The sequence below is a fragment of the Arvicola amphibius genome, chromosome 14, assembly GCF_903992535.2.
Source record: "Arvicola amphibius chromosome 14, mArvAmp1.2, whole genome shotgun sequence".
NCBI classification, from domain to species: domain Eukaryota; kingdom Metazoa; phylum Chordata; class Mammalia; order Rodentia; family Cricetidae; genus Arvicola; species Arvicola amphibius.
In genome coordinates, this window is record NC_052060.1 from 35,705,187 (window position 1) to 35,839,413 (window position 134,227).

At 43.7% G+C, this 134,227-nt stretch overlaps 2 protein-coding genes and 1 pseudogene across 12 annotated transcripts; 2 read left to right on the forward strand and 1 right to left on the reverse strand.

The window, feature by feature from the left end:
- Positions 1 to 10,445: 10,445 nt before the first annotated feature.
- On the reverse strand, positions 10,446 to 101,782 carry Alpk1 (alpha kinase 1). Of its 9 annotated transcripts, XM_038311030.2 has the most exons (17): positions 101,472 to 101,782; positions 73,935 to 73,978; positions 69,806 to 69,967; positions 69,337 to 69,440; positions 65,024 to 65,254; positions 60,989 to 61,143; positions 32,216 to 32,414; positions 26,593 to 26,652; positions 24,562 to 24,648; positions 22,629 to 22,705; positions 21,753 to 21,848; positions 20,296 to 20,400; positions 16,232 to 18,347; positions 15,830 to 15,983; positions 14,228 to 14,390; positions 12,651 to 12,837; positions 10,446 to 11,002 (listed from the first exon to the last, which is right to left on the reverse strand). In XM_038311030.2, exons 5-17 carry the CDS (start codon positions 65,142 to 65,144, stop codon positions 10,803 to 10,805), a joined length of 3,720 nt encoding a protein of 1,239 aa, XP_038166958.1. In that variant the 5' UTR covers positions 65,145 to 65,254; positions 69,337 to 69,440; positions 69,806 to 69,967; positions 73,935 to 73,978; positions 101,472 to 101,782; the 3' UTR covers positions 10,446 to 10,802. The 9 variants fall into 9 exon arrangements, with proteins under 9 accessions (XP_038166958.1, XP_038166957.1, XP_038166959.1 ...); XM_038311029.2 differs by lacking the exon at positions 69,806 to 69,967; XM_038311031.2 differs by lacking the exon at positions 69,337 to 69,440.
- Positions 101,783 to 108,549: 6,767 nt separating this feature from the next.
- Positions 108,550 to 117,789, forward strand: Tifa (TRAF interacting protein with forkhead associated domain). 3 transcript variants are annotated; one of them, XM_038311361.1, is made up of 3 exons: positions 108,550 to 108,606; positions 110,682 to 110,741; positions 116,397 to 117,789. In XM_038311361.1, the coding sequence occupies exon 3, from the start codon at positions 116,410 to 116,412 to the stop codon at positions 116,965 to 116,967; it is 558 nt and encodes a 185-aa protein (XP_038167289.1). In that variant the 5' UTR covers positions 108,550 to 108,606; positions 110,682 to 110,741; positions 116,397 to 116,409; the 3' UTR covers positions 116,968 to 117,789. The 3 variants fall into 3 exon arrangements, with proteins under 3 accessions (XP_038167289.1, XP_038167290.1, XP_038167288.1); XM_038311362.1 differs by lacking the exon at positions 108,550 to 108,606 and adding an exon at positions 108,711 to 108,765; XM_038311360.1 differs by lacking the exon at positions 108,550 to 108,606 and adding an exon at positions 108,996 to 109,239.
- Positions 117,074 to 118,012, forward strand: LOC119800681 (annotated as a pseudogene).
- Positions 118,013 to 134,227: the final 16,215 nt, after the last annotated feature.

Sequence of the window (134,227 nt, forward strand, 5' to 3'; positions counted from 1 at the left end):
CAAACAACGGCATAAACCCACAGCGGCGCAACACCAGTCTCATTACCTTGCCCAGTTTTGATCCATGTGCCACAGATGACTTAATTTTAGTGAAATGCGTGCTAGAAACTCCCACAGACCGGAAGAAGGACAGATCTCTGTAGGTGATGGAGCGTGGGTTCCAGCATTTTGGCTTTGTTAGAAGCCCAGACAAAACTCAACAAACAAATAAACAAAAAGAGCGCCCCTCCCCACCCGTCTACACAGGAGCCAATCCCTTTTCCACAGTCATTATCATTCAGATGAGTCTTTTCTGAAACAAAGCTGTGGGCTTGGACACAGCTTTTCCAGGCTTCAAGAATGCCTTTCTTATTTGGATTTACAAATAAAGAGGGCCCTCTGGATCTAATTAAGAGATTTTTCACCTGCCATCATTTATTCACGCATCTCACAAACATTCGTGAAGCACGTGCGCTCAAGGCACGGTGCTAAACACTGGTTACACTGAGAGTTGGCCCACAATGGACCAATCATAAACTCATACTCTTAATTAATCTTGTGATTTTTAATGATTTAATTCTTTCATTCACCGAGGCAAGGCCTTTTTAACAAAGAAGTGCCAGGCTAGGCACAGGGGTTGCCAAAATGAACTCCCAGCCTCTGGTTTTACGTGCTCATAATCTAATGGGGGGAGGGTGTGTGTGCAGAAACAAATAACTAATTATTGTGCAATTTAAGTCCCATCAGAAAGGTCTGCAGTAGCTTTAAAGGAGGGAGGAAAGGAGAGAGGAAAGATAGATAGATAGATAGATAGATGATAAATAGAGACAAGCCGGGCGGTGGTGGCGCACGCCTTTAATCCCAGCACTCGGGAGGCAGAGGCAGGCGGATCTCTGTGAGTTCGAGACCAGCCTGGTCTACAAGAGCTAGTTCCAGGACAGGCTCCAAAGCCGCAGAGAAACCCTGTCTCGAAAAACCAAAAAAAAAAAATAAAAATAAAAAAAATAAATAAATAAATAGAGACAGACAGACAGAGAGAAAGAGAGAGAGAGAGAGAGAGAGAGAGAGAGAGAGAGAGAGAGAGAGAGAGAGAGAGAGAGAGAGAGAGAGAAATCACAGAAGGTCTCCTTGAAGACAGTTTTGCAGGCTGATGCAAGCACAGGGAGCAGGGAGACAGTTAGGAGGGAGCTGCTCCACTTCCCTGAGGGGTGGGATTCAACCTGGAGACAAAGCTGGAAAGTTACAGAGGAAGGAGAGAATCATGCTTGAGAACATTTAGGGAGATCCAGGTGCCCTTGCTGATATTAGACTAGCTTTTAAAACAATACTTCTGTGAAAATTCCATACAGTATATTTCGATTGTATTAACGTCCTTTCCCCAATTCTTCCCAGATCCTCCCCGGTGTCAGTACTCACCCAGCTTCATGTTCTATCCTCTTCTCTGTCACTTAAGAGAAACAAAAACAGGGGGCTGGAGAGCATTGCCTGTTCTTCCAAAGGTCCCGAGTTCAATTCCCAGCAACCACATGTTGGCTCACAACCATCTGTAATGGGGTCTGGTGCCCTCTTCTGGCCTGCAGGCATACACACAGACAGAATGTTGTATACATAATAAATAAATAAATATTTTAAAAAAGAGAGAGAAACAAAAACAAAACAAAACCAACAACAAACCCCATCCAGTCCAACTTGTGCTGTCTGATTACTCTGGGACCTGTGACCTGATTTGGAGTGTAATAGTCTACTAGGTGTTGGATCATTAAAGAAAAATGACTTCTTTTCTAAGCAGCTACAAAATGCCAACAGCTCTGCAGTAGAGTTGGAACTTCCTCCCGACTTCTCCCTTCTATGCTGGGATTCTGCCTTGAATTTGTACAAGGCTTGTGCATGCTGTCACAATCACTGTGAGTTCATATTAGCATCTTCCCTGTTGTGTTTGGAAAATACTGCTACCTTGGAGTCATCTGCCACCTTACACCTAAGGTGACTCTTACAATTCTTCTTCTCATAGACCCCTGGGCCATGAGGAAAGGGATGTGATGTCAACACACCATTTAGAGCTGAGAATGTCTCTGACTCTTATTCTTTGCATGTTGTCCAGCTGTGGGCCTCTGTGTTAATTACCATCTACTGCAGGAAGAAGCTTCTCTGAGGAGGGTTTGGAAATGCACTGTTCTATGGGAATAGCAGTTAGTCACTAGGAATCATCAGGAGAGTAATCTTAGTAGGCTTTCCCATAGGGCCCATGGCCTCTCTAGCCTCAGGTTCTTGGTCTAATTGACAGTGTCAAGTTCCATCTTGTGGATGAGCCTTAAATTCAAATTTTTTTTTTAAAAAAAAAGTGATTGGTTACTCCCATAACATTTGTGCCATTATTGCACAAGTGGGCATATTTTTTGCCAGAGAGGTTGTTATTGTAATTCTCAGGATTCATAACTGGGTATTATTAATGATTTTCCCTCTGGCAGCATGCATTGCACCTTCTAGCACTGCGAACATTAGCTAGTGGGGTGAATCTCCCAGGTAAAGTCCAGCTTGATTTCTCCATGTTCTATGACTCAAACATGTGATTTATTCAGCAGTAAGGTCTTACTGTCAGCTTCTGAAGGGTAATCAAGAGCACTGATAATGGGCTGCAATGTTTGTGGGTCTACAGGACCCTACTCACAAACAACTGGAAAGAAAGTAACCCATTCTTGGTACTGGAATATTTATTTAGTAGTGAGTATGTGATGTCTAGTTGGGGTATTATCCCCCATTATAGGATAACTCCACTTAATTTTTTTTTATATATCTTCAACAGTAGTAGATTTATATGTGGTTTTCGCAAAGGCCTTTAGTATTTGTTAATTCCTCCCCATATTTCCTTCTCTACCCTTTGCTCCCCCCCAGAATCTAATCCTTTCCCTCTATTTTTAATACTTCACTATATTTCTCCCTTCTTTGAAAGATCCCCCATTTCTGATCCCTTACTAGCTACCTAACTTCTGTGGACATTTCAAAAGAAACATTCATATCTAAAGTTAAAAAGCTAGCATCCACATATGAGAGAAAACATTGTCATTTTTTTTTTAAATTGAGTAAGGGTTACCTTACTCAGAATGATTGTTTCTGGTTCCATAAATTAACCCAGAAATTTCATTTTTTCTTAACAGTTGAATAGTATCCCATTCTTCAAATGTGTCATTTTTTTCATTATCCATTCATTAGTTGATAGACTTCTAGGCTGTTTCCATTTTCTAGCTATTATGAATGGAATACCAATGAATATGAATGAGCCGGTATCTCTGTAATAAGATATAGAAGCCTTTGGGCATATGCCCCAGAGTGGTATAGCTGGATCTTGTGGGTCTATTTGCATCTTTTGGAGGAACTTCCACATTGATTTCTACAGGGGCTGTACCAGTTTGCACTCCCACCAGCAGGGGATGAGTGTCCCCTCACCCAATTGCTAACAGCCTTGGCTCTCTTCTTGTTTGGTTTTATTTTGTTTTAATCTTGGCCCTTCTGACTGAGCTAAGAAACCTCAAAGTATGACCGGTGGTGTGGTGGAGCACACACCTTTAATCCCAGCACTCAGGAGGCAGAGTTCAAAGCCAGCTGGTCTACAAACTGGGTTCCTGGACAGGCAAGGCCACACAGAGAAACTCTATCTTAAAAAACAAAAAACCAAAACAAGCAAACAAAAAAGAGACAAATCTCAAAGCAGTTTTAATTTGCATTTCTCTGATGAGTAAGGATGTTCAAAATTCTGTTTAACTCCATGCCCTGTTTCTCAGTGGGTCATTTGGGCTTTATTATTGTTGTTTTGATCTTTAGGTTTTTGAATTTTTTTTCTGGTCAAGCTTTTTCCTCATTCCATAGGCTGCTTCTACACCTGACTTATGGTGTTCTTTGTGGGACCACAGTGAAACTAAAAATTTTTATTACCACAAAGAACACCATAAGTCAGGTGTTCCACAGTCCTGCCATCCCATGCAGGGAACCAGATGGCTCTCTAGTTTAACCCTTTGTTTATGGAGGCGAGAAGAAGACACTGTGCTTAGCGATGTCTGCACCAACTGGACTCACATCAAGAGGGAAAGTTATATCATCAGATCTTCACCAATTTATTCCCTTAGGAAACTTGCACAGCAAGGAAGATGCAGTCAAGAGAATATTGCATGAAAATTCCAAACAAGTCAGTGGCGGAATGTTCCTAAGTGGTTGACGTGAGGCAGTGCCGGCACCACTCCGCAGCGGTGGTGCCGTTGAGAGCCTAGGATTTCCCATGGTTCCACCTCTAAGCCTGTGGAGCTTTCTAGCACCCAGGGAGGCCAGTGCATCAGAAGCTCATCTATTGTCCTGGAGGTCTGTTCTAGAAACCACCTTTTGGGCATGTCTTTTCATGTGCTTCTGAAGTCCCACCTGCTAGGAGTGAAGACAAGGGTCACTCCTCAATACTGAGGACCACGCACTCAGAGAAATAGTGACAACTGAGAAACAGTCATTCACAGGCAGTGTTTTAAAATAGTTTGAAAACCAATCTTAGGCTCAGCAGTTGAAAATACATACTCAGAATTAAAAATAAAACAATAGCCGGGCGGCGGTGGCGCACGCCTTTAATCCCAGCACTCGGGAGGCAGAGGCAGGCGGATCTCTGTGAGTTCGAGACCAGCCTGGTCTACAAGAGCTAGTTCCAGGACAGGCTCCAAAACTACAGAGAAACCCTGTCTCGAAAAAAAAAAAAAAAAAGAAAAAAAAAAAAAAAATTCAAAAAAAAAATATTCAAAAAAAAATCTTACCAGTTTAAATCTAGACTTGGGTTCCTCTGGCATTCTTAGTCTTAGTATTTCTGATAAGATTTTGATTTACCTGTGACTAAGAAAATTACTCGAATTATTTTGCACGGTCAAAAGGGAAATGGAAAAAAAATCATCGTTCCAATAGAAGACACTGCGATAAATAAGCAACCAGCTCTCCTTTAGCAATTGCATGAGATTGGCACGACCAAGCCAGAATAATATTCACTGAAAATATCATTTTCTTGATTACTGAAATGACTGTTAAATGAGTGGCTATAAAGGCATTGCCTTTCCTTTGACATCTTTCAAGTTTGTCTTTTAAGCATTTGAGATGCATACTAGTTGAAAAATGTTTGTAATTGGACCCTTGTGGGCAAATCTTCAAATATGATTAAAGGGGTGAAGGCCAATACATACCAAAGGGCCAATGTGCTCAGTTCCCACCAAAGGACCTCTCCGTCCTGAATTATATTTTAATCAAACGTTTAAGAACATGAAGACAGGTTTTTGACATCTTGGACAATTTCAAACAGTCTGTCCTCTGGTCATTCACTGTGATTTAACCCACTGCACATAAAAAAGTTGTTGACCCACATCGTTGAATCTTAACAGTTTTTCTGATCACATGCCTTATCCCTTCTCAACAACTGGGAGCTGAGTGTAATTCCCCCTTGTACATAGTGACGTCTGAAGATGCTTAGGAAAGCCTTTTTGGTGATTGACAGAATCCCAGCTTAACTCAGACAGGAAAGCAAGCACTGTGGAGTAGAGAGAAGACAGAAAGCAGGGGACGGGCTCAGGTCTCTCAGGTCTCACTCACAGCTGATGTCGCCCGTCAGCAGAGCTGTGGAGCTCTGACTAGACGGCCCGATTTCAGACTGTTCTCACTGGTGCTTGTCTGTATGCCCTAAGCATTTGCAACAGCTTTTGTCAGGACAATGTGCAGTTCTGAGTCGTTGCATATGCTACACTTTCAAAGCTTCCGGGCTTTCGTGCTCTGAGCCTGTATGCATCCCCATTGACAGATCTTGTTAACTTGTCTAGGATGAGACCAAGGCTGGCACACAGATGCTTGTGTGTGGGCCCAGCCAGGCTCTCTGCATGAACTCGCCCTGGAGGCTGGGGAAGGATACAGCTGGCCAGAGGCTCCTGGCTCCCATCTTCCATCCTCTCTGCTGCAGGTGGCTCCATGATTGCTGCCCAGCCCAAGGGAACATAGCCCACGATCCAGGTGCTGAGTCCAGAGAGAATGTTCCCTATTGAAATCTTGTTGGGAACATGGCCCCTCAAAGCCAGTCGCTGTGTGTTCTTCTGTTTTGTGGAAAGACCATGGCAAATGTCTAACAAAAGTGTTTAAACAGCCCCTTTCATTTTTGGTGATTTGTGTAGGGAAAAGAGTTTCAATCTCATGACTGTCTTTAACAGAGAAAATACATGAAGTCCAAGGCTGATTCTTGATCATCCGATATATTTAAACATACACACACTCATAGAGAGTATGTTGTATGTGTGTATACACTGTATATATTTCACAGAAAAGAGGTGAAAACAGGTGAAAAATCACAAATTAGCATATTCTTTGACTTGAAATCTCTATTAAGAGAAAACTATACTTGAAAAATATAATAATAGAGAAACATTTTAAAATGGTGTTGCCTGAAATGATGAAATCCAGAAGAAAACCCAGAATTCCTTTTAATCAGTGCTATTTATGGTAAGATTTAAAGGTAGGATACAAACTAAACTTGAGAAATCTTTTTAGTGAAACGTATTTCATTGGAAAGAAATGGCCTTTGCATTGTTTGGCGTGACGCGAAACCCTTTGATCAGTAATTTGTCTTCTTGCTTTTGAAAATGTTTCCTAAGAGCAAGAGTAACAGCTACGTGTTTGATTACGTAAAAGTAATACTTTGTGTACCACACTTATTTGCCTCTGCCTTGTGAGATGAGGGTTATAAGCCTCGCCTCTCACTATGAGCGTGCAGCTATAAGAGATTTATTGAAAATTTGATTAGTGTGTGGCTGGGACAATAGAACAGCAGCCTTGATAACTGGACAGTGCAGATGACAGATCTGTAACTTCCTCTGATGAAGTCCACTGCCTGGGGGCCAACGGCTGCTCATTTATTTCGCCAAATTTAAATCAATCGCGGTGGCAATCAGACAATAAATTGTGTGTCCATCTCCGGTAATCAAGTTGGCATCTTCAGCAGCGAAGACTTGTACAAAGATTTCACAGCTCCTCTTTCAAACTGGATTTCTCTTTGTGCTAGCGCACGCAGGGAACAGAGACGGCGCTTAGCCGTAGAATAACACTCTTTTTCTCTTCTCTTCGCACATTCTCTGCCTTACCACCTAGTAGTCGGGACGAGGGTTTTCAGCTCCCGTGAAACTGCCACTTAACTGCTGGAGGGGGATTCTTTTGTCTGGGCTTTGGAACAAGATAACCGACTTAATCTTCCTAGGAACACGTGAGTCGCCATGTATCATTTTAATCTGTGAAACACTCGGGCTGAGTACTGTCACATGCCGATTTTGCTTTTCTATGAGAAAGTGACTCCCTGGCTCAATGATGGATTGCTTGTTCCCTTTAAACAACAGTCAAGATGGTGAATGCCCTGGGGTGATAGACAAGAGTGTGCAGTGGGAACCGGGGCAAAGCTGACGGCCCGGTTCAAGTTCACCTGACAAAGCCGGTGCAGTTTGCAAGCAGCATTCGGGAGAGGATTATTCACACTTGCATTATATTTCTGAATGCATTTTCTCTCCCGTGCAGCTGCAGAGCTCCGGCGCACTGGAGGCTTATGCACCATAATAAAGAGATTTCTCTTCTCTTTCATTCTCTCGGGTTTGTTTTTTTTTTTTTTTTTTTCATGTTACACCTAGTTTCTACAGAACTGTTCAGGCTGAGGATGTCGTCTGTATATCCAAATAGTACAGAACAAACACTTTCTTCAGAACAATGGCCCCATTAAAGTCAGGAACGCTAAAGTCAGTACTGCCAGGCTGATAGTTCTCATCTCTGAAGGGGCAGAGACTAAATATTCTTAAGTTGAACTTAACTCCTGAAACTCAAGTTTTAAGACAAAATTCTGCACACTCAATAAGTGAGAGAATAAAATCAAAGTTGGTTCAAATTCGAAAAATGATAATGGAGCTTTCCAAAGACTTCCTTGAATTCTTAGTGTTCATCTGACGAACAGTGGGATATGCTAAAAGATGGAGAAGGAAACTGGACAGTTTTAAAGACTAACAAACTAGGTTTCTGTATAAAATAAGGGTCGGATTGAGAAAATTCTGAATTTTAATTTCGTTCTAGCTGCAGAGTCATTTTTTTTTTAAGTCCAGTGGCCCAGATATTGCCTATTGCTTCTTATCTTTGCGGCAAGAAGAAGGGAGCCATAGCCATCACTGAACAAGAGACACACACACACACACACACACACACACACACACACGTCTCTGGCAGCTCCCTCCTTTCCTTAGTCTCCATCCCCTTACTTAAGCAAAAGTGAGCCAAGCATTGGTTGTTTAAGAAGACGCTCTAATAAAAATGCAATAAAAACGTGCTAGGAAATGAAGACGCTGCAGGCCCAGTGTAGCCTGGCTAGGCATTTAGCCATGTCCTTAAGGCCCCCGGTGATTCCCATCCTGCCTTTTCACCCTCCCCACACTGTCCCAGGACAGCACACAGCGAGTGATGATGTCACTTCCCCGGTGAGGTGTTACAGGCATTGTGGTTGCTGTCTGACTGGCTGCTGGATTTCTCACCCAGCCTAAAGCAAACTGTCAGGTCCTATGGAAGAGGAGGAGGAACCAAGGCCACTGACCCTCTGCCCAGAAGGGAGAAGCCTCTAGTAATGACGGTGTGAGAGACAGTGGATACAAATTCCAGGTCCTGCTGACTACAGCCCTCACTGACTCCCCATAGCCACCTAACAGACTCCTAGCTAAACCAACCCCGATTTCCGACCTACAGAAACTGCAAGGTAGTTAATGAATGCAGTTTTTAAGCCCTTATGATTAGGAAATACTTGTGCTAGTGACAGTATTAGGTAAATAATAGAAAGACATTTAGCATTCAGCTCCAGTATGGATAATATGTTCCAATCTTAGATTAGCATTGGTGTAGGCTGAACAACAACAGCTATCCAGTTATGCCATGGCTTGCAATGGGGCCTGGGAGAATAACGGCTCTTGGGTAAGATGTTTTTCACAAGAAAGTTGAAGTGTTAATTTCCAGCTAGCATACAAAACAATGGACTTTATTATGACATTTTCTTTAGCATTTTAAAAGTGTTTTTGTGACTGTTGTGTGTATGTGTGTGTGTGTGTGAGGGAGGGAGGGAAGGAGAGAAGGAGGGAGGGAGGGAGGGAGGGAGGGAGGGAGGGAGGGAGCGGGTGTGGGAATGCTGCAGGGTGTGTGGAGGCCAGTGGACATCTTTCAGGAGTTGGCTCTTTCCTTCCACCCTTTTGTATGCTCCAGAGTGTGAACTCAGGCCACCGGCTTGCACAGCGTTTTTATCTGCTGAGCCACATCGCTGACCCTATTGTGACATCTTCATACACTCATATCCCCTCCCCCCACACTGTCCTTTCTCATCACTTCTCTCCCCAAGTGTCTCTTCTGCCTTCACGTCACACATGTGTTTAAATTTAGATTGCACATATGACCAAATATGCAGGGTTTTGTCCTTTCCCCCTCGATGATTCTCGTGTGGTCAGAATCCACACAAGAAAGACACAGGCAACCATGATGATTAAGCCAATTAAAAGTATGTGCGTCCTTTTATTAGCTGGCGACCAAGAACCGTGATACTCCTCGATGAGCCCTCAACCCGGACACCCAGAACGCCACATGCGATGGTTAATATTGATGGTCAGTTTGACATGATGCAGGCTCACCTAGGAGACAAACCTCTGAGCATGTCCAGGAGGGAGTTTCTAGATTACGTTAACCCAGTTGAGAAGACACACCCCAAATGTGGGTGGTAGCCCTGAGGCATTTTCAGCCCTCCCTTTGTACAGTTCTTCCAGCAGGAACTAAAACAACTGATCTCGTGTGCAGAAAAGCTATGGAGAAAGAATGGGCTGTGGTGACCATGGGGTACGTGATCATTCTTCCGTCATCGCTCATCGACAGAAATGCACTAGATAGAAACATGGAAAAATTGGAAAGGAAGCCAGAACACAAAGTTATCTGGTATCACACACAAACATGAAATAAAGATTGGTGAATTCATCTCAATAAAAAAAAAATTCTTTGTGGAAAACAGTTTGATAAAAAGTAAAATGTCAAAAGAAAAACAAAAATTGGTGTCTTATCCGAAGAGCCTGAGCTTTTTATTTTATTTGTTTTTAGAGACAGGGTTTTTCTGTGTAACATTCCTGGCTGTCTTGGAACTTGATTTTTTTAGACCAGGCTCGTCTCGAACTCACTGAGATCTGCCTGACTCTGCCTCCCGAGTGCTGTAATTAAAGGCATGTGCCACCACTGCCCAGCTGAGTCTGAGCTTTTTAAATGTACACAGAACTCTCAGGTTAGTAGGAAAACAGCAATACTGTCAATCATAACAGATAATAACCCAAATCCTCCAAAGAGACAAAACACACACACACACACACACACACACACACACACACACACACAAACAACTCCCTCCAAACCCAAATCACAATGACTTAAATGACAGAAGTTTATTTTCAGCAGAGTTTTCTATCCTATATGTTGTCTTTACCATACAACTCCGGACCTCCAACATCATATACAACTATACATCATATACAACCCAGTACAGCCCCTGACATGTTCCCGTGTCAGAGGGAGCAAGGTCTGCAGAATCTCGTCCTGGCAAGCAAGTGTGGGCCTGGAACTGACGTTTTCCAATTCCTCTTGTAAGTCAATGGCTGGAATCATCCATTTCCAAATCCTCTTGTAAGTCAAAGGCTGAAAGGATCAATCACGCCATGCTGTGCGCCCTGGGGGAGGCAGATTTGATGCTAGGCTTCTGAAGGACTGTCAAGCTGCCAACCTACAGCCTACATGTTACTTGGTTTCTCTAGGGAAGGTCTAGTCAGAGAAAGACGGTGACATATTTCATTACAGCTTGCGTGCTGGTTATTAAAGAAGTAAAATATCCCCCGCTTCCCAAAATTTGTAGTGACGTCTTTCTGATCGACAGAGTGAATCTGAGGGTCGGTAAGATAGATGAGTCCTTTTCCATTGCCAGTCACCCAACCTAAAAGAGAATGGATACGTCTGAACACCACCTGCGCTAGAAATGTCAGCACATAAACACATGCACACCCGTGCAGGCTTACACACAGGTGCACACACACATGCGCACTTAAAGAGATACATTAAAAACTTGATCATCCTGGGGTTTATATTTAGTAAGTTTCTGCCAAGGAATATGACGTGTATGTCCTAATTATTAATTTAAGGAAGAAGGCTGAATACTACATTGTTACGCGTGTCATGCATGACATACTGCAATCGTGAATATTCACAGACTTGTAGAGCATAAAGTTCACTTAGAATAATTATTAAAATATCAATGCTGAGCATTTATCTCTGGATTTAGAAACTTCTTTAGGCCTTATTCACTAAGTCCTATATTACCCTGCTTACCCCACACTTGTGTATCAAGCACGGACATTGAACAAAAAAGTTTTAGATACATAGTACATAGTAGTAAACAAGATAAGCAAAAATGTTTGTACCTACTGAGCAAACATTCTCACGAAGGCAGACATATCAGTAAACTGTGAATATGTAACACATATGAGGTGACAGCTATACATGCTATGAAGGAAGAGAGCAGTGGGTTGAAGGGCTCTTCCTAGAATATTCACTAGTGTGAATTACAGTGAATACAGCAACCAACAAACTGAAACATCATTAACATTAATGCAGATTTAAAGAAAAGTCAATTTTAAGTACACACAGCTTTCTGTTTCATAACAATTCCAACTATGAAACTCAGTTATCAGATTTCACTATGGAGAAAGGGCTAGAGAAAAGAAAAAGTAGACATGATTTTAAATTCAATTAATTGATTACTGATTATTAATTTGCTTGTGGAGGCATGGTAGTTTAAGTGAAAATGGCCCCTATATACTCATAGGGAGTGGCACTATTAGGAAGTGTTGCCTTGTTGGGGTAGGTGTGACTTTGTTGGAGGAAGTGTGTCACTGTGGAGGCGAGATTTGAGGTCTCTTATGCTCAAGCCATGCCCAGTGTGACAGTTCATTTCCTGTTACCTGTAGATAAAGATGTAGGATTCTCGGCTTCCTCTCCTGCACCATGTCTGCCCTAAAACCACCATGAAGATAATAAACCAGACCTCTGAAACTCTAAGCCACCACAATTAAATTAAAAAAATTAAATGTTTACCTTTATACGATTTACCATGGTCATGGTGTCTCTTCACAGTAATAGAAACCATAACTAAGACAGGAGCAGAAGATGCCAGATAACCAGGAACTTGAATTACAGATACTTGTGAGCAGCCATCCTTGTGGGTACTGGGATTGAGTCTAGACCCTTTATAAGAACAGCAAGGGTTCTAAACCACAAAGCCATCCTCCAGTCCCATGAAAAAAGTTGAGAGGATTTGAAGTGAAATGTGGTAACAAAAAACTGATTTGATTTGTATCCACTCAAGTGAGTAGAAGCTTCTAGGGACCACTCTGCAACTGAGCCCAAGAGACCACAGCATGGATAACAAGGTGCTTAAGTCAGGAATCATTTGCTACATGCAGTAAAATCAATGAACTTAGCTCCAAATAGTACCTTGCACACAGAATGGTCTATGAAATATGATTAATGATTAGTGAAATCAGTTGCAATATTCAGAATAAAAAGTAACTCCCGGCTTTACATACCTTGCAAATCAACCACAACGTCTCTGTGCTTAGAAAACTCATAAGAAAAATGGCCGTAAGCCAAGCCATATTCTGTAGCTTTGTACTCAGTTTTGACCACTTTTGTGTTATTTGATAACTTCACGAATTCTCCCAGTATGTAAGGTTCCACACTGATGCATCCCTTTATAGTCTTGTCTTCCAAAATCTGAAACATAAAGATGGGAGGCAGTATGAACAGTGGTGAAGGCAACAGTCTCTGTAATGGGCTGGATCTCAGTTTGGGCTGAGGTTTTGCCTCGTAGATTTATTAGTCTACACTTCACTTTCCTCAGAGATAGGTCTAGGAGTCATAATAATAACTCTTTAGTTTTCTCAAAAACAAATGATGAAACAAATACAAAGTACCTAGCATTACCTGTAGTGTAAACATAAAATAAACATAAAGTGATTATTATTCATAGATTAAATTTCTCACTTAAGAAATTTGATCACAAGGGTTGGACAGATGGCTCAATGGTTGAGAGCGCTGGCTACTCTTCCAGAGGACCTGAGCTCAGTTTCCAGCATCCATACGTTGGTTCACATCTATAAACCCAGTCCTGGAGATCCAATGCCCTCTTCTGGCCTCCAGAGGCACAAAGCACACAGTGATGCACAAACAGTGCAGACAAAATATTCATACATGTGAAACAAATTAGGGCACAGGGACCTCACCCCAGGCTGGCTTTCCAAAGCACGTGAGTGGACCATGCCATGGGACTAGAGGCTAAAGCTCATGCATTTCCGTGTGATGAGCTTAGCTTACAGGTGAGTGTCAATGCCTGTAAGACTCTTGAACACTTTCTGATGTGAAGGTACAGATCAGATGATATCTATATTATAAACCCTAAAAAATGAGTTGAAGTCTTTCTGGGCAATGAAAAAAATCATTACAAATATGAATACAGGAAGGAGCCAGTCTTCTATATGGATCAGGGTATTCTTGATCCAAAAAGGAGAAAATAGGAGATTTGCCTTCATCTCTTTCAAGTGAAGACAGAATGGTTTCAATGTCCCTGTATCCAGGATGGAGGAAGACAGGTTGGGTCAAATTTAAGAATTTCCTGAATTTGAAATTTGAAATGGAAGTACTTATGTTTTTTTTTTCTTGCTAAGTGTGTTTAAGATACAGCTTAGTATCACTTAATTGCAAAGACTTGGAGAAAGAAATACAACACAAGGGGTTTATGTATCTTGCTGAAGGACTATTTTGTACAAAACACAGCCTGGAGAGTCCCTTTGCAGAGACAACACAAAAAGAAAAGTCTAGTGAGAGTGCTAACGTAACCAGATCTTAGGTTGCCTGTCACTCTGACGTCACCCCTTGGACTGTCTAGTTCAAATGAATGTGTTGGAGGAGGGCAGAAGTCACTTTCCTCACGGATCTTTTTTAACAGGAAGAAGCTGATGAAGCAGATGAAGAAGTCCATTAACTGGATGTGTTAAGATCTTGCCAGGACCATGTTAGAAGCCGACTTGGGATAGAAATAAAACCTAATATTTTTTTTTTTGTAGGTTTGTTTAATTAACCAAACTCATGCTTTCGAAGTCCTCACCAGCAATACTGTGGACGGGATGTAGAATATCTGCGTTGGGATCTTTTGTTCGTAGAGTCTTTTGTTAAATTCTGTCACATAGTGCTGCGCCGTCATCTGCCGCTCCACATCGGTGAAGTGGTGCCGCAGCCCCTTCCACTCTTTGTATTCCTTCCCAACGTATCTGTGGACAGAACACGGTTGGTGATGTGTGAAGTGATCATTACTCCAGAGCAAGTGAGAGGGGGTAAGAGACACACGGTTTAAAAGGTATTTTCTATTCCTTATCAAATCAATAGCATCGTCTTAACTTCAGATTTAAATAATTTTGTAAAAGCCACTTCTGTAAGAGAGCAGAGCTCATGCTAGCTGGCCTGAAATGGTATGGAATATGAAGGGACACTGTCTACTCAAGGGAGCATAGCCGTTCTTCACACCTCTGTGGAAACCATAGGTCAACGTGGTGGAGTCTGGAGCCTGAGGCTCTGTCGTCCGCAGTGTGGTCTTAAAGATGTCAATTAGTTGGCATGAAGCCCTCCTCCATCCCTTCCTTGAGTGATTTCATTCTCGTGGGCACTAACTTTGCCAACACCTATTATGGGCACACCAGTGTGTTAGTTCTGAGGGTTCTGAGAAAAGTACGAGATAGGAGACATAAAACTTTCAAGGGCTCAGAGTATAATCGGACAAAGACTATACATGGTAATAAGTAATTAAATAAGGCAATAGTGGCAGTACTATATGTCACTGTAATGCTTTGTATTTGCTATAAATTAGTATGAATTTATTAGTAATGTCCCATGTGCTTGGAGTGACCTACAGAAACCAGTGGAAGTTGTCAGCATTGTAGACCACAATGAGAGCAACTCCCCCCTTTAGAAATCTCTGACTCTAATATGTCTGAACATGCAGACTCCTGAGTGTGAGAAGGGATCTGACAGCGAAAAGTGCACACACAGGTGGAGCCTCTGCAGCATCAGAGAGCATCCCAATGATGCCCTGTTGGGATGTTCTGAGAGGGACACCCCAGCACTGAATGCAGGTATGCAGAGCTTTGAACCAATCCAGAGTGTTTCCTTTATTGACTGAGGCCAGAAATATGTACAAAAGGGCTACCCCCTGTGGGGTGCCAGTACTGAAGCATTTCTGGAACATTCTTTCGGAAGTGTGGCTCATCACTCTGTGACAAGGGAGGCATCTTTCTTTTCATTGTACACTATTTTTCCTCAGCATGGAAAATTCCTGTTGCTGCTTTTATTTTAATATGAAAATGTCCTTATAGTTCTCTGCATTAGATATTTTCAAGTATGTGACTTCCATTGTTTGCGGTTTCTACTGTTGCTACCGGGAAGTCAGCTGTCTATCTAACTGATGTTTCTTTGTATGTAAATAGCCTTGCCTTGCTTTTTGGATTGACTGTAAGAGTTAAGATTGGTTTCTTTGTTTTGGGAACTCTGAAGCATCCAAACACTCATAGGGCATAGCTCTATGATATATGGAAACTGTTATTCATTGACTAATGATGAAGAAGGAAGACAATATCTGAAAGCAAAGACAAATGACTACTCAAGCAAAAGGAAATTAGCCCAATAATGCTGAGGACACACGTTTTCCAGTAAATACCTCCCCAGAGTTTCCTCTTGATGAAGATAGTGGACCCAAAATGCATTTCTCTGCTTGCCTTTCTTCTTCACTTTCAGGTAGTCTCCTAAATATACCACAGTTTCCTGGGCTGTCCACAATTCAGACTTTTTGGAATATTTTAGCAGAAGAGCATCTGGAAAAAAAATAAGGTTAGACTTCTTTAAGGCATTTTGAACAGGTCTTGGCACCCAGTGAGTACACTTTGCGTGCTCACTGTAGGTTCCTGGCAGGAAATTCCACAGCTAGAAAAGCAATTTTCCTGGTGAATCACATGAAGCGTCTTTCATAATAAGTGAGTGGTATACCCAGCAAGCTCTTCCAAGGGCTCCCAGCAGAAACCTTCTGAAGCCCGAAGCTATAGACTAAAAAGGTTGTACTTACTGTGTGCACGTTGGAGTTGACTGGGCTTTAAAACTCCTGTATTCTCCAGTCTCTGAAGCAGCCAGTCATTTTTCACACCCGCCAGAAGTTTTTCAAGGTCATCGGGCTGCAGGGTGCGAGCTTCAAGGATCTCTTGCCTGGTCTGTCCTGGCAATGAGGCGAATGAACTTCTGCTGGAGTTCAGAAGAGACCATGAACTTTCCCCCTCCAAAGAACTGCTGGAAAAGGCAGGAGATTTCTGCCGCCACTGTAAGGATGAGCTGGAGTTCTGGCTGCTCTTTAGCAGGCTCCCAACGTCCTCCTCTGTGGTGCTGAAGTCCTCGCTGAGGACAGGGAAGGGACTGTAGCCACTGACAGAGGAATTGGGCCTCTCGTCTCTCTGACCTGGCCTCAAAGCACTGGGTCTGTGAGCACCATCTTGGCCAGTGGGGTAGACCTCTGTGCTGTCGAGTAGTTGGCCTTCCTCATTCTCTGTGGGGGCATCAGGGTCCACGCCCTGGTCTTTAATTGAGCTGCCTGTCTTTGCTGAGCCACCACTCTGAACAGACAGATGAGAGGAAGTGCTACACGCCAGCCTTGAATGACTGCCTTTCAAACATTCCAGTACTACCTGAGGGTGTGGCAGCTCATCCTCTTTGCTTTCTTCTGTTTCTCCTTCTGGGTCAACTGAGGAGCGGCCATCTGTACATGCAGGCCCTGTGAATCTTTCAGTGAGCTTTCCCCCATTATTTCCTCCACACTCGTCTTCGATGTCAAGCTTGCCTTCTGGAAAGGGACCAACTATTTCGCAGGTTTCTTCTTCTTGAACTGAAGGATATGTGGCCATGTCTGTGAACTTGTCAGAACTAGACAAGGGCCAGGACACAGAGCCACATGAAGGACTGGACTGAAGAGAAGCATTCCTAGGTCCTCCATTTCTGGCATCCTGGTTTCCTTCAGGGCCTTCTAATAACTCCGTACCCGAGGTCAAGCAAGCATCTGTTGTGTTGAGAGGAAGGATGGGTGTTAAGGACGTGTGTTTGCGCAACTGGCTTTGTGTAGACTGCAGACCATGGTCTTCAGTTTCCTGAAGAGAGACGCCATACAGCTTTGAAAACAAGTCTGTAGCTCTGCCCCTTTTGTCGGTCTTGGGCTCCTCAGACACGGCTGTGGAGCACTGAGTGTCCACAAGATGTTCTGCTTTGCTAGAGTCTCTCCCTGCCATATCCTCAACACCACAGTTCACCTCCTCCCAGCTTGCAGAAGAGCTGAGCCCTGACAGTTTGCTCCAAGAACTGGAGCTATGGCTGTCACTTAGAGACGGGTGGGGAACATTTGCCCTGCTATTGCTCTGGCTTGGTGGCTCAGTCTCAGTCCCCATATCTTGATCCAGCGAGACTCGAAATGCCTCAGAATGGGTCCAACTTTTTCTCCTTACCCTTCTGAGCTTCTCCTGGTCTTTCTCAGCCATCTGGGAGGAAACTATACTCCTGCTCCCTTGAGAACACAGTTTCTCTAGAGTAGCACCCATAGTATCCATGGTATTTGTTTCTGTTTTCAGGGCAGTGATACAGACCTCTGGTTTTGTGTCTCTCTGGTTGCCTTTGCTGTTCCCGCAAGTGCTTTCAAATACCTCACAGATGGAAGTATGGTGTTGGGAATAGGTTTCAAGAATTTGTTGGAAATCCGTGTGCCCGAGCAAGATAGGCTTATCCAAGCCACATTTGAAACTCTCTGGGACGTAAGATCTCTCATCTAAATTTGGGAAGCTTTGAACTTGTAGATGTCTCTTCACCTGGCTGACAAGAGACATGATTTCCCGAGACAGGGCTTCTCGGTCCTGGCTGGTGGAGGAAGTGCTATAGGTGTACAGCTTCCCCACAGCTTCACTGCACAGCTGCCTTGCAGCGCGGACCACACCTGTCTCCCCATGCAGCCTGCCGTGCACCGTGGCGAGGCCGAAAGCGGCTTTGATGAAGCTGTGCAGCTCCTGCTTCCCACTAACCAGCTCTCCATCTTTCTTGGTCAGGAGGCCAATCTCAAAAGCCTCTTTGGCATCACACAGATACCCACTTTTCAATCCTGGAGGACAGTCAGAAGAGCTACTATATGACAATAAGCACGTGCCACGGATATTCTGTGGAAAAGAGCAGATGCAGATCAGATAGTGCACCGAGTACTAGATACATTTCTTCTTTTCTTTTTTCTTTCTCTTCACTTTTGTTTTTGAGACAGGGTCTCTCTTTGTAGCTCTGGCTCTTCTGGGGCTCACTATGTAGACCAGGCTGGTCTCAAACTCACAGAAATTCACACTAGCCTCTACCTCCCAAGTGCTTGGATTAAAGGTGTGCACCACCACCAACCCATCAACCTTTTTAATTCCTGGAGGGTAACCACTTAAAATATTACAGAAAGAGAAATACACACCACAGACATTCTAAAGAAGGTTCCCAATGTTTAATGGTGGGTGTGAGTTTTGTTTTGGTAAGTAAGAAAAGATGGCAACAAGAGCCATTGACTGGTGTGGAGGATAAGACATTATCTTTACCTTCCATCCTGCCTCAGTCCTGATGCTTGTACACTGAACATGGCAGACTTATGACCTTTGCTGCTATTCATTTTCGCAAATGGTACATGACAGTTGGGTTGTCTGTCTGATTGGTTTGATAAGTCTGTGAAAAGACTTACCAGAGACAACATAAGGGATGCAAGACCCACCGTGAGTGTGGCTTGTACCATCCAATAAGCAGGAGTGAATTTGGGATAAGAGGGGAAGAAGGAGGATGGATGCCTGCTAGCACTAGCAGCTGTGAGGCTGAACCTTTTGTTCTTGATAGCTCCTGTTACCATGGCATTTTATCTAATCTCTGGACCAAAGTAATAGAGCCAGCGAGCCACAGATGGAAACCTCCAAAACTGCTAGCAAAAAGGCAAACAACACCACCAAATTTAAAGCAGGACAAAAATCAAAGAAGAGCCCTTTCCTTCCCTTTGATTACTTCCCACAGGATTTGTATTGGTCCCAGTGACAAGTCTCACTGACACAGTCCACACCCAGGATATAAACATAACTCATTTCTTTTTTTAAAAAATATTTATTTATTTATTATGTATACAATATTCTGTCTGTGTGTATGCCTGCACGCCAGAAGAGGGCACCAGACCCCATTAGAGATGGTTGTGAGCCACCATGTAGTTGCTGGGAATTGAATCAGGATCTTTGGAAGAGCAGGCAATGCTCTTAACCTCTGAGCCATCTCTCCAGCCCCATAACTCATTTCTCTATGCAGTAAGGGCATTGATTTAATTATAACCCAAACAACAGAGCAGCAGGCTTTACATCTATCTGTGTATTGAATCCGTGTACTGGTTTCCCATGTGGATACCAAAATCTGTGGATGCTGATGTCCCTTGCACAAAATGGTATACATATAAAACGTGTACATACATCCTCTCGAGATCACTCCTAATGTGTAACACAGTGTCAACACTGCATTGTCTGGGAAAGACAAGAACAAAAGACCTGTCTGTACGTGTTTTCAACAGATGCAAAAATTTTGATCCAAAGTTGTTGAAATAAATGTAAGGGTGCGGAACTTACAGATAGGGAGTTGAATATGGAGTTAACAATGAATAAGTTCATTGTTAAAAGTTATGTGTATGTGTGTGTGTTTACGTGTTCATGCACATGCCCATGGAATCCAGAGAGGGTGCTGGATTGCTTGGAGCTGGAGTTACAGGTTGCTGCAAGCCACCAGATGTAGGTGGTAGGAACCTATGCAGGAGCAGTTGCTCTTAACCGCTGATGAAAGTTTTTGGAATGTTAGTCCAAGAGGTTTTGACATTTAACAGGCACAGAGCAGACCCCGGGAACACATGTTTTGAAAAGGCTCCTAGGGTGGCAGTCTGGAACAAACAGCCTTATATGCTTGGACTTAAGTAACCTGGCTGTCATCATGATCTGGTCCTTCTGACCAATAACACTTTCCTCTTGTGGAGTCTTAGCATAATTGCCAGCGAGGAGCCAGCATCTACTTCAAGCTTAGACTTTCCCCTCCCTGCTGCATGGGAAACCCCATATTTACCACAGCTGTGAGCACAAAGAGGGGCGTGTAGGCACTGAAGGCAGCCGCCAGTTTGCAGGCTTCGGCCGCTGACAGCAAATGGTGGTCAAACTCCTTGAGCAAGGCCTGTGGGGAAAGGGGATAGACAGTGAAGCAGCAGGTGCTGTTTCTCCATCGGGAGGACAAAGCCCTTGACATTGCAATGCGTTTCTTTCAAGATGCCCAGGGATCCCTTCTTTTCGCCTTGAGTCGGTCAGAACAGTGCTAAGAAACTCTAAGTGGGTCCAGAGCGCCAGGTGTCCTTTCCTCTAGCTACCCCCATCCTGCGTTCAGAACGCACAGGCTCTGCCATGTACATTAGACAAAGTAAATCAGATGAGCCTCTCTGGGAACTGGGGCAAAGTTCCCTGTTCATGGAAACCACACATTTTGTATCCAGACTGATGGATGATCTCTGTGCTGTTCTTAGCAAAGTTTTTTTTATGGCTTCACACCAACAAGGATTCATCTATTCATTCTGGAAACACAGACTGGGCCCCTCCATGGAGCCAGACACTGCTCTAGACTTGAGGGGACAGTGGCCTGTAGGAGCTCATTTTGTATTGATCAGCATACAACGTTATGAAAAAGAATGGTAATATTAGATTAAGAATATGGAGCAAATCCTCAATGCTCTGCTTTGAACAATGAAAATAATTGCTTGTGGATGTCTTTCTCGGGGTCTGTCCACCTTTTTTTTTTTTTTTTTTTGGTTTTTCGAGACAGGGTTTCCCTGTAGTTTCTAGAGCCTGTCCTGGAACTAGCTCTTGTAGACCAGGCTGGCCTCAAACTCAGAGATCCGCCTGCCTCTGCCTCCCAAGTGCTGGGATTAAAGGCGTGCGCCACCACCACCTGGCCTGTCCACCCTTTCTTGTTTTGCTTTGAAACAGGTCTCTCACCAGGAGCTCACAGATTCAGCTACAATGGCTGACTAGAAAGCACCAAGGTTCTTCCTGCATCTCCAGCACTGGAATTATAAGCACGTGTTACCATGCCTGGCTTTTATGTGGGTGCTGGGGACCAAACCAACTCAGGTCCTCATACTTATATGGAAAATGCTCTGCCAACTGAATTCTCTCCCTCTGTCGCCCCCACTGTGATTTTATTTTGTTTTAAAATTATTATCCTTTTATCGCCGAATTTGCATAGTAAATTTTGTAAAACATAGAAAGGAAACGTATAGTAACTAAAAGCCGCTCTGAGGATATCCTCTCATTCATTCACTCGAACATTTCCACGCCCTTTGTATATTTGATTCAGTGCTAGAGGCTGGGAAGACCAAGACAAATAGGACCCATTAGAGCTGTTCCCATTAACACAGTAGGGACTGTGCACTCAGCCCCTACTCTCCTGGGAAAGAAGTGGGGTAACCAGAAGCAGCATTGACAGCTGTCCAGGGGATGCCACTCTGAACCATGCTTTTGACCAATGACAATTACCAAGTTAACCTGTGGGTTGTTCTTAAACTTTTCATAATCTGCTTTGCTCATGGAAACAAAGATGTCCGCCAGTATACCCAGTGATGTGGAAATGCCCTGTAAGGAAAACAAACAAGTCAGACTGGCGTTCTCTCATCTTATGGCCTGCAGTCCAGGGCTCCATCCTAGGTGAACTATCTGCTGGTTTTTATTCTATGACTATGACGGAGATACTTTTGAATTAAACGTCACCGGGCTTGAGAGACCATCACATCCCAAGGCATGACGGTGAAATGTGGCTACTCTGAAGTTGGGCTTTCCTGGGTTATCAGCATTAATTTACCTAATTAGTAGGCCTCGATAATTGGTATGGGAAGAGATCTTATACTACTCTCTGTCTGTGTTGCAGAAGCGGATAGGCCTCACTCGCTGACACAGCTCTGGGAAATGGAGGCGCAGGTAACATGGGGACAGTGCCACAGAGAGAATGAGGCGACTAACAGCAAGGCAAGGGTTGGCCCTTAGTTTCTTAACGATGTTATTGCACGCACAATTAAAGGGAGCTTTGCTCACTGGACGCTTGGAGAATGACTTCATACATGGCCATCTCAGTTTTGTCAGAGAACCAAGTGAAGGTTGATGTGTGGCAGGATAGACACAGTGGAGCAGAGAGCTCAGTTTAGAGCTGGATGGCTGGGCATTATTATAGAAACCCGCCATAGGCCAAGACTAACTATGACACACAAGAAAGTTCCCAAATGTTCCTGGTCCCGTGCTTGTGTAGGATAAAGAAGATGGTGCTAAGAGACTCGATAAGTCGTGAGATTAATTGTGTTGTAAAGAGACAACTCTCCGAAGATGAGCAGCGAGAGGAGGCGCTGCATGTAGGCACACAACCTTTTTATCTGGCTGAGGGAGCGTCAGATAGCCTACGACCGAGGCCCATATCAACTCTGCTGCTTCGTACCACATGCCTGAAAAACAAGGGAAGAATAGGGCTGGACTGCCAGCATCTGTGTCTTAGCGAACAGATAAATAATGAACAAGCAATCATTTATAGCTATAAATAATAAATAAATATAAATAAAGTAAATAGTTAGGAAGAACTTAGAAAGCAAGTGCACTAGGAACAGCCATTGACTTCTGTTAGGAGAACTTGGCGTAGAGAGGACTGGCACGGCAATTTGTTTCTTCCCTTTAGCCGTACATTGATAACTTCCCCACATCGCCACGGAACTGTGAGAGTCATCATGCATTTGGAATCTGTCTTCATCAGGGCTACCACTGCTCTGATGAAACACCATGAACAAAGCAACATAGGAGGGGAGGGTTTCTTTCGCTCACACTTCCACAGCGCTGTTCATGTTGAAGGGAGTCAGGACAGGAACTCAAACTGGGCAGGCACGAGGATGCAGGAGCCGACACAGAGGCCGTGGAAGGGTACTGCTTACTGGCTTGTTCCTCATGGCTTGCTCAGCCTGCTTTCTTACGGCACCACTGGCTCAGCGATGGCATCACCCACAAAGGGCTGGGCCTTTTTACAAAAATCACTAATTAAGAAAAAGCTTGCCTACAGCGTGATCTTATGGGGACATTTTCTTAATGGAGGCTCCCTCCTCTCTGATGACTCTAGCTTGGGTCAAGTTGATGGAAAACTAGCCAGCACAGTCTGTAACACACACATACATAAATATATAATCTATGGTCGTTTCCATTATTTATAAGAATGATAGTTACCATCTTCTATTATAATTTCAAAACCTTTAGTTTGCTGTTTAGTCTAATTAGGGTTTGAAAACTTTGCTCAAAACATTTGTGAGCACTCCAAGGACTGTAAGTAACCACAGTTGGTGAGTAGCCACAAATCACAACGGCAAAGATTGCTAACAAAACAGGAAAAAAGTAATTTTCTCTTATTAATATTCATTTTTTGTTTGTTTGTTTTTTTTTTTTTTTTTTTTTTTTTTTTTTTTTTGAGACAAGGTTTCTTTATGTAGCTCCATCTGTCCCGGAACTTGCTCTGTAGAGCAGGCTGACCTCAAATTCAGAGATCTGCCTGCCTCTGCCTTTCAAGTGCTGGGATTAAAGGCATGTGTCCACTACTGCCTGGCTCTTATTAATATTCTTTTTTAAAAAAGATTTATTTATTTATTATGTATACAACATTCTGCCTTGATGTATGCCCGCACGCCAGAAGAAGGTGCCAGATCTCAGTACAGATGGTTGTGAGCCACCATATAGTTGCTGGGAATTGAACTCCGGACCTCTGGAAGAGCAGCCAGTGCTCTTAACCTCTGAGCCATCTCTCCAGCCCCTCTTATTAACATTCTTAAGCTATGGGCCTTTTTTTGTTTTTGTTTTTCTTTCTTTCTTTCTTTCTTTCTTTTTTTTTTTTTTTGGTTTTTTGAGACAGGGTTTCTCCATGTAATAGTCCTGGTTGTCCTGGAACTCACTTTTGTAGACCAGGCTGGCCTTTCAGAGATTCATCTGCCTGTTTCTGACTCCTGAGAGCTGGGATTAAAGTTGTGCACCACCACCACCTAGCCATTTTAAAACATGGAGTCTCACTATGTTGCCCAAGCTGGCCTCAGTCTCCTGGCTTAAGCTATCCTCCTGCCTCAGTCTACAGAGTTGACTACACAGGTGTACACAATCATCTTCAGCTCAGCTCTTAATATCTTAAACATTATTTTCTTCTCAACAGGACAACTCAGGGAAGTGGGATGTGATGGTCTTGACCAGATATAATAAGGAAATGCCACAGTAACCTCTTTTAGCCAGCCTCTGTACATGAGCCCTGAGAGGAATGATGATTGGCATCAGACAGTACCTAGCTTCTGCAGAATTTGTCCTCTGATCTGTATACAGACCGACTGCACCAGGATTTGGTCACTTTCATTTCTATACAGCCAGGTACCTGAAATAAAAACAAAGACATTGCCTGGAGTCAATAAGGAAAGGACAGGGTAAAATAAACCTATTTTTAGAGATGTCTTTCTTCATGAGCATACATGATTTAGATCTGAGAGACAGCTCCAGTCCCTGTGCCTCCACAGGGGCCAGCTTCTATACAGTCTGTGGCTGTTTGATCAATGGGCCCTGCTCCCTGGGACCTTCATCTGGTCTCTTGTTTCATGCACCGACCTGTACTCACGTCATCCCAACCTGGGATGCTCTTCTCTGGCCTCTTAACAGTTCATCTTCTTTCTCAGATCCCAGATTCAGTGCTATTGCCTTGAATGCTCCCCAGGTTCCTGACCCCAGGTTATTTTACCCAAGGGGAGACCCCACTGTCTGTGGCAGCATCCCAGACTGCATGGTCAGTTCCAACCACACAAGATTCGTTTGGATGCCAAAGGTGATGACTCCACAAAGACCAAAACTTAGGAGAGAATTCATTGCCCATGTAATAACGCTTGCTTGTAGAGACCTGGGCTGGCACTCAGGCTGGTCATTTGACTAAATGAAGGGAGTGGTGAGTATCTTTTTTTTATGGGCATTTGCATGAGGCAGGTAAAATTCTAAGACATTGGTCTGGAGTTTGCGGGTAAGTAGGCTGGGGTTTATTTATTTATTTATTTATTGCAGAGGTTTTTGTTGTTTTTTTTTTATTTATTTATTATGTATACAATATTCTGTCTGCGTGTATGCCTACAGGCCAGAAGAGGGCACCAGACCTCATTACAGATGGTTGTGAGCCACCATGTGGTTGCTGGGAATTGAACTCAGGACCTTTGGAAGACGAGGCAATGCTCTTAACCACTGAGCCATCTCTCCAGCCCCCAGTAGGCTGGGTTTTCAGTTTCGTATTAGCATATATCAATTCTTCCATATAGGGAGTTTGTTATGAATTTCCCCACATGTATACATTGTACTGTGTACTCTATTATTCTTCTTGTTTTGTCAAGTAGCCCAATGGGTGGCAAAAGGAAAAAGGGAGAATGGTAAATGTCAGTGGGAAAAAATGGACTTAAGCTCTTCAAGAAACTGTACTGCTTTCTTCCTAGTTCCTGTGCATGCATATATAGCTTGTGTGTGTGTGTGTGTGTGTGTGTGTGTGTGTGTGTGTGTGCGTGCGTGTATGTGTATGTGTGCATGTTTTGTAGGGTATGTGCTTGTGTGTGTATATGGTGGGCAAGTATAGTGTAGAAAACAGAAAATATGAGCACTGTGGTTTTGTGCTGGTGACCACAAAGGAAAGGCATGCAGTGAACATTTGCACCCCAACATGTCTTCCACACACATGTGCACCCTACAAGCTTCAAGAACCAAGAGCCAGTGGATCTCAGCCCATTGAATTCCAAAGTTGACTGAAAAAACTGTGCTCAACTTTTGGGGAAACTTGCTCACTGATATGCTCAGGACTCCCAACAAAACCTCCGAAGGTTTAACGCTTCTTTTCATATGTTAACTGGATATCAACAAGAACATAACTTCAAAAATAACTTTTTATGGAAGTTGTTATACAGCAAAATGAATTTCCAAAACGTTGAAACGCATGAGGCCATAGGAGCATTCTTCTGAACCAGAACCCTCATCCCCAACCCCACCCCATGATTCTGGCCGGGGCTTCCGCTGAGCCCTTGCTGGGACTCACAGACTGTCCGCATTAGCAGTTACTGTGCACTAGCTGAGGTGCTCTATAATGAAGCAATGAGGCACCAAGCATCTTCTGCTTCACGTTTGAATTTAGAGAAAACAGAAACAGAGAGCAGTAAGAAGCTCGACAGAAGCCGCTTCATTCCTCACTATAGATTCAGTCCCAGGTAGTCCCCTGTAGCCAACACGGACTAAGCAGCTATAGATGAGGACCATGGCAGGGCCTGAGGGACACATTGCTCTAGACATGTGAGATACTCACCGGTTGCTCCGTTGTTGCTTATGAGGCTGCTCAGGATGTACTCTGCCTTCAGCAGTTTCCCTGAGAAGAAGCAAGCAGACACCAAAGAATGGGTTCCAGAGATCGCATATTTAATGATGGTTTCTGCTCTAGGATTGATGTGTTGTAACAGGGACCATGTCCCCTCTGGAAATACCTGGATCTAACATTTAAATCAACAACTACATCAAATATAAAACTGAAAAGAATGATATATTTCCAGAACTGGTAAACTGGAAAGTTATATAGTATCTGAAGGGGCAATTAAATTCACACCTTACACACACACACACACACACACACACACAGAGAGAGAGAGAGAGAGAGAGAGAGAGAGAGAGAGAGAGAGAGAGAGAGAGAGAGACAGACACACACACACACAGAGAGAGAGAGAGAGAGAGAGAGAGAGAGAGAGAGAGAGAGAGAGAGAGAGAGAGAGTTTATGGATACAGAGAAAGAAGGATAGCAGAGGAAAACCCCAGCAAAAAGTGCTTGTCCTCTTTGTGAAAGCTGTACCACAACAGATTATAGTTGCCCAAGAACAGGGACAATTTACACAACAGTTTCTCACCTATGCCTAGGGATTTGCAGCTATCTTTTTTTCCAAACGTTTTGTTTATTTTGCTTGCTACCACATGAGAGGGACATTATGCTGTGGGATAATATTCTTGTACACTGTAAAGATTTGTCACTCATTGGTTTACTGAAAACATGATTGGTCAGTAGCCAGGCAGGAAGTAGAGGTGAGGCAACTAGGCTAGGAGAATTCTGAAAGACGAAAGGCAAACAGTGAGTCAGTCACAAGCCAGATGCAGAGGAAGCAAGATGAGAATGCCTCACTGAGAAAAGTGGCAAGCCGTGTGGCTAACCATAGACAAGAATTATGGGTTAATTTAAGCTGTAAGAACTAGTTAATAACAAGCCTGAGCTGATAGGCCAAACAGTTTATAACTGATATAAGCCTCTGTGTGTTTCTCTGGGACTGAATGGTTGCAGAACTGGGTGAGACAGAAACTTAAGTCTACAACCTTATCTATGGGTTGTTGTTTTTCCTAAACAGGGAACTCAGCCACTTGCCTTTGAATTGCCTCTTCTTCCAATTGACTTGAAGCCCTGCATAATTGGGACTCTTCTACCTCTTTGTGCCCATGTCTGAGTTCTCTCTTCTCCCTCTCATCCTACTCTGTCACGGTTGCTTCCTGTTTTCCTGTGATTCCTTGGCCTAGCTTTTACATCACCATTACCACATTTCATAATTATTTTGGCCTGGAATTCCATTATTCCAAATGTTTCCGAGACTTGCTCCCCCTCCTTCTCCTTCTTTTACTCTTCACTAAATTGTTATTGTCATGGGGCTGGGGATGACTTGGTGGTTGAAAGCAGTTGCTGCTCTTGTAGATTTCAGGTCCCAGCACCTATGCTGGGTAGCTTACAGTCTCTTGTAATTCCAGCTTTAGGGAGTTCTGATATCCAATTCTGGGCCCATGGGCATCTGTACTCGTACACATACACATAAGTATAGGAAATAAAACAAAAACAAAAACCTCTAAATGTAGTTGTCTCCTATGGCTTTCCCCAATGACACAGATCAGTTGTGTCAGATTTCATTTCCAAATGACCTGTTTCAGCAATGACACATGGTCTAATAGACACTGCACACCTCTTCTAGTTTGTGTACCAAGAGGCTCATCTTTCTATGTTTAATTTTGCGTTAGGGAAATAATCTTCCAAAATGTCTGTTTTGCCTACACTTTTAAATGATAGTTTTGCTGGTTATAAAATTCTAGGTAGGTTCAAGTTATTTTGTCTCAGATTAGTTTTTATTCCACTGCTTTCTGGGATATTTCTTCTTTTTATCTAGACTCTTGTTTATATTTTTATTTGTTTGTTTGTTTTGATATTTTTTTTGAGGCCAGATTTCACTATGTAGCCCTGGATGGCCTGGTTCTCTGCATATACCTCAGGCTGGCTGCAAACTCAGAGATTTGTTCACTTCTGCCTCCTGAGAGTTGGGATTAAAGTTGTATGTCACCATGCTTGCCAAAGATTTATTTTATTTCTCATTATGTTGAATTTGTGTTTAGGGGTCTGGGATAGGTGTGGGCAGGGTATATACAGGTAAGTACAGGTGCCCACATAGGCCAGAAGAGGGCACCAGATCCCCTGGAACTGGAGTTATAGGCAGTTGTGAGCCACCTAACATGGGTGTGGGAACATAACCCAAGTCCTCTGCAAGAGCACTATGTAGTTTTAACAACTGAATCATCCCTCCTTATCTAGTGATTTTAGTCAGGTCTAATTATATTTCCTATGTTAATGACTTGTCTTTTCTTCTTCTTTCCTTTAAGACTTTTTTGTTATTTATTTTTAGTAGTTTCGCCACACTGGGTCCAGGAAGGGCATAGGATTGGTTTACTCTTTCACTATAAAGATGTGTTTTGTCTCACTTCTGGATCTCCATGGTCCTGGAACTTCTGCTATGCTTGTGTGTGTGTGTGTGTGTGTGTGTGTGTGTGTGTGTGTGTGTACGTGCACAATTTTTTCTCTTTTAGCTTTCAGAGTTCTTCACATTTCCATTCCTCTTGTTTATTTTCAGTATGTTCTTTAAATTCAATGGTCAGTTCTTTGTCTTTCCCTCCTGCCGTTAGTGCTGTGCAGGAATATAGGTGAGGAGGTCAGGGCTGGAACACCTAGGGAGCCTGCCTAGGAAATGCACCTTGGTTTCCAGGCTGTTACCAGTTACGTAGTGAGGGGCACAGGGGGCACATGGTGTTAGCTGGTCCCTGGCTCCCCCAGTGTGCTGCATTGGCTCAGGATCTTCAGAAGCAGAACTCACGCTTCCTCACATTCCCAGGGTACGGCGGACACATGGGAGGCAGACAGCACTGCCCAGGGGACACCATTCACTCTGTCTTTTTATCACATGCTTGGGACTTTTTATGAATGGATTGAAGGGGGACTGAATGAGAAACAGAGTGAGCACTTAGAAACCACGGCTGTTGCTTGCCCAGTAATTTCATAAAATTTGAAACTTGTTTATTTTTCTTAAATACTTTCCCCTTTCCTTCATTTTTCCTAGCCAGCTACTTTCTTGCCATGCCCTCAATGATAGTTTTTGGCAGTTGGGCATCCTTCTCAGCCATGACATGCCAGAAGCTCAGTGTACCCACGGGGAGAGTTCTGGGTATACTCGCTGTCTCTCCATCAGTGATCCTCAACCTTCCTGATGCTGTGAACCTTTAATACAGTTTCTCATGGTGATCCCAGCCACTAAATTATTTTTGTTGCTACTTCATAGCTGTAATTTTGCTACTGTAGTGAATCGTAATGTAAATATCTGATACGTAGGATATCTGTGGTTGAATAAGCTTCCTTGAAACTTCTTCACAGTGGCTGGGGGGGAGTCACTGTGTCTCCTTTCACAACCTGTGCAAAGCCTTAAGAATTCTGTCTTCGAATCTACATGGGGAGTAGAAAAAGACAAGGTCTCCTGAGTAAATTGGGAGCATGGGGACCTTGGGAGAGCGTTGAAGGGGAGGGAAGCAGATAAAAATGTAGAGCTCAATAAAAATAAATAAATAAATAAATATTAAAAAGACAATTCTATCTTTCTGCATCCATTTTTAATCATGTGACTCAGAGTCCTGTGTTTGGTCTCTGCACAGAGATTCAAACCCCTGTCCCTTCCCTTAGGACTATATTCAATACGAACACCCCTGGATATGTGTTGTGAGCAGGAGTTCAATGCTCTGGCTCTAAGCAGCCGCGGTGTCAGTCACAGGCTCTTGCAAGCCTTCACTTCACCGTATCTACGTGTTCCTAATGAGGGAAGGTTCTGTATCGGCTCAGTCCTCCATCTGTACGGAACGGGAAGGCTGTGCCTTTCTCTGCCACTGTGGCTTGGAGTGTTTGCCTCTGGATTCAGAGTGAGCTGAGCAGCAGATCCAAGGGGTCTTCTCTTGTCTCCCTGACACCTGCTATTTTGATATCTGTGACACATTTTGGGTGGAAGCTAGCAAGGACTTGACTGAGGGGGATTTCAGTCACACTACTGTCTTCTCGCCTTTTTATTGTCTTCCCTGGCCCTGTTTGATGAGTACACAGTCCCCCATTCTCTATCCAGTGCTTCCTTCACATGGCCAGCACTAAATACTCTGCACCCACATACATACCCATTGTATTTGAATGCTATGTAGGTGTACAGATGTTTTAGGGTAGTTTACAAGAGCCAGTCCTGAGGCTGTATGTTTTAGTAGCACCTGTAGAAATGCCTTTGAGCAAAAGACGAGCTCACTGTTGAGAAATAAGACCCAGGCCCTTTATTTTAAACCCAGGTGAGTCAAGGAATAGACTTTCCATGATGACATTAAGGTTTCGAAAGGAGAAAAACTTTCTACCACCTATGTTATAGGTACAAGGGCAATAATGAAAAAGCAAGGCAAAGAAACCGCTGGGGGAATGTAGCTCAGTGGGTAGAGCACTTAACTAGCAAAGATGAGGCCATGGGTTCTATCCCCCTACGAGGCAAAATGTTCAGCTTTCTCTAGAGTTACTCAGGAAAAGTCAAGAGTAAGTCACAGGCACCATTTACAGTCAGAAGAATTTGCCAGAGTGAACTTGGGCTTTTGTGGTGCTTGGGCTGGATCTAGGCCTTCCCATATGCCAAGCAAGCCGCTCGACATGCAGTTGTATTCCAGCCCTGACTGGGTTTTTGAAAAGGCAATCTCTATAAGCCCTTTTTCTCCCGAGCTATTTTATCTGTCCCTTCTGCGTTAAACAATCGTCCCATTTAGTATAGCTTCTGCAGTTCCCTTTCAAAAGAAATGAAGTAAAGAGACTTCCACCTTATACAGACCAGAGTTACCCAAATAACAGAAATAGCTGAAATCAAGCAAAAAAAAGGGTGTGTGGGGGTGGGCTGGTTGTCTCCAGAGGGGAGATTTGATTTCTGTTCCCATACTTTCGCTCCACGTTTCTAAATTTACAGATTATGAGTAATTTAAATAACTCTAGACCTGTGTGGGAGCGGGCTGCGCTCTCTCCCACCCACCCAGCCCCCACCTCAGCCCCGCTCCCCTGCTCCATAAGTTGGCCTGTCAGCCTCAGTTTTCATTTCATTCAAAGTGACAGGGAGAAAAAAAGATACTTTCAGCCCTAATCAGGTACTGTACCGGTGTTCTCAATGATGAAAACCCTCAAATTGCTTCAGTGGGCTGTCAGCTCCATTGTCGGCTTAGTCAAGTGGCCCTACAGAAAGGAGACAGGAGAGCTAGGAGAAAAGAGTCGATTTCTAATCAGCTTTTTAAAGGCCCTTGGTCAGAAGTACAGCAATTCAGATGCCCCTGTTTGAAAGCAGCGGGACAGATTTGTTAGCAGACAAAGGCTCCAATTAGTATTTTCCACACCCTTTCACAATTTTCTCTACTGCTTTTGGCTCCGAAACCCTTTACGCCAGGCCTTTGTGCCTGCCGAGAGGCGGGTGCAGGGGCAGCGCGGGCTGGGGCAGCCGAGGTGGCACCCGCCGGTGCCCGCCAGCGCCCGTAGAGGTCAAGTAGCTGGGAGCAAGCGGGCTGGGGACCAGCCGGCGCCAAGGGATGGAGCCCACCTGAGTTGACGGAGACCCGGGCTTGGCGGATGACCACCTGCGGGGCGATGGGCGTCGCGGGCTGCAACTTGTGCAGGCCTTTGGCGACCTGCAGGAGTTTTCCTGAGACGTCGAGTCCGTACAGAAACCGGTCCATCAAGAAGACAATAGCCGCGGCGACAGCGCAGTCCCGGACAAGGATGGAGGCTCGCAAGGCCGCCTGCAGAAGCAGCCACAGGACACAATGAACCACACAACACCGCAGGCACCCAAGGAAAGCCGCCCTGAACCGAGCCTAGTCATCTAGGTACTTTTCATTAAAACAACAGCCAAGCTTGTAGCTAGTGGGAGAAGTATACTTTAGTAAGCGATAAAATCATAAGAAGGAAAGAGTAATTAAGGAAAAGTTCACTTCTGTTGATAAAATAGTATTGTCTTCGTTGCATTTCCCCTCCAAAGTCTAAAACCATGCCGGTGGGAAGTGCATATTTCTTGTTAAATTAAAACAACACAAACGAGGGCACAGACTAGTATGCCATTTCCCCACTCCTTCCTTACTAGTTTTCTTTCCACTTTCCCTCCCTCTGTCTCCTCTGGTGCCTATCCTCCCTGATAATGATTTAGGTAAACTCTGTCTGAACAGGTGCGTCCCCTTCTATGTGTACATAGACATTGATTCTTGGTCTTGCGTGGCATCTTTCCTTCTCTTTCTGTCTGTCATTAATGAGATCACACTAGACACACGGCTCTTGGCCTTCTTAGTTTAGGCATCATCCTATCCAGAAGAGCTTTTCGCATCAGTTTCTCTCCCCTCCCTCCCTCCCTCCCTTCCTCCCTCCCTCCCTCCCTCCCTCTCTCCCTCCCTTCTAGTCTCTCTGTCTCTCTCTGTCTCTCTATCTCTGTCTCTCTCTCTCACACACACATACACACACACACACACACACACACACACACAGAGAGAGAGAGAGAGAGAGAGAGAGAGAGAGAGAAGATTGAGAATTTCATATACGCATACAATGTGGCTTGATCAAATCCACTCCCCTTCACCTCCTCAGTTTCTCCTGTACCCAACTCTTCATTCATGTGTTCTTTCTTTTAAGCCACTGAGTCCACTTAATGCATATGGGTGCATGACAATTCAATGGACTGCATCCCTAAATAAAACTTAATCTCAAACTGTTCAGTGGTGGCACACGCCTATAATCCCAGAACTTGGGAGGCAGAGGCAGGTGGATCTCAGTGAGTTCGAGGCCAGCCTGGGCTACAAAGCAAGTTCTAGGACAGCCAAGACTGTTACACAGAGAAACCCTGTCTCAGGGGGAAGAAAAGTAAAGGAAAGAAAGCAAGCTTTATCTCTCCACCCCACTGCTATCCGTCATCAATAAACAGCTCCTCAGCTAGGGCTATAACTTCATGATTCAGTTCCTCAGCCATGCTGGGGTTATACATATACAAGACGTGCAGGTCTTGATATGTAGCTAGAGCTGCCCGGAGCTCATATATGCAGCAGCATTGCCATGGCCAGAAAATACTGCATCACTGCAGATGTCCCCTGCCTCTGGCTCTTAACAGCCTTTCTTCCTCCTCCTGAAATGATCCCTGAGCCTTAGTGGCAGCTGTCCCATTTCGGGCTGAGCACATTGGCCTGGCATTCATTTCAACTGCCCTTCACAGCAGAAAAAAGCCCTCCTAATGGAGACAGAATGATCTTACACTGGCTGGTCTGTGTGGCAGGAGCTGGATCAACAGGAAGAGTGTTGGGGCAGACTATGCACGTATGTTTAACATCAGCTGGCTTCAATTCCTGATCTTCCCTCTTGCTTCAGCTTCCTAAGTGTTTTGATTACTGACACGTACCACCACATCCACCCCTATTACATATGTATAATTAGGAAACAGTATATTAGATTAAAATTTAAATTTGATTTTATTATCCTGTTAATATAATTACATATATATATATATATTTACAAACAAAGGGGAAAAAAGTAATGTGAGTGAGAAGTGAAAATAGGATCTCGGGCTCAGCTGGTAGAATGGTTGCTTCGCATAACTTGAAGCCCTGGGTTTGATCCCCAGCAATGCGTAAAACAGATGTGGTAGCCAGTGTTCAATGTCATCCTGGCCTATGTGGTGAACTAGAGGCCAACCTGGGCTAGGGACTCCTTCTTAAACAAAAGAAACAAGGAAGAAAAGAGGAGTAAAAATAAACAGTAAATTTCTATTTACACAGTCATCTTTGTTGTTAGGGAGTTAAATATAGGGAAGCCAGTGAGTGATCTCATGGCCGCACGACTCAGTGTAAGTGAACATAGCACCTAATACTTGTTCATATTCTGAACTGAACCCGCCTGAGTCTTCTCTAGGACCCTTTGCTCCCAGATGAAGCCGGGGAGGCACTGTAAGGGATCTCTACCCTCCATGGGCTTCACACTCAGCACTTGGCCCTGCTTTCTTCACAACACCATCCTAAGTCTTAACCCTTGACATATCAAGCTAAACCTCTGCCACAGTGGCACTCCAAGTATTCTGTGACTGATTCACCCAGTGGCCACAGCCACGCACCCCCACCCCTCCTCCCCAAGGCCGATTCTGTTATTAGCCCCATTTACAGGAGGGAAACCTGGAGGCCCAAAGAGGTTAAATTTACACCACCTGGGCCTAGGAGCTGAGTAGGCGTGTGTGCGGGAGAGCCAGGTGCAGATGGACCAAGCTCCTGCCGCTTAGGCTCACTCTACCTTAAGAAAGCTAGAGGAGCCCGGTGTGTCAATTGTAGCAATGTTTCATTTGTATTTTAATAAATAAAACTTGCCTGAAGATCAGAGAGTAAAACAGCTGCCCTGGTCAGTTTTACAGAACAGGCAGTGGTGACACACACCTTTAATCCCAGTAGGCCACATTAGTTTGTCATAGAAACCAGGTGGTAGTGGTGTACGCCTTTAATCCCAGCCCTAGAGAGGAATGTTAATCGGGATGAGACAGCTCTCAAAGATGGTCTCATTCTGAGGATTCCTGGAGGCAGGATCGCCATTTCAGACATTTCAGGCAGGCTGTTTTGCTTTTCTGACCTTCCGGTTGAACCCCAATATCTGTCTCTGAGTTTTTATTAATTGTGCTCCAGCCAATTACGTGGTAATTATGCTCACCAGCACCATAGATGTAGTCAGTATTGCTGTAGTGGCTGATCTAAGTAGGGCGTAACAGCACACTGAAAGAGTTCAACCCGAATTTAAAGAGTGGCGCATCCCTGAAGGATCTTGGTGGCAGTTACAGATGTTAGCAAGAAAAAAGAACCAGCTCTGGCTGGGCGGTGGTGCTGCACGCCTTTAATCCCAGCACTCGGAGGCAGAGGTAGGTGGGTCTCTGTAAGTTTGAGGCCCGCCTGGTCTACAGAGTGGGTTCTAGGGCAGCCTAGAACTGTTTCACAAAACAAAAGCAAACAGACAAACAATAAGGACCAGCTCTTTTGGCCAAGGAAGTCTAAATCATGTAGTCAGTGAACATGAGCTAAGACAGTTTTCTATAATGAAAACTCGGGGAAGCAAGGCACGTGGAGCCTGTGCGCTGGCTGTAAAGAGCAAGGGCGTGAAAGTACAAGCTGGGGGAGCACGCTATATCTGGGAGCAGTACCCCGTGTTTCCCGGTTAGTTGGGCCATGGGTAAAGTATAGCATCACCTAGCAGTGGTGACGTGGTTTGAATTAGGTTTTAAAGGACATCAAAAAAGCAAAACAACAACAACAAAAACCCCCAAAATACAGAATGGCTTTTTGCTCCTTCCTCCTCTGCTCTTCTTTCTGTCTATCCTCTTCCAGTCCTTTGTTCCTTAATTTTTATTTTATTTTATTTTTTTTACATCCTCCAGTCCTTTTCTTTAGATTGAGGACATACCAGGCTGCAGAGATGATTCAGCAGTCCAGAACATGCGTTGCTCTTGCAGAGGACTCAAGTTGGATTCCCAGGACCCATATTAGCAGGTCACAATTGCCCTTAGCTCCAGTTCCAGGAGAGATCCAGTGTCCCCCCCCCCCCCGCCACCCCCACTAAAGCAAATAATAAAAATAAATCTTTACATTTAGAACATCTCAGAATTTCTCTCTTGTCAAAACTAAGATGCAGTCTTGCTGAGAGAAATGCTCTCTGCTTTGGACCCCTTCACAGCAAAGGCTCTGCAGGGTTTCAGCACCGCTGTAGTCGGCACCCTGGACCCACTGACCCCCATCCCTACCCGAAGCTTACGTGGCAAAGGTTTGGCTTTTAGGTGAGATACTGGAAAGTGCTAAAACAGTTTTTGGTGGTAGGGTGCGGTGGGAGGTCCTCGAGACAGTGACATCGGAGGTGTGCCCTTGAGGAAGACGACGGGACCCACTCTCCTTCCTTTCTCTTCTGGCCATGATGGAGCAGTTGTCCACAGCCATTGCTACTGAGCATGCCCACCAGAAAGCCCCCTAAGCAATAGATCTGACGGACTGTGGAACAGAACTTTCAAAGCTGTGAAACAAAACAACTCTCCTATTTGTGAGTTAAGTTTTCTGTTACTTCCTTAGCGTGATGGAAAGCTGACTAAACAATTTGCATATTTCTAAGTAAACTAGGCTAAACGTTTACTTCTCATCCACGCTGAGCTTCAGCTATGGTATTTATTTACATGGCTTGATTTCTGGTTTATAGTTTGCTTTTCATCTAAAGATCTATACAGCATTGCACAGAAAATAACATTTATCCATAGAACATGTCATTCATATATATACATATATGTAATATATATACATATTACATATATGTACATAGGCATTCATGGATCGTGCAGTGCCTTCCAACGACAGCACAACTACTCTATTCTTTCAAAGTGATGGTTTCTTGTCTCATTAACCATCAGCTCATTTATTGATATGGAAATGATAATCTCTAGTTATATTATCTTGCTATCCTGAGTCTTCATTGTTCTTACTGTGATGGAGATGTCAGTCCATAGTAGAGAAAATCGCTACCTCTATCTCTCCTCCTCTTCTTTTTTATCAGCTAACAAACATCTCGCCTTGTCTTACTGTTTCCTTCCCTGTTACAGAAGGTCAACGATTACAGCATTTCTGGCTTCTATTTCTTTATTTTGCTATGTGGGAGACAGAATGACTCTGACCAGATTATTTAGTTAAGAGTAACTCGGGTTCAATCATTTTCCTTTTCTCTCTGGAACAAGCTGTCCAAAGGAAACATTCTTTTCTGCACTTCTATACCCCAAGTGTCACCTACCAAGCCTATATAGGGGATGTTCTATACCCCAAGTCCCACCTAGCAAGCCTATAGAGCAAGCCCCTATAGGAGATGTTCTGCTTGGTCAGGTAATTTCTGTGACTATGGAAGTCTGTGTAATTGTGCAGGCCATATGGCAGATCTCCTGTGCTCTAATATGAAGTTTTATCATCCAACCTGGTCTTTGTCAGGGTTAAAGATAATATTTCATTTCTTGACAGGGAGAGATGGCTCAGCTACTAAGAGCACTTGCTGCACAAGCTTGAGGATCTGAGTTTGGATCCACAGTGCCCCAGCCTGTCCCATAAAAGCCAGATGTGGCTGTGTTCACTTGTAACCCCAGCACAGAGGGTGACAAGGGTAGGGGGGCTCAGAGAGAGACAGGTAGATTCTGGGAGCTCATTGGTTAACCAGTCTGACTAAATGGCTAGTTCTAGGCTTAATAAGAGATGTTTTCTCAGCCGAGTAAGGTGGAGAGAACACACAAGCTACACACACATAAATGACAAACAGACGCACATACAATATTTAATATCTTATTGGCCAAGCATTTATATTATTTCCTAATTTTCTCAGAATCCAGGAAAGGAAGAGAGATTATTTATTGGATATCCTTAAAGATCATAAGATTAATACCACTTTTCTTTTAAAAGTCGCCATAGTCCATTTTTGAAGCGACCATGTATTTTGCTAGTTGACATCCTTCTCCAGTTCCAGCCCCCACCGCACTGGGACAAACCTAAGAGGAGCCATGTGACACCCAGCCTTGAACCACCAGAAAATGAACCTCTCTATCTGAACTGAGACATGAAGAGAGAAGCTGCCTGTTGCTGCAGATGGAAAGAAGTATTTATTTTATCATTCATATGTACATGTGCACATGAGTATGCATGTGAGTGTTTGCACCACGTGCATGCAGGTGCCACAGAAGCTAGAGGTAACCAAATCCCTTAAGGCTGGAGCTACAGGCAGCAGTTGTGAACCAACTGATGTGGGTGCTGGGAACCAAACCCAGGTTCTCTGCAGGACCAATATTCTGTTGTTATTCTTGTTTGTTTGCTTTCACAGGGTTTCTCTGTGTTGTAGCCCTGGCTATCCTAGAATTCACTTGGTAGACCAGGCTGGCCTCGAACTCACAGAGATCTGCCTACCTCTGCCTCCTGAGTGCTGGGATTTAAAGGCGTGCGCCACCGCCACCACCCGGCAACGCTCATTCTTAATGGATGACCCATCTCTCCAGCTCCTCACCTCCCTGCGTGCCGTCTTGAAACTGCGTCTCTCCTTTATTATCCCACGGTCATCTTCAGGATTATGTAAACTTTTTTTGTGAGCTTACTTGATTGAGCCTCTCTTCCTTCCCACCCAAAATGGCAAGCTACAACCGAAATACTATTGAGCTTTTTCTTTTCCGGGTAAACAATCACTCTCTCAAATTTCTTTCCTGTGGGCACCGTGTAAACACTGCTCTCCAGCTGGTAACTTCAGCTGCTATCTACATGTCATAGGGTTATAAGATAGTCCTTCTGCCGGCCCCTCATAGTTTGCTCAGCACTATTCTCCTTCGGCTTGCTCATTTCCCTGAGTCTTGGAGGGTGCTGGGTGACATACTTTGATGTAGCACTTGAGTGCAGGCTGCACCGCTACACCTGTAACTCTGCTCCCTTCTCCTCGGGTCCATGTCTGCTTCAGGCAGTTGTGGTAATACCTGGGCACCCAGGTTCAGGGGTAAAGCCACTTTCCAGATGTGGCTTCACATCTCTTCCTCATCAATAATAGTGAACTTCATCTTTGCGGCAACATCTGCATTTCTGAAAAAATCCTCCTGTACTATCTCATTTGAATTCTGTAGGAGCCTTAAGATTTAAATCAAGAAAGGAGATGAGAGGCTAAGTGGTTTTTCAGGTTACAAATCAATTGTACCAGCAGCAAATAGGAGTTGGTTTCCATTTCGATCTCTCTCAACATTTACGATCAAAATTTTAAAGTGTAAAATTCGGTTATGCTAAAGACACTTTTTTTTTTTAAATCTCGAGAATTTGAAAGAACAAATTTAACAACTCTCCCATTGCTGTAAAGCACCATCCTGTTTTTTGTTTCTAAGAAATGGACTGGTTTAGACAGCTATTGATTTATTTATGACATTATAGTTAGTGTTTTCTTTAAATTTTGTCTTTGCAGGATATGACAGAATTCCCTCCCTTGTTACGGTGAGTAATATGCCTCTCTACGCACACACCACTTATTGCTGCGTATCAATCTGTACATCAACACATATCTAGAGCAATTCCTTCTCTGCTCTTGGGAGTGATGCTGCCCTCAACACAGACGGGCAGTATCTCCTTGTGTGCACATGTATGTGTCTGTAAACATTTGCACTGTGTTTTAGCAGGTGTATGTGCACGTGTGTATAGGTGTGTACGCATTCATGTGCCTGTGTGTGGAGACCAGGGGCCTACATTTCTAGACCAGTTATCTCCCTCCTTCTTCTCAACCTTATTTTTGAGGCAGGATCTCTTTCTGAATCTGGAGCTCAGTGACTTAGATGCATTGGCCAGAAAATGCCAGGGATCCTGCACCTTCCTGCTTCTTCCCTCCCTCTGCTGAGATTATAGGCACTCCCATACCTGGCTTTTTATATGGGTGCTGGGAATCCAAACTCAAGTCCTCTTTACGTCTCAAATGGCTTGTCATTTTGTAAGTCTTGTCCTTCTCAGAGCATAGGACAGCATGTTCCAGAAAATCTGGCTTTAAAAATGAGACAAAGTTCGCCTCAGAAGAAGGGATCTTTCGTCAGAGTCTGGAATTTTATAAACTAGCTTCAAGAAAGTTGAACTGCTTCACAGAGCAAAGCTTAAGAAATCCACAAAACATCTCCCATCCAATAAGATAAAGTTTGCATGGGTTGGAGAGATGACTCCGTGGTTAAGAGCAATTGCTGCTCTCTCAGAGAACCTGGGTTCAATTCCCAGCACCCACATGACAGCTCATAACTGTCTGTAACTCCAGCTCCAGTGTATCAGACACCCTCACACGGCAATATATATATACAGGCAAAACACCAATGCACAAGAAACAAAAATTTTAAAAATATTTACAATACTAGCGGAAGTGACATTACCAGTTGCAAAAGAAACCCTTTTCTTTCTTTTTTTTTTTTTGGTTTTTTTTTTGTGTTTGTTGTTTTTTGTTTTTTTGTTTGTTTGTTTTTCGAGGCAGCATTTCTCTGTAGTTTTGGAGCTTGTCCTGAAACTAGCTCTTGTAGAACAGGCGCTGGGCCAGCAAAGAAACCCTTACTACACTGGCAATCTATTGTCCCAAAGGTCAGACACCTACCACAACTTTATTAGATAATGTTCCAGGAAGTGGAGTAAAAATTAAATACACAAATGCATGATGCAAAGTCATTTAAGTCAAAGTTTAAGAAATATAATTTCTGAGATGAAGCCACAACTATCTGGACCTCTTTCATTTGCTGTGGTGTTGGGGATGGACCATAGGGCCTCATGCACACAAGGTGAGCCCTGCACCTTCTGAGATGGATCTCTGCTTGCATTTGCTTCCAAAATCCTGATGGATTGCCCTGGCAAATGATTTAACCGTTCCAATCTGATGTCGTCTTGGAAATGAGGATAGTCGCTCTTTGCAGTGCTGTTTCAGAACCAACAGAAGCTCTTCAAGTTGTTCGGCAGAGTGTGGCTGCTTAATAGAATGATGGGGAACACCATGAAGAAAACAAAACAAGTCTGTCACTCAGTCGCACTTCCTTGTGTGACGAAATATGAAAAAGGAAGCGTCCCCCCCCGCCCCGGAGTAAAGTGCAGTGGAATTTCCAATACTCAAAAGAAAAGAAGGTCGAATTTGTTTTCTCTAAGAAAATGGGGGGGGGGGGAAATCTCATGTCTTTTCATCTTTTTCGTCCTTTCACCAGCCATGAGGACTGACTCCCCCTCCTCCCCCAGAGAAAAGGAAGCCTCACAGTCTCGGTGTTCATAGAGAAAGTGGGGAGCTAGTTCTTCAAAGGGATATTCCCAGCACTCGCGTGCGCATGCGCGTTGCTTTTGACTGTGGCCCTGGGGGAACCCCTCCCCCAGCACCTGTAGGCGCATTCTGCATCCCGCACGAACATGCCATATATTTGAGCAGGGAACATTGCCTCATCTATTTTCTCCCCTTATACTCTTAATAGATTGGAGCACAAAAGCCCGGGAGAGGGTGACCTGCCAGACAAAAGGGCCTTTGAGTTCCTTAGAGAAGGAGACTTGGAGGAGGATGGAAGGAATCCAAGTGGCCCTATTCTTTCCACTTGCACTAATTAGACATTTTTCTGTCAGCCATTGAGCACTGCTGAGAGGCCAAACTCACTGAATTCATTTCTAAAGTGTTTACAGAAGTTTGCATCTGTTTGTGTCTCTTCAGGAGGAAAATAAGCACTTCAATAGCATTGTGCAAAATCTAAACGAAGCATCCTATTCTGGAGGCCCTGGCGGCCCCGCAGCTGCATAATTTAGCTCCATTCGGGGCCCCGAACCTCTCGCATCTCCATCCAAAGCCTATGATGCAAAGAACAGGGAAGTCAAGTCAGGGGACTCCTCTCCGCTTTCATTTTCTCTGCCTCCGTCCTTTGAAGCGGCAGCGTGCTGCGTTCTACGTGCAGATTTGGGTGGTGTGGTTCTCGAAGCCCCGCTTTCTGTTTCTACCCGCTCTTGGAGAAATTAATACCCACTTCATTTGCTGCCAAGTGAGGGGACAGGGCATTCCTCAGCAGCGAGGCGGAATACATCACCCTTCTGGGAATCTCCCCATCGCGCAGGGCAGGCGGGGGGAGGGGGACACTCTGACATGAGAAGGGGAGAATGAAAGAGGACAGAGTGTGTGGTAGGGAAGGGACACTAAGGAATCTCCCTGCGTGGCAAAAATGTGCCTGGGCTGTGCACAATTAGATTAACATGAAAGGGAGCCCCTTACCCTCCCCACCCCCCAAAAAGGAAAGAAAACGAGAACAACACACTCACACACACAAACCCCAACCCACAGCCTACAATAGGAGAGTGCTTTTGAAATGCATATGGGTTCACAAAAATATGGAATTTTGTTGTTGTTGCTGTGGTTTGGATTTTTAGACCCATGACTGACCTGCCATCTCTGGGGACTCGACAATATGATCATATGCCATAGCAACAGGATTTCCGTGTTGTTGAGAACCCAACAATGTTGTGCTCAGAGACGAATGAGAATTCCACTCACAGGCTGAGACAGAACAGACAGCAACCGTATTCTTCTTGCTGAGTGACCATGTTTAAATAAAGTACTTGGAGACCGCGAAGAGAATTTACTAGATTCCTAATAGGACAGGCTCACACTTGCACACACAAAGATACACGTGCCGACAGCCCACAAACATAGAGTTGTGTGGGCTGTTGACGGGATGGGGAATACGGGGTGGGAAATAAAGGATTATAATTGAGTTTAAGACACAAAGGGAACTTCGTGGCTAGGAAGTTGAGTCGGGTGGAGAAGAAATGAGATTTCTCCACAATGAGATTTCGATAGATAGAAGATTTTTTTAAAAAAATGCTAACAAGCCCTGTCTTTTTAAGGTCTGAGGCTGCATGACAGCAAGCCCCTCCCAGTGCTGAGCCTCAAGATTGGGTCTCAGCTAGGAGTTCAAAGCCAGGATGTGTGCACAGCAATGACAATGGCAGCTGTTGTCAAGGGGGCTGGGCGAGGAGCCTCTGTGCCATCTGGTACCTCAATTGGAAAATTATTGTGGAAGAAGGAGAAAAAAAGAGGGAAGATGTAAGAGGGGGAGGGGCATGTTCTGAGGTGAGAAATTAGCAAAACAAACACATGAGGAGCGATGGATGAGGGCATGGTTGTGTATCTATAAAGGCAGCAGTAAGAGTAGAACCCACCAAAATGGACTACCTTAGGTCAAGTGAAGACCAAGCATGACGTGCCCCACATTGGTCCACCTACTACACTGGGGAGCAAAGAAAAAGAGACACATATCTTAAGTTTTATGCCCAGGTTCTGTCAACATTCACAGACTGTCGGTTTTACCAACGGAAGATACAGATTGACATGAGAAACAGCTGTGAGGTTTGCTGCACGCCTGTGCCTGGATAGAGAATACGTTGGTTTGCTCCCCTCCCCTGCTTAGACCTACAGTAGATGGAGTTGGTTGTTCAGGACAGGGAAAAACAAAGTGTCAAAACAGGGAGCCCTGGTGCCACCTGCGGCTTCTGGCAACTGTAGAGTGGTTTGCTTGTCTCTGGACTCTGGGCATCTTGATTCCAGGTACAAATCTTGGTTATTTCAATAACCACATGGAGAATTCATTTGGCACACTAGTCCCACTTGCCCCAAACCTCTTTGTCTTTGATGATCTTGTTTTATGTCAACTCTACACCAAGTCTCCACTCTCAAAAAGGCTCTTGCCGTGCAATGCGTTGATTTTGGATCTCTAGAACCTTTATTCTTGATGTTGTTTTTAGTTATAGTAACAGGAAATGGACTAAAACAAGCTTGCATTTTTTGGCAGGGTGGTGCTTTATATCTATGGAGAGGGTGCCCTCTGGCCTGTTTTTCATGTTCTTTCCATGGTGCCTAATTCAAGAGTCACTTAATCTCCTCTTTCCGTCCTCACTTGTAAACTTTCTTAATTCCATAACTCTCATCTTCAACACTACTGAACTCACCCTCTTAAGGCTGCCAATAAACTCCGAGTCTAGTGGGTAAAAAATACTGGTGGATCAAAAATTGGGGGACAAAATTGAAAAATTATTGAAGATCAAAGCAATAAGGAAGACAGAAAGAATTTGTTATTTTCAAGGTAGACACCTCTAAAAACAGGCTTTTAAGGACTGGGGATGTAGTTCCATGTGAGAGAGCTTGTCTAGCATGTGTGAGACCTGGTGCAATCCCCAGAACACAAATAAAGAGGGAAATAAAGAAGTAAGAAACACTGGGGTCACAGCTATCACCCAGCAAGTGTGGGGCCCTGGCCTGGTGTCCATCACAGTTTCTGTCTGAAAAGAGAAAGATTGACCTGAAAGTACTGGTTTTTCTCATTGCTTAGGGAGTCCGAAAATATTTATTATGTTAATGTGGATCTTAGATGCACTTCATGCCGAACCCTTAAGAAGGCTGAGAAATTAGGATTTCTAACCGAAAATTCCTCCAGGTCCTCAGGGAAAATGTGCTTAGATCCTCTGCAGTGGAAATAACCACATAGAAGGTAACATCCAAGGTCCATTTCAGCCGACCAACATGCCGAGAACAGAGCTAACTTAGGTGGGACCATGAGCTTCTACAACCGACTCGACATGCCAGGGAAGAGTTAACCCTGTTATGGGTCTGCCTCCCTCAGATGGGCCATGGGCTTGTCTGTGGGTCATTTCTTGATCACTGTTTAATATGGGAGGGTCCAGCCCACTGCGGGTGGCACCGTCTCTAGGCAAGCCACCAGGAATGAGCTACCAGTCATCTGTCCTCCAGGGTCTGGGCTTCAGTGCCTGCCTTGAGCTTCTGCCCTGGCTTCACTCCATAATGCACTCTCAGCTGTAAGGCAAATAAATACTTTTCTCTCCAAGTTGTTTTTATTTAGAGCGGGTTTTTTTTTTTTTTTTTTTTTTTTTTTTTTTTTTTTTTGTAGCAAGCTTTATTACTGGTATTACTGGTCACCAGCTCACAAATAACGACAGGGAAACATTATTGATTATGAAAACCTTGCCTTTAGCTTAGACTTGTCTCAACTAGCTCTTATAAGTTAAATGAACCCCTCTATATTAATCTATGTCCTGCCTCTTGGCATTACCTCTCTTTCATCTTGTGTCTGGCTGGCAACTCCACCTTTCTTCTTCCCAGAGCTCTCTGCGCCAGGAAATTCCAGCTATACCTCCTGTCTAGCTATTGGCTGTCCAGTTTTTTATTGCATCAATTTCAGCAATAAATGTTCAGACAAATACCTCACAACAGTTTTTACCACAGCAGCAGAAAGCAAACGGGAGCAGACGATGAGCTGAAATATCAGCCACAAGAAAGAATTACTTGCTACAGTGTATTCCATTACAACAGACAAGCAGCACTGGAGCCCAAAGATCTACCTAGGGATGCCTGGCGGAAGACACTGGTACTCCATTTACTTCTTTTCGCCAAAATATGTGGTAAGCATCTCCCATAGGCATGTGATTGACCCTGGAGATGTATTGATAGCTAGTGTTACCTTATTTATGAGCATTTGAAAATGAAAATTCTTGCCCGTTGACCAATATGCAGAAAACATAAAATGGACTAATGCCATAGTTTCAAACAATAATCTAATATTTTGACTTCGAGTTTAGGATTCTGACCTGACAATGGCTATGAGCCAATAGGAAGATGTCCAAGAGGAAGCTTCCTAATGAAGACAGTGTCTTTCTCTCCCGGAGCCCAACCTCCCTGCCCAGCTCCAGGAAGATGCTATTTTTCCTGAAGGGTGCTGAGACAGATCCAAAGGAAAGAAGCCTCCTACGTACTATGGGATCCAATGTGACTGATGAAGAGATGGTGGCTTTTTTTTTTTTTTGTCTCTTGGAAATTAAGATCAACCCATATAAATAGTAAGTATCTTTATCAGGGTCAAGACAAGGAAATGTCAGACTTCCCCTACAGGCAGTTCAGTTCAGCAGATAATCCAGGGCACTAGATTAAACAGACTCAGCTCTTGGCTGTCAATGCACTGTTGCCAAAGGGACTCTCTGGCAAGGAGAATCTTGCCGCCTGAGGTTCTCCCACAGATAGATTAGTGCATTAGTGATAAGTGCTCCCACCCCCCCCCCCAAAAAAAAGAATGGTATTGTAAGAACCATGACCTCACACCACTGGGTTCCCAGACACCATCCTGATGTTCAGCTGCTGGTAGTCTTTAGAAGACAGCTTACACATGCTAACCTATAATTTTGAGAATACCATCACATTTTCAGTCCTTACAACATGATTCCATTAGACGATTGATTACTCTGGTCCTAGCTTGTGTATGCCTTGCCTCTTGACTATATCTAGGGGGCTGGAGCGATGACTCAGCAGTTTGGAGCACTGGCTGCTCTTCTAGAGGACCCTGATTTGATTCTCAGCTCCTATATTGTGGCTAAAAACCGTACGTAACTCTGGTTCCAGGGAATCTGACACCACCTTCTGTCCCCTGCAGGCATTGCATGCACGTAGTAGCCAGTTACGCATGCTGGCAAAACACCCATACTCTGAAAAATGAATAAATTCTATTTGACTCCAAGCCATGTCCTCTTGTCAATCAGCCAGTGCTGAATCCATCCCTTGAGTACAGGCTGTGGGTTTAAGCATTCCTTGTTATCCACTCTTTTAATCTTTTAAGTAATCTGCAGAGTGATTCTGTTGCTGCTGCTCTTACAGATATAGGGACATGGAAGCCACAGTGTCCTCCATGCTAACAACAGGCAGCGCTGGGCTCAAGCTTTAGTAGTCAAGGTCTCAAGTCAACTCTACTGTCATAAATTATCCAGACTGGCTTAGCCATTGTCACCCCAAACATGTACAAACACAGCCGCTGATAAATAGCACAACAGAATTGCTTGAGCCTTGAGCCTTCCCCTTAGAACTCTTCATTTGTAGTTGTTTTTCCAATTTCTATGGTGCTGGAGATTGGTTTCTCATAGCTATGGCATGGGTTAGGCTGACCATTCCTAATTGGCCCTACCTGTCTTTGAATATAATTTTTATGATGACAGCAATTAAAATCAAATACACACAAAAACCAAATTATATTAGCTGCCCTTTTCCAAGCAGAATACTAATCAAGATTTTTGTAACTAAACATATCCAATCACAGTGTTGACAGTTCCTCATGCCAGTAATGCAACCATAAAAATTGTCTTTAAATCAGCTTAATTCTTGTCTCAGCTTTATCTTTCTTGTTTGCCAGAATGTGTACGACAAAATGAACAAGGCATGCATGCAATTAAACAAGTAAACCAATCACTCAGTTTAAGGCCACCGTATGTGACATAGGGCAATTTTCTCTCAAAATGTGTACATTATAAATATATATTTGTCCTAGTGAGTGTTCAAAATTTCTACTGATGGAAGCCAGACACAGCAGTGCAATCCTAGAATTTCATTGTTTGTAGGCAATAAAGTGAGATTTCAGTTTAAAAAGGCCAAACCTAAACACACACACGGGGTAGGGGATGGTAGGGAGAGAGAAATAAAATTTTACTGATAGGATGAGAAATAAATAAGAACAGATTCTTATAAGAATTGATTCATCATGAACCCTCCAACGAGAAAATAAAAATCTCTGTTGTGCTGTATAAAGTTCCTTTAAAAAAAACAGTTATGCAAGTTTTTATGAACTCATTAACTTAAAGGGCACCTGCTGTTCTCTCTCTGTGTGAGGCAAGCTCACTTTGTGAGTAGGCAGGTAAGAGGACATGATGACTGGGGACACCGGACAGGGCACAGGGGACAGACAGGGTGGGCTTCCATCCTAATTGCGTTCGACATTTTGCTTGGCGCATCTCTAACTTGTGAAGCCAATTGCCTCACCTCATCTGCAAAGTGGGCCTAAAGTTCCACTCTGCAGGGCTGCCAGCAGGAAGATAGGTTGTAAAGAATCTGTCAGCTTGAGCATATGAAATCTAGTGTTTGATATCTGTTGATAAGCAAGGGTGGTAACTTCATTTGCGTCGACCTAACATAAATCTGCCAATTATACGGAGACGATATTATTGCTTAAGTTCCCCATTTAGTCGCCATATTAACTTGGAGAGGTGTCATGGCTTGGCTTGTCTACAAGGGTGGATGAATGCACCCCTAGGATGATGTATTTGTGAAGGTCAACTCTTTGTCCGACATTGGACCTTGCTCATTTTCTGCTAACACTTCAGCTGTGTTGTTCTGCCCACATGTCTGAGCTGCCTCAATCCCTCCAGGACTTGGCTCAGTTTCTGCCCTCATTATGAGGACATGAAACTCACACTGTAGGGTTAGCCCTCATCAAAGGGATAACTTGCATGCCTGATTCTGTGGCAACCAGAGTTTCACTGGTAGAATACTAAGGACAAGCCACACCGTTTTAATTTACCTTCCATTGAAACTTAAGAGTACTTTATGAAAAGCTCCCTGCTTTTGGCAGTTTTTGAGCAGGGTTTAAATCCTTAGTGGATTTCATCATACTCTTTCCCTGAGTTCTGAAAATGCACAGGCTTTCAGTTTGTTACTTCTCTTTCTCAGCCTAATTCCCTTGGTAGCTAATTTTCACTTATTAAATAACATTTGGTTCTTCTCTGACTTTTTTTCAAAGTAAGAACAAGAATATTTAGCAGATGAAATTAAAGCTTAAAAATTTTTAAGTTTAATTTGTTCTTCTCAGTGTGTATGTATGTGTAGGGTCTTGGTAAGCACACGCCCCTGGCATATGTGTAGAAAGAGAACACCTTGGCAAGCACATACTACTGTACATATGTGGAGGCCAGGGGGTAACTTGTGAGAGCATGGGACAGAAAACTCGGGTCATCAGGCTTGGATGCAAGAGTCTTTCTTTATAGGCTGAACAACCTCACTGGGCCAGAAATTATAGTTTGAAATGCTGTTGGTTAACTTTTCTACATTTCCTTTAAAATGAAGTCTGTTTGAATAAGAGAAGGACAGAAGACCCTGTCACTGGCAGTAGAGAGAGCTGGAGTACATCTAAAAAACACAACAGTGGTGGTGGCACAGGCCTTTAGTCCCAGCACTTAGGAGGCAGAGACATGCAGATCTCTGTGAGTTCAAGGCCAGCCTGGTCTACAGAGCTAGATCCAGGACAGCCAGGGCTGCTACATAAGAAAACCCTGTTTCAAAAAAACAAAAAAAAAAAGATAGAGAGAGGGAGAGAGAGAGACACATAGACAGAGGCAGAGACAGAGAGACAGAGACTCGGGTAGGAAATCTGTGGCTGCTGTCCTGTCTTTTTAGCTTTGTGACAATGAGCACTTATCTTCCCAGGTTTCACCTTCCTTAGCTATCCAACAATGGATATGAAATAGAGAGCTGCCGGCTCCCTTCCTGAAGGAAATGATGGATAAAGTCCTCAGCTCCTACTGAAGACTTTACTCCTATCATACACACAGGAATACGTGTGAGTACATGTGGACGTGCAAATGATCTCTGAAGGTACACATGCAAAGAATGATACTTAATCTGTAGCAAGCCACCTACTATGAAGAGAAAAGAAAGTGCGGCATTAAAATGCTGTACTAGGAATTCCCAGTTTTTTGGTGAAAGATGAATTGCCTGAGTCATTTAGGAGCTTGGTGTGTTCATTGCTAGGACAATTCACAGCTCAGTGTTTCATTTAACTGGTAATTAAGTGGGGAGTGTGTGTTTGTGTACATTTGAGCCTATCCAGCTTTAAAGATACCTGGTTAAAGGGAACACTCCCCCATTGTTGCTGGTGGGAGTGCAAACATGTACAGTCAAACTTGGAAATCACTATGGCGGTTTCTCAGGAAATTGGGAATCGATCTACCTCAAGACCCAGCAATACCACTCTTGGGCATATACCCAAAGGATGCACAATCATACCACAAGGACATTTGCTCAGTTATGTGCATGGCAGCATTATTCATAATAGCCAGAACATGGAGACAACCTAGATGCCCCTCAATCGAAGAATAGGTAAAAAAAAATGTGGTACATTTATACAATGGAGTACTACTCAGTGGTAAAAAAACAACAACGACATCTTGAAATTTGCAGGTAAATGGATGAAACTAGAAAAAAAAATATCCTGCGTGAGTTAACACAGACCCAGAAAGACAAACACAGTATGTACTACTAAGTGGATATTAGACATAAAGCAAAGGATAGCCAGCCTCTATTCCATGACCCCAGAGAAGAAGGGGTAACAAGGAGAATCCTAAGAGAGACATGTATAGATCCCCCTGGGAAGAGGAAATAGACAAGATCTCCTGGGAAAATTGGGAGTGTAGGGGGAGTATAGGGGGAGGGGAGGGGGAAGGAAGGGGGAGGAGAACAAGAGGAAACAGGATGGTTGAGATGGGGGAAGGACAGAGAGGGAGAGCAAGGAAAGGGGCAATTCTGAGGTTAGTGCGAAACGTGGCACTAGGGAAATTCACAGGAATCCACAAGGATGACCCCAGCTAAGACCCTAAGCAATAATGGAGAGGGTGCCTTAACTGCCCTTCCCCTGTAATCAGACTGATGACTGCCTAATTATCATCATAGAACCTTCATCCAGCAACTGATGGAAGCAGATGCAGAGATCCACAGGTAAGCACTGGGCCAAGCATTCAGAGTCCAGTTGAAGAGAGGGAGGAGTGATAATATGAGCAAAGGAGACAAGACCATGATGGGGAAACCCACAGGAACAGCTGACCTGAGCTAATGGAAGCTCCCTGACTCCAGCCTGACAGTGTGGGAACCTGAATAGGACCAAACTAGGTTCCCTGAATGTGGGTGACAGTTGTATGGCTTGGGCAGTCTATAGGGCCACTGACAGTGGGACCAGGATTTACTCCTAGTGCATGTTTAGATCCCATTCTCTATGAAGGGATACCTTTCTCAGCCTAGATATAGTGGCGGGGAGGGGGGGGCTTGGTCCTGACTCAAAGTGATGTGCCAGCCTGTGTTGACTCCCCAGAGGAAGCCTTACCCTCTCTGAGGAGTGGATGGGAGGTGGGGTAGGGGGAAGGTGGGGGGAGAGCAGGAGGAGGGGAGGGAGTGGGAACAGCGATTGTCACATAAAATGAGAAAAGATTGTTTTAAAAAAATAAATAAATATGTAAATTTTCTAAAACAAGCAAAAAAGACACCTAATTAATAAGCCCCCATTCCCTTTCTTCTTTCTTCTCTTTCCATCTTTTGCGACAGTAAGAGATGCCTGCTGGGGGCGAGCAAAGAAATATAAGTAACCAATAGCTCTACCATGCAAATGAAATGTCCGTTCACATGTCTTTAGAAGATCGTCCTCATTCAGGATTAGTATTAGATACTGTTGTGAGATCTGCATTGTGGGGAGGGGGATGCCTTAAAAAGATTAGCAAGATTTCTGCTCACTTTCCAAATTCGTGTTGAAAATTATGAGCAAGATGCTGCGGCTGGAAGGAAAGCTGGCAGACCCAGATGTTCTGTCTGCCATCCCATCTTCAGATCTGGCTTTTTTTTTTTTTTTAAAAAAATTCCTATCCTTTATTGCTTGTTATGAGTATGTGCACACACACACATGTACACACATGCATGTGTGCACACACAGTGTATGTGTAGAAGTCAGAGGACAACTTTTGGGAATATGTTCTCTTTCCTCCCACCACCATGTCCGTCCCAGAAACAGAACGCAGATCCTTGGACTCAGCAGAAATTGGCTTTACTCTCTGGGCCAGCAGGCGAGCCCTACAAGAGTTCCTTCTACACACACAGTAGGATTATGCTTCTTTCGAAGAAATAGACATTCATGCACTACCTCTTGGCTAATGATCAGATCAGTATAGGCATATATAAGATGCAGCGTGGGATTCCTCATTTCTGCCTCCCCTTCAGTGGCAGCCAGTGATATTCTAGGATGATGGAGATATGGGGACAGATCCCTAGGGAGAGAAGCATAAGGCATGGCCTCTACTGATCCCGGATAGGCATGGAGTAAGAAGAAGGGGCATGTTTTTAGTGTAGTGAGCCCTAAGCTTCGAAAGCTTTTGTTTCTTCTCTGGCATAACCTTTCTGTTTACACTGATCCAGGAAATGTGGGCAGAAGTTGTAAGAAATGCTGAATGTAACCTAGGAAAGAGATGATGTAGCCTAGGCCATTGTAGTATCAGTGGGACGGGAGGAGAGAAAACCCAAACAAGAGACAGTGTGGGGGAAATTAGCAGGGTATGGTAGCTGAGGGGTGAAAGGGTGTGAAAATCCTCAAAGCAAACCTCTAGGTCTTTATTTGGGTCTTCATTTGACTTGTGATCATACACACAGCCCACCGCGTTTCAGCAACCCACAATTTTATGTTTTATTGCCTTTATTTATGCCTATATTTCATATTGGTTACAGCCTGGGTTACACACCTAGATCCTGGGCTTTGCCCTATGTGTCCGGGATGCAGGCAGAAATAGTGGTCCTATTTTCTTCATTAAAGGAAAGAAAATTTCTATTTATAGGTTCAAGACCAGCTAAGGTTACACAGAAAGATCCTATTTCAGGAATAACAAAAAGACAAAAACCTATCACCAACAAAAGCCCTGAAAACTCCTAATTGCTGAACCAGCACAATGGCTCACAAACCTGCTTTGTATGGTACCCTGTGCCTCTCCATTCGCTTCTTCCCCAGCTATTTTGTTAGTTCTGGGATTGAACCCACTGTCTTGCACATACTAGGCAAATGCTACACCACTAAGTTGTATTCCTAGTTCTTAGGGGTTTGTTGAGACAGGGTATACCTAAAGCCCTTAGTCTAGCATTGAAAAACCTGGTAGCCCAGCCTGGCCTCAAACCCTCAGGCCTCCTAATTCCCAAGTGATTTCACGTGTGCCCCACCTTGCCCAACTCCTAAGCACAAACAGAAACTCCCCCATTTCAATTTATAATACACACAGTAAGTAAGACTACCTTATTGGGTTATTTAATTCTTATCATGAAGTCTGTAAAGCATTGACCCAAACTCTTTCCATTTCTGGAGAGATGTGACCATCACGCGTGTGACCACTTCTTAGCCAATTGTGTAGGACTACACACAGGATAGCCTCATTTGTATGCTACCATGCACACATTTCAAATGCCATGTTTTATGGGCAACATACATTTCATTCATTCATGCATGCATGCATTCATTCAAGCATTTATATTCAAGGGCTAAGGAGATGGCTCAGTGTACCTACTACTATGCCTGAGGACTTAAGTTTGACCCACAGTATCCACAGGACGGGAGAAGAGAATCAAGGGTGTTTATTATGAAAATGTAAGAGATATAAATGTCAGGAAAAGAAAGGCATGGCAGGCAGGGCCCCTGTTGTCATGGAGCTGATTGTCAGCAGGAGAGAGGGATAACAATAAGAGAGGTTTCTCCAACCCGTGTAAACACATAGCGGCACATTAGGAGAGCATGTGACCGGAGGGGGGTGTTAATCCAGCCATGCGAGTGAGAGACAGCTTCCCTGAAGAATAGAAACACTAGCTGACACACAAGGCAAGCACAGAAACTTATCTAAAGGAGAGAGAGTTGCAGGAGCAGCCATGTGCTTGGAATAAGTGCTAGGAATGAGGATTGAAAGACCATCTGCAGGCAGCTGCAGCGGAGGCAAGACCTGCATGTAATGGGGCCTCAGGCCTCTCTCTGCAGCTGAGGATTCCCTTGGGATACTCAGGTGGGATGACCAGGACAGTAGCCTGCATATTGTTCCCTTCATAAGAAAAGATGTGGAGCCGGGAGACCCGAGGGAGAACTCAGAAAGCAGTGGCAGGGGCCCCGTGAAGATGGCACTGCAGCTCTGTTGGGGTAGTCTTAGAGTTTGAATCTTTCCCTTTCATTTTGTTGTGAGGGGGGCAACCTTAGTGGGACAGGGCTGGGATATAGGGCCTGATGGGAAGTGATTAGATCATGAGGAGTTGGTTATCGCTGCAGGAATGAGTTAGCTGTGAGAGCGGATTTACCAGGAAAGCCAGTGTGGTCCTTTCTCACCCTCAGCCTCTCTTCCCCTTTCACTTCTGCCACAGGGTGAACAGCATGAAGGCCTTCTCGAGGGTCTATGTTCTTGGATGTCCCAGTCTCCAGAACTGTGAGCCAAACATCCTTATGAATTATCTAGCCCCAGGGATTCCGTTGTATTACAACCACAGAAAGCAGACTTAGAGAGACGAAGAAAGGGGTGGAAGTGAACTAAAGAGATATTTATAAGCAAAAGCTGTTGGCAGGCAAGAGAGAGGACAATGACAGGAACGGTGGAAGCTTCCAGTGTGTTGGTGAATGGCTGGAGGTGCCATCCATGGGGTCTAGAAGAGGACTGTGTCTGGGGGTGAGCAGAGGAGGTCTGAGTTGTCTGTAAGATGTCGACGAGAAGAAGCTGAGGAAGAGCACAGAGCTCTGTCTCGGTGTCCTTCACTCAGGAAATCCTGCCAACCCCTTCATGTCTGAGGCTGAAAACCTATCCGCAGTGCTCACCACCCCATATAACTGGCTCGCACCTGCTATTGGGATGGCTATGCTTGGCTGTCAGCTTGACTGCATCCGGAATTAACTAAAGGCCCCAAATAGAGGCACATGTCTGTGAGAGACTTTTGCTTAATCTGAAGTGGGAAGATGTGCTTCAAGGGAAGAAGACACAGCTTTAATCTGAATCTTTGATACAGAAAGATATACCTTTAATCTAGATCTTCTGAGGTGGGGAAAACCTACCTCTAATCTGGGCCATGCTTCCTGCCAGAAGCCTATATAAGGACATGGGAAAAGGGCGCTCTGGCTCTTTGCCTGCTTGCTCTTGCTTCACTAGCAAGTCCATTCCTTTAATGGCATTAGAACTTAGCTCCTTCAGATCCCAGGATATGCTAAAGACTGGCTGAGACATCTAATCTCATGGACTGAACATGATTCTTGGACCTTAAGTTCATAGGCAATCTCTGTTATATAAGCTGGGCCACAACCTGTAACTCATTCTAATAATAAATGAATATAAATATATAGAGAGAAACGTAACTGTTATATAAGTTCTGTTACTCTAGAGAACCCAGATAACAGGTCTTGTCTATACTTCAGTACATTTTTGCAGTACATTTTTGAGGTTTTGAGGGTTAGATCCAGCATCTTCTGCATCCTAGGTAAGTGTTCTACTACTGAGCTATAGTGTCCAGCCCGTATGAACCCCACACCTAGCTTTCCACTTCTGAGATGTAACCCCCACCTGTCGGACCTAACCAAAATATTTAACAATTGTTGAAATCTTGGACACATCCTTTTTTTTTTTTTTTTTTTTGGTTTTTTTAAAGGCAGGGTTTCTCTGTCTAACCATCCTGGCTGTCCTGGAACTCACTTTGCAGACCAGGCTGGCCTCAAACTCACCGAGATCCGTCTGCCTTTGCCTCCCAAGTGTTGGGATTAAAGGTGTGTGCCACCACTGCCCACCACCTTTCTTTCTTTAAATAAATAACATTAGGAAACATTGAGACTTTTGTGGGGGGGAAGTTTTTTCAAATCACTCCTATGGAGCATAAATCTTTCAATTATTTTTCTGTAGCATAATAGCTACAGATTACCTATATGGGAGTCAAAAACAAAACAAAACAAACAAACAAACAAAAAATCAGGAAAATAAAGAATCCACCCTGACCCGACTATCTTTTCAGACTGTGGTTTTGTGTCAAAGTACAACACATTGCCTATTTCTCCTCATGGAGAGCCACACTAAAGGCAGGGGAGACTAAGGGCAGGATCTCCCCTCTCTGAGACAAGTGTGGATTACTTAGTCCGATACCACCAACTGGACCCCACCTCAAATTCAGGGTCTAAGGACCAATTCTGCTCCCAACTGCCGTAGATACGGAAAATCCAGCCCTCCCCTTTTCTCCTCTTTCAGAAACTTGATTTCCAAGTTTCTGTTTGATGAAACAGTGGCTGTCACTTTCAGAAAAATGAAAGTTCCTGGAAACAGTCCTCCAAGAGCATCCACCTAGCAACTTGAACGCTTCCTTCCACGCTTCCAGGAGCAAGGACCGGCTCTTCTAGTCAGTGCCAGCCGCTGCAACCCAGAGCGGGGCTCCACAGAAGCCAGCGCCGAATGCCTTCACTGCGTTTTGAAAAACCCCATCAAAGGTCTCACTGAAAGATATCTGTAAGGGCTGTACTGTTCCCTTTCAAAAACTGCAGCGCTCTTCTCCGGCACTTGAAAAAGCATTGCTCTTGCTTTTCATCTTCCCCCCCTCTTGGAGTGTAAACATTGTTTGGAGTGAAAGGAGCTGAAGGAGCGCTTGCTTTCGCCTTGAAATTTCATTTTTAAATAAGAGGGGAGAAAATCCTTTTTCTGACTGATACTAATAATACAGGTCAAAGTGTCAGGCGATCTACAATTAAATGGAAAACAAAAAAAGGTTTTCCCCTCTCTTTCCCACAGCACAATGGCGCTGGAATATAAATTACCGATGAAGATGAAATAATGCTTCAAAGCCTCCAGGGCAGGGCGGTGCGGGGTTTACAAAGTGTTTGCCATGGCATGATGAGACATTAAAGATGACGGTAACCCATGGACTTGGGGTGACGGTGAATAGACCAAAGCTAGCATGAGGTAGGGTTTTAGGTCCCTGTGGCCTGTGACCCCATGATATGCTTTGTTTTGCAAGGACAGCTGCAGTTATCAACAGATGTTTCAGCTATAAATAATTGGTATCATCTCAGAAAAGACCCAATCTACCTGGGGAGAGGCATAATACCCAAACCCCTGCCCGGGCTATTACAGCCACATTAATCTCCCATCTCTCCAGGTTTCTCAGAGAGCGGCTTGCAGGTGTTTTTTCTGGGAGAGCGCTGACAAAATCTCTCAAGCCAGCAAGCTTTGTGTGGACTGTAAAGGAGGCTGGCCCCTGTCATAAATTTCTGTCGGTGGCCACACACCAAAGGGGAGAGGATTGGAGAGCTGGGGAAGATTTTTTATAAGAAGAAGTCATGTTAAGACTGCATAGGAAATGTAAGAAGAATTAATGACTGAAAAAGACAGATTTAGGTGTTTAACTACTTTTCCTATCAGTGGGAATCTGACAGTTCATCGGTTTTGAAAATATGAGCATTCGGCTCCTCGGACTGTGACATTGAAACAGATAGCATACTTGACCAAATAAGTTACAGGATTTACTGGATCCACTCTTAACAAGCTACATCTCAAAAGCAAGCAGTAAGTGTCCCAGAGAGCCTGGCCCATGGAGAGCTATAGTTCTCTCTATGTATACGCAGAGAGCTTTAGCGATTGTGCGCTTGGGGTCTGGCACAATGGAAAAGCATCCTAAAAGTCTGAGGAGGTGTGGCCGCCTAATTTATAGCTTGCTGGGTAAGCAAAAGAAAAACAGTGCTCAGAGAAACTCCCGGATTAAATACTCAAGGACTCAAGAAAGACCAGTGGGTGGATTCTTAGGACTGCCACTTGGTGACCTTGTGAGGGGAACAAAGTCCTATTCTCCGTGCCTCTGTTTCCACAGTTGGGAATCCATATAATTTATAGAGTTACATGAATTATAGAGGACGGTAGATTATAGAGGACAGCTTCCTTCCTAATGCACGTTGCAGATCCAAACCCAGAGACTACAACTTGAATTCCAGCTGCTTCCGTTTTCACCACTATGTCGGTGATGCCACTACCAGCTTTGGATGCAGGGAGAGAGCTGCATCCTGCTTCTGATCCAGTAAAGATTATTGATTGGGGGTGAAGAGTTGGAATCCCCAAGTTCCTACATGATACATGCTACTAACACTGTCACATGGTGTGTGTGTGTGTGTGTGTGTGTGTGTGTGTGTGTGTGTGTGTGTGTGTGTGTAGGGTCTCACTGTAAGAACCACAGCTGTAGGAATTAGCAGCACAGTTGCAATACTGTCATATGCCTTGTAGGGTTGTATTAGCCAGTAGACTGACAATGACAGCCTTTGCTATTTCTGGTACTTCGCTGAGATGCTCTTGGGTGTTCATATAATAGGGACACATCAACTCAACAGGCAAAGATAATGTCTGTTGACATCCTATCCATAGAGAAAGATGTAAAAAGTCAACAAAACTATAAATAGAGTTCTTCAGCCACACTGGCCATTTCGGGAGTCAGAAGCCTCATGTGGCTAGTGGCTGCCATATTGCAGAGCACAAATACCAAGTGCTTCCATGGCTGCCAAGAGTTCTGTGGACAGCTCATAGTCACTGGCATCTCCGCTAGCAATCTGAGCATCTGCTTTGTCTTTCGTGTTCTTCCCTTAGACTCTCTGGAAAACGGAAGAGGGAAACAGAGGAAGAGGCTGCTCTCTGGCCCCTTGTGTAAGAGGATGGGAATGGTAATAGTCACTATAGGGCTATTTTGATAAGAAAGATCTGATGTGTATGCAAATTCCACAATACGTAAATTATAGTTACACTTTCATTCTACTTTTACACAGGTACCAACCATAGTTATTAAAATTCCCCACTTAAGATAGGTTTGCTAGCACATACTGAAAATGTGGAGGGAAGATCTAGTGTTCAAGGCCAACCTGGGCTACATACTGAGACCTTGTCTCAAAGACAAAACCCAAATAAAACCAACAAACTAAAATCTCACTCTTTACAGGATTTACTTTCCTCTGCCAAGAATCTCCAGTCTGCTTAACCTATTTTGCCCTGTCTGGGAATTCCTGAAGATGCTCGTGTGTGTTCATAGATCTCCTGAGAAATTCAAAGTAAAAAAACAATGTTACTATGAGGCTGGAGAGACGACTCAGTGGTGAAGAGCATATACTGCTCTTACATAGGACCTAGGTGCTGTTTTCAACACCCCTGTGGTATCTCACAGTGATCTTTAACTCCAGTTCCAGGGGATCTGATACCCTCTTCTAGCCTGAATGAATGTGGTACACAAACGTACATACACATTCAAGTAAACATGCATGCACTTATAATAAAAATAAATAAATATTTTTTTTAAAAAAGGTAATGCTGCCACAAAGGAAAATGATACTCCTCTTAACTCCCCTAGAACTCAAGCCTGGATCTTGGGCCTTACCTGGCTTCTTATGCTGTTATTAAAAAACATAATGTTTTTGTTAGTTCTTTGAAAACAAATGCATTCATTACATTTTGATCATGTTCATCTCCCCATTCCTCTCCATCACTCCTCCTAGATTCCCCCAACTCATGCCCTCTTTCTTTTTAATAACCCCTACACTGTTCTTGATGTTCTTTCTTATGGGGGATGGTGCTACCAGTTTAGTTCTGTGGTTCCTATCCTTTTTAATGCTGTGGATCTTTAATACAGTTCCTCATGTTGTAATGATCCCAACTATAGAATTATTTCATTGCTACTTCATGACTGTGATTTTGCTACTGTTATGTATATTAATGCAAATATCTAATATGCAACTCCCAAAGAGCTGAGACCCATAGGCTGAGAATTTCCAGCTTAGCTGGTTCCTTTTGTGTGTGTGTTGGCGGGGGGTGTGCTAGTATAACTTTAATTTGTAAATAAAAGCACTGATATTCCTATCTAAAGTATACAAACAAGTCTTAACAGACATAAATCATTCCTTGTGTCTTATTAGATCATAACCAACTAAAACTTGACATAGATAGCAAGAACAACTACAGAATCTATAAAACCCTGAAGATTCACATATATACTTCTGAATGATCAGTGAGTATCTGAGTCAATCAAAGAGTAAACTTAAAAAGTTATATAAACCAATGAAAACAAGCAAAACTACAGATTACCAGAATCCTTTGGGCACAGCAAAAACAGTCTGAAGAGATAAGTTTAGAGATTGAAGCACCCATGCTAAAAATAATCAAAGAGATTTCAAATAATCCAATGATGTATTCAAATTGTTTGAAAGCAAGTTAAACTTCAAACAAATAGGAAGAAATAATAACAATCAGGGTATAAGTCAAGGAAATGGAAGTTAAAAGAATAATACAAAAATTAATGAAACAGTTCTTTGAAAAGGCAACAAGGTAGACAAATTCTTAGCCAAATTAAGAACATAACCAAGCTTAATGAAATTAAAGATTATAGAGCTATTAGAACAGATACTAGTGAAACCTAGAAAATCATTAAGGTACAGTTTCAAACCTTACATTACAATGCATTGAAAACTGTGTTTTTGTAGTGAAGAGAAAACTAAGTGCATTCATGACCTGGTCTTGATGCTTCCAGAAAGGCCTTAGTCATGAGGAGCCCAGAGAGCAAACAGAATTTCCAGGGTGTGTAGAAATGATCTGACATGGATCAATAATGGATCAAGAGCTTAGTCATCAACACGAGATGGCAGGGAGGTTTGTTGTTGTTGTTGTTTTGTTTTGTCTTGTTTTTCTTTTGGGGGGTGGACTCTGAGACAAGGGTTTATCTGTAGCTTTGGAGCCTGTCCTGGAACTCACTGTAGACCGGACTCAAACTCACAGAGCTCTGCCTGCCTCTGTCTCCCAAGTGCTGGGAATAAAAGCGGGTGCCACCAGTGCCCTGCTGAGATTTTTTTTTTAATAATCCAGTTTCTAGAAAGTGTCATTTCAAAATAAAAAAAAATGTTTTAAAGCACAGTAGAACCAAAACAACTGAAGTCCACCAAGAAGATGGGATTATTTCAAGAAACAGGTCTCAGACTGTGCCTCCACCTGCCCTTCTTCATTCATGATAGGTTTGTCCTTCTACCATAGGAGGTTACAGGGAAATGACACTTTTCAAATGGCTATTTCCCCCACATTAGTCAATCTGGCAGAGCTGACTGTAAGAGTCAGACCTGTCTTGTACTTCAGAGAAATTTAATCTGTTAGACCACTTAGACTCTAACCGCCTCCCTTGGGGATGTCGGAGGGACAGGTGGTGTGACTTTTCCTACCAGTAGCTGCTGCAGCTTGGCGCCAATCACATCTTGCAGGTTTGTTTTGTCCTCTGGGCACATGGCTTGTTTGTACTGCCACTTTTCAGGCACGAAGGGCCACTTCATTTCCTTTGCCTCCTGGATCAGGGTCCTTAACTCGCTGGGGAGTGAAGCTGAAAAGGTCAGAGGTCAGTTAAGGAAATTGCCATCAAAGAAAGGGCCATGGAGCCCCCCGTGTTATGATGAAGCACCTCGGCGACTAAAACACTTTTCCTATCTGTCGCTGGCTGGTCCAAGCTGTTGGGGCCGCCTCGAAGAATAATAGCAAGGAGCTATCTGTCATGGGTGGCCTGAGTCTACTGTGCCCTACAGGTAAATTGGGGTAGTCAGGCATTGAGAAAGGTTTTTAACAGGAAGTCAAGCACTTGAGTGACTGTCTCTGCATGAGGAATCAGAGAAAGGCACGAAGGAAAGATGCTTTTCCCTGTAAAGTGAGAACGGGGCTGGAGGGAAATGGTATTTTGAGCTCGTGGCACCTGAGAAGGGAATCAATTTGCTCAGGCTCTTTCTGCTTCTCTGAGACCTTGGCCCATCTTCCCCTTTAACCATTGACTTTGGCTAAATACAGACAGAAAGTACAAACTCACAAACAGGATGCTTGATGATACCAGTTAACTGTGAAGTAGCCCCGTTTCACAAGAGTAACTGTGTTAAGTCTCTCAGCGGGTACCAATCCGAACTTCTCTGGTTGACAGTCTCTGGTAAAAACTTCAGAAACACAAAAAAACTCTGAAAACTCCAAGTATTTCCCCTAGGCTTGATATTTAAACCACACCAAAGTTGAGTAGGGTTGATTGTCCTGCTTGACACTCAAAATTCCACAGCAAGAAGTTCTGCACTGATGAGGCCCCTCGTTCACATCACTCCGGGTATAAGAGATAGTACACACTTCACAGGACCTTCCTCATAATGGAAATAGTTTGTTCTGAAGTATGTGTGATGCCAGTGTTCTGAACAAGGTCTTCTATATATTGGTCTTGTGTCTCATATTGAACACATCCCAAACTTAGTTCATCAGTGGTCTTTCTAGTTCCATTTCCCTCTATATTTTCTCTTAATGAACAGAACCACCACACACTGGATCACCCAAATCTGAAGCTCAACGTCATTCTAGACGTTTGCTTTTTTCCCTCCATGAATCGAGCTAACTATCAAATCCCATAGATCCTAAAGCCCCATCTCTTTCTTTTTGGTATTTTCAGCCCATCCTCCTAAGCCTTTGCAACATTGAGCGCCCCCCCCCCCACTTTTCTAATAAGGTAGACTAGGACAACACCTTTCACAGCCTCTTTTAGTTCTTTAGTTTGTAATTGCCCTGCTCCCGAAGCCTATGACCAAATTCAGGCCCACTGCATTTGGTATCCAAAACACAGATTGCCATTTCCTGTCAGTCTGTCATGGCCTCTCAGTGGAATTGAAATGCCTCTTCCATGTGTTTCCAAACCCACAGATGCAGCCTACATTCCACTGTTCTCTGAACACATCTCCCTGTCCTCCTGGGCTGAAAGCATCCTCAACACAGCTGTTGTGTATCATATCCCATTCCTTGCGTAAATCCCATCACTATGGCAGCATACGGTCCTGGTTAAAACACCAAGGTAGCATTATATCAACCTGATCCATACTAAAGAGAGAAAATAGAACGTGCAAGATGAGCAGAATAAGAAGGAAGAAACCCTGCCTTAGTCCTGGACATCTTTATGTGAACCTGCCACCAGCTGAGCAAAGGTAAGGAACTTTTTAGGTGGGGAAAGACTGCTTGGCATTGACGGGACCCCACACTAATGAGTGACTAGCGTCAATGACAAGAGATGACGCTGTCGTATCCCATTGAAAGTGTGGCTCCAAGTTCAGCAACCCCTAGGCCCTTACTCTGCAGCAGCATCCCCTAGCGGCGCCCTAGAACTATGTGCTCGCGTTTGGCTGCAAAATATGTCTCTGCAACTGCTAGTGACAGAATTTCAGGTCCTAAAAACGTAACATTTGTGCAGAGTAAATTTCTTTCAAATGGCAATGAGTAAGATGATTGTTGGAGAGGATGGTCCTGGGGGTCCAGGGGACTCCCAGATAATGTCGCTTTCCATTCTCAGTGTCTCAATTTGACTGTAAATAACCTAGACTCAAAGAGTGAAGAATAGTCACTTGACAGTTCTTCAGCTGACCATCATTTCTGTCCCCTCCATAACTCTTCTCCAAGCCAAACCGTAAACAAGCCAGTGGAGCACACTGGAATGTAAGACACCCCAAAAGACAGGCGTTAGACCTGTACTGCATTTCAGTTTGCGTTGCATCTCTTACTCCACCTCCCAGGCTGGCGGGAACAAGGAGGAGAGAGATGGAGCTGAAGGTAAAGGCAAGAGAAAATGCTGAATCAGTGTTCCCAAGTTCACCAGCTGCCATGCCCATAAGCGACCCTGTACAAATGTCTTTCTCTGTGATTCCAGACAGTAACAATGTCCATAGGACCACAGCCAGTGGACCAAAGAAAGCTGTCTACAGCCACCTGCCCGCCTGAGCAGGAGGGGTTCTGCACAGATGAAGGCCACAGGAAGTAAGGCTCGTGCAAGCGCACCACTCTGTCTGTATGTGAGAATTCCTTCTTCACTGGTTATCTGGCCCTAGTTCTAGAAGCTTACTTCTAGACCACGTCTTACTGAATGACTTTACAGCCTTGATTTGTCCTTCTGTGACATTAAATTCATTGTTTCTCCTAATCCGTGTCACTTGGGAAGAACATGGCATCTGACTGGGGCCTTGGACTTCAGCAGGGAGAATGTGAAGCCTAGGTGAGGACACGCACTAAATACAGAAAGAGGACACTAGGAAAGCTGTAGGAAAAACAAAAACAACACCCCAACCCACGCACAGCCCCAGGGAGACATAGAGCCAGCTATCCCTTATTGGCTGGGTGCCTAGAACCTGTGGTTGAGGACCAGGTACTGACATGCGGAGCCTATGATCCCAGGTTGACAAGTACATGCAGTTAGCTGTCAGTCACATGCTTGTCGGTCTATCTAGTAAAGAATGCAATTACACGCTGAGGTTTGTTTTGGGAACTGACTGCATGTACAGGACTTCATCCAGAAGGAAGTAGAAAGACAGGTTACATAGTGGAGGCTGCCATAGGTACCTAAAATGCCCCATTAGACATGTATGTGCCTGTAAACCATAACTGGGGAAAACCCATCCCAGGACCTACCCATTACAGAGTGTATTTTATTCAGGCATCTTATTTTTAAATGAAACATCCAAACACTGAAAGTAAACAGGACAAAGTTAAAAGCACATACAAAGAACATACTTAAACAAGTGGAAGAAAAATTATTTGAACAATGAAAAAGAACTGAAATAAAGAGGTTGCCTCTCCAGAGCTGGTGAAAGAAGAAATGAATCTTTGGTAGCTTTCTAGATTTTGCGATTGAATTTCTTAAGCAATATCTGTAAGCTTAAATAGCACAAACCAGGAAGCAAGAAAAAATACAGACCATGATTACGCTGTAAACAGTGTTTTGTGAGATCAATGAATATACTTTAAAAATGGCATGAGAAGCTTGTTGGTGACAAAGGAAATAGAGATGACCTATTTATGGACGCCATGGAAGTCTATGGAAGTTGATGAAGCACAAAACCCTTGTTTGAGAAAAAGTATGTGCTACCATTCAGAAGTTGCTTCATTTTTTTTAATAATTGAAATTTGCGTGCACCAGCCAACTTGGACCCTTTGTTCTTCCTGAACCAAACTGTTTCTGGTAGCCTCATGTTTACTCAAGCCTAAAATTAGAACTGACAGCAATTCTCTGCAACAAAGTGGGCTTCTTCCCTGCCCGTCAGCCTGCAGCCCGTCCCGTTCACATCCTGGAAATCCACTCATCTCTCGGTGGTCATCTGCCAGGAGCAGAAAAATAGGGCAGAGAGGCGAATGTGTCATGCAGGCGAGGGTGAAGGTACTGAACCTGCTGGCTCAACCCCTGGTGTCTCCCATCAGAACCTCACCTCTGCACCGCTGGTCCTCACTCTTGTCTTCAGTAGACACATCTGGCGTTTCCAACAAGAGATGATCCAGCGCTTGCTTGCATTCATGCAATATCGAAGTCACAGCGTCTTGATTATTCATGATGATTACCCACCCTCAAGGATGAATTGAGTGTCCCTGGGTCTACGGTGATCAATTACCTAGGAGAGGCATTGATTCTCAATAAAGAAGTCCCTTGAAGGCCGAGGTACCTGGTGAACAAAAGAGCGAGAAGGATGATTAACTAAAGCGTCATCCATTATCCGTGAGACTCAAGCAGGGAGGGATAATAGAGCAAACACATGAAAATCCATGACAGGCCCTGAGGATGCTGTTAGGGGAGCATGTGAAATGATTGCTGGGTCTGGTCTAGATGGGCGGTACCTTGAAGGCATAGAGCGCAGAAGGGAGAGAGTCTGGGGATAGAGCTGGGTCACCCACGGTGAGGTTGGTGAACTCACACGGGCCAAATAAAATGAATGTGCCCATGATTTATGTACTTTCTGCGTATTTCACTCAGTGCCCCTGGGTCGCAGTAGCTCAGAGCCTTTCCCCTTTCTGGAAGTCTACAGGAAGCATCTGGCTGACAGTTCTAATAGCCACACTCGAGCACGCGGTAATATGAAGATCCCCGCTTTCACAGCCCACGACTGATTTCCCCTGTGCGGCATTCTTCATGGTATTTAGCGCTATGTGATTTGGATCAAGATAGGCAATGACAGATGCCAAATTTAAAGCTCTTCACTGCCAGGCATATTGCCAAGTAAAATAGAGAAAACGGTATCCCAGAAAACCCAATTTCCTCGAGCTCTGACGTGGATGGAGCCACCACAGAGATGGATATGGATGGACTGGCGTGGGCAGATAACATGTACGTAGATTCCTTATGCAAATGCGAGGCAGACAGAAGGAGCAACTGCTGTCAGGCTAAGTTTGAGAATAACATAATTCACTAACAGTGAAAATGCCTAACCAATAAACAAAAAGCAATTCCTGGTTAGCAAATATTTTGGTCTGTCTTCCTTTTGTTGAAGTAGTGCCCTGTAAACAAAAGACATTATCCTCTTTGCCCTTGACGGAGTAAGAAGTGGCATTTCTCTGGTGGGGGTGTTGAAGTGCATTTCCAGAGCGACAGTCTCACAGGGAAGACGGTAACAGTTATAAGGACGGCACTAGCATCTCTGCTTCAGAGCTCACCACACAACGACGACATCACTGAGAATGTTAAAGCAGAGAGTTGCTGCGTTGATATTAAATGTGCCCTTCGATCCCATGGTCTGGATTTTAAAGCATGCCAAACTAAGCCTTCAGGCTATCATAAGGTCATTTCACTCGGAATAGTAATGTATTTATCGGTGAACACAGGCAGAGCTCTCAAGTTGACATTTTATCACGCCCGAAGAGCACTGGCATAAATGAGGATAGTGAGAAATTCGCCACGAAATTATCTCAGGCTGATTTTGATTTACCCTCTCTCTTTTAACTAGAGCGTTTCAGAAAGGATTCCTGTACAAACTGGGTTGTCGCACCAAACTGTGTCCAAAGCCCCCTTTGACTGAAGTGTTTACGAGCAGCTCGCTAGTGTGTCTAGCTACGAAGAGACAGGCCTCTAGGGCTAGTCAGAATTTTATCCTCAGACTTCTGCTACAAAATAAATGAGGACTTGCTCATCCCTCTGCGTACTGCGGTGAGCGAGCAAGACATAATTAGCAGACTAGAGTGGCCACTGAGGCCTGTGCCAGTAACATCCGTTCTCACCACACCACTGAAAAGGAAGGGACTGGCTACAGGGTGAGCTTGGTTCAGAGATGGAGGTAGGCGCTGGCAGTCCAGCAAGGGAAGAACAAACTGCTGCTCATGACCTGCAGGTGAGTCAGGTAATCACCTTTGTTAAAATCCCAAATTAAAGCAGGAAGCAGACTATCTTTCCCAGAATCTTTTTTTTGGGGGGGTGGGGGGGATGGGTGGCACAACAAGAGAGTGGGAAGAACTGGTTGGTGCACATAGGAAGAAGAAAACTGTGTTACAATATGGTCCTAGTAACTCAGCATCCTTTCTTATAAAGGGAAAGCTATCATCTTCTAGAGTTCATAGAAAAGAGAGTAGAAAGGAGATTTCCAGGGGCCTAAAGGGCAGAGACACTGGGAGATGTTATTACTATGAGCAAATGTGTTTTGGACTTTAACATAAAACATTAAGAACAAAATTGCCTTCTGTAGCCATACTGCCCCAAGAGTAGAAGATAAGCAAGATCAGGCCTTGTTAGAAGTTGGATGAGAGACTGCTGGGAATATTGGATCTTATAGCCACCGACAGTGACAATCTATGCTCCAACCATCTCACCTTCTCTGAGCAACTAATGGACACACCCACGTCAGCACATAGCTTCTTGGACTGCTCGAGGCAGAGTGGAGTGGGGCAGGAGGAAGATTAAATCTAACTGGAGAGTACGCATGTGGGGCTCGGATGTTCTTGAGTTGCAGGCGTTTGTTAGCGTGTGCGAGCTACATAAAAAGAGGGAAAGGAAGGGCAAAGTTGGAGAGGAAAGTCTCAAAGACTCAGAGTACTTTTCTATTTAGAGCAACTGGGAAGGATGCTCAGCCAACATCTCCGCTGAAATGCTGGAAGAACAGTTTAAAATCTCTAAAAAGTAAATGCATTAATGAAATGGGAAAGGAAGAGTTAATTAAAGGACCAAAACCAAAAAAAATCCAACCAACCAAAGACCCCCAAAAGCTGAAATGGAAAACTTTAATTGCAGCACAGAGGGCTGCCTTTAAAGCGAGTGGGCACAAGAAGTGGACATTTACCAAGCCCTGTGAGTTTAAACTTTGGCTTTCCTGATCTTGGAGAGACGATGATACCCAAAGGCTGGAGAAGGTAAGGACGTAAAAGGACACTGCTACCCATGTCCCAGGTTCCAATAATTTATACCCGTAGTGCAAGGAGAGTAACAGCAAACCTTCGCCCCCCCCCCCCCCCCCATCTTCCAGGGGAACTGCCTTTGTCAAAACACTCCTCTGGGAAGGGGATTAGAAATCTTCTCTTTGGAGTTTGCAAAGTCTATAAAATCTCTTTAAAACCATATAAAATAGAATGTAAAAATAACATTAGGTTAATTCTTAGGCAGCTCTCTAAAGGGATTGGACTTCAGCCTAAGCTTCAAGGGATTCCAGTCAGTGCTAAGAAATGTGAGCTTGTGGACAAATCACACAAAAAGTAAAGGACAGAAGCACAGAAAATACTTAGTAAATCAGACCCACTGACCTTAGGTAGTGGACTCAGCAGGTATAGGCTGCAAAAAGTATCTTTATCAGACTAAATACCCAAATTGAAAATATGAGTAAAGGCACTGGCTGCCTCCATGTGACCACATGAAGAAAAATCAGAATAAGGGGAAAATAGCCTCTGTTTCAGTAGGAGAAATGGGAGGAAACTCAGAAATCCTCACAACAGTGATAGTGTACAAAAGTATGGAGAAAAAGATGGGCAGAAAAGAAAACAAGACAAACTCGCTCCAGCCACGAGATGCCATGGTAGGGGGCAAGCAAACAAAAGACACCTCCCAAAAGGTAAGCCACAGCTGGCCCTAACGAAGTGATGGGTGCAGATTGGGCCAGCAGTTAAGAGCACTCGCTGCTGCTGTAGAAGATTAGGGTTCAGTTCCTAGCACCCACAGGGCAGCGCACGACCATCTGTAAGTTCAGAAATATAAATAGCAAGTCACCTGTGGGTTTGGACATAAATCTAATCAACTCTGGTGTCTAGGTAATATATTGTGGTGGGGTACAAATACATTAGGTGACGTCATATAGGAAAACAAGGGGATCATCTACATTTATCAGATTATCGCTAGGGACTGCAAATGTGTATAGTTAAAATAATTTTTTAAAAGAAGGAAAGATAAAGTAGAAATCTAAAATCGTAGTGTTTTAGGGAAAGGGGAGAAGATGGGATGGAGTTGAGCACAGAAGACTAAAAGTCAACGTGTTGCAGCACGCTCTTTTGCTCAAACCGGATTGCTCCCATGCTCAGTGTGTTCCGTACATGGTGGCCGTCTTAGATATCTATATATCTATTTGACAATTAAAAATCCCAAAGGATAAGGCTGTCCTGAAGTCTAGATGTACTGAACAGCTCATAAATATCAGTTACTGCCCTGAAGGCTGGAACCCATGACTCCAGGCAGAAATGGTTAGAGTCAGCCTTTCAGAACAGAAAAGGCTCTTGGGCAGGGAACTTAGGTAGGGGTTGATCTGGACAATGACATGGGCAGAGAATGTGAGGAGGAGACCTGTGTGACCAATGACGAGTAAGTTCCAGAAGCCTTGCGAGGCAGCTTGAATCACTAGGTAAACAAACTCTACACTGAAAGGACATTTCATTCATCCTTGTGATCTGTTGGGTAGAAAACAAAACAAAAATATGCTTTGATTTCTTTTAAAGGAAGAATTTTATGAAACATTTTAAGCTAAAATAGTTTTTACAACCCCTTCTTACCCAATTTCCAGCCTGTGGGCCACACCTTACTGAAACAGGAGACTAGGTGGTGAAGCTGACTCCTGCCTTTGCCGCCCTTGTCCTGGGTCTGCCCTCTCCAGTTCCCTGCCTCTGAGCGTGTTTACCAAACTTGCTGTGCAAGAAGGTGCAATAAGAGTGTTCTGGGTCACAAACGGGTTAGGCAGTGGCCTCAGGAAGGAAGAAGAGGAGAAAGGAAAGGCCACACTGCAGAAACTGTTGTGGCTTCTCCCAGCTACAGTTACCTGCTCCATCAGCCACGGTGACATCTGAAGAATTATTAGCCTGGCCCTGTGGCTGAAGAGCTGCGTCTCAGGTCAAGGTGAGTCAAGCCTGCCATCTGGTCCTGGCTCCAGGCTCCTAAGCTGATGGCTTTGAAATGGTCCTTCCAGGAGCATCTTTGCGCCCTAAGTGACAGGAGGGCACTCACAGAAATGTGCTCCATATGTCTCCTGATCCAGAGACACCACGCACTAAGGAGCAATCATGAAGCAGGAAGATATTTTTTAAAAAAGCTTTGAAGGGCTTTCATTTGAGGTGTGCTCATTTGAGAAGCAGACACTGATTACCCAAACTCTAGGCAAAAAACTTGAAGAGGAGAGGAAGCTGAGAAGATCGAGATTTTTAAAAAGTTCAGGACTCTGGACTTCAAAACATGTGGCTACTTCATTTCCCATTAAATAGTACCAGAGATGGGAGGAAAACCCAGCAAGGATAACTTCATGGAAGATAGTTAATTTTCAGGAGAGGAAATGAGGTAGCCTGAGTATATAGCGTACTGCAGTGGGTGAGGAGTGGAAATGTCTGGCTTATATTAACAGTTAGATGGCAAAAAATGCAAAATTGCTATATATCTCTGAGGGCTGGAAGAGGCCAGGTGAGGATGTCATACGTGGAAATGGCACACAGGGTACTCTGGCATGAACTTGCCAGGGATGTGTAGAAATGCACATTTTTAAGTGAGTTACTTTTATTCTCTGCGTATGTAGGTGCGGCTGATGACTGTATGCGCACCACGTGCATGCAGTACCTGCAGAGGCCAGAAGAGGATGTTCAGTCTCCTGAAACTTGAGTTTTAGGTGGTTGTCAGTGACCCAATACCAGGTGTTGGATCCTCTGGAAGAGCAGCAAGTGCTCTTCCTTGCTGAGCCATCTCTTTAGCCCAGCAATGCACACTTTTGATGAGAGCAATAAATGTGGAAATAAAGGTTCAGAATGCAACAAAATACTTCCGAATCTGTAATTATAATTCTCATGGTCAGGGTCAGAACTGTTTGTTAATTTCTCACAGAACGCATAGATTTTTGATGTGAGCTGCAGTGCACAATGGAAAAGTTTAAGGAGAGATGGGATGAGTGGGCTTTGAAATTATAGGGGGGGAAAGAAGAACATTGTAGAAACAAAGAATTATGATCACACTTTTAGTCATCAACCAACAGCCACGACAGGCACCTGCAGGGTACAGCCAGGATGCCAGGGTTTAAATTATGCGAGGCAAATCATGACTTGACTTCTTTGTCTGCAAGAGGCATAATAGGATAAATCTCACAGTTTTAAGGGATCAGTTGACTTATAGATGTAAATAGACATAAAACATAAATCTTTGCCCAGTAAGTAATAAATGTTTTGTAGACTTCAATGGTAGCGCTCAATAAAATTTCATAAAATAAAGTTTAACTTTTCTACATTTCTGCCATCAAGATTTTGCTGTGCTACCATCTACCCACCCAGACCCTTCGAGTCGTTTGGTTCTTCTACACTGACCCAGGCAGGCTATTGCATCCTGCTTGACTTCATTAGCACTTATGATTTTGAGAAAGAAAATTGCTCAGCCACTCAAATTTTAAACTTCTGGATATTTTAAAATCAATACTGGCTATATGATAATGAAATTATCCTTTAAATAATTCCTCAGGACCACCTTTAATTAACAAACAGAAATTCAGTTAGCAAACTCGAGAAGTATGGGAAGTTAGACATTTTCGAAGAGAAAGATGTGTTTTATTTGTTTAAAAAAGAAAAAAAAGCCCAGCCAACTTGGTGTAATCAGCTGTTTGCCTTTAGGCTCTCAGCCCCCTCAATCAGGGTGTCAGGGAAAGGGGGCGGGGCTAAATGACTGACAGTGTCCAAGAAGAGTGTCCAAGGATTGCAGCTCAGGCAGCAGCAACCAGCCCCTCACCTTCTTATCTCTAACATAAACACACAAGCACTCACCAATTCTATTTATTTTATACTTAAAAATCTCAAAGCCAGGCCTGAGCCCCTGGACTGGCAATGGACTGGACCATCATCCTGAGCTGACATAAAAAATCTACCACGCGGCTACGTAATTCACAGTGTGTGTCTGTCACCAGCGAATGATGGCTCTTGGCAGGCAGCCCTCTGCTGGCTTGGAAACAAGAGTGGACTTGTATGTCCAGAATAGAGGCAGGCCGTGCCACCATGGATATCTACTTGTGGTGCTGAGCTCATAGGTAGAGGTACGGTCTGAGGAGGTCGTCTACCCACTAAACCCCTTCAGTCTAGTGGCAGCTCAGCAGGCTTAGCACGTAGGGCTTCTTCAGGACAAGGAACAAATAGGATTTTATAGGTCTTGAGTGACCCGAAGGAAGAACCCCTAAAAAGGTCTACTGAGAAATGACAGCTCATCTAATTGTAATTGTTCCTAAGCATCCTATGGTATAGACAAAGGCAGAGTCTTTAATGTGGGGCTTTGTTAAGCCACAGCTTTTCTTAGAAACCACAGCTCATCCTGTAGCCCGTAGCTCTGGGCCCTCAAGTTGTCAGGTTCATTTGAAAAAATGAGTAGTGTTTCAGAATGACAGAATTCTGCTGGTGTGTGTGTGTGTGTGTGTGTGTGAGTGTGTGTATGTGTTTGTGTGTGTGCATGTCTGTGTGTGTGAGTGTATGTATGTGTGTGTGAGTGTGTGTGTATGTGTGTGTATGTGTTTGTGTGTGTGTATGTCTGTGTGTGAGTGTATGTATGTGTGCGTGTGTATGTGTGAGTGTATGTATGTGTGCGTGTGTATGTGTGAGTGTATGTTTGTGAGTGTATGTGTGTGTGAGTGTATGTATGTGTGTGTCTGAGTGTATGTATGTGTGTGAGTGTATGTATGTGTGCGTGTGTATGTGTGAGTGTATGTATGTGTGTGTGAGTATGTGTGTGTGTGCTCGTACACACATGTTAGCATCACAGGTGCACACTGAGTGTCTTCCTCAGCTGTTGGCTTCCCTGTTAATTTTGAAGCAGCTTCTCCCTGAACCTGGAGCTCACCAGTGGAGCTAGGCTGACTGACCAGTGAGCACCAGGGAGCCTCCTGTCCTTATATTCCCGGGACTGGGTCACAGCCATGGTTATGGCTGATGTGGGCCATGGAGATCAGAAGTCCATACTCAGGCTTGTAGTGAGCACTATTCCCCTGAGCCGGCTCCCCAGCTGTTGGCTCTGATTTCTGTGAGATTTCAAATGGCTCTGTTTCTTTTCTTGGTAGCGCTGCAGGAGGAACTCATTTCCTCCTTTCTCTAAGAAAGTGGTTGCTGATCTCAGGCTTTGTATTAATTCATCCATTTGTTTTCTTTTTTTTTTTTTTTTTTTTTTTTTTTTTTTTTTTTTTTTTTTTTTTTTGGTTTTTTCGAGACAGGGTTTCTCTGTAGCTTTGGAGCCTTTCCTGGAACTAGCTCTTGTAGACCAGGCTGGTCTCGAACTCACAGAGATCCGCCTGCCTCTGCCTCCCGAGTGCTGGGATTAAAGGCGTGCGCCACCACCGCCCGGCCCCATCCATTTGTTTTCAGTTACTGAAGAGATACCTGCCAGAGTTATAGTAACAGGGACACAGAAGAAATGCTAAAATGGGTAAATAAAAGTAAAAAAAAATGAAATACATTAACTTTTACACAATTTGATGAATATATCCACTTTCTAGACTTTTCTCTTTTGTTCTGTTTTGTTTTTTAAATATTTATTTATTTATTTATTATGTATACAATATTCTATCTGTGTGTATGCCTGCAGGCCAGAAGAGGGCACCAGACCTTATTACAGATGGTTGTGAGCCACCATGTGGTTGCTGGGAATTGAACTCAAGACCTTTGGAAGAGCAGGCAATGCTCTTAACCGCTGAGCCATCTCTCCAGCCCCTTGTTTTTGTCTTTTTGTGGGGCTTTTTTTTCCCTATATTTTCTCTGTGTAGCCCCAGCTATCCTGGAACTTGCTCTATAGACCAGACTGGCCTCGAACTCAGAGACCCACCTACCTCTTCCTCCAAATGCTGTGCAACCATGGCTTCTAGACTTTTCTTATTGCTTGACTTTGAAGCTAGTTTAGAAGTTTCAGGCTATTTGTAAACTCCGCAATGACATTTAGCATTTACTTACCAGCACACAGTATCTTGCATACAGCAATGTGGTGATCTTGAAGCCTGCCAAGAGAATCAAAATAAACCTTTTCAACATCAATGACAAATATCTGGAAGTGGGCGCATGCGTAATTCAGTTTCTGAATACGTTTCCCTAGAGCACTAGTCTGGCTCACAGGATCAGTTGGTGCAAACTGAGACGAGCTTCACGGCTCACACCATCCTTCTTACCATTGCCTGACTTGGGAGGGAGGCACAGACATTTAGAACCTAAAGAAAATAGAAGGATTGGGTTTGTAATCCTAATGTTACAAAATTCTGATGACAGCATTAATTAGAGTTCATTATACTGTTGGCAGCAAGAAATGCAGTCTTTCTCAAAAATGGAGAAGTCAAAGTCTGGGGACCGGAGAGACAGCCCAGTAGTCAAGAACACTGGGTGCTCAGTCATGAGGACTGGAGCTCAGATCCCAGCACCAAGAACTGCCCATTCCTCCAGCTCCAGTGGACCTGGTGCCCTCTTCTGACATCTTAGGGCACCCGCACACACGTGTGTATCCACTCACATTGGCACACACACAAACGCACATACACGCACACATATAGTTAAAAAACCTTTCAATTTCTTTTTTTTTTTTTTTGAGGTTTTAATGATGGTCTAAGTTGACACAGCTCCTCAGAGTTACATGGCAGGAGCTAGACATGTGCTCTTGAACATCCAGTCCACCATGGCCTAACATGAAATCGCTCTGTGTCTATTTTTATTTCTGGGGAAGAAAGTAACCATCCCACCCCAAAATAGAAAAAATTGACTAGTGACTCTATCGTACACACTCACATTCCAGTCTACTTCAGGCAGAAGGGCTTGTACTCGGGTCTCAAATCGGAAGGCACCGAAACGCTAATGGACGCGTTTTTCCTGGGGAAAGGGGATCCTAATTTTCACCTGGTACAAGTGACAAGATGACTCCAGAGGGACCAATAAAGACCGTGAGCAAAGACTAATGGGGTCTAAGTACTGAAGGTGTTTATAGATTAACCCTGACAGGAGGCAATATATCTCCTCCCAGGAGACCTCAATACAGTCAGCCGGGAGCGGGGTCTTTATTTATGAGCACAGTAGATTCCCCCCCCCCCCCGAAATAAATCCAGTAATAACTTTAAGTGAAGCACTTGACTTAGCAAGAAGCGGAACATGCCCTGCAGACCATTTCATCCACACCGTTATGTGCACAGCCCGCATTGCTTCCCCTGCAGCTGATCTTGTGGGATCACAATGGGCAAACAGTGCACGTCTATACAAAGCATTTTGTACTCTAAAACCTGCATGCTCCAAGAGAGAGAAGATGAGCCGGATGAATGGTGGGCAGAAAGGCCTCAGAGCTGGCTCATTTCTGGCTGCTTTATAGTGTGGCTTCTCACAACAAATTTCATTTGAAGCCAATAGGTTAGAAAAGAACTTATATTATATACTATGTATAATATATTTATAATAGCTTTTAGGACAACATGATTTTTTTTTTATGTGGATGCTACAGATTCAAACTCGGACCCTCCTACTTGTACAGTGAACATTCTTACTCACTGAGCCATCCTCTCACCCTTCATTCTGAAGCTATATTGGTTTTGTTCTGGCCCCTGGTTTTGCTAGTAAACAACCCTGGACATCAGCCTCTATAGTGTGACTATTAGCCAGCAAAATGCAATGCCTGTCCCATCCATTTCTGCAATTAAGCCCACACAGTGCACGCTTGGAGTATCTACTCCATGTGTGATGAACAACACACTGTGTTTTCAATCAGGGCCCAACTGCCTCCAGCCCCTGCCAACAGAACGTTCTTAGGTTCCTCCAGTGCAAGATTCTGTTGGTGTGGGCTTGGAAAACAAAACCAAGATTTAATCCTATCGAAAGCAAAATACAAACGAAAGGTTAAATGTCCCAAATAATCACCTCACGTACTTGAAAGCTATCAGCAGAAGCAAATGGGCACGATCTACAGTGCCCCAGAAGCACATTGCCTGGTAACGCTGTCCTGGGAAATCACAGGCTCTGACTGAATGGGGAAAATGGCCGGGCTTTCTCTGACCCAAACGCAAGCACTTCTCTAGGACAAAATAAACTAAACAGCTGAAAACAAAAAAAACAAAACAAAATAAAATGATGAATTGTGGAAAAGAACATCTCTCATTTTATCCTCCTTTAACATGTTGCTTTTTCAAATGTGGAAAAGCATTGTAGCCATCAAAACGATGAGAAAGTTTATACCATTGTAACACTTGTCATCCCGGGCAAAGGTGAGAAGGGACAGCTGCCAGCAGCTAAGTCCTTTCTGTGGCTTAGATACTGTGCTGTCCATCGCAGACAGAAAACTGTGGGGTGTTGGCTTTATCCCCACTCTAGAGATGAGAAGGTTGACGGTTGTAAAGGTTAAATAACCTGCCAAGGTCATATACTCTGAAAGGGGTGTATTGAGAATTTCAAGAACACTTTGACCCCGAGGGTATTTTTCAAAACCATTTGCCTGCGAACCTATGACCACAAACCCGAATATCTCCAAATGTATCAATACACAGAACGACATGATCCATGGATGTTCACTGAACCGTTCTCGGGCGTCCCTTAAAATCGCTCTCTCGGCGCGCACTCTTCCACTTTACTTGTGAATTTCTACCTATCTTGGTCTGAAGAAAATTCATCAAATCCCACCGTCCTCTCTGTCTATACTAAAGAGAGACTACTGAAAAGTCAGCAGACTAATTCAACGGGACAGTCCTACCATTTTCACCCTGAAAGATAATTGCTCACAACTGAATTCTCTCTAGCCCTCAAACTCCAATAATTCAAGCCAGAACAGCTCTCCTGCCAGACTCTATCAAGGGTGGGGGGGCTTCCCGTCTCCTGCCAGATAATTACAGATTAGATACTGCCTCTTGCTAGGATTTCTCTCTTTCGCCTTCACCTCTTATAAAAGAAGAAACTTTAAAGATTAGGGTTTTTTTTTTCCTTCTTCTTTTTTTTCCCTCTAAAGCTGGGTACACCAACTGGCATGGGCTGTATTAAAATCAGGAGAAAGCTCAGTCAAAAAGCCTTTCGGAAGGCAGGCGTTCTGGTTAATATGCACCGACATGAAAGGCTTTCTTTTCATCCTATACAACTACAGTGTGTGTAAATTGCAGGGGGCTCATTGGCATAAATCTCGGCTGCGACCTCTGAGGTAAACTGGATTTACATTACTTTCTGACAAGAATTAAATGAAGGCCTTGTGGATATATGAACAGCCTTCTAGGCTGCAACAGATGGGCATGGATGTGTTCCCTAGGAAAACTATCAGTGACATCTGTGTCCTCCAAATTCTGGTGGTCTCAGCCAATTAACGGGGGGAGGGTGTGCGGGGAGGTGGGGGGTTGGGAGGCCAGTGCACAGCCCCCAGCCAAAACCGAGGCAGAAGTGTTTGTGTTTGGAGATGGGATCAGGCTGGCCTGCAGCCGCGAGGTTAGCACTTCATAGTCGCCATCCGAGATGGGGAATGTGGCTTACAAGCTGTTTGTATACCACAGTGAGGATAATATGATTTTTTTTTCTCATTTGACCGGAGGAGATGGTCCTCTCTTGCAGCTGATATCATATTTCAGTTCAATCTCTTTGAGGGTGTTTACTTTTGTCTCCTCTGAGGCAGGCTCATGGTGCTGCTGGCTGCCAGCTTTGGTAGTTCATTTGCATGCCACAGAGCAGGTGAACTCTAAGGCAACACAGAGATCCTACCCCTCCCCCCTCACAAAAAAAAAAAGCGCGCCTCTTTAAACCCCACCAAATCCCTCCTCCTTTGACCGATTTCGCAAGGAGAGCCAAATCAAGGTTTCCAGGTTTAAATGACCGTCAAGAGAAATTACATCAGAGTCCTGTAATGAAGGGGTTGTTTATGATACAGAGCTGTGGATGCTGAATCCTGCTGTCCCCACTGAGCAGACCTCAGAGGTCAATCTCTGTCTGTGAGAGGGAGAAAGAACAGGAGATAAACTCAAGAGAAGCGAGGGTTCCTCTTCAGCCCTTCTTTCTCCTTATCTTTGCATCTCAGTCTATTTGTCCAAAGCACACAGGGAAGGAGACTGAGCCTGGGGAGCTCAAGGAACTGGGGCTGTAGATAGGACACACTTTCCCTTGCCTGGTGTAAGCAGCAAACATGTCCATTCATGTATTGTGAGCCCTGTGCCTTCTGACCCTGCAGTAACAACATGGCTAGAGATCCCCAGTTTTCGAGTCTGAATTCTGTTTGTACCATTGACCAGATGTGAGAAAGGGCCTCCTTACTTGGGTTCTATGAACCTCAGTTTCCTCATGGGTAAACCTGAGCTAACCATACTATCTCCCTCTCAATCAGGATGAATGGACAAACATGGAGTGCCTGGCATTGCTGAGAAAGCTATGGGCATCTTGGTGCCTAGGAAGCACGGGTTCCCTGGTGCCAAACCAGCTTTTCAAAACAATGGTACTGTTAAACTACAAGCATTTTGGAAAATTCAAAACTGATTTTTTTTTTTTTTCAAAAGAAGCAGTTTCTATTCTTTTGGGAGCCTAAGGACATGATTTGACAGCCTGTGTTAAACATGTTTCAACATGCTTACAAGTCAGGGGCATAACTTGGTAGCAGACATGAGCCCCTAGGTTTGCATTCCCAACACTGGGAGAAGAAATTACATATTTTCCTGAATGACTTAGACTCCAAAATTATGGCATGCCAAACAAATTTACTAACCACCAAAACTCCCTAGGTATTTTGAAATCGCGAGAAATAAGAGCACCCGGGACAAGAAAACTCAGATTAAGCTGTTTAAACTTTTCTTAATTGCGGGAATGAACACCAGCCGTTTGCTCAGTCCAAAATTGACTATTATATGTGATGTTTAAGAAGCAAATGGTTGATCGTGATACTTCTCATAGAAACTATTTTACCCTGCATTTCCGGTGTTGTTGAAAACACAGCGATTTCAAGTATCCATGTCTTGAAACAGCAAGAGCAGAAGGAATTGAAGAGCAGGGAAGTCTCCAGAAAGAGAGCCTGCTCCCCAGATCAAAAGTGTTCCTGCACTGAAGCTTTTGTTCCCTCCCTTTCTGATATTTTATTTTGAAGATTGTTTTTGTATGATGAAAAATTTAAACACACAGTCAAGTTCAAAGGATAATGAAGTCTAATTACCCTGTGCAGAACATTTGCCATACATGCTTATCTACATATGCGTTCAGGCGTGTGTATGGATTAGAACTATTTGAAAGCAAATTAAAGATGCCACAAAAAAACATTCTTCTTAAATCACCCAGACTATTTCTCCTATGAGCAATGACATTTTTCTGCATTAAAATATTTTGTACTGATTCCCTGAGAACTTCACACAGTGTATTTCGACCATATCACCTCCTTGCTCCTCCTTCTGTCATCTCCCAGACCAGCCCTGGGCTATTATTACTTTAAAGGAAATTTTCACGTATAACCATAGAGATTTTTATCCTCTTGTTTTTCTGCTTTGTATAATCTTCCATCAATCCAATTATATGAACTTAATCAAGCTAACCCTCAGCCCAGGGGAAGATTGTTCCCGGTGGAAGCCAAATTATTCATCAACAAAGAGGCCCTGCTATCCCTGCACAGTCCCTGTGAGCTGGCCTTCAAAATCGTGGGCACAATGGGGGCGGGGGGGGGGTGCGAGACGACCGTTGGCACCATTTTTTGTATAGAATTTTTTTTCCTTTATTGGGCTGCAATATCAAACGTCGTTTTGTCTTATTCTGTTGGTACCAATATCAGTGTGTGTCCGCAAGCAGCAGAGGGGCTCTGTTGCTCAGGGATTCAGCAGAGGCTCAAGGGGGGAACAAAAGCACCTGTTGTTCGGTTCTTAGAAGCGGCCAGTTGGCTACAGCCCCCAACTCCTCCTTAGGCTCTTCCAACACTGCATCTCACACATCCTTACTGGATGTAAAAGGAGAATAATTGAGGAGAAGATCAATAAATTTAAAAGCTCTTTAAGGAAAGACATAATGAATTTGGTACAGCACATATTTTTAGATCAAAGTTGCCTTTGAAGTGACAGAGCCCTAATCCCTAAACTGCGGAAGTACTTCCTCTCGCAACCACAGTGCTTGTGGTCAAATAAAATGGAAGTTAAGGAAATTATCTTTATCTCAAAATGGCCAAAAGAAGCCATCACCTAGTGACAGCCTTGTCACAAGCGACAATTGGGGAAATTGTCAGGAAAAGGCCTAACAAGCAGAGGAGTGGGCTCACTGTTTGCACTAATCTGGCCATGTAGCCCCCCACACACAGTCCCAGTCAGCTTGCTAAGTGAAACAGCTAAGGCTTTGTCAGAGCTAACACGGAGTGGAGAGTGCAGTCTTTCATGAATATGTATCACCGTCCCTCTGTGTCCACAGATAAACCCTTCAAAACTTCGATAAACACACACACACACACACACACACACACACACACCATTTCTAACCAACAAAAACTAAGGAAGCGTAAGCTCCTCAGTCAAGTGCAATGAGGTGATGATAACCAACCAAAGCTCGCACATCAGACTTCGAGCCACGGGCACTGGGTTCCATGTGTTTGCTGGTTCTCTCTTTCCCAGCCATGGAGATGAAGTCTTTAGGGGGTTTTCAATCTCCGGGAACCATGTGCATGGACACAAGGCTGCTGGAGGCAGCTACATGGGTTGCAGTCACAGCCTTGCAATGGATTCACCTTGACCATGCCAAAGAGGCTCTGAAACGGAAATACTAAGTTGGAACCAACATATGTATCATCCCCCCCCCCCCCCCAAGCACACAGCAAGCTTAAAAACAAAACCAGCAAATCTCAAATATGGACGAGTGGAGACACAACCTGGGAAGTCATGAGGCGGTGTTTTCCAACACTGAGCAGAAGGACACTGTACTGGCAGAGAGAGAGAGAGAGAGAGAGACAGAGACAGAGACAGAGACAGAGAGAGACAGACAGAAAATTCTAAAGTGAAGTTACAGCAATGTATTTACTGCTTTCTACAAGGATCGAGTATTTTACATTCACCCCTGGGGGCAGATAGACCTAGTAAAATTCTTTTTAAATGACTGTCTATAAACAGCCTTTGATTTTCTGCTTACTTTGGAGTTGAATTTAGCTTAAATATGAATGCACATATATTTAACTTCATCTTTTATCCAGGCAGATACACGAGGCAGAAAAAAAAAACTAGCCCTTCTGATAAGATGAAGTTTGGTTTCCCACTGTGGGAGGGACAAAGCTGAGTTTGGAAGGGATTTGATATTACGAAATGTTTGCCGTACACATTACCATCTCATTAGCATATTCAGCTCTACATGAAATCCAGCTTTGAATGCTCTCAGCACGCTGGGCTAATCCTCTTTAAAGAGCTACAGGCGATATTACATGTGGCCACAGCAGCAACCATGCCATCGCTGCCTCACTTTGAAGACCATGAACAGAGTCCTCTTGTGCGGCTGTCTGTACTGGCCTCATAAACCGCTGCTTTCTGTGTTGTGAGACCCTTCTGTTTGCTTCAAGGAGAATTACGAGGCCCAAATCCAGGTCGCATTCTGAAGGCTGCGCAGCACTTGAAGGGGAGATATTCTGCTGCCTTCTCTCTGCCCTAAGTGTCCATCCACACTCTTTTCAACTAAGATTAAAATGAACTAGATCCAAGTATTTGGGGTCCTTTGATTAGGATCAAGTGCTAACCACATGCTCTGAGTAGGGACTCTGTTCCCGAATAAGGCTCAGTGATGTCACCAGCCTTGCCCCTGGACTCTCACATGGGATAGCATTAAACTTGCTTGCAGTTTGTAGGTAGCTCGCTTTCCCACAAAGACAGGTGAACTGACCACATCCAGCGAAGTAGCAGTTAAATAATGCAGGGGTTGAAAGTCAACACATGGGACACACTAGAAACTGTACAGCACTGCAGAAAAAGCACACGTGTGTGTTTGTGTTGTGTGTGTGTGTGTGTGTGTGTGTGTGTGTGTGCGTTTGAGCTAAAGATAAAGAAAGAAAGCTGGTGAGATGGATAAGCAAAAGGTATTGGCTGCAAAGCCTGAGGACCAGAGTGGAGGGAGAGAACTGACTCTCACAAGATGTCCTCTGACCTCCACATGGGCACTGGCACACATACACACCACATACACATACACACCACACACATGCACCCCATACACATACATACCACACATACACACTCCACATACACATACATACCACACACACATACACAGACAAAATTCACTCACTCCAAATACATATACATTCTCTCTCTCTCTCTCTCTCTCTCTCTCTCTCTCTCTCTCTCTCTCTCTCTCTCTCTCTTTCTCTCTCTTTCTCTCTTTCTCACACACACACACACCACACAAATACATACATATCACACACCCACAACACATACACACCACTATAAAACCAAGACAGTTCTATACACAAACAAGGCAAACCGTGCTTTCTTTACTTTCTGATAACTAACTTACAAATATATAATTGGTCATAAAGTTGTTAGCTTGCAATTTTGAAAATTAACGAGTAAAAACTGATATGACAGTTGGTTATAATGTCATGTGATCTTGCTTGAGGCCCACCCAGTAAGTTCTACGACTGCAAAGCAAGTGGCCATTCTATTTCCATGCCAAATGATGAGTTTCTTTCCGTTTGATTACAAACCCAACCTGCACCATCACTTTTGAGCAGGAAACTTGGAACTAGATTTTGTGCTCAGTTCCAAGCTTCTCTGACTCAGACAGTCCTCTACAAAACATCTTACTCTGATGCTTCATTCCTTCCCTTGGTTCGGCACATCTGTGTCTTCCAGTGAGGAGAATTTGAAATGTTCTTCAAAATGTATGCAGTTAAAAGCACACTTTTTTCAGTAGTATTCTTTCTTAAACGTGTCCATTTGTTTTATAAGGAAAGCATTCGGGACTAGGATGTGAGATGGGACTAGGATGTGAGATTTCGAGGGGGTTGGTCAGTAAATAGAAATGGGGGCCAAATCCACCCCCAAGTGGACACTTTGGCTCCAAACTGTTTATTTTTCAAATCCCAGTTGTGAAGCTGTAGGTGACCTATCAAGCGGCTGGTAGAATTCCTGCCTTGGTTCCCTACAGTTCTCTCCATCATGGAGCATGAAGGACGAGTGGGAGATTGCTTTCCCAGTGACAGGAATGTTGATCCATTAACCTAATTGTATATTTTGCCCCAGAGGAAAAATACCCACAGTGATGATTCATACAAACAAATCCCCGAGTTTTGGTGAGAGGAGGAAGAAGCTGGGGAAACAAGATGGAAAGACTGAAGACAAGACGGTTTAAGGCATGCGTGCATGGATCCCTCTACTCCTTGGCGAGAAGCACTAAAGTTAGTAGCGTTTTCACTGGGGCGGTGGTAGTGGTAATGGGCTTTCAACTGAAGACCTCATGTTGGTTAGACAGACATTTTGCCACTGAGTGAAACTCCCACTTTATAATTTGTAATTTAGTAGATTACAAATCCAGCCTCACGATCAGCTGCAAAACCGAGGACTATTGCCAGAGCGCACACTTTCTTGCTGGTGCAATGTGGTGTAGTTTCACACATGGGTTCCGTTTTTCTCTCTCCTTGACGTCTGTTGCTTTATGTGGGCCATGCTGGTGCTTAGCTCTATAGTTTAGTGCATAATGGAACATACGTAATACTCAAAGAACTGTTATCAAGCATCCCATTCCTCTTCTTTAAGTATTCTACAGTAAATTCTTGCTAGAGATGCCTTCTAAGAGTGTGTGTGCATCTCAGACAAATTGACACACTTCCTTGGAAAGCTGATGAGAACTGCATGCTTCAACATGCTTCCCTTTTGACTTGGTTATCAGGGAGCTCAGCATGTCTAGGCATTCCTGTTGGATCGGTCCACCTCACCTCCCAGGGTATTGTTTTTTTTTTTCCTAAATACCTTACTGTACAAGTTTCTTTTCCTCTCTGGCGTATGTGTGTGTGGTGCTCGTGCATGTGTGTGGGCATACAGATGTGTGACAGCTGGTTGTCCTCCACCTTATTCATCAAGACAGCGTCTCCCAGTTGAAGCTAGTCAGCTTGCTCTGGATATGCCTTGTCTCTGTCTTCTGAGAGCTGGATTTATAGGCAACTGTGCCCATGTGCAAGTAACATGGGGTGTGGGGATCTGAACTCAGGTCCTCACACTTGTACAACAAACACTTTAAACACTGAGCCGTGTCCCTCAGTCCCTTCCATTCAGGTTTTCTGATTAATTTCTCCTCCAGTCATTTATGTACATTTTAATAATGCCTACCATTCCAATTCCAGTGCCTAACTAGCAATATAAGAAGTAAATAAGCCTTGCCCTTGGTGAGGGTCCATTGTTCCCCTTAGCAGCTTTGCTACACAATCGCTTGTCTATTTAACTAGTCTTCATTGAGTGTTTGCATGGACAGACACGGCAGTCCTGTACTCCATCAGTGTGTATGTCCTTGTGTCCTCGAACGTTGCTGTTGTTTCATGCCAGATGTCCCACTGTCTACTCGGGGCACTACGTGGGCATGGCATGGACACTGCTTCTATTTGGATTGTCAATCAATATCTGCTTCTTATCCCTCTTCTTGACCACCCTTCTCTGGTCTGTCTTTCGCTGACGGTATTTTCAAATCCAAGCCCAATCTTTAAAAATAACTTTAAAATGCCCATTTTATTTTAATTGGTATATCTATGCATGCGTCGGGGTGTATTTACAGGGTGAAGGTGCCTGTGGAAGCCACAGACATCAGATCTCCTGGAGCTGCCTAAAGTGGAGGCTAAGAACAGATGCTGGGTCATCTATATGGTCAGTCAGTACATCTTTACTGAGCCATCTCTCCTGAACCCCAAATTCATCCTGATGTAACATCATTTCCAAGTTTTCTGGAAGGTTCACATTGACCATATATAGGTGAGCTGTGTCTTCATGATTGAAAAGCAATCTGCAAACCAAAACCCGCCTCATCCTGAGAGCTAAGGATGCTGCTTTGAAGACATGACACTGGGGGATTTAGGAAACGGCAGAAACAAACAACCCCGAGGTCTCTGGAGACATTAGCTTTTCCTGGGAAATAGGCACCAAAATTCAGTTGTACCTTAGCTTCTTGAGAGCATTAAAATGAATGGATTAGATTAAACATGCTCTATTTATTGTTGTTGGTGGTTATTTATTTATTTAGAGACAAGGTTTCTCTGTGTAGCTCTGACTGCCCTGGAACTCGCTCTACTAGGCTAGGCTGGCCTTGAACTCAGAGATCCCGATTCTGCCACCCAAGTGCTGGGAGTAAAGACGTGTGCCACCACAGACGGCTCTTTTTTCTTTTCCTATTCCTTAGGAAAAAAATATTGTCTCGTATTGGGGTACATTACTCCGTAGGCAGTTGGCTTGTATTTCTAAACTCGTCTTCACCTTGCTCACTGTCATAGCGTCATCTCTAAGCACAAGGATTTCGTCGTCCACAGAGTAGACCCGCAGACATAGGCAGAGAGTGAATGGGTGATTAAGACACTGATCTGTGGACTCCAAACGCTTGTATTCATGGGGAGCCCAGGGTGTGGAGGTGATCATTACAGCCCTGTGATAAATGGCAGGGCAGAGAACCATGGAAGCCTAGAGATGTCCCTCCACCTGACCCACAAGCCAAGAGGCTCTTTGGAAACGGTGACCCTGATTCGTAATGCAGTAAAAGGTCACCCATCTATCATGTTGGGGGAGTTGCTGGCCTTTCACAGCTAAAAAGACCAACAAAACCTCTCGGGCCTCTGCATGAACAGGCAAAGTTTGGGAAGCCACACCGATCTCCCCCCCCCCCACACACAAACCCACAAATAATGGCTTTGCGGCGTGGGGTGGTAAAAATTCCATCTTACTCCATGGTAGAATTTTTAAGAGAGAAAAACGTTTCTCAAGTAGAACAAATAGATTATGTGAGAGTGTTAAAGAGGTCTCTTAGGAGTCCTGAATGCCCGATGTGCCACTCGGGAAATCTCTGTCAGCCAGCAAAACGATGTCAATAAAGGATGGTAATTGGTCTCTAAAGGGTTTACCGTGGGGAGGAGGAAGAACAAACATTCAACTGTGGCCACAAGCAAGCACCAGAGTGCATAATTATTTATCTAGACAGAAAGGTATAGGCACTGTGGGCACAGCCTGGATTTGGGTTATCGAGTACTGGTGTGTCCACATATTGGAGAGGCAGCGCTTCTGCACTACGCAGGGGCTGCTGGGAAAGGAGCCTATGGTCTCTGCACGGCGCACCTTTCCCTTTCCGTAGCCTCAGACACGATAGCAAGTGTGGACTCTCAGCCAGAGCCAAACCTTCCAGCAACCCCTCAACAGTGTGGCACAGAGTAAAACCACTTCCTCAGACAGATAAACAGTCTCTTCAGAGGTTTTCTCTTATCCTAAGGAATCCTTTTGTCGTAAAACCACAATCAACCTTTATGAGAGTACCGGGTTTTTGTTTGCTTGCTTGGTTGGTTGGTTTTAAACGCAAACCCCAGCTTTCTTTGGCTGGGCAGTCGCTGCTTAGGGTTTCTGTTGGCCAAGTTCGCCATCTGCCGGTCACACAGTTAACAAATCGCTCTTAAGGTCTCCAGAAGATGGAACCTCGTAGTTTACACAGGGCTTCTTTAGCTGGAAAGTTTTTATTGATTGTTTGATTGGTTGGTTGATTTGTTGACAGCCATGACTGATGAGTGTTTGTCTTGTAGTTGCTGTCTTGTCAGACATTTATTGTGCCCCCTTTCATTCCCTACTGTTTAGGGAACCGTGTTAGGACGGCAATAGCGAGGAAGCATTCAATTTCAGGGTCAAAGCTATATTTCTACACTGAGGAACAAATCTTCTTTGCATTAATGTTTGGATTACAAAAGCACCGACAACTTACATAACACTCCCCCCACCCCCAGGACTGACCTTTCAGCTTTTAGCACTGAACTAAGAAATTACAGGCACTTAAGGTAAATTTGTGAAATATTGTAACTCTCAATTACTAGAGGTTTGGTGGCTTGACCAAGGCCATAGACCTAGTTCAAGGGTGTGCAACCTCTTAGTTGCCTTCAAGTCATTTTTTTTTTATCTATTTTTCAGACCTATGATGATTGTTATGGCCCTTTAAGCTACAAAGTCCCGCCCTCCTTTATAAGTTTACCTATGTCCTCCAGGGCAGGGGTGTTGGGTTATTGCTTGGTGGGTAGGAAAAAAATGACTCTCCTCTTCCATCTCCTGCACAAGAACGGAGTCTAGAGGCGGAACCTGCACAGGAGTTCCCTGCACTAGCACAAACACAGCCCATTGGTATTCCAGAAGTCTAATGTAGGCCTGCCCTGCTCTCCTCTCCAGAGCTCAGGTTGGCAAATCCCTCCCGACTGGACCTGATCCTTCCTGTAGGCACTAACCGATGCCGTGTGCTACCAACAGTGCCTGGATCATTGTGTACAGAGGCTCTTTCTGCAAAAGAACCCTCACATTAGGATCGGGTTTACATTTTCTTCAGGGGTTGCCTATAAAGGCGGCCGTTGGGTTCTTCTTTTGAACATAATCCCTTTATTTCAGTTGCATTTTAATGTATGCCCTTTTCTCTGTCTCCAAAAATCAAAGATTACCAATGGTAAAAGAGAGGTGTGCCCACTTCTGTAACTCAATGATTTCTGGACAGCTCACTAAGATTTCTGGTTTCCAAGAGGGTACGTACCTGTGTCTCTGGGAACCAGGAGATTTGTGGGACCATGTCTCACGGGGCTCCCAAGTTAGGACGTTCTTAGGTTTAATTTGATTGTGGAAACTAGATGCACCTGACTAGCTTTGGTCTAGGTGGGGTTTGCTGGACAGACACAAGCATGTCTCTTAGAAAGAAGGACAGGAAGTCATCTTGCAGGGGGTGGGGAGTAAAACCAGGAAAAGGAAGCTGTTAGAGCAGCTGTCTGTGTCAGTCTTTCCCTGTGCCTCACAGGGCCTACTAAGTGCCAGGCACCATGTTAGTTGGTAAGGGAACAGAGGTGAAGCCAGCAGGCATATCTGGGTATCCCTTTCCAACCATGCTTCTGATCAGGTCTGCTGACATGACCCCTCCATGACTCATGCCCTCAACAGTGACTCAGCCATGGCATCCTTACCTCAGACATAAAATCTTAAAAGGGCATGAATTCAACAACTCCTAGAGTTGGCTGTACATCCCTGTTCAATCAGAAATCATAATCAAAGGGTTGCTTTTGCAGGTGGACAGCATGGAGCAATCCCAGTAGCAGGAAAGAGCACAGCAAATGCTTGAAAATGGGATGTGGGGAGGAATGGGAGGAATGGCTTGATTACTGACTGGTGTGGGAGGGGCCAGCTCGCAGGGAGTAGTCACCTCGGGGCAGGTGGTCCTTGGTACTATAAGAAGATAGACTGAGCAAGCGACAGGGAGAAAGCCAGAAGTCAATGTTCCTCCATGGTCTCTACCTCTTCAGTTCCTGCCTCCAGGTTCTACCTTGAGCCCCACCCTGCCCCTTTATGATGGACTGATGTGTAAGCTAAATAAACCCTTTTTGCCCCAAGTTGCTTTCAATCCTTGTGTTTGTCACAACAACAGAAACCAAACTAGGACAGAAATAAAAAACAGGTGTCAACTTTACTGGCATAAGGGACTTTTATATCTTTATATCTATATCTTCCACTTTGTAGTCTGCCTACTATAAATTCTACGCTCTTCAAGAACACCAATTCTTTTCTTCTCTACTTTATTTCAAGAACACCAATTCTTTTCTTTTCTATTTTGGTTTTTCAGACAGGGTTTTTTCTGTGTAGCCTTGGCTGTTCCAGAACTCGATCCAGAAACCAGATTGACCTCAAACTCACAGAGATCTGTTGTCTCTGCCTCCTGAGTGCTGGGATTAAAGGTGTGCCCAGTCAAGACAAAATGGCAGCCTACAGAATGGGAAAAGATCTTCACCAGCCCCACATCAGACAGAGGTCTGATCTCCAAAATATACAAAGAACTCAAGAAATTGGTCATCAAAAGAAAATATAATCCAACAAAAAATGGAGAACACACCTAAATAGAGAACTCTCAACAGAGGAATCTAAAATGGCTAAAAGACACTCATAGAAATGCTCAATATCCTTAGTCATCAGAGAAATGCAAATCAAAACAACTCTGAGAGTCCATATCACAACTACAAGAATGGTCAAGATAAAAAACACCATGACAACTTATGCTGGAGAGGTTGTGGGGTAAAGGGAACACTTCTTCATTGCTGGTGGGAGTGTTAGCTGGTACAGCCCCTTTGGATGTCAGGGTGGCAGTTTCTCAGAAAATTAGGAAACAACCTTCCTCAAGATCCAGCAATACCACTTTTGGGTATATATCCAAAGGATCCTCAACCATGCTACAAGGACATGTGCTCAACTATGCTTATAGCAGCATTGTTTGTCATAACCAGAACCTGAAAACAACCTAAATGCCCCTTGACTGAAAAAATTGATAATTAAAATGTGGTACATTTACACAATGGAGTACTACACAGCAGAAAAAATAATGACATCTTGAAATTTGCAGGCAAATGGATAGAGCTAGAAAACATCATTTTGAGTGAGGTAATCCAGACCCAGAAATACTATTATCATATGTACTCACTCATAAGTGGTTTTTAAACACAAAGCAAAAAAACAGCCTACAAATCACAATCCCAGAGAACCTAGACAACAATGAGGACTCTAAGAGAGACATACATAAGATGGATCTAATCTACATGGGATGAAGAAAAAGACAAGATCTCCTGAGTAAATTGGGAGCATGGGGACCATGGGAGAGAGTAGAAGGGGAGGGGAGAGGCAGGGAAGGGAAAAGAAAAAAATGTAGAGCTCAATAAAAATCAATTAAAAAATAAAGGCGTGTGCCACCACTGCCCAGCAAGAACACCAATTCTTAAAAATAAAAGTCTATGACAACTTTCTTCCACCAATGTAAGTTAATAAAAATTTTCTGAGCACTTGCTGTGTGCCCAGGTTTGGAGTGGTTCCAAGGATGAAAAAGGCATGAGAACTTTCAGGGTTCAACATTCAAAAACATATATCAAGACTTCTGTGATCGCAAATGGTTGAACGTCTCTTTGAGGAAGGAGGGATATCATTACATGAGGCTTTGTTCAGAAGACCAGTGGAGGCTATACGCAGAAGGGCAGGAAGATGCCAGTGAGTGACAGGTGGCAGGCTAGATCTGAGGAGCAGAGAGTTGGTGTGGAGAGGTGAATACCTGACTGAAGGAGTGGGGTCGGGGTTGCAGCAAGGCAGAGGTGTGAGTTCTGCAGACCATGTCAGCTGTCCTGAGTTTAGGCTTGGTCCATTGGAAGTTCCCACAGCAGCCTGAAGACTGATGAAGTATTTCACAGAAGGTGGGCAATGTGAAGGAAACTCATGAGAGATTCGAACTAGAGATATTTGGGGGCCATCCACATGGGGAAGACCCCTGTGTCTTCAGTGCAGGCAAAAATAACTGTGAACTGCTGGAAGATGCAGCCCAGATGTTGCACACTTAAATAGCAAGCACACAGTCCTAAATTCAATTGGTGCGGGGGCAGGGGGCATATAAACTATGAAAGAGAGGATGACTTTACTCAGAGCCCAGATGGCAGGAAAGCAGACTGAAAAACAAGATCTAGAAACTAGAAATACTAAGCAGGGCGGTGGTGGCACACGCCTTTAATCCCAGCACTCGGGAGGAGAGGCAGGCAGATCTTTGTGAGTTTGAGGCCAGCCTGGTCTACAAGAGCTAGTTCTAGGACAGGCTCCAAAGCTACAGAGAAACCCTGTCTCAGAGAGAAAGAGAGAGAGAGAGAGAGAGAGAGAGAGAGAGAGAGAGAGAGAGAGAGAGAGAGAGAGAGAGAGAGAGAGAGAAACTAGAAATACTAAAACCCTCAAAGTGCTGGAGACAGGATGCCATGCACAGCAGAAGTGCTATAGAATCCAGGGAGAGGTAAGAAGCTTTTCTTGATCTAATGAGTAGCTATTTCCCTGAAAGGCAGACTGAAAGAGGCTGATGGGCGAATGTTAGAGAGGTAAAAGGGGGAAGTATATGCATATGAACTATTTTTAGAAGCACTTCTGTTAAGAGGAGGAGGTGGGGGCAGTTAACAGTCTCAAGAGAAATGAATTTTTCATAAGAATTATCCTGTGGGCCAATATCTGGCCAACAGCTAGGGAAAAGATGTCAGAAGCAAAATTAAAGTCAAAACAGAAGAGGGAATTTGAACAATGAGAAGACTCATAAAAGGGGTAGAAGAAAAGTTTGAGAAAAGTAGAGTAGGCTTGGGCACAAAGCAGACCGTGTTTCCCCACAGCACAGTGCTGGATACATAATGGCTGATGATTTCCAGGCAAGCCAAGATTCTTCCTGGAGAACTAGGTCCCCTAAACCGTGGAGAGGAAAATCTGGGTTTCAGGAAGCAGGAGTTAAGAAGCTAGATTTGGAGTTGAAATGGGTCCTTGGAGACAGAGCAGGGGGTAATAAAAGAACCAAGGTGTGTGATGTAGCCAAGGGAAGCTCATCCAGAGCCATTCAGAGCCAGCTGGGGACTGTCTCAGATTTAACCCCAAGTGTTCTGTCAATCCCTGCCTAGGAAGCGATGCAATAGAAAATGAAGGGACAGAAAAACATCTAAGGAGCGTGTAAAAGCACAAGCAGCCTAGGTGACTAACAAATGTAGCCAGACCAGCGGACTGGGAATTGGGGACGGTAGAGATGCCCGTAAAGACAAGGGACTGGAGACCTTAGGGGGGCTTGGGATCAGAGACCTTTGAGATGAGTGGTCCGAGGAAAGGTTTTCCAGCTTCTGTTATGTTAGCTGATGGCAGACTCGCAGTTGAACCATACAGACGTTCAGGGAGGCTTGGGGTATCCTATGGCTCTGTAAATTGGCAAAGTTGCTGCAACAATTACTCAATACCTCCTAATTTTCAGGAAGCTGTAAATTTGGCCTTCTCCATTTTCTTTATAGTTAAAAGAAGAAAAAAAGACCACAACAATATTAATGGGCCTTAAAATCAACAGCTGGGAACAGCTGTTGCACTACCCTGACTGTATTCTTAGCAGTCAGGAGTTGGAAGCAGGGGTCAGGAGTCCAGCCCTTCCACCCAGCCCTTCCCGCCAAAATTAATTTAAAACAAGTTCTTCTTTCCATCTCAGTTCCCTTTCCGTGTCAGCTCTGGTTTGGAGGTGTTATGTAGACCTATTTCTTTCTCTCTCTCTCTCTCTCTTAAAAAAATTCTCTCAATTGTTAACTAGCAAATTATTCAGTTTTATGAAGTATCTTTCTTCCCCACAATAACATAATACTTGAAGCCAGCTAAGAATAATCTGTCTTATTTCCTTCTGTGGACCTAATGCTAGTATTTCTTAAGATTAGAATCAATCTCTAGATCTTCTGAGAAAAGCCCTCCATTGCTGTTCAGTGTTTACAGAAGTTGTGTGAGCTCCATCCAGGAAGCCACTGCTGGTTGCCTACTCTGCATTTTTTTTCTGTTGATACGATGGGAAGTTTTTCCTTTTAGTTCAAGGACACCAGCAGTGTTCCAAGAAAATAAGATGCTTTTTTTTTTGTTAATTTTCAACTATTATAGCTTTTCTATATAGGCCCAGCATGAAACAAAAGGCTTAATTTTAAGTCATTCTCTAACATTTCTCTACAAAGAAGAGCAAGTTTTTCAGAATACCACTTAGTATCAACCCTCATCAGTATTAACAGAAATCTCCCCAATGTCATCTCATCACACTATGGTATTTCATAAGATTTTCTGAAATTTTAGCGAACGTGTTTCTGGAATTGAAGATGAGCTAGTTTGGAATGCTAACCAGGATGTTGGCACCAGCTCTTTATGCCTCCCCATTACCCCTGCTCCACCTGTTTTAAAGTCATCTTCAGAGCTGCCTAAATCCGTTCTTCTTGGGGTATCACTGCTGCCCTCTACTGGTGGACGACACCAGCATCGATGCACTTGAACTTCCTGTTTATTTTACTTATTAATAAAGGCAAATGGAGCACTCTAAAGAACAAAAATGGCTCATGTGTTGACCCAGAGATGATGACCCAGAGAAAAACTTCTAGGGCATTAAAATAGCCATGTATATTGTTAACCCGATCGATAATCTTTTTGAGCTTCCTTTTAGTAACAATGCATTCATCTGTCCAAATTTCATCTCGGAAAACAGCTTACTGATCAATTGTCTCACAAATCCATAGAACTTCAGTGTGGGGGTGACAAAGGCTACATCTACACTATCTATGGAGAGAGAATTTGCTACCAAATCTGTGGATAGAATTGCAAGGGATGCTTAAACGTCTTGGGTGTGTGAGAGAGGGGGTGTAAGTGAGGGGGGTCTATTACATGGGTATTTCAGAACGGCTGAATACGTAAAGTGAACACTAACAAGGCAAAGAGCCTTCCAGGGATCTTGCACGTGATGAAACTCAAGGATGCTTCTGAGCATGCACCTGCTCCAAGGCCCTTGTTTCTGCTCTTTCCCTCTCCTTGGCCTTAGCACATCTGGAAGCTGATGAGGGGTGGCCAACTCTGCCTTAAAAATGTGGTTTTTGCTTTCCTGCCCTCTCCATGTGTCCCGTGCTGGGCTCGCTCTATCTCCAGTTTGAACTTGTCTTTGAGCTTGCTACTAATCCCTGAGTCACCTTCAGTGAGATATTCAGGCTTTCGGAAATAACCTCTAGTTTCATCAATCTCTGCAATTCTTTTTAAAATTTAGCCATTTGTTTGGTGGCACTGAGGACGGAATCTTAGCAGCATGCTTGCCAGGCAAGCCCTCTGGTCCTGAAGCTACACCCCCAGACCTAGTTTCATTACCCGTGTCTAAATGAGGCTCACATCACTGTTATATGTAAATAAATCCCAGAATTGTAGTACTGAAACTTAACATAGGTCTATACTTCAATCTTTCATTTTCCCTACTTACCAGCAATGCTGTATTCTAAAACTGACATCACCAGTCAGGTTTTCTTCATAAAGTATCTAAAGTATACAAAACGTGATTTGAGAAAAAAATATTTACAAGTTTTTGTTGTACTTCTGTTTATACACTGCCTGTACTAAACTGCTAAAATAATGCCTCTGTATCATTTTTTTTAATGATATAAACATGTAGTAAGTAACGAAATTAAATACAAATTTATTCATAGAGGGTGGCAGCAACTATTTCTGTTTAAATAGAATGGAAGGGGTGAAGGCGTGAACTAGAACAAAATATAATGGTGCACATGTGTAAAAATGACATAGACAAACCCATTACTTTGCATGTTAAATTAAAAACATTAAAAAAGTATTGAAGACTACCAACAATTTTTTGAAATTAAAAAATTCAACAAAAAGAAAGTGAAGTATCCTTGACTGAACAGCTTAAACAATATTTTGAAAGAAGAATAAACTTAGAAGACTCAAACCTCTTCATTTTAAAACTTGCTACAGAGGCTGGGAAGATTGCTGAGGTCTGTTCTTCCAGATGTCCTGGTTCAATCCCTACCACCAACATGGCTGTTCACAACAGTCTGGAACTCTAGTTCCAGAGGGTTTTTTTTTTTTTCCTGGCTTCCTGGGGCACCTGCATGCACTTGGTACTTAGTCATACATGTGAGCAAAACATTTGTACACATTAAATAAGAAAATAAATAAGCAAAACTTACCACAAATCTATAGCAATCAAAAACCACACCATACATCTATTGAGACCAATGAGAGACTGCAGCATGCACCACCTTATTTGTGGTTAAATGATTTCAGCAAGAGTGACACAAGCATTCCATGAGGAAAAACACAATTCTTTTTCTGTAAATGATACTGGGAAAATTGGATGTTCACAGAGCAAAAGAATGAAGTTTGAACTTTACCTGATGCAAAGATGACCTCAAAATGACTCAGAGGTTCAAATGTAAGAGCTAAAATTGTAAAACTCTTCGAAGAAAGCATAGACGTCGAGCTTCATGACCTTGGACTTGGGAAATAATTGCATGGATATGACGTCAAAAGCACAAGCAATAGACTAAGAAGATAAATTCAAGATTAGAATCATCTGTGGACCAAAAGATACTATCAACAGAATGCAGAGTTGCAAAATGGGAAAGATGTTTATAAATCATATCCATGCTTAGGAGTTAATATCTATAATATATGAAGAGCACTTATTATTCAATAACATTCGAAAAACTACCTAATTTTAAAATACTGGGTAAGCCTTTAAATAGACGTGGAAGCTACATAAAAGATCAGCAAGAACACAAAAAGATCCTCATTGCCATTAACTATCACAGGAATCCAAACCCAAACAATGAGATGCCATCTCCAATCCATTAGAATAGTCACTATTAGGAGAAAATCCCAAATGTTGGGGAGGATGCAGAGAAACTGGAACCCTTGTATTCCTTAAGAAAAGTAGAATTCCCATCTGTTCTAACCATCTCTTTTCTGTACATGAGCCCCAGAGAACTGAAAACAGTGTCTCAGAGAGAGAGCCACACAATCATGCTCATAATAGTATTTGCAATGACCAAAAGGTGAAAGCAACTTGTGCATCTGCTGATCAACAGACAGACAAACTTTGCATATACATACATATGTGAGCATGAAAAGGAAGGACACACGCTACAGCATGCATGGGCTTAGATGGCTCATAGGGAGGGAAAGACACAAACCACAAAAGGACCAAAGCGGTTCAAGTCTACTTCTCTGAGGTACTTTGAACTATCAGATTCATTGAGAAGTAGAACGGTGATGTCCAGGGGCTCAGAGGAGGGAAAGAAAGATCAGCATAAGTGGAAATAGGGCTTCAGCTATAAGGGGTTCTATGGGATGGTGTATTGTTTAATGACATCAAACTGTGTACTTAAAGTGGTTTATGATGGCACATTGTATGCTATGTGGATCTCATGCGGGTTTCTCTGTTTAGCTCTGGCTGTCCTGGGACTCACTATGTAGATCAGGCTGGCCTCAAACTCATAGAGATCCTCCTGTGTAGTGAGGTGCTGCGGGCAGGCCTGTTTCTCATCCCACCCGGCTCCGGCAGGGCTAGCTTTGCACCCGAAATAACATCACACAAATTGTATTCTTTTAAATACTGCCTGGCCCATTATTTTCAGCCTCTTACTCACATCTTGACTAACCCATATCTAATAATCTGTGTAGCACCACACTCCTGCCCATGCCTCTTGAGCGTTGGAATTAAAGACATACGCCACCAGTTTGATTTGAGTTTGCTGACAACTTCTGATTTCCATCTCTAGTCCAAACCTCTCTCTTGAACTTCCAAGGTATATTTTCTTTGGCATTTATTTTATTTGCATGTGAGTATTTTACCTGCATGCCTGTATGTGCATCCGAAGGTTTACAATCCCCTGGAACAGATGGTTGTGAGCCACCATGAGGGTACTGGAAACAGAACTTGGGTCCTCCAGAAGAGCAGCCAGTGCTCTTAACCTTGAGCCATCTCTCCAGCCCCAAGCATGACATTCTGAACACGTTCACTCATGGAGGCATCAGTCAATGACCCCAAGCTTCCTGCTCTTGGCAGGGACCATTCCTTCTCTAAGGCATAAATGCAAGCACCCTAAGGGGCATGCCCTCTGGAGAGAACTCAGAGGATCCTCCTAGATGCTCTGCTGCTCACTGGTGCCACTTTTACTCCATGAATGTACAGTTCCCATCCAGAAAGGCTATTTCTTATCAACTGTTATTGGGGGAATAACTGTGTTGAGACACCGTGGAACTTCTGCAGTGTGTTGCACAAGAGTTAACCTTTAACCCCTCTCTTGTCTTTAGCTCTGATTTCTGTTTTCATATACTGTAGCTGCCTGGCAAAGAACACACTGAATGCTCCCAGATTTCTAAGAGGGGCTAAGTCATAACAATCTTGAAGAGTCATAATTATCTTTGTTTTTTTTAAGGCTATAGTTTTTCAAAACATTGTGTTCTTGGGCCGGAGAGATGACTCAGTGTGGTTAGGAACACTTGCTGCTCTTGGAGAGGACTCATGTTCAGTTCCCAACACCCACATGATAGCTTAAAACCGTCCAGCTTCGGGGGATCCAATGTCCTCTTCTGATGTCCTCCAGTACCAGGTATACATGTAGAGCGCATCCATATGTGTAGGCAAACATTCATACACATCACAATAAAATGAATCTAAGAAATTTTAAAAACATTATATTCTTATAAGTGCAAAAAGTGTTATCACAGAAAGTTTGGCATAAAAATAACAATTAATTACGGTTCCATCAAGAAATAAAAATCAGAAATATTTTATATCCTCATTTCTCTATATATCTATAATAATTATAATGAGGTTTTATAAAGTATAAACCTTTAAAGTTTGATGTGATACTCCCTGATTGAGGGTAACCAGGCAGTCTGACTTTTGTCTCTCAGTTAAAATGCATAAGTGTATTTGGAAATGATGCTTGGCATTTGGTTGTTGCTTCCTCTCATTTGTATCCTAACTAACTCAGGGATGAATCTGGCATGTACCAGCTTCTGTTTTTCTTTAGATTTTCTTTCAAAGTTATCATCACCCCCCCCCCCCACACACACACACGCACTCTCTGCTTGGCCATCATCTCTAAAGACACACAGGTAACTGAACAGCCAACCATCATTGGTACTAGTCAACCTTTATCAAAACCTTTTCCCAGGAACAGACCCTTTACATCCTAACACAGTCTGACCCATAAGACCCATGCAGCCAGTATGTCTCAATGAATGATGCCCTCTGCTTGCAATGATCACAGCAGCCTTCCCATCCATAGTTTGAACTAAACGGGTAACAGTGGCTCAAAAATATTAAATGGAAACTTCAAGTGGCACATAGTTTTAAGAATGGCATGTTATGAGTAATGCAATGGAATTTGTGCTACTTTGTTCTGCTTGGGGACATTGAATGAATCGTTCCATTGGTCAGTGGAGAGAGACAGACTAAGAAATACAAATTCTACCTCTGTCCTCCATGGGTGCATATATGGGTGTGTCCACATACATACACACCACACACACATGCATGCAGACACACACAGCATTAGTTGAACAATAGTATTAAGGTGACAGTATTGGTTGTGATTGTTGCAATGTTAACATATTTATTTTATTAAGCTGGGCAGTAGTGGCACATGCCTTTAATCCCAGCACTCAGGAGGTAGAGGCAGGAGGATCTCTGTGACTTCAAGGCCAGCCTGGTCTACAGAGGGAGTTCAAGGACAGCCAGGGCTGTTACACAGAGAAACCCTGTCTCAATAAATAAATAAATAAACAATTTAATTAAACCCTTCTGTCAGTTTGGCTAGAACCTAGTGGTCTTATCAGATATAGCAAGAAATAACAAAGAACAAGAGGAATTTTGTATTTAGAGAATGGGCATGAAAGAATGAAATTGAGAGCTACAGTGTACCTTAGTGATTGCCAACTCCAGAATCTGAATCTGGGAGCAAGTGGAGATGGGGTGAAAAAATATAGTGAAGTAGAAAAGCCGAACATATGAGGGAAACATTGCCTGCAGAGACAATGGAAAAGAACAGTGGTAGAGCTTGGGGAAGTGATGTTCACAGCACGCCCTTCATGATGTTTCTATTGGGAACATTTGCTTGGGCATAGCACGATGAGAGTTCGTTTTATGGAGTGGAAACATATTGGGAGAAGTGGCCTCAGCAGGCTAGAAGTATGAGGTGCCCGGTCTCATCTGCAGACAGAGGCTGTCACCCACATAGCACGGAGTGAGCATGCCAATGGTTTTCCTGGTTGCTGTTGAGAGGCCCTGGCAAGCTGCGCTCCTAGCCTCATAGTCCTCCATTCTCAGGCTTGTCTCTCTTGCCCACCAGGGAGGGAGAGGGGAGAGAAAATCCCCTCTGCACAGAGGACTTATTAAAGCCACCCGCGATTCATAGGAATAACCATCAAAACTGGTTCATCGGTATTCACCCACAGGGTTTCATCTCTTGATAATCGTTGGAGGACATGAGTCACGGGAGGAAACTTCGGGACAGGGACATGGTTATCTCGGAAAATGACAACCTGCACTGCTGGGGCTTTAAATATAGGCCATGTTAACAAAACAAGAGGAAGAAAAAGGAACGGCGCTAAAGCTCTAAAATGTGCTTATGTCAAAGGAAGACAATGATGAACTGATGGGATTTTCTTGCAATTGGACAGACATCGTTTGCTTAGGTACCAGTGCGATGCACTACAGCAAACAGATGAACTGGGGTTAGGGAAGATCCTAGGCAGGGCTGCCTGGGGGAGCCAAAGGCACACTCTGGGTGCGAGATACAGGGGTTAAACACAGGCGCAATATTAGCAGTCACAGATGAAAGCATCCAGGATATGGCAGTCTTCACAGATGAAGCATCTGACTAGGATGCTATGGGCACACATAGCAGGTAGGGTCTATATTCCTCCCTTTTCTTCCTTGTTTACAAATTAGGGCTAAGTAGATCTCAGTGACAACGATGAAGGGCAGCTATGGAAATAACCAGCCACAAGAAAAGCCAACTGCAAGCCATCGGTTTCTAGCTTGAGAACCCAAAAACCAAAAGGATCCAGCACTCCCAAATTTTTTGAGCTCTGATGTAATGTCACAAGTGCACAACTCTATACCTGACCTCATGTGGTAGGTCATAGCCAAAATGCAGGTGCAGTAAACATATAAATAAAAAATATAAAATTACTTACACGCTATGAGTTTATATAGAAGAAATATAAGTGGATTTTGTTAGTTGGCCATCTTTGCCAAAATATCTTATTCTGTATATGCAATTTTTTTTTCAATCCAAACTTCAGCTGGGTGGTGGTGATGTACACTTTAATCCCAGCACTCAGGAGGCAGAGGCAGAGGGATTTCTGAGTTCAAGGCCAGCCTGGTCTACATAGTGAGTTCCAGGACAGCCAGAACTATATAGTGAGACCCTGTCACTTCGCATTGAGTGCTGGGATTAAAAAGGGCTACAAGGAAAAATCCTGTCTTAATAAACCAAAACCAACCAACCAACAAACAAATCCAAACTCAAAAATACATCAAGTCCAAGTTTTTTGTTTTGTTGTGTTGTTTTGTTTTATTTTGTTTGTTTTTTCAAAACAAGGTTTCTCTGCAGCTTTTGGAGCCTGTCCTGGAACTCACTTGGTAGACCTGGCTGGCCTATGAACTCACCAAGATCTGCCTGCCTCTGCCTCTCTCTTGCTGTGATTAAAGGCGTGCGCCATCACCGCCAGGCTCAAGTTCAAGTATTTCAAGTGGGGAACACTCACTGTGTGGCAGTGTTTCAGTTGCCCCTGACTTCCACAGTCCACATGGATGTCAGAGGACAGCATGTGAGAATCTTATCTGTCTGTGCACCATGATCTCAGGGACTGAACCCAGGTTGGGCTCGACAACAACCTCCTTTTCCCACAGAGCCACATCTCGGGAGCCGAGAGTTACCCTTCCGACGTATGCCAAACTGAGAATGTCATCAAATGCTTCAGGTGAGGGGCTTGGCAGGTGTCCTCTAAAATCAGTAGGGTGTGTATTACCCCTCAGGGAAAGTGGGACCCGGACGCACAGGTTCTATGGTACAGTCATCAATGCTCTCAGAGTAGCATGGAGGAGAAAGAAAGACGCATGAAGACATGTGCAGACTTGGGCAGAAGCAACAATTACACAGGGGAAATCTTAAAATACTTTCAGCGATGAGGTCTCAGCTGGAGAAAATTCAAGGTTGTCTTTGCAAGGAGTATTAGAAGCACAACGCTTTTACCAATGCCATGAAGCGTGTGTTAGAAAGGAGACGCCATTACATTGTGACATAAAATTCTCTCCTCTGCTCCTGCCTTGGTGCTAGCAAGCGCCATAAACCCTCACAACTTCTAAGGTTTTCATTTGTGACACTCCAGGGCTACTTTCCAATGTTAAAATCTCTTAGTGAAAGGACTATTCCACCCAGACACACAAAGGAGTTTAATTTTTAATTCGTGCTTTCCTTTTAACAAAAATCTTGCCCATACCCAGAATTTCTGTCACTTCTATCCAAGTGTGCAGAGTGACTTCCATCTAGCTGTGTCCTGGCAAAATTATTGACTCCACCATACAAGTGGTAGCTTCTAGAATGGCTTCCTTAGGGTTTCAAACCCCGTTTCAAATAAACAATCCCAACAATCCTCTAATGCCTTCATCAAACATTGCTCTACTGAGAAATAAGGTTAGCTGTTCACTAGCAGGTCTGGCGAGCTCTGTGACAGTCCATGGCTATTAATCTTTTTTTTTTAAAAAGGGTTCATTGTCGCCCCTCTTCACAACAACTGAAGCTTACTATTGCAGATAGCCCTCTCTTCCCCCTCCCTACTAAGGTACTTCTCGAAGCGCAAATGTTTCTCAGAGCTCCAGAGTTACTTAAGTGCGGTGGAGACTAGGAGGTGGAACCGGTTGGGTCTCCCGTAGTTACCTCTGAGGAAAAACTGCCACCTCCACCCTGCATCTGCACCCGCATCTCCTGCAAGTTCTCATTAGACGGCTGGTACTCACTTTTATCCCAGGAGAAGTTAAGAAACACTTAAGACCCGCAGTGTGACTCTGACAATCGTTAATTCCGGCACAGCCTTCCTGGAAACACAGCGTTTCTCCTCAACAGCTTTGGTTTCAGGAAGTGGGAATGTGAAAGGAAAAGCCTTTGCCGGCTCTGAACCTGCTTGTGTAACTCCATCACAGGACACGCCCCTTTGGCGGCTGCGGCCGGGAAAGCTATGCTGGGAACTGTGTTACTGAGGCTGGCGCCTTCTGCCAGAAAAACCCCAACTTCTTTCTCCAGTGTAAATAAACATGCTAACACACGTGCCTCTGTGACACCTAGTTCACTGCGCTCTAACTCTGAGACCGATCACAGAAATGAGACGATGAGGGCTTGCCTTTTGGTGATGTCAGCACAGTATCATCGTTCATGATATTTCATTGGCTGTCTCTTCTTTCACTCTATTCTGCCCTGGTCCAAATAAGGAGTTTTCCTGCAGTTTCACCAGAGAAGGAACTTGTCTGCCAACTGGTTTGTCCTTCATTGAAGGCAATGAGTCACGAGTTTGTGACTCAGGTTTTGACAAAAGCATATCAAAAATGCACGAGAAGATGATAAAAAGTTTATCAAAAATATATTTTATTGAAAAAGATTAAAAGGTCAGCAATATTTTAACTTTCCCAAGCCTTTCTGAGCCTGCTTTGGTGAAAAGGTTTAGCGTGAATAAAGAATGGATTCTATTAATAGCAACATGCTGTGTTTGGGTGAAGCGTTTGGCACACAACCCCCAAAATGAGAATGTGAATGGATCCGTCCTAAGCAACAAACACTATGGCCGGCCAGTTGGATAGATTCCAACTCTTCAGCCCAAAACTAGAAGGAAAGAATCAAACAGTCAAAGCTAGGTTGCCTAAAAACTATCTTATGATAGACAATAATTCTTCATATATGAATTTAGAAGTTGTTTAAGCTGCCAGGCAATGGTGATGCACACTTTTAACCCCAATACTCCTAAGGCAGAGTTCAGGGGATTTCCGTGAGTTCAAGGCCAGCCTGGTCTATATGATGAGTTCCAGGAGAGACAGGGCTGTGTAATGAGGCTTTGTCTTGAAAAAGAAAAAGCAGACAAACAGAAAAAGAAGTTGCTCAAGTCAAGTACATAGAATTGCTATAACAAAACTTTCTATTTATTTATTTAAACTGAGTTTCCTATTTTATGTATGTATTTCCATAAAATGTTGCCTTATTGCAACCATATGTAATGTGTTTCTATTAACTAATTTTTAAGTGCCATAAATCTCATTGAGAAATGCACTCTTAAATATTACTCTATTATTTAATATTCATCAAATATGTAACTTTGTATTTGTCTTTTAAATCATTTACAAACCAAAATACAGTTATTGTAAGTATTGCAAATATATGTCTTAAAATATTTATTCCATAGTGTTTGTAGCAAAGAAGAGAAATAATTTTAATATAGATAGTTTCATTGTATATAAATGATGAAAACTTAAAGGTATATAGTTTTCTATTACAAGAAAAATCTATGAAGGAAATGAAATGGAAATAGAAACTTAGAGAGATAAAAGAATAAAATAAAAATTTTCCAATCATTGCTTTTCCAGTGACTTCATGTCTTTGTAGAGAGATGTTAGGGAGATCCAAATCATTTGCTATATAATTTTGTTGGGTCTTTAAAAGAATCTGCATGGGCCTGGTAGGTCACACCTTTAATTTCAGGACTGACTGGAGAGTATCTGTGAGTTCAAGGCCAGCCTGATGTCCTGGTGTACAGAGGGAATCCCAGGCCAATGAGGGCTGCACAGGGAGACCCTGTCTTGAGAAGAGAGGGGAAAATAGAAGAAGAATATGCAGAGCTTTGTTTAGGAAAACCACACAGAAATCTATTGTAGGTATTTAAAGTTATAATAAAAGGCGACCATCAACTTCAGTACTTGTTACTTTTTCATAGACCCCTGTTTGGAGACAGGTGAGTTTTAAAAAATGTCAGGAATTATTTGAACAGGAGTGAATTTTTTTTGGGGGGGGGGGGTTTCGAGACAGGGTTTCCCTGTAGTTTCTAGAGCCTGTCCTGGAACTAGCTCTTGTAGACCAGGCTGGCCTCGAACTCAGAGATCCGCCTACCTCTGCCTCCCGAGTGTTGGGATTAAAGGCATGCGCCACCACCGCCTGGCAGGAGTGAAATTTTAGTGCCTAAAAGAAGTCAATGAACACATGGAACTGTGAGAAGATGCTGATAGGGAGAAGAAGCCAGTGGTTGAGTCATTTGTCTTTATAGAGTTTGGACAAAGGCCACATCTATCTCTGATAAGGATTCCTGGCAAAATTCTCAGAGCCATAGAAAGATGAGATGTGATGTCCTATTTTTAATCACAGTGTTGGGTTCCAGAAAGCTTTCCAAGATAACAGTTTCAAGTAGAAATTTAAAAGCAAAAGCCTCATTTTCTGTAAATATCTGAGATGTACACTATAAAGGAAGTACATTATAATATACTTAGAAAAACTGGCTACCCCACCATGCTCATCTAGGTTTTATAATTTTGAATATAAAATGCTGAAGCAAGCTGATGTCACTCATTCATTTGTATAGCATGATAGAAGTGTCCAGTTTGTGCCAAGTGCTGCCGTGGAGCTGGGGTGCTGACAGTGCACACAAGCAATTGGCCTTAAGGACCCACAGTGACAGGTGAGTAGAGGATAGGCCTGAGAATTAGCTGGGTATGTGGGCAGGAGTAGGCATACACAATTAGCACTTCGTGCTTCATCGTAATTAGTATGCCCTTTTGTCTCTAAAACACTGGCAAATCTCGGAAAACCTTCAGGTTTATTATCATAAACAAATAAATTTTGGAAGTAAAACTTTGAGTAGGAAGACTGGATTGTGGGATATGGTAGGAATCAAGAAACAAGAATTCTAAAGCTATTGTGATATTCTAGACATAACTGAGGGCTGGGCTCAATTTAACCTGGATAATGGAGGGAATGAACAGGCTTGAGAAGATAAGCAAATAGGAGTCGATGACTTAGAGGTGATAAAAAAAAAGAACCAGCATTGGAAATGAGCAAGGAGATGGACAGGAGAGATAGACACATGCTAATATAAAGATGATACTAGGAAGTAGATGACTCTTCTTTCTCCTTCTCCTCCAACTCTTTGTTCTGAAAATTAAATCCAGTGCTTGACACAATCACCAGACTATAAACCAGGATTTATGGGGAAAAAAAGAGGGATTTGATCTACAAAGAAGTTGGGAAGAAAATGTCCAAAATGGCAGTAAAGAAAAAACAAAATTATGTACCACAAATCAGACAAAACCAGCGACATTCTATGTAGCTCCTCTTCAAAAGTGATTTGGTTGAGGATTTCAACAAGGTGACATCAGACTCAACCAGGATCGTGCACTTGATACTAGCCCTGCCTGAAGGCTGGGTATCCAGGAAAGGTGATGGCAGACATATTCTTGGAGAAGTAGTTGAGAGTTCTTACCTGGATCAGCAGGCAGAAGAAAGAAAGAGACATTGGGACTGACTTGGGCTTCTAAAACCTCAAAGCCCACCCCTAATGATACACTTCTTCCAACAAGGTCACACCTATCCAATAAGGCCACCCTCCCTATCCTTCTGAAATAGTGCCACTCCCTGATGACCAAGCATTCAAACATTTGAGCCCATGTAGATCATTCTTATTTATACCACCACATTCCACTCCCTATAGGCCTGTAGTCACATCATAATGCAAAAATGCATCCAGTCCAACTTCAAAAAAGTTCCCGTAGTCTATAATGATCTCAACACTGTTTAAAAGTACCAGCCCCTTGTATAATCAAAATAAAAAAGCAGACCGCATACTTCTAACATGCAATGGCACGGGACATACATTACCATTCCAAAAGCAGGGAAAAGAAACATAATGAGGAAACACTGGATTAAAGCAAGACCAAACCAGCAGGACAAACTCTGAAATCTGCATCTCTGTGTCTGATGCTAAAGCACTCTTTAGATCTCTAACTCTTTTTCAACTTTGTTGACTGCCACGTACTTCTCTCTCTCTTGGGCTGGTTCCACACTGGGTCTACAGCTCTCTTTGGCAGATATCTCATAACTCAGGCATCCCCAACATTTTGGGGTCTCCAACACAATCCAGGCTTCACCTTCACGGCTTCACACAATGGCCTCTTCGGGCTTCCACTCAGGGACACCCCAATACACATCTAGCCTCAGCAGTTTTCCTTAGCCACAGAGGGAGATTCCATAACCCCTTTCTCATATTCTCGATTCTAAGAACAGAACCACCTGGCTAATGCTGCCAAGAAGCTAAGTATAATTAGGAATTCTGTGGAACCTATATCCTGGGCGTTGGCAGTGATGATGGGAAGACTGTTACAATGAGACATTAACTGACTAGCCTTGACAAAATTTTATTTAATTTTAAACAGGAATAGACATTGTGTATTTCAAATTGTTGAAGGATTGATAGAAATTTGCTGGGTTGTGGACATTTGATGTTATTTTCAAACTAAATACTAAGTCACATTATGATGGGACACCCCTTCCTTTTGTATTAAGAACATATGTGATTCCGCTTGCTTTGGTTTTGGCTTAGTAAACGAGTCAGGCCTGGCTCTTGGAGTAGCCACTTCCCTAAAGAGCTCAGCTCAGTTTCAGTGTACTTCCTATGAACCCCACGTTACTCAATGCCTTTGGCTCAGTCATGGGAGTCTAACTAAGTGTACAAGTTGGCTGAGGCCTTCAGTAAGGTCTCGAGAAAGGAGTTTAGTCTCTGATGTCAAAGACGCTGGCAGCCACGAGCATATCTGAATATCAGAAGTCTCACTCCTTGAGGCCAGCTTGAAAAAAAGATGAGTTCATGGGACAGAGAGAGGGCTCAGCCATTAAAAGCTAAGTTCACAAGGGCCCCAAAGAAGGTTTTCTTGCGTGACAACCACAGTAAAGCAAAGGGAAAATTTTGCTTCCTTTTCAAAAAGGAAACCACAGAACTGGGTATGGTGCACATCTGTAATCCTAGCACTGAGGAGAGACAATGGCAGGAAAAGCATGAATCTGCGGCCAAGCTGGGCTGTACAGGGAGACCCTACATTCCCTTTGAGGGAGCAGCAAAAGAAGAAAAAGTGGGGAGGAGGAAGGAGGAGAAGGAGGTGGAGGAGCAAGGAGGAGGAAGAAGAAATAAAACATGAGTTCCAGCAGTCATGTTCTTAGCAGATTTAAAAAAATGTATTTTTGAGAATTTCATGCAATATGCTGTGACCACGCTCTTTCTGCTCTTCCTTCTCAGCAGATGTGTGAGGGCAACACAGTGGGCTGCGCATGTCTCCAAGCTGACTAACACGACTCTGCTTAGGATTTAACTTTGTGCCAGGCACTTAATGTGTAGAGGCAGGCAGATCTTCTTGAGTTTGAGGCCAGCCTGGTCTACAGAGCAAATTTCAGGACAGGCCCCAAAGCTACAAAGAAACCCTGTCTTAAAACAAAACAAAACAAAACAACCCAAACCACCCCCCCCCCAAACAGAAAAAAACTGAATAAAGATGAAGCAAAATCTGAAGCAACTTTCTGAAATAATCTCATTTAAAAACTGCTTTTAATGGTCTTATACAAAGGAGCAGCAATAAGGCACAATTAGAAGAGACTGCCTAATTCAGGGAATGAGTGATTTGAGGTCACTTATTTTGTTTGTGTCCTCTGGGGATCTTCAGGAGACTCAACAAACTGAAATCACAGAAACAAGTGAGCCCGTTCCTTTTGGGCCCTTGTCTGAGTCAAGGTTTTAGACTCCTTCTGGCCCTCTGTCACTTGTCAAGAAGCTGGGGAGGGCCAAGGTTACTGGAATGACCATATTGTAACTGCCTGGAAGGTGATAAGCACAGGCCAGTAACTGCAGCCACAGCTGACTATCCCTCAGGCCCCGAGGCAACAGAAGCTCCGAGGTGCACATGCTTCGCTGATTCTTGTTGCCCACAAGTTGATTTCCAGTTCTGAGATCCATGATTGTTGACCAGTTGTCAGAGGGTTGCTATTGTGACTGAGCTTAGGTTCTCATTTCAAACTACTTGCTTATTTAAAGTCCCATTCTGGGTCAACCAAGTCAACCAGTTCAGGGAAACTAAGAGAAGGTTCGCTCTCTAGTATCCTGAATTTTCACCTGCATTTTCCTTATTAGTGTTAACAGCCCCTATTTCTGTATTATTGGAATTAAGCAAAGGTTTCCATACTTGTGTATAATGCACTTTGACCAAATTCACTGATTTACAACTCTTCCTTACTCTACCTATTTTTTCCCTTACATTTTCTTTGACTTAACTTTAAAGATTAAGGGTTTTGGTGTAATGAGATGAGTAGGCCCATAATGCCAGCACTCAGGAAAACTGGGGCAGGAGGATCTTGAGATGGAAGCTAGCCTGAGCTACATGACAAAGCCTTGTCTAAAAAAAAAAAAAAAAACCATTATCAACAAAAAGATTAGAGCAGAAACCCCAATTTTTGCATTATTTTACGCATGAGTTTATTTGGCACAACCAAATTGGCAATGTCTTATCTTCCACCTGCTTTGATGCTGCCTGACTGAAAGAAGATACTATGGTTGTCTCTAGAAATAATAAATGTTGATCATTAACAAACGAAATCACAGCCTTTACTGGAATCTGCTTTACTTAAAAGCAGACTTCCTGGTCCACTCTTGGGTTCCCAACTGAAATTGGAGAGAAAAAAAAGCCCTCCTGGTAAACTGCCAACAAAGCAGAAACCACAAAGTCCTCATCATTTTAATTGCCAAAGAAGGACAGAGTCCAGACAAATAACAGCTTCAGAAAAATGAAGAATCTGTACGTGGGTTCCCAAGCCCGGAGGACAGCTAGTACATCCTCTGCTACATCTCCAGTCGCTCTGGTTTGCTCTCCTTCTGTTCTTCATCTCCTTTCTCCCTATACAGAATCCCATTCCCATCCATCTCCGGACTCTCGCCTTCTGTTTTCCCGATCCAGTCTCCTTGAACTTCGGAAATCAGTGTTCGAGTACTCACTGTGCTCTGAAGAACCCCCCACAAGGTTGCTCTCCCCCCCCCCATCCAGGGCTGTGTTGGGCGAAGAAGGGAAGGTCGGCTGGAAGTAACAGGTGAGGAAGCTTCTGGACTGCTGTGTGTACAGGGTGGCAACATCCGGAGGCAGGTTCCAACCCTGTCTTTGCTGTGGCTGGACTCTTATCTACTCCCCTCGCCCCGCCCTGAGTTCAGCATCAGCACAGAGTAGTCACGGTCCCCATCCCGGACAGCAGGTACACATCCTCACAGTCCTAACTATTCCTCCAACTCCCTGCTGGTCCACCACCCGACGGCCGCCCTTCACCAGGAAGGGCCCCAGTTCCCTTCTTGTCAAAGCCTAGCTCCCGGATCACATGTAGTCTAGAGCAGCCTCTCGTTGGAGAAGGCGCGGTCAGCCCGGGTGCCCGGCTCCCCAGACCGGGTCAGGAGACCTCGGAGGGCAGGGCTTCCTGTGAGAAAGGGCCGGGAGGACGGTGGTGACCTCCTGGCTGGCTTTGCGGGCTTCCTGAGCGGCGAGGACTTTGCGAAGAAACCCACACGAGGCCGCTCTTGGCGCGCGCGTGGGAGGTTCCGTGGCGCCGGAGGATCGGCTACTGGCGGGTTCGGCGAGCTCGCACTGCCGTGGCAGGGACGGTCCCCCCCACGAGACCACGTCCTGCCATTTTCATCAGAGGCTCAGCAAGGCTCACAAACCCTGAAGTCCCCAGGTCAGCAGTCTGGGGTGAGGGTGAGGAAAGTCACTTTCTTTTTCTTTCTTTCTTTTTTCTTTTTTCTTTTTTTTTTCCCCTCCAAGAGGGCAGTTTTGTCAAAAAGTTTTCAGGGGGTCATCATCTGCTGCCCCTCCATGGCTTGATTTACAGGCAAATGTGCACTACACAACAAGGAAAAGTTTAAAAATATTATAGACAGCTCGATCCCAGATATATAAATTTAGTATGTAATCTTTACAAAATAAGGGAGATACGAGCAATACTGGGAGGGCGGGTGTGTGTGTGTCTTTGTTTTCTCCCGTTCTTTGTAAACTTTTCACCTAATCGGAAACCAGAAAAAGAATGCCCATTGTGCATTCTGGCTCACGGGAACCAACGTCCTGGTTCCCCGCCGCCTAGCTCAGTCATTGAACTAGGGAAACTTTCCCACCTGCCCAAGGCTCCCCGGAGAGCCGGTCCGGGGTGCACAGTGTTGGTCCAGACCCACCTCCCAGCTGCAACCAGATAACAGAAAAGCCGGCCGTCGTCCTACTCGGGGATTTTCCCCGGGCTTTCGGCTCAGAAAGAACTTCCGGGTGCTGGAGGGGGAGGGGTGATCCGCAGGGGGGGTCCACAGCCACGGAAGGGGGGTGAAGGGGACTCGGATGGGGTTGAAACTGGCGTGTGGACAGAGGGAGACAGAGACTCGCGGTCATGGTCACTGGAAAGCGCTGTGCTCACCTCAGGCTCTCCACTCTTGGTGCTTGCTTTTGCTTTTCCTCACTCTCCCTACAAGATTGGGAACAAAAAAGGCTGCTGACTCTGTAGTGTAGGTCTTCTTTGGCTTAAAATTAGCGGACAGAAGTCTTCTAAGCCACCCCGCGGGGCCATGGCAACTGAGGGAGTTGGGCAAGAGGATCGTTTTTTGCCTTTTGTTTCTTCTAAGTTTCCTTTCCCTTTCTACCATCTCAGTTTTGGGTGTTTGTCAGGGAGAACAGCTTTTGCTAAAAATAGAAATGTCCATCTTGAAATCATACTCTGTCTTAGAAGCTAAGAACTGGAGCAGAAGGAGGTGAAGGTGAACGTTCTAGAGGGGTTAATTTTCCTAGCTCGTCATTCAGAGGAGAAACTTCTCTTTACAGCCAGCACTATTTTAAACAAAACAAAACAAATTCTCAAAATGTGAGAAACCTTAATCGCACGTGACCTCCCAGGGGAGCCGAGCAAACTTTCTGTTAAACTGTTTGTCCTCCTGGTTCATTTTAGAAAAACATCTCCATCTTCTTATTTGTGGCATTCGAAACCAGTATCAGCCTCCAGCCAAAGCGGAGCCGGGTAGCCCTTCACCGGTTTCACGGGACACAGGGGTCAGAGAGGAGGTGCCGTGTGTATAGTTGGGGTGTTGATGCTACTTTGCACCTAACACACCTACACATATCATTCTTCTTTTCCCTCCTCAGGAGAAGAGAAAAGGCTCTGGAGTCCTGATCTAGCTAACTGCTGTCACTGAAGGCTCTCAGGTGAGTATGTGCCTCTTGGGATCCAGCATGCAAAAGGTTGGCTCTGAGTCTGGAGCGCAGGGCTGTTGGCTCAGGCCTGTTGGCAGAACTTGCTTTTTATTTCATGTATCTCTTTGTTATAGAATAGTTTCTTTGTTAACAGAGTTTGCTGTTGGCCGGATGTTAGTGTTTTACAAGTTAGTGATGTCAGACAGCAGTAACAGACAGGGTAAGGCACATGTTGCTAATGAGACTTTACTCTCCAATTCTACTTTATTCCACAAAGAGAAGATGACTTGTGGTTTTGGTAAAGAAAAATACTGTTAACTATTTGAATAGGTCTGAGCGTACGTGGTATCAGATTCCGAAGATGCAGAGTGTGAGGTGAGAAGGGTCTCTCTTGTTGGTGCTTGGTTTGCCTTTCCTCAGTTACCCTGTATACCCTGATGGCCTTCTGTGTATTTGGTAATTGAAAACTAGCATAGTTCAAAACTTTTTTTTGAACCTACTGCTACCACCCTTAAATCTGTTATTCTAGCTACTGATTTCTGTCTTCCTACTGAACACTGAAGTGCTAGAGATTGGAGAGATCAAGCTGCTTTGGAGAGGGACCTTGTGCCTCTGGAAAGTAGCATGTTAGTTCGCTCATTGGCCTTTGTCACTCCCCAAACAATCTGCTCAGCTGCCAGGGAATGGTAGTTCTGTGCTTGTGGTCTCACATGCAGGTGTCAGGATGATTGACATTTGTGGGAAATTGATGCTTTGGATTGCATCGTCTTAAGAGGCAGCACCAGCAGCTCTTCCCCCCTTCACAGTGGAGTCTAAGTTGGTACCTTGCTGGCAACAGCACACATACTTCTAAGCCCCCCTTCTCTTAGCTTCCTTAGTTTCCAAAGTATAACTCTTAGCCCTGGAAGAAAGGCAGTCTGTGGAGGGCTAAGAGACAGTGCGTTAGAGTTTGCATCTGGACTTTGACTCCTTGTTTTAGACCAGAACCCATTCTTTAAATTCTCGGTAACTCCGTCTCCCTCTCCTGTAAAAGGGCAATCCATAGGACTCTTCTGAAGATAAGCTAAGATGGTACAGGACAGGACTCAGCACCCTGCCTAGCATGTGAGAGGCACATCACAAGTAGAAGTCCTCTGTCAATTTGTCATCATTTCAGGGCTCCGAGACAGGTGACTGCATTTGTCATCTTAGGCGACCCTAGGAGGCAGCAGCAAATGCCTCGAGAATCCCAGGAAATGGATCTCTTGCTCATAGGATAGTTATATGCCTTATGTGTCCATCTTTGGCCCTTCTCTCTGGCACTCAGCCTGAACTACTTCTTTAGGGGGCTGCTGATGTTGTGGCAGGGCATGAAGGAAAGCAAAACTACACGGCAATGGCTTTTAAAGCATCTTGGTGATGGCGCACACCTTTAATCCCAGTACTCTGAAGGCAAAGGCTGGGGGGTCTACAGAGTGAGTTCCGGTACAGCCAGGGCTACACAAGAAAACCCTGTTTTGGAGGGAAAAAACTGCCAGGAAGTAAGCTTCAACACAGCTTCCACAAGTGTTTCTATTTGTGTTGGTCATTGTTAATGGGCCAGCAGCAGTCTCAAGTAGGGGATCCTTCTCTAAAGGACCAACTGGGAACAATAGAGAACAAGGAACAGTAAGCACTCTCTCTACCTTGGTGTTGGCTGGAAGGAATCACAGTTGTGGACTCTGAGGTCCATCAGACCCTAAGAATGCATTCATACCAAGATTCCTGTGGGCCCCTGACTTAAAGAGTATGCCAGTTTCCCCCTTATGGTGAGGGCTATGTCTGTCTTCCCTGGGTCCCGGGACTGAGAGCCTATTTGCACCAAATGCTTTTGGCAAATGGATCAATTCAAAAGACAGAATGTGTTATCTAAAGCATACAAAACTGTATTTAGCTGTCACCAAACACACTGTATTTGAGAAACTACTGTTTTTTTTTTTTTTAAACATAGTTCTTTTATAACCATCAAAGCCCGTGGATGAGCTGGAGCTGAACCATTCCCTGGACAAAGTAAAGATAGTTTCTGCTCTTCATTTTTTTTTTCTTAACTCGTTGCTTCTTATCAGAAAACCCTGTGTGTGTGTGTGTGTGTGTGTGGTGTGTGTGTGCGTGTGTGAGTGTGTGTGATATGTGTTGTAGGCACGGGTACCTGCATGCATGTGGAGACCAGAGGCTAAGGTCAGGTGTTACTCCTCAGGCGTCTCCTACCTTCTCTGAGACAAAGCCTCTCATTGGCCTACCTTTTTTGCAAAGTAGGCTAGGCTTAGCTGGCCAGTGAGCTCCAGGGGCCTGCATGCTGCTGCCCTCTCTCTTACCAGCACTGGGATGACATGTATGTTGGACATGCTCCCGGGTGTTTATGTGAATCCTGGAGATCTAGGCGTACTCCTCACGTTGGCGAGGCAAGTGCTTCACCAGCCAAGCTGTCTTCCAAGTCCTTCATTTTAGTTTGATGTTTTAACTTGCAAGTGTAATGCAGTTTTACTGCAGAAAAATTTTAAGTGAACAGGGAATATAGGTGGAAATTCGATATCACACAAGGTTCACAACAATGAATTTTTTTATCAATTGCTAATTACATCGTCACATAACAGTGTCATTATTCTCATGCATGTTGTCTGCTTCCCAAATAATGAGACTTTATTATCATAATGGAGAATATTCAAAAGATATCGTGAAGTGGTTTAATCAGTTCTTCCCATTGCATGCTAGCTAATTCTTGCCTGCTTATGTTTTAATTATTTTTATATCCTTGGGCCCAAGATTTTGAGGATTCCTCTCACTGCTATTTTTTTTTTAAATTTACACAAGGATCTCTTTCCTTGTTACAAAGTTCTGTATGCTGCAACAATGTCTAAGAGATATGAATATAAAATGAAAGATTAATTTATAAGTTTACAAAAGACATTTTCCTTGGCTGTCATTTATGGAATAAATGAACGAAGCTTGATTTTAGCAGCCTGACTTTGTAAAACAGAGAAGAATAATGTCTTCAAAGCAGACAGCACTGGGTATGATGGGGACATTGGGAGGGGCTACATATGGAGACCCAGACTTAGGTGTGTTCTCTTGCCATGATGTGACACCATGACCAAGGCTTTCAGTTAGAAGAGTTTATTTGGGGATTACAGTTTCAGAGAGTTAGAGTCCGTGACCTTCATCGTGAGGACCGTGGCAGCTGCCAGGCAGGCTTGGTACTACAACAGTAGGATGAAAACTCACAATGAAACACAAACACCGGGCAGAGAGAATTAACTCAGAATGGTGTCAACCTTTGAAACCCCAAAGGCCACCATCTCTATGCCGCCTCTAACAAGGCCACACCTCCTAACAGTTCTACCTACTGGGGACCAAATACTGTCATATATAAGTCTATGGGTCTATGGGGCCATTCTCATTCAAACCATCACAGACCCTCTCAAGAAAAGCAACACAGCAAAAGGCAAAGATCAAAGGGTAGTGAAAGTAGTTTTCAAAACAGCATTGTTTTGATACCAAGATAGTAGTTTAATACTAACTGATTAGCCAGACAGTGGTGGCACATGCCTTTAATCCCAGCACTCGGAAGGCAGAGGCAGACAGATTTCTGTGTGTTTGAGGCCTGCCTTGTCTACAGAGTTAGTTCCAGGACAGGTTCCAAAGCTACAGAGAAACCCTGTCTCAAAAAAAAAAAAAAAAAAAAAACAATAAACAAAGAAAGAAAAAAAAAAAAAAAAAAACAAAACCAAAAACAAACAAACAAAAAAACCCTGATTTTTGCTTTGTTATAAACAAGACCAGAACAGCTATAAATTTCACTTAATTGTAAAATCTCATTGATGAGGACTGGAGAGAAGGCTCAGTGGTTAAGAGCACTGGCTGGTCTTCCAGAGAACCCCAGTTTAATTCCCAGTATCCTCATGGCAGCTTACAACTGTCTGTAACTCCAGTTCCAGGGAATCTGATACCCTCACACAAACATATACAGGCGAAACACCAATGCACATAAAATAAAAATCAATAAAATGTAAAAATATCATTGAAGAGTATTGCTTCCTAGGCCCTAACTCAGCAGGAGCAGATAAAAACCAACCACACGGACAAGTGAGAGTCATTCAGAGGCCACAGTGAACACTTAGCAACCATTGGCAGTGGTGCTCTCAGCACACTTGGTGGAAGTTGTGTGGCTAAGGCAAAAAGTCACCCATAGGCATGAAGCCATCAAGGTCCAGAACTAAATATAATGTGTTTCTATTTGTATGAGAGAAATTATTCTCTGTGGAGAAACATGTGCTTGCATGCATTTATGTGTGCGTGTATGTGCACATGGGTATGTGCACACATGTGTGCATGCTCACATAATTATACTTATGTGGAGAACCTGTTTGCAGAGTTAAAGGCCACTTTGTAGTGGCTTTCTCTAGGACAAAAAAAATTAAAAGATTAGGATTGAATGAGAGCCTTGTTTCTAAGTGCTTTTTATTTCTTGAACTTTTAAGTCATATGTGCAGGTAGTTTTAAAACGTTAGGTTTTTTTTTTAAATGATAGTTCTGATTCAAAATAGCTTTAGGAAATTTTAAGAAATGAATTTTCCTGTCCTGTTTGTAATCCTATAAACAACACCCCAACCCACCAGCACTGTAGTAGATCTATGCAGTGTGAGGTCTAGTTGGGGCACCTCAGGCCTTGGGTTCCAGGGATGCCAACAGGAGTTAGGTGGAATTGCTGTGATTAATGAAGGCTTTTCAAGATGTTTACAAATTACCCCAGTAGCAGTGAAGGCTACTGTGCTGGCCTCATGCGAGTTGCTAAAAATGTGACATCTAAATTATAGAATATAGCAATCATTCAAAGTATTTACTGTTTAACCATTAATCTACTAGAAACTCAACATTTCATTATTTAAGGTGGCAATGTTGCAAGATTTATTTATATAATTCTAATTTAAAATGTTTATTTTTTGTGTATGTGGGTGTTTTTGCTTATATGTGTATATGTGCACCATGTGCATGCAGTGCCCAAGGAGGCCAGAAGAGGGTGTTGCATTCCCTGGAACTGGAGTAACAGAAGGTTGTGAGCCATATATAGATGCTGGGCATCTAACCAGGTTCCTCTGGAAGAACAATCAGTGCCCTTAGCAGTTACCCCATCTCTACAGCTCCCTGTTTATAACCTTTAAGTTTTTTATTTAAAACAGGTTTCACAATTTATATTGATCATGTTATACTAGAATTAATAGAGTATAGGTTTTCACTGTGTATCAATCCTCAGAGGATATTAAAACTCAAACCGATTGTTTTTGGTACAGTGTCACTAGGTAGCCCACGCTGAGCTTGAACTCATGATCCTTCTGCCTCTACATCTCAAGAATTAAAAGGGTGTGCCACCATGACACACCTGATTTTATTTTTAAACTACATCCGTCATGTTTCTAGGCGTGTGTCACTACTTAAATGAGACTTCCCTTGGCTTCCCCTGAATCACTGCGCTGCTAATAATCATCACCTGCATGATGAAAATGGTCAGAGGAGAAATGAAACAAGGCGAGAGAAGAGGGATTAGTCTAGTATTCTGTACATCGTTTTCTTAGCTTAGGATCCCTGGCCACATTTTGAGCATCCTCTTAGCGCAGTCTGGGCTGAACTAACCTGGTGTTTCAACTGTTGCAGGCCAGAGAGCGTCATGATGTCCTTTGAAGACGCGGACACAGAAGAGACCGTAACTTGTCTCCAGATGACTGTTTATCATCCCAGCCAGCAGCAAAGTGGAATATTTAAATCAATCAGGTTTTGCAACAAAGAGAAATTTCCTTCTATTGAAGTGGTGAGATTTGGACGGAATTCCAATGTCTGTCGCTACACTTTTCAGGACAAACAGGTTTCCCGAGTGCAGTTTGCTTTACAGCCGTTTAAACAGTTCAACAGCTCTGTTCTCTCATTTGAAATAAAAAACATGAGTAAGAAGACCAGCTTGATGGTGGACAATCAGGAGCTTGGCTACCTCAATAAAATGGACTTGCCCTACAAGTGCATGCTTAGGTTTGGAGAGTATCAGCTCCTGTTGGAGAAGGAAGACGGGGAGTCAGTGGAATCTTTTGAAACACAGTTTATCTTGTCTCCGAGACCACTCTTACAAGAAAACAACTGGCCAACACAGAGTCCTATACCCGAGGATGGGGGCTATTCATCCTATTTTACCCATAGGACTTCTCCTACAGAGATGGATGAGAACGAAGTGTGAACAGAATCCAAGCAGAGAATTGTGAAGGAGGAGGACACATGGGTAGACCCTTGAAAGACATGCTACCTCTTAAGAGTTTAGAGCGTAGTGTTGCACAGATGTCTGCATGCTGACTTTGGGTTTAGTAATAGCATTTGGAAGTCTGTGGACTGTGTTTGTCATCAACTTAGTGAGCTCTTTGCATTCTGGACCTACAGAGAATTAAGTACACACCTGTAAGGGTTAGTATATAAAACGTATCTTCTGTGTAGTGCTATTCTTGCTTCTTTTCCTGCTTGATGGCACGCCCATGCTTTGTTTTGGTAACAGCCATCTCTTGGCTTGGTCACATCATTTCATAGCAGCCTTTGGTTTCCAGGTTCAGAGCTCAGGCAGATTGCTCGCTGGTGCCTGTGGCATGTTCCTACTTGCAGAGCCGGAATCCTGGAATGAGTTCTCGAGTCCCCTCTGAGTCACTGTGGGTTCATTACGGAAAGTTTTGAGAAAAGCACCTTGATTTTCTTTCTGTGGAATTATAATGTCTCTCCTAAGATGTCAGTTTTGCTTTTCTGTATGGAGGACCTACAATTAACATTTAGAGAACACTGAGATTAAAATTATTTGCCACACAAGGTGGCAGCCACCACAGTCTCTGGAGTAAAAGTCCCTCAAAATTTACAACTGTTGGAAGAGCCGGAAGAAGGCCAGGAGGGAGTAGGCACAGCACAGTTAGCTAGGGTCTAGAGGATGATGAAGACCTGACACTTACAAGATGGACAGGGGTGATACCTGGGCCTCCAAGAACCATTTATGAAAACTGAATATACAGTTTAAAATAGGATGTGGGCCTAAATACCCAGAAGCACTTCCATCTGTAAGATTTGTAACGAAAGTCATTATGAGTGGCGTGAGTAGTTCAAATGGCGTGGTGGATCCACGGGTCACATGGGTGCTGGCAAAGCGGCAGAATTCCCACAGCCTCAAAGTCACCCTACAGGAGCTTTGGCACTTGACAATGCCAAAAGAGAACATGAAGTTGACACAGCCACCAGAAGGACAGTGTTAAGGCAATTAGCCACCAAGGCCCCAGCCACCTCTCCCCAGTCCAACCCAAGTCTCTATTTTCCACAATAGTGAATTTTCTAGATTCATTCTGTAGATCCCAAAGTCCTGGAGAGGAAATTCCACCGAGACTTCATCCATCCTTAGACACTGTTTTGATACTGATTTATTGTCTGTTTGAAATACCTGAGTTGTGCTGTGTCATATCTTCTGTGGAGTGTAACCACTGGCTGCCTAGTTGAACTTCTGGGACCAAGAAGGTGTGTTGAAATCAGTTTCCTTTGGCAGCAGTGGGCACAGCTAACACAACTGTGAATAGACACGTCATGCAATTGCCTATTGCTGACATGTGACCTGAGTCTGACTTTGCCCATCCCACCCTCCTGCCACAGCCTTGTGTTGACCCTTAGAATAGATGGCAAGGCTTCAGGTAGCAGCCATGGGACTACTGCTGTGTTAAAGTTAAAACCTTAATTTTTATTTAGATGGAAAAAGGGAGATGATGTGGGATTCTCCTCTGCATGATATGAATATGTTTTATTACCATTAGTTAATAAAAAAGCTACTTTGGCCTATGGCAGGGTAGAATATAGGTAGGTGGGAAAACTAAACTGAATGCAGGGAGAAAGAAGGCAGAGTCAGAGATGCCATGTAGATGCTGAAGGAGAAAGATGCCAGAACCTTACCAGTAAACCATGAGCCTCAGGGTAAAATATAAAACAATAGAAATAGATTAAGATGTAAGAGCTAGCTAGAAATGTGCCTGAGCCATTGGCCAAACAGTGTTGGAATTAATATAGTTTCTGTGTGATTATTCAGGTCTGGGTGGTGGGGAAATGAACATGCTGTCTCCATTTATACTACGGGGCTTGGGGGTGCTTTGACTGCATCCCTGCTTTCTTAAGCCTTAAGTGATGCCACATCCAAGCCATTATCTCCCCTATTCCTCCACTGCCATGCTTCGCCAAAGCTTAAATTGTAACTTTCCCCTCCCTCTGAAATTGGCCATGGGTGAGGAATACAGGGCTTCCATCTCCCCACCTTTATCAAGGGATGCTACTTTCCCCCTCCTCTTCAACTCACTTGTTCCCCATGAACACCCACACTTGCTGTGGCCAGATGTCATCAGATGAGGTTGGAAGAGACTGGCCTCCCTCACTTAGTTCTAGACCACGCGTTGACTTGCCACCACCCTGGGAAGGGTGTGCTGGGTACTCGGTCCTGCAGCCACCATCAGCCAATGAACTTTGGGCTCAGGGCTCAAGGTGAACAGAGCAGTCACGGGGCAACATCTGCCAGCACTCAGGGGTTTTGGGGGTTCCACCTAGAGAAAGGTCATTGTGGAGAGTCCTACGCTCATAGGGTTCTGAGTTGGTTCCTTTTCTCATAATCACTTTGCTTTTATACACTGAAGAGGTTTGGACAGGGCTCTCTGGTCACCCATCAGGTCTAAGATGGAGCTGGACAGCTGGAACACGGGCCCTGATCTTGTAGACTCCGATCCTCTGCAGGGATCTGGAGGAACTCTGTCACGAGTTTTCAATGATCCTGGCCTCCTAGCTCGTTGCCATGGTCCCCACTCTGTTCAGGACCACTAAATGTTGAAATGTGGATGCATACCAAAATAAAGGCAATTCATTGTGTTGCAAAAAAAAAATTGTTTTCTTATAAAATTGAAAATGGCAGGGTGGTGGTGGTACATGCCTTGGATTCCACTTGGGAGGCAGAGGCAGGCAGAACTCCATGAGTTTGAGGCCAGCCTGGTCTACAAAATGAGTTCCAGGACATTCAGGGACACACAGAGAAATACTGTCTCCAAAACAAAACAAAACAAAACAATAAAAACAACAACCCCCACCCCCCAACAAAACAAAATTGAAAACGAATTTTATGTATCTTACATATTTTTTCAGTTGTATAGATCAAAACTTTTAACAGCCTCTTTGCATATGATAAAGTCAGAGGTCAGTCCCCTAGCCGCTTCTCTGAAACTTCCTAAAGGAAAACGTTTGTACTTAGACCGCTATGTAGAAGTTAAGTATATGTGAATATTTACAATAAATGCTTACATATGTCTAAATCTTTACAACTTTTAGAAGTTGTATTTCTTTAAGAGATTCTCACTCAATTCATTTTGGCCTGATTAAGATGAATGTTAGTGAATTTATGTTAAAGAGAACAATAGCCACCAAGTTAAGGTAAAGTCAAACATTACCAGGAAGTAAGGCTCCCTGTGTAATTACCTTGTATATGAAATTTTGTGCTGTAACATATGAAATGGGGGAGAACTAACATATATTTTTGTGTGTGGGGGGGTTTGAGACAGGGTATCTCTCTGGAACCTCTCCTGGAACTAGCTCCTGCAGACCAGGATGGCCTTGAACTCACAGAGATCCACCTGCCTCTGCTGGGAGTGCTGGGATTAAAGGTGTGTGCCACCACCCCGCCCACGTACATATTTTAGTTTCCTTTTTTTTGAGACAATCTCCTGCTTTGAAGCTCAGACTGACCTTGAATTCATGATCCTCCTGCGTCAGCCACTTGAATATGGTGCTCACAGGTGTGCACCCCTATGCTTAGCTTAGTGTAACTATATTTCTACAATCACCCTTCAAATCGATTTCTAATAAACTTTCTAGCCTGATGCTATGTGCTTGTCATGCACATTATGCCTCTTTTTTTTTTTTTTTTTTTTTTTTTTTGGTTTTTCGAGACAGGGTTTCCCTGTAGTTTCTAGAGCCTGTCCTGGAACTAGCTCTTGTAGACCAGGCTGGCCTCGAACTCAGAGATCCACCTGCCTCTGCCTCCCGAGTGCTGGGATTAAAGGCGTACGCCACCACCGCCTGGCCCACATTATGCCTCTTGATGTAGATCACCAGTCACTCCTAGACTATGGAACAGGACCTCAGCTGCTATTCCAGTCCAGGGCCTGTTGCTATGGGCACTGCTTTCTGTCTCTGTGCTATGTGCCAGGCTGACTATTTCATTATGTCTAGCTTTGCTGCTGGCACCTGTGGTAAGCAAAGCATGGCAGACAGGTGACTGTGTGCTAACTGCCAGAACCTGTGAGTGTGTCATGACATAGCAAAGACAAATGAATGATGTGGGTAGAATTAAGGTTACTCACTGGCTGACCTTAAATTACAAGAGATCATCCTGGATTATTCCAGATACAGTTAATAACAGGGTCCTTTAAAGCAGGAGGGTAAGAAAAAAAATATCAGAATGATCAAGTGTGACAAGGACTTGACCTGCTGTGAAGGGTTTTGCACTTGGAGGAAGGAGGCCATGAACCAAGGAATGCAGCAACATCTTGAAGCCAGAGAATGTGCTTAGAGATCTACATGCTGGAAAGAGCAGAAACCTCAGCAAGATGTTGGCATACAAAAGAGTTCTACAATAACCCAGAATGGAGTATGACAGAGATTTATTTATTTGTGGATAAACTCACAGAAATATTAGTGATCCACAGTCCTCTGTGTGTGCTGGGAATTGGAACTGTACTTATAGCTGGTGTCAACGTGGGCTGACTACATCCACATAAAACCCAAGGGAACTTGGGAAGGAATTCTAGACACAAAAGAACAGACTTAAGCACGGCTTCTTGGTAGCAGCATTTTCTCAGGTGAGCTCTGTTTGCTAGTCAGGCAGAGGTGTGATTCCTTAAAGAGAAAACTTCCTGACTCAGCATTAGTAGAAAAAACTGAGTGGCTTCTTGATGGAGGAGTGTCTTTGTGTTACTTTCATTGGTTAATAAAGAAACTGCCTTGGCCCCTTTAATAGGACAGAAAATTAGGTAGGCCGAGTAGACAGAACAGAATTCTGGGAGAGTGAGGGCAGATGCTTCAGGCAGTTGCCATATGCAGTCGCCATGCTTCTCCTCTCCAAGACAGATGCAGGTTAAGATCTCTCCTGGTAAGCGACCACCTCGTGGTGCTATATAGAATACTAAATTTGGGTTAAAACAAGATGAGAGAATTAACCAATAAGAGGCTGAAACTAATGGGCCAGGCAGTGTTTAAAAGAATACAGTTTCCATGTAATTATTTCGGGTATAAAGCTAGCCAGTTGGTGGGACACAGCACCACCGCTCCTTCTACAGCTTCTTTAAGAGCTGTCTTCCTGGTTCGTGCTGGTAGCATGAGATTCTGGCTCTTTCGGGAGGTCCTGCACTTAAAAGGTGTCTGTGAGCAGTGTGTTACAAATTGTTTAATGGCAACTTAGACCCTCTGCATCCCTGGAGCTGAGGTGATGTGCATTGCTCACAGAGCTGCTGAACACGCCTCTGCCATGTCGGACTGGGTGGGAAAAACAGGCAGGGCTGCGGAGTTGGTCCTAGTCACATATGCTTAGCTTTTTTTTAAAGGTGCTCCTGGTCAGAATATGATTACAGATATGCAATAAAGATGGAAAAAACCTCTAAATGTGTCATAATGTACATGGGCATAATACATGAGCTTACTGAGAGAGAAGAAAGAACACAGAAAGTCATACATTAAAGGAGTAAAGATAATTAAATATTAAAAAGTAATAGAGTAAAAAAAGCCATGTAAAGATGGAAAATACAGAGAGTCTGGATTATGTATACTATTGTGTTTTCTTTGAATTTTTTGACTGTGAATGAGCTAAATGCAGAGAGACATTTCATTGTACAGGCTGCTGAACTAAACCAACATATACATTTTAAAGGCATATTGACTTCAAAATTTGAGTCTAAGGATATGTTACTTTGGAAAAGAGGTTCTGCTTTTGTTTCCATAGAGGACAAGAACCTGTAAATTTCTTCCAGGCTAATGTGATTTGATGAAACAGAACTCCCAAAAGGTCTCTGTGAACCCTAAAAATACTTTCCCCAATAAACAGCAGAAAGAAGTTTGGAGAAAACTACACCAAAATTCCCAGAATGATTGTTTATAAATGTTTGTTTTCATTTGGGGGGGGGGTTGATTGTAAGTTCATAGTCAATTTCAAAAAAAAAATAAATAAATAAGGGGGATATGACAAAAAGATGAATACTTTGCATTGGTAAGGATCTTGGTGTATTGATATGATTTTGGGGGGGTTTGTTTTTTATTGATACAAATTTAAGGATAATTTTGTTATACTGTGTATATATATTTCTACTCTTATTTAAAGTATTATATTTAACAACTCACTTTAAAAATGTAACATACACTTAAAAATTACAGATGAATAGTCATTTAAATAAGTCAAACTTGTAATCATGTTAGTTAGGTTTTCCAGATATACGGAGATATATTTCAGTTAGATAAATAATCTTCAAACCTTTCAAAGACCTACAGAACATGGTATTTAAAATATTTTAAAAATTTAAAACTTTTCTCAACAGTGAGATATGTCTACTTCTGGCAGTACCAATTACTTCAGAGAGGTTGATGGCCATTAAGTAAATTCATTATGAAATTTGCCTTCAATGTGACAATGTTAGACATTTGGGTAATTGTTCTTTCCTGGACTGCTTGATGAAATGCTGTATGAACTGGACACGCAGGACCCACAGAAAAATGACTGCTGAACTTGCCTAAAGAAGACAGTTTTTTTGGGTTCCTGCTTCATGATATTTTGCAGGACACAGAAAAAAGTGACTGACAAACTGCCAATATAGGCAAAATGGTCTTTCAAATTTCTTGTTCATGGAAAAGTCCACCAGATATTATGGGCATGTAGGCTGAATATGGATGCCCCAATGTTACAGAAGAACTTTGGGTGACTGACCAGGCAGCAAGATGTCTCTGTCAATTCTAAAGTTTTGGAAGTTGCTTACAATTCACTTCCTGTTTACTTAGGTAATATTATATCCTTCTGGGGTCTTTGGTGGAGTTGAAGACAGATAGTTATAGTTTTCCTTAGTTATGATAAAAGATAAATTAAATATAAAACTTTAGACTCACAAAGAAATAATATAACTGTAATTCTTGCTTGATACCTGTTTTGTTATGTGAAATTTTATTATGTTAAGGCCAAAACCCTCCTTCTTATTTAGAGAGAAGGGGGTAGATGATGTGGGATGTCTTTCTGTAAGTGCTGCTTTTATTGGTTAATGAATAAAGCTGTGTTGGCCTATGGTATAGTAGAATATAGCCAGACTGGAAGAGATATAAAGAAATATAAAGGTGCTGTCAGGTAGACACCATGTAGCTGTGGAAGGAGAATAACACGGGAACATTACTGGCAGGCCACAGCCTCATGATGATACATAGATTAATATGTTGCAAATTACAGCAAATTGTTACAGCAGCAAAGAGCAAACAAACCTATGACTTCTGATGTAAGGTTATTGTCTTAGTTGCTGGTCTGTTGCTGTGGAGACACCACGACCAAGGCTACTTTTAGAAGGAGGCATTTAATTAGGGGCTTGCTTAGAGTTTCAGAGGGTAAGTTCATGACCGTCATGGTAGGGAGTGTGGCAGCAAACAGGCAGGCATGGCGCTGGCGCAGCAGCTGAGAATTTACATCCTGACCCAAAGGTAGAAGGCAGAGAGGGGAAGACTGGGCTTGGCCGCAGCTTTTGAAACCTCAAACTAAGCGACACATTTCCTCCAACAGGGCAGCAGTTTCTGATCCTTCTGAAATAGTCCACTAAATAGGAACCAGACACTCAAATATAAGAATCTATGGAAGCCATTCTCATTCAAACCACTCTAGTTATACACTGTCATTTCTTGCCACTGACAATCTATGGCCTTTATTATGCTACCTAGCTTTAGAATTATACCTTCTTGTCTGACGCAATTGTGTGAACTAGACTACCTAGCTTGTTAGAAGTACTTACAGTAGAAGGGAGGATACAAGGGCAGAGGGTGGAAGCCAGGGGACAGAGATGAAGGGGATCAAGATGCATGGTGTGAAATCAAGCAAGAATCAAAAGTTAAAAAAAGAGGAAGAAAGGAAGGAAGGAAGGAAGGAAGGAAGGAAGGAAGGAAGGAAGGAAGAAAGGAAGGAAGGAAGAAAGAAAGAAAAAGAAAGAAAGAAAGAAAGAAAGAAAGAAAGAAAGAAAGAAAGAAAGAAAGAAAGAAAGGAAGGGATGACAGCGTGAAGAGTCTCATGGCAAAGGTGACCTGGAAATGCAATAAAAAAAAGTCTGATTACAAATAATGAAACCTCTTCTGAGTTATTCAAGCACAGAGGGGATTAGTAAACTGTAGTAGCTCACTGGACAAAAGGAAGGAATACTGCAGGCTTGTGCTGGGATTGCACTGCCCGGCCTCAGTCCTTGGGGGTTGGTGGTCCCACTCTGCACACATTAACTCCCAAGGTTTGCACACATCAACCTCGCAGAGAACCTGACCTCCCTAGTTCAGTGCTTGGAAGGGTGAGCTTGACTGAGGCGTCCAAGCCTCCACCAGTCGACTCTCAAAGGTGACACAATCACAGTCTAAAACAGCCACCCCAGTGGGTGACCATGTGGAAGGAAGAAGCATTTTCAAACAACAGCTACGACAAAAACACCACCGTGGATTGGAAATGAGGACAAAAGAAAAGTGGTGTTTGCTGCAACAAACAGGGTAGCTAAGTAAAAAATTTCCACACAGGTCTTAAGGGCTCTGCCTCTGGGAGTTGGCATCCGGCGTTTAACAGGTCATGCCAATGGGTGCCAGTGTCACGGCATTCTTTCCTTGGATTTGTAGCTTCAAGACAAGCCATACAATCCGTGCAAACTCACATGACATGATTTTTAAAACTTATGTGTATAAGCTTGCCTGTGTGTGGATATGTGCTAGAGGTACAGGCGGTTGTGAGCTGCCCGATATGAGTGCTTGGAACCAAACGGCTCCTCTGCAAAAGCAGGCAGTAGTCAAACCCATCTAAACTGCTGAGTCATCTCCCCAGGCTCAAAAATCAGGCTACATTTTTTTTTTTAAAAAAAATTGAATTTATTTATGTGAAGACTTACACACATGAAGGGTGGAGGTCAAAGGATGACTTCTGAGGGTCAGTTATGTCCTCCCACCATATGATTTTTACAACTACTTTCTTGAAAATTGTATTTCTGTATCCAGCACCTTTACTGACAGGCAGAAGCTCTAACACGAATGAAAGTACTTGTTTCAGTGGGTGTAGGACGGGGGTGTATCCACTGGGGCTTTACCTTAAAAAATAACTTATAGATGTAGAAATTATCTATGTGTTAAGACAACTAGCCATAGCCTTTCTGTCAGGAGATACTGTTCATAGTTTGCACAGTTGTTAGACCTGAGAATCCCAAGGAAAAAAAAAAACCAAATCCAAGAATGTCCAATTAGAGCAAGCAGTATTTTGAGGGTGCACCCGGGACTGGTCAGCTGGCTGTCTCAACTGTAAGTCGGGATTTGAGAGTGCAGCCCCTGCCAGACTCTTGAGGTCGTTTTTATAGGAGAAATAAGGTATTCACAGAAGAGAGTCAGCTGTTATACATTATCAGGAAAATACGATGAAAAGGAAGAAACGAGGGTAAGGGTATGCTCACGTGAATGGGGCTGCAAATTTAGTGCTGGTTGAAAAACACGTTTTGCAGTTAACATCAGAGCTAAGAAACAGGAACCTTCTTCTTCTGTTTTATTTTCTGTTTGTTTTGTTTTTAGCTTTTGGTTTTTGGAGACAGGGCCCCCATGTGTATCCCTGGCTGTCCTGGAAGTCACTTTGTAAATCAGGTCAGGCTTGAATTCAGAAATATTCTCCTGCCCTTGCCTCCCAAGTGCTGGGGGATGAAAGGTGTGCACCATCGCTGCCCGGCTGGAATTTATTCTTAATTACAAACAGAAACCTTAACTGGCAAGAACTTAACACAGGAAAACCAGGCACGTATTCTTCAACTACAAACAGAAGCTTTAACCTGCACAGGACAAATAGGAACTTACTCTTAGCTGTCTTACCACAAAGGTTTATTTTTCCGGTTTTGGTCTCCGGTTAACAGGCAAGGGCTAGTGTTGCCGTGTCGGTCTCAGGCAGCAGCTGCTCCTTTCTATGTTACCTAATGGTGCCTTTGTTTTTGTTTAATTTTTCTTCACTTAGTAGTCATACGGTTCCTTGATGGTTACTTGTTAGTGTAGCAGGTGTGGTTGCTACTTCGCGCCCTGTGACTGAGATCATCGCTCCACATTGCAGACAGTGACTAAGGAGAGCGTGGAAAGAGCGTGGTTGGGATTCGCTGAGCTTCTCGTTGGTCTGCATTGCTCCAGAGTCCAGCTACTCATCATTCTGCTATTCCGTCTATGGGAGAAGAGTCTTTTGTCTGGAGTTAGCTTGCTAAGCATTGTTAGGTTCAGGGTCAGGAGCTCTGGGGAAGTGAATGGGGAGAGTGGTTTCAGCTCTGCTGCACGGTTCATTTTCTTCTTGATGGAAGGCCACCAAGGAAACAAGGGGGAGTATTTAGCCTTGCCACCCCTATCAGTGAAGTCATTGCCCCAATGTCCAAATCATGGTAAAGCAGAAAACTTCTGAGGTTAATTCCTTCCCCCCAAAAGACATAAATAACATTTACCCCTCTTCCTGAAGTCCCAACCACAAAGCAAGGTGTGGTTCCAAAGGAGTTCATTCTCACCAGCTGAGTAGGTTTACAGACAGGGCAGTGGGTGAGGGGCTACAGGCAGGAGCATGGCTGGCCTTAAAGGAGCCACACTAGAAGGAAGGGCTGTGGCACCCAGGGTGGATGGTGGCTCCTCTCTAGCCTCACAGATGGAGCCTCCTCCCCTCGACATTCCCACCTGTGTGCTCTACCTCTCCCTGAAGCCAAGCACTCTGAGGGCAGAGCTGCACACAAGTGGTTCCGAGGAATGGATGGGTATTTGGGTGAGGGTCCCAAGATCCTCCTCCCATGAAGGAAGTCAAGAGTCAGCAAGGCCAGCTGCGACAGTCCTGTGTAGGTGGGCACAGCAGTTTGACTCAGAGATGTGGGCACACACACACACACACACACACACAATCTCAACTCAAAGGGGATAAAAAATAGTTTCATTCTGAAGCCAAATTATGAGTGACCAAGGCCTAAAAACATAGATTTAGGTTACCCCAAATTTCGTGTATCAACTTGGAAGCAGTCTCATGACGCCTTTATAGTAACAGAACAAGGGAAGTCGTAAATCAAGGTGCTTTTCAAAGGCAGTGGTGTGACAGAGTGGGTGGTGGTTACAGCAGCGTGGAAAAATCTCTGCTAGAAGCCTCAGATGAGGCCTGATGACTCATACCCTTAGGGTTGGTGGGAAATTCAGGTATAAGGTATTCTTAATGGACTCCAAAAGGTTTTCTCTGTAATTAGGAGGTTAGGTTTTTAACATCGGTGGGAGCCAGGAGTGGCTGTGTGGTGGGCTAAAAATAGCTGGAGATAAACTGAGATTAGCCTCTGGACCGTACCATTCTAAACTCTACAGGGGACAGTCCTCTACAAGAACAATCACTGGGTTAGCGTAACACTAGCTCTAAAGCCTCAGCCAAGAAAATAAGACAAAACAAACCCCAAACTTCCCGAGCATCCATAAACAGTGTTGACCCAGTTTCTAGAAAAGGACACATGATGTTCAATGTGGGCTATTGTGAGAGCCAAAGTTACATTTTCAGTTTTAATTACTATGCCTAAGAGACCCATGAAATAAAAACATCTTTGATCTGCAAGCCCCTTGCCCAAGGACAGATAGTTCCTGAAATGTCGGACAGGTTTTCATTCCCCTAAACAAGTTTGCTTGACCCATCTGCACTGATGTGCTTGATTTCATAGAGGTGAGAGGTTCACAGGATGAACCTATGCCTAGAGGTAAGCTTGCGCTGACTGGACCGGATAGGAAATGCAATGAATTGTGGGTTTTCCTTTTTAAGCCTCTATACACTGTGATTCTGGGCCATTTTCCCAGGAACCTGGGTATGGACCCGGCCAGAACGCACACACCTGACCAGTATTTAATTAAAGCGTGCTTCAAATTTAGCTTTAACCTGGGGTAGTGGTCTTATTCTTGACTGTGGGATTAGCACTATGATCGACCCACTGTCAGGGTTTATCCTCTTTTCCTATGCATCCTGACACTATTCCCCCTTCTCCTCTTTTGAAACTAAGGATTAAGACAGCGCCTCCCCCACAGGGCCTCTGGGAGGCCCAGCTGAGGTGTAACTTGCAGTCCCTCATCACAGTGCTCCGTGCTGTGGTAGGAGGAACACTGAGCATCTGGTCCTTGTATCTAACGTTCTCTGAATTAAAAGAGCTCTCACCTCTACGAACTAAGGGGGTTAAGAGATAGTTTATTCTTGAGTTAAATTTGAGCGACCATATGCCAGGATTGCCCCAAAAGATGTTTCATAAATGCTATTTTTTTATTAACCAAAGAATGAATACAAGGGGGTGGGGCTAGTAGACAAGTGGGGTAAATTCTTATCTTCAAGATTGATAAACTATCCTGCTAAGAATACATTTCAAAAGTTTGGATGGCCCTAAGAATATTAGGAGGGACAGAAGGGCGGCAATGGAGGCTTTCAAAGGGACTACAAATGACTGGAGATAAACTTAGCTCTGAATCTGCAACAGTCTAACTCTCCCACATGGTTAAGTTTGAACTGCCAGTCAGCTGTGTGGAATCCTCAGCGTGGGGCAGCTCGTTATTTTCCTAAAGGATTAACAGGGAAAGGATTTCCTTCAAATAAATTTGTAATTTTAACCAAATACTTATAAGAATAATCTTCAAATTTCATCTCATTTCTTCTTTAATGTTTTCTAAGTATTGTTTTGGTGAAGCTGTTCCTTTCACTGAATTCGATTTTTCTCTCTACAATCAGAATACTAATAGGAGACACAAAGTAAATGGATATGGGAAAATATTGTATTCAATATAATATTTTAGTAGATGTCTGTTGATAAACTACAATTGGGGTAACTGTAGCTAAAGTAAAATATAAAGTCTGACCTCTGCTGGAATATATTTACACAACTTCTGAAAAAAAGGGCCCCTTTTCAAATTCTACCGTTAGAGGGAAACTGTAGACCCCTCAGTGAGATCCTCCCACGACGCTCCATCCCCCTCCAGCTACGGCAGTTCTACAGAAAAACCCTGCAAACAGAATATAGCGCCGACTCTTCTCTGTTCTTCACCATCCTTCCGTTGTCTTAACACCCGCATTCCATCAGTCCTGCTGTTCCCTAAGCTCACGGGTAACCTTTTCAAATCATCTGGCGCCGGTGATCCAACTCTCAAACTCTGTATCTGCTTCAGATAGGTGGCTTTCGACACCCCCTGCCCCACCCCAAGAAGCTGGACTCCTCAGCTGATACGACTTAAAATAGCGCCCATTTACTGGGATGGCTAATGTCACTTGACAGGATCTAGAGTCTTCTAGGAGACACACCTCGGGGCGTGCCTGGGAGGGAATCTCTAGGTGGAGGTGGGAAGAGGCACCTTAGCTGCGGACGGTCCATTTGAGGGGATGGGGACTTGGACTACACAGAAAGGAGAATACTAGCCGAGGCCTGGGATCATCGTTCTGGGCTTCCTGGTTGTGGACAGAATGTGTCCATGTCCAGACTTCTTTGTTACGGACTGCATTCCTGACCGTGAGTCAGAACAAACCTTTTCCCCCTTACGTGGCTTTTGCTTGCGTATTTAATGGCAGAAACGAGACAATTAACATGTCTGCCCATAATCCTCAAACTTAGAGCAACATTTCTTCCTTGAGTGGCAGACACACACAAACACCTTTTGATCTGCCCCTCATGGAAATATCTCATTCGAGTTTTCCAACAAAAAATTTCATTTCTCCCACCTAACTAATCCTGCTCTTTCAGTTGCTCTGATTCAGTCAAGTCAGAAGCAAGAGGTTATTGTCAGGTAGGGCTGTAACTGCCAGGTCGGCTGTCAAGTATCCACAGGCTTATCCAGAAGAGAAACAATGAACTCAGATACTTATTTTTACGAGCAAACCAAAGGAGCATGGGGTCATTCTCAGGGATGCTCTTAAGATGTCACTGAGTCTAATGGGACAAATTAGAGGTGACATAAGCAGAATCAGAGTAGTCTATGTTTACATTGTTGAGGACCAACTGAACTGTGGCCAAGAAGTTTAGTAGATGTCTCAATGGGGTGACGTCAGTTCTATGCGTCACTGGAGTGATGGAGCTGGATGAGCACCGACTCTTGGCAGAGAGGGAGATGAGAAATGCCTGACGGTTCCTATAAGGACTGACTACTTTCCCACATCCCAGGAGAGCTTCCAAGGCTTTTGGCCAAGACCTGCATCAGTGTTGAGTCCAGCCTGTATGGACTGGACACATCAAGCCGATGATCTGATTCGGCCCTTTTATCCCCATATTCAACTCAATGGGAAACCCTCGTGAGTCTCCTTCTAATATTGGCTCCTATTCTCTATGGCCATTGTGAACTTAGCCACATGTCACCCCATTGGGAGTACTATGTGTCTGAGCTAGCCCTTCTGATGACCTATTCCCTACTTAACAACTTTCAGAAATGAAGATCTGATCACTCTATGTCAGGAGCATTCTATCACACATCAAAAGTTTCTCTCTTTTGCTCCTAACAGTGACCTATGAGGCGTCCATGAATGGCCCCTGACACGCTCCTATCATCTCTTACAACTCTTCCCCTCCATCGCGATATTTCAGACCCCGAGTCTTTCTTTTCCTGCCCCATGAACTTTGCATATATTCTTCTCCTGACCTACAACCTTCTTCACCAGGCTCTCCCACCTGTTCAAGACCCAAAACAAATGTCTCCTCCGACAAGAAGTCTCCTGACCTGTGGGGAGATCTCACTAGATCTTATTGCCTTGCCCCATCGCTTTGTGTATTTCCTAACTGGTCTGTGATTTTTTTTTTGGACATATATATTTGTGGTGGTTTGAATGAGAATGGCCCCTATAGGCTCATATACTTGAATACTTGGTCCCCAGTTGGTGGAACTGTTTGGGAAGGATTGGGAGGTGTAGCCTTGGGAGGATGTGTCACTAGGGCTGGGCTTCAAGCAATGTCTCAATACTCTCTCTGCCTCACGTGTGTGGACCAGAAGTTCTCAGCCACTGCTTTAGTGCCATGCCTGCCTGCCTGCTGCTTTGCTTCCTGTCATCATGTACATGGACTCTAACCCCCTGGAACCATGATCCCCCAATACTCTTTTATCTTGTATCAGATACCTTAGTCATGGTGTCTCTTCACAGTAACGGAATAAGACATGCTGTGGGATAATGGTCTTGTACTCTGTAAAGATTTGTCACTTGTTCTGGTTTAATAAAATGCTGACTGGCAAGTACCCAGGAAGGAACTATCGGCAGGGTGACCAGAACAGGAGAATTCTGGGAAGAGGAGAGGCCCAGTCTACTATTGTCTCCCAGATGCAGAGGAAGCGAAATGAGAATTGCCTCACTGATCAAAGGTGTGGCTAACACAGATAAGAATTATGGGTGAATTTCAGATGTGAGAGTTAATAAGAAGCCTGGGCTAATAGGCCAACCAGTTCATAATGAATATAAACCTCTATGTGTTGGTACCAGAGAGTAAGGTATTGCTATGACAAGACTGACCATGCTGTTTTTTTGAAGGACCATGGAGGAGGGCTTGGAATTAGGAAAGCAGTTGAAAGCTGTAAGCCATCCTAGCAGGAGCTTGAAAGCCAGAGTGGCTAGGCAGTAGTGGCGCACACCTTTAATCCAAACACTTGGGAGGCAGAGGCAGGTGGATCTCTGTGAGTTTGAGGACAGCCTGGTCTACAAGAGCTAGTTCCAGGACAGACCCCAAAGCCGCAGAGAAACCCTGTCTTGAAAAACAAAAACAAAAACAAATCAGAGTGGTGTTGAGAGCAAAGTGACCCAGGGTCCCAGCTCAAGAGGTTTCAGAAGGGAACAATGTTAGTAGCTGGGCAAGAGGCAACTCTTTTACTATTTTGGCGAAGAATGTGACTGCTTTTTGCCCTTGTCCTAAGGCTCTTGCCTGAAGCAAGTGAAGAGTTGGGGACTAATTTCGCTGGCACAGGAGACAGCCTAATATTGGCTGTGGTGTGGTTATTAGTGAACACCATGACACAGGGTCCAAGCAGGACAAAAAGGCACACGAAATGTAGTGTGAGGAGAAAAAGGGCACCAGGAAGTTTAATGCCAAAGCTACCCTGTGATTAAAGAGAGAAGTCTAAAGAAAGGTCTGGTATGAAATGGAGTAACAGGAGTGGTACCTTCCGGGCAAGGCCCCACCCAGCTATGCGTCCAACCTTACAAAAAAGGAAATGCCAAATCAGTCTTCTTCTAAAATAAAGAAAACCTTATCCAATATAGGAAAGCACCAATAAATCATCACTTATTCAAATGTAATCTGAGGAGGTAGGTCGTATCCCTAGGGAACAGCCAAACTTCGCAACATTGGCCCTGTAGTTCTGACTTTAGAGTCTTAAGGATAGGGGAGTAAGGAGCTATGGACTCTCCAGTTAAAGGAAAGCCTGAAGCCAGGTGTGGCAGGGGAGTCTCTGTATGGAGACCATTGAGTGAAGATATGAAGGTGAAGCCTAGATTGTGTTGGAGACCCCAGCGTGTTAAGAGATGTCAGAGCCCTGGAATGTCTGTCATGGAGAGCAGCATAGAGGGAGTAGAACCAGCCCTCAACAGAGAAGTGTGTTGCAGCCAGCAAAGCTGGAAGGATGGGTCCACGTAAGCCCGTTGGAATTGGACAAAGAGCTACAGGAGTTGGGAGTTTGTTCTTTGTTTCTGTCTAGCTTTGGTGCAGTATTTCCTCGCTTTGCCACCATCCTTCCCTTTGGAATGGTACTGTACACTCTGCGCCATTGCATATTGGAAGCATGTAATTTAATTAGTTTTTCCATCTTGCAAAGGGTTACCATTAAGAGACTGCCCCAAGCCTCAGATGAAACTTTGAAACTATGTTGAGACTGTGCAAGGCTGTGGGGATTTCTCAAGTTTGACTAAATGCACTTTATATTATGGTATGGTCATGGGCCTATGGGGGCCAGGAAGTGGAAGCAAAATTTGATGGCTTGAATGAAAACGGCTCTCAAAGGCTCATATATTTGAATGTTTTTTGTATAGCTGGTGTCACTGGGAGTGGCTGTGCTCTGAGGTTTCAAATGCCAATGCTATTTCTCAGTTAGTTCTGTCTGCTTTGTGCTTGTGGATCAGACGTGAGCTCCCAGCTTCTGCTCCAGCACCATGCCTCTCTGCCTGCTACCATGCTCCCTGCCATGACGGTCATACACTCCAATCCTCTGAAACCATAAGTTCCCAATAGCTC

Coding starts and splice junctions, on each gene's coding strand:
- Alpk1 (XM_038311028.2), bottom strand. CDS start 65,144: ATGAATAATCAAGACGCTGTGACTTCGATATTGCATGAATGCAAGCAA. Junction 24,649..26,592: donor AAGCAACAACGGAGCAACCG/GTGAGTATCTCA, acceptor TTTTTATTTCAG/GTACCTGGCTGTATAGAAAT. Junction 20,401..21,752: donor ACAACCCACAGGTTAACTTG/GTAATTGTCATT, acceptor CTTTCCCCACAG/GCCTTGCTCAAGGAGTTTGA.
- Tifa (XM_038311361.1), top strand. CDS start 116,410: ATGATGTCCTTTGAAGACGCGGACACAGAAGAGACCGTAACTTGTCTC.